We start from the raw sequence: 144179 nt of genomic DNA, 5'->3' as shown, positions 1-144179 counted from the left end.
ATTTTTCTGAAATAATATATTAATGTTATATGAATGTAATAACTACAAGATCCTTAATTCTAAATGTACAAGTGACAAAACCCTCCTTAATGCTGCATACGTTGCTAATACTTTTCTCTATATATTCTTTTACATAGCAAAGTATCAGACTTTTTTTGTTTTTTGACATTCTACATTCTAACTTTTTAAAAATACAATACTATCACTTTTTTTTCTTAAAACAATTCAACATACCTTCACCAAGCTAACCAACTAAAATGGGTTAATAAGACATGCTGGTGGCTCAAAGTCAAAACATCTCTAACACTCTGCTGTATGGCTGTTTGACCGCTTGATTTGATGTGCAGCAGCCTCCTTTAATTAAGGGCGGAGGACGCATTTTGAACACATTTTTTGGAAGATATCATTTGTTGAAGATGTGCAAGTCTGATGAACAGCAGTAGTGGTCCATGTGCCAGAGCTCAGCCCCCAAGGGCCATGTCCCAATGTAACCTTAAAACACCACCCTTAACTATAACCTCAGTAATATGGATATAATCATTTAAGTACATTTTTGAAAATGTCAACAAAAACTGTTATTACGGCCACATATTTTATACGTGTATCTAATAAATTCAGTTTCTGTTGGAAACAATACAATCTTGTAATTGGTACATTTTTCCCTGCCATTGAGTTTTCTGTACATATTTGACATGCTACAAAATGCTGTAGAAACGTGCTTTAATATTAAATTAATATTAATATTAAATTTGGTTTGTAATAAAACTATTACATTACATTACATTGCATTTAGCTGACGCTTTTATCCAAAGCGACTTACAATAAGTGCATTCGACCAACAAGATACAAATTTGAAGAAAACAGAATCATAAGTACATCAGGTTTCATAGAGCTAAAACATTTCAAGTGCTACTCAACTGCCTTTAGATAAGACAGTCCTTTATTAGTATATAAGTGCTTTGTTAGCAGTTCTTTGTTAGTAATTATATCGCTCGAAGTGGAGTCGAAAGAGATGAGTTTTCAGTCTGCGCCGGAAGATGTGTAAGCTATCTGCTGTCCTGATGTCAATGGGGAGCTCATTCCACCATTTTGGAGCCAGGATATCAAACCCATGTGTTTTTGCTGATGGGAACTTGGGTCCCCCTCTAACTCTAACAACTATCCTATAAATGTCGAAAAACTGTGTAAACTAATCCTTTGTTTGTTCATTTCTAATATGTGTAGTTGACCTAATGCTGTCCTGTTTAATGCTGGAGAAGCTGCTTATCTGGGTGAACCAGTCATGAGAGATAATGTTTTATCATGTAACTTAATGGACACACCCAAATATGTGGATGTATTAAAAGAGGAGGATCAGTGGTGAAAAACTACAACGGGCAGTTCGTCAAAGAAACTCAGGTCTCAAGAACAGGTAAGAACAATGCTTCTGTAATGTAAGACACACATTTCATATGTGTTGTTCTAATTCAATTTGCCACTGCCTTTCTCCTTCTGATAACAAAATAACTCAGGTTAATCTTTTTATAGATAACGCAACCATTGGTGGGAATGATTGTTTTAATTATCTTAACAGGATTCTTCTTCTTTTCCAGAGGGAAAATGGTGAATTATAAAGTGACTGTATTCAATGGTTCGCCTATCAATGCCCAAACTACAAATGACGTCTTCATTAAGCTGGTGGGCACAGATGGGGAAAGTGAACTCAATAAACTCAACGCGCCAATTTCTTTCACCAGTACACAAGTAAGTCAGAAATATCTCTCTAAAAAATAACACTCTTACTCAACTTTTGAAATTATATAGGGATATAACATAACAATTAGGTTAAGCTTGAGTGAACTTAGCACAAAACATTATTATCTTGTACTTTGATTAGGTTGATTTACTTAGTTGAGTCTTGCAATTTTGTGTTTGTAACCGCATGATTGAATAAAACTATTGTAACTCTGAGATGAAATTAATAGATTGAGTAGTAATTTACCTAAATGTAATGTAAATTATGTAATGTATAATTGCTTTCAAATAATTTCTGTCTTCACTCCAGGTGTCCTGTCCTGTCTCTATTGGAAAGCTGATTCTGATAAAGCTCGTCAAAAAGAAACCCATAGTGTTACCTGAACTCGATTGGTTCCCCGCCAAGGTTGAAGTGGAATCTCCTGATGGAGAAACGTACACATTTCCCATTTACCGCTGGATCACAGACAGCGTTGAGCAAAGCTTCAGAGAAGGAACAGGTATTTGGAAATTAGCTTTTCTGACATCCTGTAAAAAAATGTCAGACCACAGAATACAAGTTATGCAAGCTGGACTACTGTATAAGGAAGTCAGGGTAAATTCATGCCAACATACTGTGAATATCACATTTTTTAACCTGTCTTTCTTTAAGCTCTGAGAGCCTTTGAAGACAGCCATTCTATTGGCAGGGACAGTCGGAAGCAGGAGCTGAGTCAGCGAGAGAAAGACTATTGGTGAGCGCTCAGAGCTTATACACATTTTAACTTCATGCATCCCGAAACTTAAATCCATCCAAAAGTATTACAAACATATGATATGACACTTGCCAAGCTTTATGCAATGTAATACAGTAACCTAAATATGTTGCTATATTGAATACTTGTCATGTGTTTGTATACTCCAAACTAAAACTGATACACGAGTATCTAGAATGTCCACAGCTCCTCACATCTGTTCTCTATTACTCCCAGCTGGGATGTGTATGCAGAGGGAATACCCCACATCATGAAGGCAAGTTATCTTGATTCTCTGCCATCTGAGGTCCGCTTCTCCTGCACCAAGAGCAAACAGTTTAATTTCACAGCAACTGCTGCGTGAGTTCTTCAAGTCCTCTTATCCAACAACCTACTAAATATGTACCTGCCTCAAATCATTTTAGGGCATTATAATAAAGTTACTTGTTGCTTTTTTTCTAGGATGAAAGAGTTGAAATTAAAGGGAATCGCTGACTCCAAGGACAACTGGCCTGATATTAATGATGTCAATCGTGTGTTCAGCAACAAGGACACTAAGATATCAAGTACAATCATATACCTTTATATATATATAATACTTTAGATTATACTGAATACTAAAAATGTATCTAAAAAAGCGAGTTGTATCGTTACTTATAAGAAAACTATTTATTCAGTATTTAAATAAATACCAGTAAGACTGGTAACTCACTTTAAAACAACAAGAAAACATGTTTAATTGTTGTTTAACCCTAACCCTAACTTTATATACAGTTGAACACGCAATATCCAAGTTTCCAGCCTAAAGTTTGAAACACAATCAAATTCAAATGTATTTGTTTTTTTCAGAATATGTAGAGGAACATTGGAAGGAGGATGCCTTTTTTGGCTACCAGTACCTAAATGGTGTCAACCCCATTTTGATCAGACGTTGTACAGCTCTGCCTGAAAACTTTCCTGTCACTGATGAGATGCTCTTCCCTGATTGTCAGAGTAGTTTGGCAGCTGAAATGAAGGTGATTATCTTGACCATAATTGAGTTTAGAGCCATGTTTGTTTTAAATTTGGTAGTATTGGAAGTTCTTCACTGTGTTTCATATTACACTGTATGCATGTGAGTCAAATCATATCTCATCTTCACTCAAAACAGAATGGCAACATATTCCTGTTAGACTACAAACGTTTTGATGAACTCAAAGCAAACATTGTCCATGGGAAGCAGCAGTACCTGATGGCTCCCCTTGTCCTGCTCCAGAAAACACCTGATGATAAGCTGATGCCGATTGCTATTCAGGTAAGATACACGCTCAAATAAAGCTAACATCTAAGATGTAAGGACGGACTGACATTCAATACAATAGATGTCATATGTACAGAGAAGTAAGCTATAGAGCTTAACGGTCACCTATGAAGCAAAATGCACTTTTTATGTCTTTTATACATAAGTATGTGTCACCTTGTAGCTCAGTGAGGTAAAGGATTGTTCAGAAATTATTCCAATGTGTACTATAGGACAGTAAAAAAAAAAGTACAGTTTAATAGGAGAGTGATTAGTAAAATACGCATAAATAAAAAGAAAGAATGCTAGCTAGTAGGCTTGGGCGGTATCATTTTTTTCATACCGTCATACCTTGCTGACATCATACCGTGGTATACGGTATATGACGGTATGACTTGGTTCGACTTGAGTGAGGTGGTGTTCGGCGGCAAATAGATGTTTCGAACGGTATATTATATGTTCGGTGTAAAATGCAGCCCGAGCCGGTAGACGCTCGCAAAGTGCCGCGACGTGCGCGCAAGTGCAAAACAAGGGCTGCATACATGACACATTGTGCAAATGGCACATTTTGAGATCGAATACAGGACGCGTTTGTAGATGTCCGACGTTTTTTCCATTGTGAGCTAAGTTAACAATATACAGAGCTCTCAAGTCTCACGCAATTGGCGTGAGACACAAGCATTTCACTCCATTCACACGCTCACACGCCACACCTTGTATTTCTCACGCAGAGATTTTCTCACCCAGAGATTTCTTTCCAGGGTACCGCCCACCAAGTTGCGCCGCAATTTTGTTAACAAACTAGGCTTGTTTGAGACGCGTGCACTCCACTAGCAACCCCCCCCAGAAGTTGGACTACCAAACACCGCTGCCAAAATCTCACGCTGAACTCTGTTCAAAACTTGAGAGCCCTGAATATATCATCATACATAAACATTTTCCGGGAGTAAATACTTGACTTATTGAATAAAGTTTGCTATATTCACTAACTAGTTGCAATATTATTCCGTGCATGTGTTAAAAACCTTATTTCCATTTGATTCATTGGATTACTCGCGTGAATGTTTAGCACGTAAATGCTTTCGTTTTTAAAACCGTCCGACCTCGACTACAAAACCATCAACCAGTTGCATAGGATTAAAAAATGTCAACACCCACTCACCCCGTCTTAAACATTCCCAAAGAAGTGCCTCTGTCTCTCGTTGTGCTGGATGAAGTCACTGGCGACGAGTAAACCCAAAATAGTCCCAAACAGGCGCAGAGGCATTTTTCTTTTTTACTAGTTGTCCGAGTTCGGGGCCGGCAAATGCTGCCGCCATCTTGCTCAGCTCAGCTCTGTGCTGAGCTCTGAGAGCGGGAAGGAAGGACTGCCCTCCCCTGCCCTCTGCTGGCGCGTGCTGTGCATTACAACCAATGTCGTCCCTGTCAAAACTCCGTGTCAGTGTATGAATGAAACGCATCTGTGATTTGGCGCACAGTCTGTGACGTCACGGTATTGAAAATCATACCGACGGGATTTCGAAATACCCCGGGTATACCGTAAAACCGTCATACCGCCCAAGCCTACTAGCTAGGTAATGTGCAATGTGTTTTGGAAGTCATATGGTCTGTCATTACGTTAGCAAGCATCGCTAACACTCAGAGCTAACGCTGTACTGGAGAGAGTATGTTTAAAAAAGCCGGATATAAAAGGGGCTGTCCTTGTGGTAAACCTAAAGGCCCTGACACACCAAGCCGATTTCGGCCATCGATAGATGTCTGGCCGTCGATTTGCGTCCTGTTGCCCTACTCAGATTGGTGTGTCCCGCACCGTCGTGTCTTTTTTCGACCGTGCCGACACCTTCTGCTCCCGATTGAACATGTTGAATCCAAGTTGAATCGGGAGCGGAGGCTGTCGGCAAAATAAATCAATCTGATTCGCTGTTCAGTTCAATTATAAGTCGCTATGTGAAACCATCTGTGAAACAGTCTGTGATGGATGAGAGTGAAAATGTAACGCACACGCTATTTGTTGTTAGTATATATCACGCCGTTTGTCTTCCGGTTGCCTCTTTTGAATGACGAATACACACTACCGCCGCCTGCTGGTAAGGAGAGTTATTGCCACTCACGCATGCGCAGTGAGTTCGTGCTACTTGGCCGTCGGCTGAAGTCTTTGCGGTGTGTTCCAGTGCGACTTTTTTGCCAAGACGCAGGAGACGGTCAGTTTGGTGTGTCAGGGCCTTAAGAGAGAGAAAGTGTTTCAGCTCCATAGTGTTTCAGAAATAATGCTTGATGTGGTTTGGAACATCGCGTTTAATTACGGCAGCGTTTAGCTGAGTTTCTGCTGGTAGACGGACTTCTTCACAGAGCTCACTGCTTGCATGCGGACGGACGCTCCAAAGGGGCGTGTCCAGCAGCTCCAAAAGGACGTGACAACAGCTCCAAAGGGGCGTGGCCAGCAGCAGCTTGTTTACATTTAAAGGGCCGGACACAGAATCAGCAATTATGTCACATGGCTGAAATAGAGGGGTATAAGGCATGGCTACAATGGATGATCTGTTTGGTATTTTGAGCAAAACACTTCATAGTCATTTTTTGTATAGATATTGCCATATAATATATATTGTTAAAATATAGCATAATAGGTGACATTTAAGTAAAATTACACCGTTGTGTGCAAACATAGAGGAAAGTTGTAAATCACAGAAAAAACTATCTTAAAGGACTTTTTTGCAATAGTTTTTTGCCTGCTTCCCATTTTCTTTGTCGAAAACATGATAAATTACACATTGGTGTAAGGCTGAAGAAAGTACGGCCACTGTTCTGAAGTTGACTGTGTGTATAAAACCTATGGTAAATAGGCAAATTGTTAAGCATTATTGACCAAAACTGTCACTGGATCAAATCGATTGAAAGAACTTCATTCCTATCTCTCCCTTTACAGCTGAAGCAGACTCCAGCAGAGGACAACCCCATCTTCCTTCCTACTGACTCTGAGTACGACTGGCTGATGGCCAAGATGTTTGTGACAAGTGCAGATTCCAGCGAGCATGAACTAAATGTTCACCTGCTGCGCACTCATCTGCTGGCTGAGGCTTTTGCTGTGTCACTGCTGCGCAACGTACCCATGGTGCATCCACTCTACAAGGTAAGTGAGAATACTGAAATTACTTTAGTTTTTTTAAATGTTATATATATATATATATATACTTTTTTAATCTGCTGATTTTTGCATATTCTTCTAGTTTTGTTTAACACTGATACATGTACAGTAGCATCCACATGTCTCACATGGTTTGAATGAAATAATGTTGCTTACAGAGTTCCCTCTTTACCTCAGCTCCTCGTACCTCACACTCGCTACACTCTGCAGATCAACTTCATGGCTCGATTTAATCTAATATCTAAAAATGGAGTTTTCACACAGGTACGAATGGACCAATATGATCAGAAAACCATTACCTACTCTGTTTTCATGTCATGTATAGTGTTTGTCTCTAACTTTATTCATCAAATATTTGACTGTTCTCTATAGTATGCCGCTTTTGGCGGTGAGGCTCGGTCCACAATCCTGCGGAGATCCATGTCCTCAATCACCTACAGCTCCCTCTGCATGCCGGAAGACATTGCTGAGCGTGGGATGGAGGATATGCCGAACTACTACTACAGGGATGACGGACTCAAGCTTTGGGTTATCATTGAGAGGTACTTCTGGCACTGGCAATGGGATAATACAAAACAGTGTAACTTGTTTAACAATCTAACTATCTTTAACATGTTTTGCCAAATTTGCCAAGTGATTGTACTTTAGATGAGCAACAAAAAAATTGAGAAAAACAAAACATAAATCTACATCTAGATACAATGTGAGGTTCCTGGTTTAGTTTAATGAATTCCCCTGTCACAAGTAACTTATGCCAGCAAGTCTTTCCAGTTCCCACGTGAACAAGCAGAGATGAGTTTTACATAATAAAGAAAAACACACAAGTTACTGAGTTAAGTTTAGGCAGATCTTTACCAAATAATGTTTGGAAGGTCTATGTGACAAGAAGCACAATAAACAACCTTATTTTACATTATTCAAATATATGATAGGTCCACTTTAAGATAAGTGTTTTAGTTTATAAAGACTTAAGATTCTACTTGTATTACAGGTTTGTGAAGGGAGTGCTCGGCTTCTACTACAAGAATAATGTGGAGGTCCAGCACGACTTAGAACTACAGAAGTGGTTTTCTGACATTTTTGAACATGGATTCCTTTCCCAAGAAAGCACAGGTAGGTTTTACAGAAACATTCAATAGGGTTACATTTCCATTATTTAGGAAAGTGACATTTTGACTTCTTTCAGTGACGCTTTTTATTTCCTTTAATTTTCAGGAATTCCGCAGCGCTTAAGCTCCGTGGCTGAGTTGGTGAAGTTTGTCACCATGGTGCTCTTCACTTGCTCAGCACAGCACTCAGCTGTGAACGATGGACAGGTGAAGTCTTTTAATACTTTGGATGTTCATTTCAAGTTGCTATCGTAGAAATCGCTAGCATGCCAACAAATCGCCACCTTGGTGTGGTTGAGACAAGGATGATATTTACACCACTCACAATTTTTGTTTACCACATGCAAACATGAACACTTTGGTTTATTGCAAAGTATAGCTGAGATTTAGGAAGTCCTTAGTTGTTCAGTTATATAGCCTGAAACTAAACTACTGGAGAAATAAAAACGATAATCTAAATGCATTGGCAATGTAGCAGAAAGTTATTGAGGCATTTATCTTGAAACTAAGAACGTTAAACCTTATGGTGGTGTTCAAGAAAAAGTAAGATGATCTCCAATGTCATTAGTATGAATCATCTTGGGTCCATTCATCTCTCTGTTTGTATCCACATTTATGACAATACATTCAATTGTTGAACATTAGTGTGCCAAAGTAGTGGACTGTTATCAAAATAATGACATGGCCTGGCTTAAAAAAGTATGAATCAATTATTCATTTCATCACAGTTTGACTATGGTGGCTGGATGCCCAACACTCCCTTCTCCCTGCAACTTCCCCCACCAACCACAAAGGGGACAACAAGCGAGGCCACAATGCTGAACACACTGCCTGACATCGGTACATCAGCTCAGGGAATGGCCGCCTTGTGGCTACTCAGCAAGCCTCCGTTTGACTTCGTAAGTACCCAATATTTCAATAAAAATGTTGTTACTCAAATTCAAGTAAACACATGGCATTTTCATTAAAGGTCACCTATTATGCAAAATGAACTTTTTGATTTTATACACAAATGTGTCCTACAAAGGAGCGGGTTACATTTGAAGCTACAGACCCAGAATCAGCACTTTTGTAACAGGGCTGAAATAGAGGGGTATGAGGCATGGCTAAAATGCACGATCTCTTTGGTTTTCTGAATACCCTGAAAAAACTTGTGATTACAACAACTGTACACTATATTGTCAATGATCTGTTTTGAAATACTTTTGAACTTTTATTTTTTAATGTATCATTGATCTCAAAAGGTCCGTCTCGGCCAGTTCCCAGAGGAGTATTTCATTGAGGAGATTCCCTGTCAGCAGATAAAGCATTTTAAAAGAAAGCTTGAATTGTTAAGTGCAAAGATCATAGCCAGAAACATTGGTCTGGATATCCCATACACATACATGGATCCAGCGGAGATGGAAAACAGTGTGGCCATATAATGATCATAATGTGAGACCCTTAGCTGTCTGCTACATTTCGCTTAATATTAGCGGCAAGAAAGGGAAGAAATTAATATTCAGTTTTTAAGTATATACTGGAAAGAAGCTACTGCCTGTTATATTTGTATGCTAATCTGTGATTTATATCGCATATTCAAGTTAAGTGTTTTTTAAGTTTTAAATCAGAATAAAAACGTTTTGGGCATCTCTAATAATTGAGATACAGAGGGCTCCTTGATGAGCCTGTTTGTTTTATGCCAGTAAGTCTACAGAATATAATTATATTTTTGTGAAAAAATACCAGCATGGTGCATATGCAAAAAATTGCAATACCCCTTTAAAGATCACAACATAGCCCAAGTTCCAAGCAAATTTGATCAGCATATTCTCTGGATTGATTATCTCTTAACTTTTTAATGATATTTCTCTATAATCTACAATTTCTTCATATTCTAGAAATGTGTTCCAATTTTGCTTTGTTGAAGAGTTAATTGTCAAGTTTGTGTCAGACTTTCTGCATGTAATACCTCCTTTGAATTGTATTAACTATCACTAAGTATTTTAAACTGACCACATTTAATCAAAATAAAGTTTGCTTATTCTACAATATTTAAAGTGTTTGGGAGATCATTATTATGATTGTCATTACCTATCTTTATCATATTTTATTGTTAGTTTTATCTGTAAAAATGTTGCTCTGTAGTCTGTTATAGGTTTGTCAATGTATAGGTATCAATTTATAGGTATCAATGTATAGGTAATTAGGTATCAAATAGGTATCAATGGTCTGCAATACATTCCCCCGCTTTACTCACCTTTTCACTGCCATGGGATTCAATGTAAACAAATGCGCTGAAATGATGGGAGGAAGTTTTTGTAAAGGCCTATTTGGCACCATCAGTTTAAATTAGATTTAAGGATATGACAGTAATAAGTAATCTGTGAACATTTTTGAATTGTTGAGCTAAAAGAAGCCAGCAGTATTATGAGTGAAAAGCCCATTTTGTTGAGTCCTCACTTTCTCATGTTTTGATGGTAGGTGATAGCTAAGAAGCTTGTCTTTTGTTTGGTTTTGGTTAGGTTAGTTTAGGGTTCTTTGTGTTCAGAAGTTTGTGTTTATTATGATGCCATTTTTCTCACATCGGATGAAATTAAAACTGCAAATTAGATTTTCTGTGTCACTGACTGAGTATTGAGTGTGCATTTCATGGTATTCATAGGTTCCCCTAGACCAGGGACATAACATGAATTGGTCACAGTAGTTTACTTGGCGAGTTGTAACACAAACGACTAATCAGGTGGTCAAACTTTCTGCCAAAGTAATTGGCTAAAAAATGGTAGAAAAGCTAAGCAAAATAGGGATGGCAATTTAAGAAAAATATATAAGGCTTGACACAAAGGGGAAACATTCTCGAAACAACATGATGTTAATAGTTACAATAAATTGTGTGATGAAACAATGTGATTGCTTGATTCTCCGATGGGTTGAAAAAAAAGACATTAAACATGGTTCAAGGCAAAATTGTTGTTTGATGATTAATCATTTTAAAAACGAAACGGTGGGAGTCTAAATATAAAGATACTTACAGTAAGATGTCAATATTGGTGGGGATACTCGTGATTCTATAATTCCCAATCCCAGTGTTTCCAATGGGGGTTAACATACCTTCACCAAGCTCACCAACTATAACAGGTCAAAAAGACATGCTGATGGCTCAAAGTCAAAACATCTCTAACACTCGCTGCTGTATGGCTGTAAGTTTAGAAAACGCTTGATTTGCAGCAGCCTCCTTAATGGGCGGAGACACATTTTAAACACTTTTTTCTGAAGATATAATTTGTTGAAGATGAACAGCAATAGTGGTCTGTGTGCCAGGGCTGAGCCCCAGAGGGCCATGTCCCAATTTAACCTTGAAACACCACCCTTAACTATAACCTCAGTAATATGGATATAATCATTTGAATACATTTTTGAAAAAGTACAAATAAAACTGTGAGTGAAAGTTATGATTCATGATTATGTTTCTGCTGATTCGTGGCTGATCCTGTTGCTGTGGCCCTGAGTTCTGGATCTTGAGTCATGTGTCCTGGATCCTGCATCCTGAGTCCTGGATCCTGAGTCCTGGATCCTGAGTCCCGGATCCTGTGTCCTGGATCCTGTGTCCTGGATCCTGTGTCCTGGATCCTGCATCCTGAGTCCTGGATCTGAGCCCTGGATCCTGAGTCCTGAGTCCTGAGTCCTGGATCCTGAGTCCTGAGTCCTGATCCTGGATCCTGGATCCTGCATCCTGAGTCCTGGATCCGAGCCCTGGACTTCGAGTCGTGGCTGAAACTGTCACCGTGGTCCTGCCTGACTCTCATCATACTACTTCCCTGATGGCTACCACAGGATTGTTGACATCCTCGTGGATTCTTCTTCTTATTACAGACACATGCATTTCCAAACATTTAGTCTACCTATGTTGTAAATGTATTATCTCTTTTCTATTTACATGTGGCATCTATTGCATGTCTGTCCGTCCTGGTAGAGGGATCCCTCCTCTGTTGCTCTCCCTGAGGTTCCTCACATTTTTCCCATTTATACTTTGGGGTTTCTTTGGAAATGTTTCCTTGTACGATGTGAGGGTCTAAGGCAGGGGTGGGGAACCTCCGGCCTCCGGGCCGTATACGTACCGCGAGACCATTTGGTACGGCCCTCAAGGTAATTTATAAACACACGCAAAAAAGAAAAAAATTTAAGAAATCTAAACCGCAAAAGAATTAAACAAACGAGTGCCTGTTTTTCATGGCCAAGGTCAGGGTCCTTGGACACAACACGAGCCTAACGTGTCATCACGTAGTGTATGTCTCGTCTGACAGGGGTGTAGTGTATGAGATTAGTTTTGTTTCATAAAGATAAAGCAACACTTTCTCAGAATCAAGCAAAACTAAGGGTTTGAGAGGAAAACAAACTGAGACAAGCAAAGATAAATGTAATTTCAAAAATAAAACTATAAGTTGCAAACAAATCATTTGTGTTGTGTAGTTTATACTTTATTCCAATTTTAAATATGTTTTTAATTGAAGAAAGTTCTGACACATCCAGTCATTGATTTGTTCACTGCACTTGCTCAGTGTTTGAATTGGAGCATAGTCTCCTGGTGAAATGGTTATGTAAATGTATGTATCATCTCCATAGCTGGTAACTAATTTAGCTGTTTTTCATTATCTGAGCCAGTGGTAGCATGTAGATGTAAAAGAGAAGAGGCCCTAGGATGGAGCCTTGAGGAACCACACCTGTCATATTTGTTCAATCAGAATGAGTTGAATACCCCTCCACTTTGCCTCATCGAGACTCCTACAAGACTCTTTTTTATCTTGTCTGTCTTAACAAGGCTGATGCTAAAGCTGACGCATTAAGGTACATTCATCTATTTGTGTATGTAAGACTGAAGAAAGTAATGCCACTGTTCGGAAGTTGACTGTGTGTATAAAACCTATGGTTAATATGCAAACTTTCAACAATCAAATAATTAAGTATTATCGACAAGACTGGTACTGGATCAAATCGATTGAAAGAACTGCACCCCTATTTCTCCCTGTACAGCTGAAGCAGACTCCAGCAGATGACAACCCCATCTTCCTTCCTTACGGACTCAGAGTACGACTGGTTAACAACCAAGATATTTGTGAGAAGTGCAGATTTCAGCGAGCATCAACTAAATGTTCATCTGCTGCGCACTCATCTGCTGGCTGAGGTTTTTGCTGTGTCACTGCTGCGAAACGTGCCCATGGTGCATCCACTGTACAAGGGAAGTGAAGCGGAGAAAACTAAATTGACTGTAGTTTTTAGTGCGATGGTGTTCGGATCAGGTTCAAACCCCACTGCAGTCAGCATGTTGTTGTGTCGCTGGGCAAGGCACTTCACCCCAAATTGCTCCTGTGGGGATTGCCCACAGTATTGAGTATGTAAGTCGCTTTGGATAAAAGCGTCTATCAAGTATGTAATGTTTTAGTTTGGTCTTTTCAATCTGCTGATTTTTGTATCTTCTTCTAGTTTTGTTTTACACTGATAAATGCACAGTAGCATCAACATGTCTCACATGGTTTGAATGTAATAATGTTGTTTACAGAGTTCCCTCTTTACCTCAGCTCCTCGTACCTCGCACTCGCGACACTATGCAAATCAACTTAATGGCTCGAAATCTTCTAATATCTCCAAGTGGATTTTTTAACAAGGTACGAAAGGACCAGATGATCAGAAAACCAGTACCTACTCTGTTTTTATGTCATGTATAGTGTTCGTCTCTAACTTTATTCATTAAATATTTGACTGTTCTCTATAGTATGCAGCTGCTGGCGGTGAGGCTCTGTTCACAATCCTGTAGAGATCCACGTCCTCAATCGGGCGACTGTGGCTGTGAGGGAGTGCGGTCGTCTTTCAACCAGAAGGTTGTGGGTTCGATCCCAGCCCATGCAGTCAACATCTCGATGTATCCTTGGGCAAGATACTTAACCCTGAGTTGCTCCCGATGGCATGGCCAACGGTGTGTGAATGTGTATGAATGTTAGGTCCTATAGAGTAAGGTACACTGCTCTGTATGAATGGGTGTGAATGGGTGAATGACATGTAGTATGTAAAGCGCTTTGAGGGGTCTTAAAGACTGGATAAAGCGCTATATAAGTACAGTCCATTTACCATTTACCACCTACAAGTCTCTCTGCATGCCGGAAGACATTGCTGAGTGTGGGATGGAGGATGTGCCAAACTACTACTACTACAGGGATCATGGACTGAAGCTTTGGGATATCATTAACAGGTACTTCTGGCACTGGCAATGTGATAATACAAAACAGTATAACTTTATTTTTAAATCTAACTTTTTTAAACATGTTTTGTCAAATTTACCAAGTGATTGTGTTTTAGATGAAAACAAAACAGATTGGTTCCTGGTTTAGTTTAATTATTTCCATCACAAGTAACTAATGCCAAGTCTTTCCAGTTCCCACATGAACAAGCAGAGATCAGTTTTACATAATAAAGAAAAACAAACGCATGACTAGGGCCAAAAGGGTGGGTGGAGGGGGTCCGGAGGACAGGTTTGGGCTGACAAGGCAGAGGCAGAGCAGGGGCGAAGGCCGCGGCTGGGAAACTCCGGGGGCAAAAAAAAAGGGCTGGTGTCGGTGGGACCCCCGACGGGACAGGACATGGTGTAGGCAGGATCCCCGGCGGCAAAGGGGCTTGAGTCGGCGGGACCGCCAACAGGACACGGGGGACAGGAGTAGGGCGGACCGCCGACAGGCCTTGAAGGCCCGGCTCCTGGGCCGACACAGGAGACGGAAGCATGGCTGCTGGGGTTTAGTCTGGTAGTCTGGATGCCGGTGAACGAGTTGGTAGCCTGGCCTTGCGTCTCTAATGCCCCTTTCACACCAAGGCTTTTCCCGTTCCGTGCTAGAGCTTTTCAGCTCCCGCTCTGTTCACACCGCTTAGAGCCCGACCGGTGCTGTGTCAGACTCATTACGCCATTGTTTGCGTCATGACGTAACCGTTTGCGTGCCTGCTTCATAAAGCCAAGCCGTGCGGAAACCACTCACATCGACAACAACAACAATGACCGATTGTATTGAAGCGCTACTCGTTTTGGTTTTGCACTGTCGAAACAAAATGGAAGAAATGGGACGACTTTACTACCAACTTTACACTCGTTACATGCTACATTCAAAAGTTCTTTACAATCATCATCATCAACTTCAACGACGATTCCGTAGGAGAAAGAAGGTAAATATACGTCCTATTCGATGGCGTTAGAGCAGGGGCGGGGAACCTCCGCCCCCCGGGCCGTATATGGTCCGCGAGACCATTTGGTACGGCCCACGAGGTAATTTATAAACAGACGTAAAAAGAAATGTAGACCGCAAAAAAATTAAACAAGCGAGTGCCTGTTTTTCCTGGCCAAGGTCAGGGTCCTTGAACACAACACAAGCCTAACGTGTCATCACGTGGTGTATGTCTCGTCTGATAGGGGTGTAGTGCTGACGGAAAGCACCACAACACCTCTGGCACTTCATAAATTGCAGTAATCATAAGGAGCCATACACATGCCGCAGTTTTTGCGTGGCTGTGTCTTTAGTTGTAAGCCCAGTGGCGATCTGTTAATTTGTCATGATCATACAGTCAATAACTTTGTTGTTATTAGCATCTGGTTAGCTAGCTATGCTAACGAATATAAGAAGCTTTTTCTACAACCAGTGAGGTAAAGGCACATCTTTATATGATCATTATAGTTTTACAAAAATAAGAGAATAAAGTAAACAGGTACAAAATACTTTATGACAGTAAAAGTTGTAAAAGTTGTTATTCATAAACAAGAATACAGTTTAAAAGGGGAGTGATTTGTAAAATATCCATAAAGAAAAAGAGATCTGCTTACAGTTCTGTTTCATGGGTGTTGAAAGATGTATCCATAGATCTCCTAATGTTGCTCCCAAAGTGCACCAGATTGATGCTTTTAACTTCAACATTTAAGAAAAAATCCCTCCCCACACTTAAATCATGTCCACATGGATAGGATACTAAATACATTTGCACACATCTTGTGTCCTATCTTTCTGTTTTGGTGGTCATGCCACAACCGTGCACGTGAATGCATGCACGAGTCATGGTGAGATATCTGGATTAAGAGGTTGCTTTTTCTTTGCACAGCATGAAAGATAGGCCAAATGAATGGGCTGTGATTTGAGTGTTTTTAAGCAGAGGTCAATAATTTGTACGGCCCTCTGAGGATATTGAAAAAATCTAAATGGCCCTTGAGAGGAAAAAAGTTCCCAACCCCTGCGTTAGAGCTAGCTGTTGTTAGCCTCTGCATGCACCAAGCTCAAAATACCCAGCTTTGCAGCATTAATTACCATGGTATAACATTAAAACTGATGCCCCTGCCCCCGCCTCCGACGTAAGCGTGACGTATGCGGTGCTTGCTTTCTAGACCGACAACTTTTTGGTGCTAGAAACAAACCGGATTCTGGAGCTTAGAGGCGGCTCCGCTGCGGTGTGAACAGGAAAAACCGGTGCTTTTCAAGCTCCAGCTCAGAACCGGCCCTGGAACCGCGTTGGTGTGAAAGGGGCATTAACAAACCGTTGGAGACTCCGCGGAACTCCTAACGCCAGGCGGGACCCTAAAAAGGGGTCTGAGGCTGGAGGTTGGCACTTAGGGATGCTTGAAAATAGTCTTAGCCATTCAAGCAATAAGCTCTTTAGCCATGGTTGGTTGGCTACCTCCATCTGAGCCTCATTAAGGGCATCATCTTTGGTGTCTCCGTAAATGTGTGCTTTAGCTCGTACAGCTCTTGGTGAAAAGAAAAACTGCTGGGTCCATAGTGGTTCGGTCATACTGTCAGGGTTGGGGGAAATAGGACCCAAATGCAGTAAAAGACAAAAGGCATGTAACAAAAATCGAGCTTTAATAAAAAAAGCAGATGATAAAGAAAAAAGGAAACAACATAAACAACAAATTTGGGAGCACGAGGAACAGGAACAAACTTACAAACAGCAGGTACAGGCAGGTAACGTGGATGAGAAAGACGACGACCGAACATGGGTCAATGGGGAAGACAAGACTAAATGCACAGAAGGTTAATTACAGGACAAGACACAGCTGGGCAGGGGAGGCAGAAACAAAAGGGCAACAGGTGAACACATCGAGATAATCAGACACAGGAGGGCAAACAAAGGAAGGAAGACCAGACACAGGGAGAACAGAATTTCAAAATAAAACCGGACAATTGCAACATAAATCTAAAACCATGACAAAACTTGTAGAAAAAGCAAAGACAAAATGCCTCAGAAAGGGTTGCATTGTAAAGTGGTGTATAAGCCAGGGACGTGCACAGGTACGGGCTAATGTTGCCCGGGCAACAGCCCGTTTGCAATTTGTGCCTGACCTGCCCCTCTGGAGAGAGTGAGAGGTTTGTTTTTCTTTTGTCTGTTGTGGCCGAATCAACATGATAAGCCCACAATTAGTATTGTAGCGTCTCGCTGCGGGAAACACACTTTGTCAGCGCTGTCATCTGCTCCCAGTAATGTGACTTTGTTTACAATCTGACGGCTGGAAGCAAAGGAAAGCCCTCCGAGTCCGGCCTCATATGGCTATGGTGATCATACCAAATGCCCGCCTGGCTTTGGTGGCCAATCCCCGGGTCAATCTGCCCTGTTTTTAAATATGCTTTTAAGACCACCTCTAGTGTTGGATTTTGGAAAATTGAGTTTGAGTTTTCTCATGGCAGTTAGACTAGGGGACAAACCATGGGACTTTACTTCCTCTTGACACCGTCGGTTATTTCCAAAAAAACACCTAAATATATTTGTTATTGTGCTTCTGTCTTTCTGTGTCTTTTCATCTGTAAACTCCCTCACCGCTCGCTCTCTTTTCTTGATCGCCCTCTCACGGGTGAACAGTTCACTGCCCCGCTTCATTGTAGGATTTCTGCCTACTTCAGTTTGACCATCTCTGTTATTAAGTGATGGAATACTAGATAAATAAGTAATTAGATACCGTTACTGCGCTCATAAAAAATGATAATAATAATGCGTATTGAACTGGTTTCATTAATGAAATTAAGTGAGAATTAAGTGAGTTTATTTAAGGTAATTAGTCATTTATCAGTATGTCTGCACAGCAGTGACAATGATCAAACTACATTAAAACAGAATTGTCCCCATTCTTTCTTTAATAGTTACTAACATTAGATATTTTAATGAGATATGGACCACAAAACAAAAGATATCCCTGGTTTTCATTTAAAAAATCAAGTCACTGAATGCAAGTAGTTGCCTTAGCTTATTTAGTTAGGAGATGATGATGTGAATTACTGTTCAAATTAGTTAATGTAATAATCGTTTGGTTATTTTATGCATAGCCTAATGTTACGTTTCTGTGCTTAAGAATGCCTTCAAGACAGAGGAGACTGAAGAAGAGAGAGAAATCTAAAGGAGGCTGGATAAAAGATGCCAGCAGGGCAGCTTCAGGTGAAGCACTGTGATTATGTCAAGCAACTACATACATTGGAGTACACTAATAAAACAAATCAGTAATAAATGCAAAGCCTGTATCTGTGCTGAGTGAAGTTCATATTTTCTGTTGGGGGCTAAACCCAAGCCTCCGGTTCAGAGCCCATTTGAGAGGCTGAACTGAACACAGACTGAATAACGAATTTAGCAGTTGGACATAAAAGTCAACTGAGTGTCACTTGCAATGAAAGTTTTGTGTTTTTATTTCATTAACCTTTTACATTAAAAACAAGTTAACATTTTCAAAAGGTCTTATGTTTTTTTTCGGGAGGGGAGGCCCTTTTTCAGTTTAGAGCAATAGCCCCTCCAAATGTCTGTGCACGTCCCTGAGCCATATACAAGCAAACATGAGCTAGTCGGCTAGCGCTAACATCACTCTGTGCCACAGTGCCCTGCCGTGAATGTGAAGTCAAGAAGCACATGGCTAATTGTTTACGTTTATTAACCAATGAAATACAATATATTTATTTGGCATCGCATTCAGCCAATAATTTGTAAGACCACAAGTCTTACGGGGGTATATACTTACACATAACTTATTTTTTGTATTTCTTTGTATAATTGTCTATTTTTTTTTATAGCCTAAAAGTATAAAATAGGGATGACCTCAAAAGGAGGACAAATGAGCGTCCGGCTCAAGGCTGCGCCAGCAGACGGGCACAGACATTGAAAACCGGACTGTCCGACTTAAAATTGGACGGATGGCCACCCTAATCCGGATCGCGTGGGGGCGCCGTGGTACTCAGAGATGACACAGATGAAGGTGGGCCAGCCCTGGGCGCTCCCCCAAGTCTGGCCGGCGATCTCTCAAGAGTAGGGATGGGTACCGAGAACCGGTACAAAGTCAATACCGGTACCTGATTGGACGTATCGGTATACCGTTAAGCCGCTGGACAAACGGTGCTGCTATCGGTATATGTGTTACGTCTACTTCCTTAGTTTAACTTTAAACCATTCTGGTTGGTTGGGAACCCTCATTTCGTGTTATGTATCCGGTTTGAGACCCCTCTGATTGGCCACTGTAAATGCCACTCGTCATCTATCTCAACAGCACTCTTACGGCTAGTCCACACAGCGGCGTGCGTTGACGCTTCATCATTCACTTTGAATGGGGTGACGTCACTTTTCGCCGAACTGCATCGTGGGAAGCGACGTGGAGCGTTGCTGGCGTGGCTCGCTGCAAAAGTTGAGCAATGTTCAACTTTTGACGCCTCGCCGGAAGCGTCAGCCAATCGAATCATATGCCAGTACAAGCTCTAGCCAATCAAACCGCTGCTTGTGTGTCAGGGGCGGGAGATTCATGTGATTGGTTGTTGGTCGAGTTTCAGACACGCCCGCCGGCAAGCGTCAACGCACGCCGCTGTGTGGACGGGCCGTTATTATTGTTGTGACGGTCCGTCCACACAGCGGCGTGCGTTGACGCTTGGCGGTGGGCGTATCTGAAGCTTGGGGATTTTTTGCGACCAACAACCAATCACATTAATCTCCCGCCCCCGACCTACAAAGCAATAGCAATGTTAAAATGAAGTAAACTGGATATAAAATCCCCAAACAGGCGAAAACCTACCAGTTTCACCCACTGTCTCTGCCACCTCCCTCCATGCCTGGCTCCTCCGGTTTGTATCCCGGTAGATGAACAGAGACTGATCAGACAGCACCGGGTGATTCACTACCGCTATAATGAATTTTTCCTCCATTTTTTGGAATATGAGGAAATGACCTGCGTAGTCTCTCCCAGCATATACGCGGTTTGATTGGCTAGCGCTTGTACTGGCAGATTTGCATAAATGGGATTTCATTGGCTGACGCTTCTGCCGAGGCGCCAAAAGTTAAACATTGCTCAACTTTTGAAGCGAGCAACGCCAGCAACCCAAAATGCAGTTCGGCAAAAAGTGACGTCACCCCATTCAAAGTCAATGGTGAAGCGCCAACGCACGCCGCTGTGTGGACGGGCCGTGAGACTCCCGCATGCATGGCGGACAGAACGAAGCGATTGAAGGTCTGGGTGGACTTTAAAAAATGTAGTGGCGATAGTGCAAGGTGCAATCTATGCACTCAATTAGTTGCTTGTAAAGGGGGTAACACAAGCAACTTAATGAAGCATTTGAAAACGAGACACTCATTGAATCTAAAACGTTGCAGCGTATTTGACAGCCTAAACAATGTGGCTGCTAGCGACACTGCTAGTGCTAATAGTGCTAGCGGGCTTCAGACGCGCCGTGTGTAAATGTGACCTGAGCGAAGGCTCGCAGGCAGGTTAGCTGCTGCGCACGGGTAATATGTTTTTTTACCTGAGTGCAGTCTTGCAGGCACATCGCCTTGTATTTTTTTTGTTTATTAACACTGACAGTGTATTAATGTGAGCTCCTACAACTATAATAATTTGGCCTTTCGTTGAATGCTTTATAAACCAGTTAAACTTACAGATGTCATTGTGAATTGGAAAACTGCATTTAAATGTTGTTAAAGGTCAACGTTTCAATGTATGGTTCAGCAATTGTTGGTCGTTTACTACGAATTGACATATTTTAAGCTCAAATATTTGTTCTATGTTTAAACCTTCAGACACATTTTGACGTGTTTCAGTTCAGCACATCATTTATTTTGTGATGATTTAAAAGTAATCCAGAATAATATACGTACTCGCCTTTATCTTTTATCTATCTTAGCCTTTTTACCAATTTCTTCATATCACAGTTTTGCATGATGTCACTGTAGGGCAATGTTTTAAGGATCTCTTGTCGAGCTAGGTTGTCAGTTTGAAATGTCTGGATGAAGATGTAACTGATTTACAAATGTAAAAAAATGCCTCTTTTCATCCTCTGTCTGAGGGAAAACCCCAAAAAGCATGATAGGTCGAGCCAGGCCCCTTTAAGTTATTTTATTTATGTTTGGCTGCTTCTGAGAAGCTAATTTATAAGTTGTAAAGTTATTTCTGCAAGAAATTACAATAAAATGACTGTTTAATCTTCACATCTTGTATTCATGTCTATCATTTTGACCACCAAATTATTGAAAAGTATCGATAAGAGTATAGAAAAATACCGATAAGCAGTACCGGTATCGGTATCGATAAAATCCTAACGATACCCATCCCTACTCAGGAGGCAGGTGCAATGGGGTGTTACCCACTCTGGGCCAATCTCTCCAGGCTTGGCTCCTGAGAGGGACAGGCTAAGGCAGGGTGGATTTTCTGATAGTGTTATTCAGTCTATCCAGGCAGCTAGAGCGGGATCCACCACAGCCTGTTACAGGCCGAAGTGGCTGGCATTCCTGCGATGGTGTGAGGAGCGGAAAATAGAGCCCCTATCTTGTGAATTGGGATCTATTTTGTCGTATTACAGTTATTGGTGGACATAGGACTTGCTCATTCAACAGTGAAAGTGTATGCAGCAGCCATCTCGGCCTGCCATGAGGGATTTGGCGGCAGGTCAGCCTTTTCTCAGCCACTAATGTTGCGGTTTTTGCGGGGGGTCAGGAGGCTGCGCCCAGTAGTCCGTGCCTCCGCCCCGCAGTGGGACCTGCCGCTGGTGCTCGAGGCTCTGGTCACAGAACCATTTGAGCGTCTGGAGCTCTCCTCCCTGAAAGCATTGCTACTTGCCTTAACGTCAGCCAAAAGAGTGTCCGAGTTAACCGCTCTCTCGATGCACCCGAGTTGTTTAATGATCCGGGGTGACCAGAGCGGTGCGACACTGAGACCGAACCCCTCCTTTGTGCCTAACAGCCTAACGAGTGCGTTCAGGTCGAGGGCTATTCAGCTGGGGGGCTTTAATCTCCCCCCCATAGTGGGGCGAGGGAGGCTAAATGACATCTCCTCTGCCCGTTGCGTGACCTGGCATATTATCTGGAGCGCACGGCTGCCCTTAGACGCACGGAACAGCTGTTTGTGTACTTCGGGGGTGGGGTAACTGAAAAAGCTCTGTCCAACAAACGCCTGGCAGGCTGACTCTGCGAGTGCATTGCACATGCCTACGGACAGGCGGGGAGAGCCTTCCCCACGGGGGTCCTTGCACACTCTACACGAGCCATGGCTGTGTCCACAGCCTTATTTGACGGTGTGAGTGTGGAGGACATATGCACATGGGCCCATAGGGGCTGGAGGACTCCTTTCCCCCTGCTTTAGGGCAGGAGGGGGGAGTCCTCCACATCAGTGGTTCCCAACCTGGGGGAACAAAGATCGCAGGGGGGGCGCCAGGCCTCAGATGATTTGAGGCCACATATCATATTTAGACTTTTTTTAAAAACTTATTTTACATATAATTGTAAAGCAATACATGATTGTCACTAAAAGCCTTGTCTCTACATTAACATATACAAAATAATTGATTAATTAATTTGAATAACAATTCAAGTTAGTAGCTAATAAAGGCATAAAAAGACAGAAATGTATAATTCTTTCTTTAATAGAAATGTTTCTTCTGCCCTTAAATTGTCCAAACCGGGCTTTTCTGTATAAGCGCATTTTTAAAACATAGTCATTGTCCATGCCGGTTTCAGATGGATCATTTGTCTCAGTTGCTCCGATCAGATCGGTCTCCTCCATTTTGTAGATTATTTACGACTTTTGAATCCACATAAACACATCGGCAAAATCCGGCTTACTTTGAGCATGTGTTTTAAACAGTTTAATCCCTTTGTGAATTGTTTCCACTTCTGCGCCATCCTTTAATTTCTTCATACAGCGGGAATCCAGATGAATTAATCCTGAGTCCAATAACCATCAAAGTCACTCCAATAGTGCTCCTTAATTACGCTTTCATCCTCCTTTAACAAAATACTTCACATTCATCTAGTTTGTGACAGTAGTTGTAGCATTTTTGAGAGTTTTAAACTTTAATTACCGCTGTTGCGCTACCCCCCTTGTGGGTACCACTGCTCCACATCACAGCACACCTCTGCGGGGTAAGCGCGTCAGGGTGTGCTCTGTCAGCCGCAGCCTCTTTCCTCTCCACGCTTACGACCGAGGGAGAGGTGAGTGAGGTGCAGCGGCTGCTAACCAGAAAGCCGGTCAGAAACAGTGAGATGGAACAGTGTTGTTGTGGGACGACAGCGAGTGTATAAATCGGGGGCTCTGTGAGAGATATAACGAGGGGTTACGTATGGTAACCCTTGTTATATAAACACAGGCGGAGCCCTCTACTCAGGGGCCTTAAGCTTCTTTTAAATGTTGAGAAAACCAAGGCAATGCTTTTTTCAAAAGCAAAAAAGACTCCAGAGACTGCTTTGGATATTGTTACTATGCAAGGACAAGTACTAGAAGTGGTTACCTGTTATAAATACCTACAGTAGGTATGTGACTTGAGGATTGTCTTACTTTTAAACTTCACGTCAATAACCTGCTTAAAAAGCTGAGGGTTAGACTAGGTTTCCTTTTCAGAAACAAGTCCTGTTTCTCTTTTGAAGCCAGGAAAAGGCTAGTCACTGTGACCTTTTTACCTGTGCTGGACTATGGTGATCTGGTCTATATGAATGCACCTGCCCATTGCCTGGAAAAGTTAGAAGCCGCCTATCACATTGCACTGAGATTTGTTACTAACTGTAAAGCACTTACTCATCACTGTACCCTGTATGCCAAGGCAGGTTTGCCTTCACTAACTCTACGGAGGCTCAGTCATTGGTACATGTTTATCTATAAAGCCATGTTGGGTAAACTACCAATTTATATATGATCTTTGATCTCACAGAGAGTGGCAAGTAGCTATTGCCTGAGATCCCAGGATGTGTTTTTATTACATGTGCCAAGTGCTAGGACTGTTTTAGGTACAAAAGCTTTTATGTGTGCTGCTCCTCTAGCTTGGAACACTATGCAATTTTTTTTTAAACTGAGCATTTTGGTTCCCTTGCATAATTTTAAAGCTCGGATAGATGAAATGTTATTAGATAGCTGTCATTGTGAATAGGTTGCTAATGTATTATATTGTATTGATGTCCTCTTTGTTTTCTGTTGTTTTTATGTGTAACCAATGTGCTGCAGGTCTCCCTTGAAAAAGAGATCGTTGATCTCAATGGGTTTTTTCACCTGGTTAAATAAAGGCTACAAACAAACAAACAATTGGCTCGGCAAAAGTTTGTTGTTGTTTTGTGTCAGTTTTACGTCGCCACTTCCATTCACATTTTTCATCATTGTTCTATTTCGTATATGGCTTCACCCTCTAAGGCTATTGGGTAATCCCCCTGCGCACCCGCGCAGCACTGAAAACACTTTTTAGTCCACGCCCACCCGCGAGGTGGGCCCCACCCTCGGGCTCCCTTCCGGTATAAGTAGGAAGGAGGCCCGACAATCTGCGCCCTCTTTTCTTCAGCACCACGTTATACTGAAGTTCTGATCAAAGAAGCAAACATGAGTAACAATTGTGTAAGAGATTGTCCCTCATGTGGTTCGGGGTACATCATGAGCTATGACCCACATAACATGTGCGAATCCTGCCTGAGGTCTGAGCACGCGGACGCGGCTCTAACCCAGCAGGCGGCATGTGCTCACTATGCCCGTCTTCCTCTGGTCGACAGACAGCGAAGAGCGGACGCTCTCGCTGCTGTGGCCGAGGAGGACGATTGGCCCGTCCCGGCTTACGAGCCTGCGGACGAGCGCCTCGTGTTCCTGGAGCCGAGTGCCGGGCAGGAGTCGGACGACTCCTACCCTTCCTCCCTCCATGGTTCACCGTTCGGTTCCCCCCTCCCTCCTCTCCCCCAGACGGAGGAGACAGAGTCGGAGCAGGGTGCCAGGTTGGCGGCCGAACGCACGGTTCCCTTCTCCACCGCCACAGCGCCACCAGCGATTGGTGGCATTTTAGTGGAACTGCGTGAGATTATTAGCAAGGCGGCTGCCTGCAAAAATCTCCCCATTGCCCTGGCTCAGGAGAGGTGTGCTCCGGACGATATGGCCGGAGTTTTCTCACGGGTGCAGACGGTCAGGAGTGACCCGATCTGGCCACGTTTTCCCGCCATCAGAGGTACCAGGAGGGTTCGGCGGCGAACCCGAGGGCCCTGAAGGCTCCGGTGGCCCGAGGTGGAGGGGTTTACAGATGAGGGCTTCCCAGCCGCCCCTTCTCTGGAGCCGAGCCTGACGGCGTTTTTCGGGGTAAAACAGGCCAACTTGATTTCCGGACGGCGTCCTACGTTGGCCGCCCCCAGAGACCAGTATGTTGCCTGCCAGGTGCACCAGTGTGTCTTCCAGGCGTCGGCAAACAACATCGCGCTGCTCAAGAATTCGGTGGTGACGCTGGTGGAGCGGTCCACCACCTTGGCCGCGGATGAGGCGGCAGAGATCAGCAAAGAGGCCAGCACGGCGCTCACTCTGTGCGCGGCCGTAGCTGTCTCTCAGGCCAGGATTACAGCGTGGGTGACGCAGATCCAGTGCCACCTCTGGCTGCAGCAGGCGGTCATCACGGACACGGCCAGGAAGGTGCTGCTGAACGCTCTAATCAGCCCGGACGGGCTGTTCGGACCCCAGTTCCACGCCATGGTGAAAACCATGAAGACGTCCGCAGAACAAGTGGACGACATTCGCCAGCACGTCAGCTGGCTTCAGCCTGCTCAGCGTCCGCAGCGGCACCAACACCCGCAGCAACCGCAGTGCCCACACCGGCCACAGCGGCGGCAGAGGCCGCAAGCGGAGAGACAACAACCGCAGCCACGACGTCAGGCTCGCCCTTCAGCGGCTGCGGGGTCTCCGTCCCACGTCTCTGCTCCCCTGCCACCCCAGAGACAGGGTCTTCCGGCGGTGAGTAGAAGGGGAGTGAGGCACCCCCGCTCCTGGTCAGCTCCATGAGAGCCACCAAGGAAGCAGAGCCGTTTGTGACGTTTTGGGAGGGATTGTGAGGAGAATAAAAGCTGTTTATTTTCCAACTTTTTGTCTGAGTCATCAGTATCAAGTGGTTCTCACATGTCTCCCACCCTGTGTAAGCCAGCTGCCTATAACCTGTCGGTTAATAGCCAGAAGGGCTCGTTGCTAAAGCCTGGTTTTAACCTTTCGGTTAATAAATTTCAGAGCGCGTTAATTAAGCCGGCGGCCAATAATCTGTTGATTAGTAGACAGCAGGGCTCGCTGCAGAAGCCTGGTTTTAACCTGTTGGTTAATAAACTACAGAGCTCGCGGCATTCTTCTGTCCGAGATACACCTCGTACACACGGCCATAATAAACCCATGAGCGCCGTTATAACGCCTCATGTGGGCAGCACTGCACACACCTCCATCCATCCCCTGAGCGTGTACGCGCCTCATGATGAGAGTCGGAGGGTGGGTTGGCAGGGACACAGGGTTCAGGGGGAATGGCTGTACCCGATAGGGGGAAGTGACGACTGACTCAGAGGTCGCACGGCTGTGGAGAAGAACATTCTGTTACTGAGTTTAGGCTAGTTAGCTAGCAGGTTTATTGTTTTGGGTGCAGTCACTTTTGCCTCCACTTGCTGTTCAAAGAAATGTTGAAAGAAAAAGTAAATCCGTTTACAGTTCTGTTTCATATGGAAACATAAAGGAATAAGGAATCTATGTATCCATAGATTTAGTCCCTAATTTTGCTCTCAAAGTGCACCAGATTGATGCATTTAACTTAAACTTTTAAAAACAAATCTTCCCGGGGGAGCATGCCCCCAGACCCCCCTAGAGGAGGTGAGGTCCACCACCTGCCCACACCCCCTGTTAAATTGTCTCACCCACATTGAGGATGCTTCCTACGCACAAGTTTTATTCCATGCGTCAAGACAGGCAAATTGGGTCTAAATGTTATTGCATCAATGATCTGTTAACATTAAAATCAATAAATATATGCTGTAACTATTTTGCTCTCGGCAACTCAAGGGCTCAGGTAATGTGATTACTATATGAATAATGGCCCAAAATAACTTTTTTGTAAAGTAACATACTTTCGTCGCCGGCCGGCCGATACATGCCGCGCATTAAGTGGGCCTGTCTGTCAATTAATCCCCGGGCCACTTTTTCCTCCCAGTCCGCCCCTGGGTCCAAGCCCACCTTGGGTTGCCTCACGAGCAACGGCGGCAGGGGCTGTGGCGTGGCTCGTCACCATGACGACCAAAACACATCTCGAGCACATGCGCCCGCTCTCAGAGTTTTTCTCAGAGTGGCAGCACGTGTGTCTGATGGACAGATGGATGAGCAGGCTGATCAGCAGAGGATACGTCCTGCAGTTCGCCTCCCCCCCCCCCCACAGTTCAATGGGATACAGGAAACACTCCTGTCCTCCCAGAAGCTATGTCTTGCGCTCCAATCAGAGCTGCAGGAACTCCTGTTGAAAGAGGATATTTCCAGGGTTCCTCAAGGGGAAGAAAATCAGGGGTATTACTCCCGCTATGTTCTTGTCCCGAAAAAGACCGGGGGAATGAGACCCATCCTCGATCTGTCGGCATTCAACAAGGCAATAATGAAAAGGCAATAATGAAAAGGCCTTTTCACATGTTGACGATCAAACAGGTGCTAGAGTGTGTTCACCAGGATGCATACTTCCACGTACCAATCATCCCAAAACACAGGACATTTCTGCATTTCTCATTCCAGGGAATATCGTACCATTACAACCGACTGCATTTCGGTTATTCCCTGGCTCCTGGCACTTTTTTACAGTGTGTAAAGACGGCGCTGCAGCCGCTCCACAGAGGAGGGATGAGAGTACTTTTTTACCTGGACGACCTGCTATTGCTGGCCCGCTCCAGGGAGGAAGTTGCTTTACAGAAGGTACAGCTCGTATCACATCTGTCAAAGCTGGGTTTCGTGATACACTGGAAAAAGAGCTGTCCTCTTCCCTCCCAGAGCATTGTTTATCTGGGTGTGGAATTGAACTCAGCCCGCATGAGAGCGAGACTCTCCCAGCAGAGAGTGGAGGCACTGACAGCTCTCCTCCGACGCGTCACACCCCACAGCATGGTGACAGCCCTCTCCGTGATGCAGCTGCTTGGCATGATGGTAGCTGGTCACATGGTGATCCCCCTGGGTCTCCTCCACATGAGGAGACTCCAGAGGTGGTTTTATCGCCTAAACATCGACCCTGTGCGACAGAAGAGGTGCATGGTGGCCATCTCTCCCTCCGTGGGTTCAGACTTAACCTTTTGGAAAAGTCCCCACGTCCTGTCAGCGGGTGTGCCCATTCTGTTCTCCCTGTCTCTTGTTTTCCTTCCTGTGTTTTTCCTCCTGTGTCTGATTGTCTGATTGTGTTCACGACTGTTGCCATCCGGGCGGAGATATCGTCCCCCTCTGTTCAAAAAGAACAGATCTCGGCTGTCTTTCATCCCACAAGCCATCAAACTCCTGGATAAATGATGGCTAGGACGCACTGTTTACCCAGCTGGTCTGGCCCTGTCCCCCCTATTTCGCAAATGAGGGCCTATGCCCCTTGTCATGTCTGCCGATATCTGGTTTTCTTATGTCTGTTTGTTTTAATCTGTGTCTATGTTGTCAGTGACGTATTGTCTTATCTTTTTAAATGCCTTTGTGATGTGCTGCAACCCATTTTTCCCTCGAGTACAAATAAAACGAATACATATACTATACCTTTTGCCCTTGTGTTTCTGCCTCCCCTGCCCAGCTGTGCCTTGTCCTGTGATTACCCCTCTTTGTATTTAATCTTGTCTTCCCCTGTGTTCCTTGTCGGTTCATTGTCTTTCCTGTCTCCCTCCATGTTGGTCACGGTCAGTTTTGGTGTTGTTGCTACCTTGTGCTACCTATGTATTTCATGCCATGTTTTTGTTCATCAGCTTTTAAAATAAAGCTCGCTTTTTGTTTCTAGACCTTTTTACCTTTTTTTGTAGTCTGATTTTGGGTCCTACCTTTTTCCACGCATTCTAGCACATTTGGGGATTACAGTACATTTAGTACAGTCAGGATGTTGGACAGGCAAGTTTTGATTTTACACATGCATGACTTTTTCACCTGTTAAAACAGTATCATGATGTACAGTTTGCATTTTTCTGAAATAATATATTAATGTTATATGAATGTAATAACTACAAGATCCTTAATTCTAAATGTACAAGTGACAAAACCCTCCTTAATGCTGCATACGTTGCTAATACTTTTCTCTATATATTCTTTTACATAGCAAAGTATCAGACTTTTTTTGTTTTTTGACATTCTACATTCTGACTTTTTAAAAATACAATACTATCACTTTTTTTCTTAAAACAATTCAACATACCTTCACCAAGCTAACCAACTAAAATGGGTTAATAAGACATGCTGGTGGCTCAAAGTCAAAACATCTCTAACACTCTGCTGTATGGCTGTTTGACCGCTTGATTTGGTCTGCAGCAGCCTCCTTTAATTAAGGGCGGAGGACGCATTTTGAACACGTTTTTTTGAAGATATCATTTGTCTAAGATGTGCAAGTCTGATGAACAGCAGTAGTGGTCTATGTGCCAGGGCTCAGCCCCCAAGGGCCATGTCCCAATGTAACCTTAAAACACCACCCTTAACTATAACCTCAGTAATATGGATATAATCATTTAAATACATTTTTGAAAATGTCAACAAAAACTGTTACCTGAATGAGCTGCTCCGACTGTCGGTCCTGACGGACTCCAAAAGTCCGGCATTTTCAATCAAACAATAAAATAAACACACGGATAATTGTGTCTTATTGTTGAGTAAATAACAGTGTGTGGTTTAGAAAATAATAAAAGGTTAGAAGGAAAAAACGAAGAAACAATACCGATTTCAGTATTTTGAGCCCAGCTATACTCACCCTGACTGACTGCAACAAAAGTAATACATACATAAATACATAAATAACATAATACAATTAAAATAAAGACGTAAAAACAATAAGTGTTGCTTGATATTGAGTAAGATAAGGTTGATAAATGCTGCGAGAATGGGTCGGCGGAGAGCATTTCTCCGCGATCTCAACTCGTCTAACGTTCAGGGAGCTCTATGCAAGTCTATGGGAGTCCCTGATAGTTGACGCTAAAGAGCCCCCTGCTGCGTTCGAAAGTAACGCCAAGGGATCCTGACGTAACGTCAATATAGGACTAGTTGGGAGTGAGAATGTGTTGTTACTACCATCACATATTTTATACTATATATTTATATTTTGTGTATCTAATAAATTCTGTTTCTGTTAGAAACAATACAATCTTGTAATTGGTACCTTTTTCCCTGCAGTGAGTTTTCTGTACATATTTGACATGCTGTAGAAATATGCTACTTTATTCTTACATATTTTTGTTTAGAAGTTTTGTTTATTATGTTGGCATTTTTCTCACATCGTATCATTTCCTCCAGAGAAATTAAAGCAGCAGCACAAACGATGCACTTGTAAATAAATAGGAGATGATCCAGAAACGGTACAAAAAGAGGCCAGTGATTTACATGTAGACTCCCTGAAAAATAAATAAGAGAGATTGCAACAGAGTGAAACCCGACAGCTGAGGACATTTGGGGATTACAGTACATTTAGTACAGTCAGGATGTTGGACAGCCAGTTTTGATATAGTACACATGCATGTTTTTTTCTATATCACCTGTTAAAACAGTGTCATAACGTACAGTTTGCATTTTTCTGAAATAATATATTAATGTTATATGAATGTAATAACTACAAGATCCTTAATTCTAAATGTACAAGTGACAAAACCCTCCTTAATGCTGCATACGTTGCTAATACTTTTCTCTATATATTCTTTTACAAAGCAAAGTATCAGACTTTTTTTGTTTTTTGACATTCTACATTCTGACTTTTTAAAAATACAATACTATCACTTTTTTTCTTAAAACAATTCAACATACCTTCACCAAGCTAACCAACTAAAATGGGTTAATAAGACATGCTGGTGGCTCAAAGTCAAAACATCTCTAACACTCTGCTGTATGGCTGTTTGACCGCTTGATTTGATCTGCAGCAGCCTCCTTTAATTAAGGGCGGAGGACGCATTTTGAACACGTTTTTTTGAAGATATCATTTGTTGAAGATGTGCAAGTCTGATGAACAGCAGTAGTGGTCTATGTGCCAGGGCTCAGCCCCCAAGGGCCATGTCCCAATGTAACCTTAAAACACCACCCTTAACTATAACCTCAGTAATATGGATATAATCATTTAAATACATTTTTGAAAATGTCAACAAAAACTGTTACTACGGCCACATATTTTATACGTGTATCTAATAAATTCAGTTTCTGTTGGAAACAATACAATCTTGTAATTGGTACATTTTTCCCTGCCATTGAGTTTTCTTTACATATTTGACATGCTACAAAGTGTTGTAGAAATGTGCTTTAATATTAAATTAATATTAATATTAAATTTGGTTTGTAATAAAACTATTACATTACATTACATTGCATTTAGCTGACGCTTTTATCCAAAGGGACTTACAATAAGTGCATTCGACCAACAAGATACAAATTTGAAGAAAACAGAATCATAAGTACATCAGGTTTCATAGAGCTAAAACATTTCAAGTGCTACTCAACTGCCTTTAGATAAGACAGTCCTTTATTAGTATATAATTGCTTTGTTAGCAGTTCTTTGTTAGTAATTATATCGCTCGAAGTGGAGTCGAAAGAGATGAGTTTTCAGTCTGCGCCGGAAGATGTGTAAGCTATCTGCTGTCCTGATGTCAATGGGGAGCTCATTCCACCATTTTGGAGCCAGGATATCAAACCCATGTGTTTTTGCTGATGGGAACTTGGGTCCCCCTCTAACTCTAACAACTATCCTATAAATGTCGAAAAACTGTGTAAACTAATCCTTTGTTTGTTCATTTCTAATATGTGTAGTTGACCTAATGCTGTCCTGTTTAATGCTGGAGAAGCTGGTTATGTGGGTGAATCAGTCATGAGAGATAATGTTTTATCATGTAACTTAATGGACACACCCAAATATGTGAATGTATTAAAAGAGGAGGATCAGTGGTGAAAAACTACAACGGGCAGTTCGTCGAAGGAACTCAGGTCTCAAGAACAGGTAAGAACAATGCTTCTGTAATGTAAGAGGCACATTTAATATGTGTTGTTCTAATTCAATTTGCCACTGCCTTTCTCCTTCTGATAACAAAATAACTCAGGTTAATCTTTTTATAGATAACCCAACCATTGGTGGGAATGATTGTTTTAATTATCTTAACAGGATTCTTCTTCTTTTCCAGAGGGAAAATGGTGAATTATAAAGTGACTGTATTCAATGGTTCGCCTATCAATGCCCAAACTACAAATGACGTCTTCATTAAGCTGGTGGGCACAGATGGGGAAAGTGAACTCAATAAACTCAACGCGCCAATTTCTTTCACCAGTACACAAGTAAGTCAGAAATATCTCTCTAAAGATATAACACTCTTAATCAACTTTTGAAATGACATAGGGATATAACATAACAATTAGGTTAAGCTTGAGTGAACTTAGCACAAAACATTATTATCTTGTACTTTGATTAGGTTGATTTACTTACTTGAGTCTTGCAATTTTGTGTTTGTAACCGCATGATTGAATAAAACTATTGTAACTCTGAGATGAAATTAATAGATTGAGTAGTAATTTACCAAAATGTAATGTAAATTATGTAATGTATAATTGCTTTCAAATCATTTCTGTCTTCACTCCAGGTGTCCTGTACTGTCTCTATTGGAAAGCTGATTCTGATAAAGCTCGTCAAAAAGAAACCCATAGTGTTACCTGAACTCGATTGGTTCCCTGCCAAGGTTGAAGTGGAATCTCCTGATGGAGAAACGTACAACTTTCCCATCTACCGCTGGATCACAGACAGCGTTGAGCAAAGCTTCAGAGAAGGAACAGGTATTTGGAAATTAGCTTTTCTGACATCCTGTAAAAAAATGTCAGACCACAGAATACAAGTTATGCAAGCTGGACTGTTGTAAAAAGAAGTCAGGGTAAATCCATGCCAACTGTGAATATCACATTTTTTAACCTGTCTTTCTTTAGAGCCTTTGAAGACAGCCATTCTATTGGCAGGGACAGTCGGGAGCAGGAGCTGAATCAGCGAGAGAAAGACTATTGGTGAGCGCTCAGAGCTTATACACATTTTAACTTCATGCATCCCGAAACTTAAATCCATCCAAAAGTATTACAAACATATGATATGACACTTGCCAAGCTTTATGCAATGTAATACAGTAACCTAAATATGTTGCTATATTGAATACTTGTCATGTGTTTGTATACTCCAAACTAAAACTGATACACTAGTATCTAGAATGTCCACAGCTCCTCACATCTGTTCTCTATTACTCCCAGCTGGGATGTGTATGCAGAGGGAATACCCCACATCATGAAAGCAAAAGATCTTGATTCTCTGCCTCCTGAGGTCCGCTTCTCCTGCACCAAGAGCAAACAGTTTAATTTCACAGCAACTGCTGCGTGAGTTCTTCAAGTCCTGTTATCCAACAACCTACTAAATATGTACCTGCCTCAAATCATTTTAGGGCATTATAATAAAGTAACTTGTTGCTTTTTTTCTAGGATGAAAGAGTTGAACTTAAAGGGAATCGCTGACTCCAAGGACAACTGGACTGATATTAATGATGTCAATCGTGTGTTCAGCAACAAGGACACTAAGATATCAAGTACAATCATATACCTTTATATATATATATAATACTTTAGATTATACTGAATACTAAAAATGTATCTAAAAAAATGAGTTTTATCGTTACTTATAAGAAAACTATTTATTCAGTATTTAAATAAATACCAGTAAGACTGATAACTCACTTTAAAACAACAAGAAAACATGTTTAATTGTTGTTTAACCCTAACCCTAACTTTATATACAGTTGAACACGCAATATCCCAGTTTCCAGCCTAAAGTTTGAAACACAATCAAATTCAAATGTATTTGTTTTTTTCAGAATATGTAGAGGAACATTGGAAGGAGGATGCCTTTTTTGGCTACCAGTACCTAAATGGTGTCAACCCCATTTTGATCAGACGTTGTACAGCTCTGCCTGAAAACTTTCCTGTCACTGATGAGATGCTCTTCCCTGATTGTCAGAGTAGTTTGGCAGCTGAAATGAAGGTGATTATCTTGACCATAATTGAGTTTAGAGCCATGTTTGTTTTAAATTTGGTAGAGTTGGAAGTTCTTCACTGTGTTTCATATTGCACTGTTTGCATGTGAGTCAAATCATATCTCATCTTCACTCAAAACAGAATGGCAACATATTCCTGTTAGACTACAAACGTTTTGATGAACTCAAAGCAAACATTGTCCATGGGAAGCAGCAGTACCTGATGGCTCCCCTTGTCCTGCTCCAGAAAACACCTGATGATAAGCTGATGCCGATTGCTATTCAGGTGAGATACACGCTCAAATAAAGCTAACATCTAAGATGTAAGGAAGGACTGACATTCAATACAATAGATATCATATGTACAGAGAAGTAAGCTATATACCTTAACGGTCACCTACACTGTATGAGGCAAAATGCGCTTTTTATGTCTTTTACACATAAATATGTGTCACCTTGTAGCTCAGTGAGGTAAAGGATTGTTCAGGTAGTTAACTTTAGTCTAAGTTATCTCAGTGGGTCTCAAACGGTTTGGTCATCTATGTAAACAAATATTTCCAAGGCACACGTTTATATATTTCAAATAGTTGTACAAAATAAGGTAAGAAATCATTCCAATGTGTACTATAGGACAGTAAAAAAAAAAAAATTACAGTTCAATAGGAGAGTGATTAGTAAAATACGCATAAATAAAAAGAAAGAATGCTAGCTAGGTAATGCACAATGTATTTTGGAAGTAATATGGTCTTTCATTACGTTAGCAAGCATCGCTAACACTCAGAGCTAACGCTGTACTGGAGAGAGTATGTTTAAATAAGCCGGATATAAAAGGGACTGTCCTTGTGGTAAACCTAAAGGACTTGACACACCAAGCCGATTTCGGCCGTCGATAGATGTCTGGCTGTCGATTTGCGTCCTGTTGCCCTACTCAGATTGGTGTGTCCCGCACCGTCGTGTCTTTTCGGCGATGCCGACACATTCCGCTCCCGATTGAACATGTTGAATCCAAGTTGAATCGGGAGTGGAGGCTGTCTGCAAAATAAATCACTCTGATTCGCTGTTCAGCTTAGCGAATCAGTGCATGAGAAGCGAAACGGAAGTGAGGTACGCAAACAAACGATTAAGAAGGCACTGATACCGCCAGTACTGCACTAAACATGGATTATAAATCGCTATGTGAAACAATCTGTGAAACAGTCTGGAATGGACGAGAGTGAAAATGGAACGCACACGCTATTTGTTGTTTGTATATATCACGCAGTTTGTCTTCCGGTTGCCTCTTTTCAATGACGAATACACACTACCGCCGCCTGCTGGTAAGGAGAGTTATTGCCACTCACGCATGCGCAGTAAGTACGTGCTACTTGGCCGTCGGCTGAAGTCTTTGCGGTGTGTTCCAGTGCGACTTTTTGGCCAAGACTCAGGAGACGGTCAGTTTGGTGTGTCAGGGCCTTAAGAGAGAGAAAGTGTTTCAGCTCCATAGTGTTTCAGAAATAATGCTTGATGTGGTTTGGAACGTGACGTTTAATCACGGAAGCGTTTAGCTGAGTTTCTGCTGGTAGACGGACTTCAATCAATCAATCAATCAATGTTTATTTATATAGCCCAATATCACAAATGTTACATTTGTCTCAGTGGACTTCACAGTTTGTACAGAATATCAGTATGACAATACGACACCCTCTGTCCTTAGACCCTCACATCGTACAAGGAAAAACTTCCAGAGAAAACCCCACAGTTTAAAGGGAAAAATGGGAGAAACCTCAGGGAGAGCAACAGAGGAGGGATCCCTCTCCCAGGACGGACAGACGTGCAATAGATGCCGTGTGTAAATTGAAAAGATAATACATTTGCAACATAGGTAGTCCAAATGTTTGGAAATGCATGTGTGTATAATAAGAAGATGAATCCACGAGGATATCCATCCAGGACTTATGATCCAGGACCACAGCCACGACTCAAGATCCAGGACTCGCAATCCATGACACAGGACCGCAGGATCATCCATGACTCCGGATCCCGGCGTATATAGACACCAAAAAGAAAGACATTTGGGGAAGCTGGGTTAATCGGAACATGAAAGTACACAGGTATAGACAGAGAGAAGGAAGAAGTAAGATGTCCCCCGACAAACTAAGCCTATATCAGCAAAACTAGGGGCTGAATCTAATCAGCCCTAACTATAAGCTTTATCAAAAAGGAAGGTCTTAAGCGCACTTCTCTTCACAGAGCTCACTGCTTGCATGCGGACGGACAGACGCTCCAAAGGGCCGTGACAACAGCACCAAAGGGGTGTGGCCAGCAGCTCCAAAGGGGCGTGACAAGCAGCTCCAAATGGGCGTGGCCAACAGCAGCTTGCTTACATTTAAAGGGGCCGGACACAGAATCAGCACTTATGTAACATGGCTGAAATAGAGGGGTATGAGGCATGGCTACAATGGATGATCTGTTTGGTATTTTGAGCAAAACACTTCATAGACATGTTTTGTACAGATATAGCCATATAATAGTTATTGTTCAAATATAGCATAATAGGTGACCTTTAAGTACAATTAAATGTCACCGTTGTGTTCAAACATAGAGGAAAGTTGTAAATCACATAAAAGAATATCTTAAAGGACTTTTTCTTTTTTAAATGTTGCCTGCTTCCCATTTTCTTTGTCGAAAATATGATAAATTACACATTCAACTATTGGTGAAAGGCTGAAGAAAGTAGGGCCACTGTTCTGAAGTTGACTGTGTGTATAAAACCTATGGTAAATAGGCAAATTGTCAAGCATTATTGATCAAAACTGTCACTGGATCAAATCGATTGAAAGAACTTCATCCCTATTTCTCCCCGTACAGCTGAAGCAGACTCCAGCAGAGGACAACCCCATCTTCCTTCCTACTGACTCTGAGTACGACTGGCTGATGGCCAAGATATTTGTGAGAAGTGCAGATTCCAGCGAGCATGAACTAAATGTTCACCTGCTGCGCACTCATCTGCTGGCTGAGGCTTTTGCTGTGTCACTGCTGCGCAACGTGCCCATGGTGCATCCACTCTACAAGGTAAGTGAGAATACTAAATTTACTTTAGTTTTTTTTTTTAAATACTGATACATGTACAGTGTCATCCACATGTCTCACATGGTTTGAAGGAAATAATGTTGCTTACAGAGTTCCCCCTTTACCTCAGCTCCTCGTACCTCACACTCGCTACACTCTGCAGATCAACTTAATGGCTCGAAATCTTCTAATATCTCCAAGTGGATTTTTTAACAAGGTACGAAAGGACCAACATGATCAGAAAACCATAACCTACTCTGTTTTTATGTCATGTATAGTGTTTGTCTCTAACTTTATTCATCAAATATTTGACTCTTCTCTATAGTATACAGCTTCTGGCGGTGAGGCTCTGTCCACAATCCTGCAGAGATCCATGTCCTCAATCACCTACAAGTCTCTCTGCATGCCGGAAGACATTGCTGAGCGTGGCATGGAGGATGTGCCCAACTACTACTACAGGGATGATGGATTGAAGCTTTGGGATATCATTAAGAGGTACTTCTGGCACTGGCAATGGGATAATACAAAACAGTGTAACTTGTTTAACAATCTAACTATTTTTAACATGTTTGGCCAAATTTGCCAAGTGATTGTATTTTTAGATGAGCAACAACATTTTTTGAGAAAAACATAAATCTACATCTAGATACAATGTGAGGTTCCTGGTTTAGTTTAATTAATTCCCATCCCCTGTCAGAAGTAACTAATGCCAGCAAGTCTTTCCAGTGAACAAGCAGAGATGAGTTTTACATAATAAAGAAAAACACATAAGTTACTGAGCTAAGTTTAGGTAGATCTTTACCAAATAATGTTTGGAAGGTCTATGTAACAAGAAGCACAATAAACAACCTTCTTTTACAAATGGCCAATAACTCAAAGAGTTAGCAGAAACAATTGTTTACATTTTAATAAGCTAAATAATAATCTAACCTCAACAAACCCCCAAACCTCTTGTTAACAAAGTTTCTTGCATATTATTTTATTGCATATATTTTCTTGCATCTTCCCCAACATCCACCGCCACAATTTCTCCCTCCATCTCCCTTGACCTCCCGAGCCCTCCTCCCCATGGCATTCTCTCCCAGTTCACTCTGGTTACCTCCCCTGAAATACTCCAACTGATCAGCTCCTCCAAACCCACAACCTGCTCGCTTGACCCTCTACCAACCCCTCTTCTGAAGTCCTGCCTCCCCGTCCTTTGCCCCTACATTGTCAACCTTTTCAACTCCTCCCTGTCCCAAGGAACCGTTCCCTCTGCCTTCAAAACTGCTGCTGTCACTCCCATCCTCAAGAAACCCGGTCTGGATCCCTCCTCCCTCAGTAATTACCGCCCCATCTCCAACCTCCCCTTTCTCTCTAAAACAATAGAACGCATCATCTCCAAACAACTCCACCGCCATCTCCAAAAAAATGACCTTTTTGAACCCCTTCAGTCTGGTTTTCGTCCTCACCACAGCACAGAAACGGCACTCATCAAAGTCCTCAATTCCCTCCTCACCTCTGCTGACACCGGTTCCCTCAACATCCTCATCCTCCTTGACCTGAGTGCAGCCTTCGATACCGTGAGCCACACCATCCTGCTTACCCGACTCCGGGATATCGGTATCGAAGGTACTGCACTCAGGTGGCTCCAGTCCTACCTCTCCGACAGATCCCACTTCATCTCCCTCAACAATCACTCCTCTACCACAACTTCAGTCACCCAAGGTGTTCCCCAAGGTTCAGTACTCGGCCCCCTCCTCTTCATCATCTACATCCTCTCCCTTGGTCAGATTCTCCGCCATCACAACCTGGACTTTCACTGCTATGCTGACGACACACAGATCTACCTCAGCACCAAATCCCCCCACAACCCCCCTCTCACACACATCGAATCCTGTCTGACTGCAATAAAATCCTGGATGCAACACAACTTCCTCAAACTCAACAGCAATAAAACTGAACTCCTCCTCATCGGCTCCAAATCCACCCTCAGCAAAACCCCCAACCTGACACTCACCATCGATGGCACCCCTGTTTCCCCCTCCACCCAGGCACGCAACCTTGGCGTGATATTCGACCCCACCCTCTCCCTCGACCCCCACATCCGCCAAGTTCTAAAAACCTCATTTTTCCACCTCCGCAATATCGCCAAACTCCGTCCCTCTCTCACCGGCCCCGCAGCTGAGCGACTCATTCACGCCTTCATCTCCTCCCGCCTTGACTATTGCAACTCACTCCTCTTCGGCATCAGCACAACATCCCTCAACAGACTCCAGCGTGTCCAGAACGCAGCCGCCAGACTCCTCACCCACACCAAATCATGGCATCACATCACCCCGGTCCTCAAAGAACTCCACTGGCTTCCCGTCTCACACCGCATTCACTACAAACTCCTGGTCCTCACCTATAAAGCCCTCCACCATCTGGCCCCCCCCTACCTCACTGACCTCCTCATCCTCTACCAACCACCCCAGTCCCTCAGATCCACCTCAGCCGGTTTGCTCTCAATCCCCAAGGCCAAACTCCGGAGCTTCGGGGACAGAGCCTTCTCTGTGGCAGCCCCGAAACTCTGGAACTCCCTCCCCCAAGACCTCCGTGAGTCTGATTCCCTCACCCTGTTCCAGTCCCGTCTCAAAACCCACCTCTTCAACTCTGCTTATCCTTAAACCAGCCCCTCCCCCCTCTGAACCAACATCCTCCTGACTGCTTTTCTGTTTTTGTTTTGTTTTTTGTTTTTGTTTTTGTTTGTGTTTTTGTTCTTGTTTTGTTTTTCGACCTGACTCATAATGTAAAGCGTCTTTGGGTCTAGAAAAGCGCTATATAAATCCCATCTATTATTATTATTATTACTATTATTATTATCTGTGTCAATTTATTTCATGCTTATTTCCTATGTTTCCACAGCAGGGAGCATCTCCAAGATGAAACTGTTTTGCCCTTCTCATTTGCTTTGTGACATGAACCAGAATGATTTCAAAGTATTGATGTAAACTTGTAGAAAGAGCAACAACTAAATGCCTCAGAAAGGGTTGCATTGTAAAGTGGTGTAACCATTATTAAGATAAGTGTTGCAGTTTATAAAAACTTAAGATTCTACTTGTATTACAGGTTTGTGGAGGGAGTGCTCGGCTTCTACTACAAGAGTGATGAGCAGGTCCAGTACGACTTAGAACTACAGAAGTGGTTTTCTGACATTTTTGAACATGGATTCCTTTCCCAAGAAAGCACAGGTAACCTACTTGTGCTTTCTTACAGGTGCTCTCACTTACAGAAACATTCAATAGGGTTACATTTCCATTATTTAGGAAAGTGACATTTTGACTTCTTTCAGTGACGCTTTTTATTTCCTTTAATTTTCAGGAATTCCGCAGCACTTAAGCTCTGTTGCTGAGTTGGTGAAGTTTGTCACCATGGTGCTCTTCACTTGCTCAGCACAGCACTCAGCTGTGAACGATGGACAGGTGAGGTCTTTTAATACTTTGGATGTTCATTTCAAGTTGCTATCGTAGAAATCGCTAGCATGCCAACAAATCGCCACCTTGGTGAGACAAGGATGATATTTACACACATCACCATTTTTGTTTACCACATGCAAACATGAACACTTTGGTTTATTGCAAAGTATAGCTGAGGTTTAGTAAGTGCTTAGTTGTTCAGTTATATAGCCTGAAACTAAACTACTGGAGAAATAAAAACGATAATCTAAATGCATTGGCAATGTAGCAGAAAGTTATTGAGGCATTTATCTTGAAACTAAGAACGTTAAACCTTATGGTGGTATTCAAGAAAAAGTCAGATGATCTCCAATGTCATTAGTATCAATCATCTTGGGTCCATTCATCTCTCTGTTTGTATCCACATTTATGACAATACATTCAATTGTTGAACATTAGTGTGCCAAAGTAGTGGACTGTTATCAAAATAATGACATGGCCTGGCTTCAAAAAGTATGAATCAATTATTCATTTTATCACAGTTTGACTATGGTGGCTGGATGTCCAACACTCCCTTCCCCCACCAACCACAAAGGGGACAACAAGCGAGGCCACAATGCTGAACACACTGCCTGACATCGGTACATCAGCTCAGGGAATGGCCGTCTTGTGGCTACTCAGCAAGCCTCCGTTTGACTTCGTAAGTACCCAATATTTCAATAAAAATGTTGTTACTCAAATTCAAGTAAACACATGGTATTTTCATTAAAGGTCACCTATTATGCAAAATGAACTTTTTGATTTTATACACAAATGTGTCCTCCAAAGGAGCGGGTTACATTTGAAGCTACAGACCCAGAATCAGCACTTTTGTAACAGGGCTGAAATAGAGGGGTATGAGGCATGGCTAAAATGCATGATCGGTTTGGTTTTCTGAATACCCTCTTTGAGCCCTGAAAAAACTTGTGATTACAACATCTGTACACTATATTGTCAATTATCTGTTTTGAAATACTTTTGAACTTTTATTTTTTAATGTATAATTTATCTCATCAGGTTCCTCTCGGCCAGTTCCCAGAGGAGCATTTCAGTGAGGAGTTTCCCTGTCAGCTGATAAAGGATTTTCAAAGAGAGCTTGAAGTGTTAAGTGCAGAGATCATATCCAGAAACATTGGTCTGGATATCCCATACACATACATGGATCCAGCAGAGATGGAAAACAGTGTGGCCATATAATGATCATAATGTGAGACCCTTAGCTGTCTGCTACATTTCGCTTAATATTAGCGGCAAGAAAGGGAAGAAATTAATATTCAGTTTTTAAGTATATACTGGAAAGAAGCTACTGTCTGTTATATTTGTATGCTAATCTGTGATTTATATAGCATATTCAAGTTAAGTGTTTTTAAGTTTTAAATCAGAATAAAAACGTTTTGGGCATCTCTAATAATCGAGATACAGAGGGCTCCTTGATGAGCCTGTTTGTTTTATGCCAGTAAGTCTACAGAATATAATTATATTTTTGTGAAAAAATACCAGCATGGTGCATATGCAAAAAATTGCAATACCCCTTTAAAGATCACAACATAGCCCAAGTTCCAAGCAAATTTGATCAGCATATTCTCTGGATTGATTATCTCTTAACTTTTTAATGATATTTCTCTATAATCTACAATTTCTTCATATTCTAGAAATGTGTTCCAATTTTGCTTTGTTGAAGAGTGAATTGTCAAGTTTGTGTCAGACTTTCTGCATGTAATACCTCCTTCAAATTGTATTAACCATCACTAAGTATTTTAAACTGACCACATTTAATCAAAATAAAGTTTGCTTATTCTACAATATTTCAAGCGTTTGAGAGATCATTATTATTTTTGTCATTACCTATCTTTATCATATTTTATTGTTAGTTTTATCTGTAAAAATGTTGCTCTGTAGTCTGTTATAGGTTTGTCAATGTATACACTGTAAAATATTACCATGATTTCACAATATTTAGCTGTAATATTTTACAATAAATTACTGTTTAACCACTTTACAGTCTTTACCTGTGATATTCACAATATAACACTGTAATTTTGAATTTCACAGTGAAATCAATACAGGCACAGTTAATTACTGTGAATGTACAGGACAAATGATTACCAGGATTTCACAACATGTTACTGTATTATTTCACAGTAAAATACTGTATTAAGACCATCCTCTGTGATAACACAACAAATTAAGTGATTTTCTTGCTTTTATTTTGTTTCTTTTTTGGTTTTGGTTTTGTTTTGTTTGTCTACCCTCCCTCCCAAATGTAAAGCATCTTTGGGTTCAAGAAAAGCGCTATGGAAATATAATTTATTATTATTATTATTATTGGTCGTGCTTAGCTTTAAATGCTCCTTTCAAATATTTCTTTCTTTGGTGCAGGTTTTACTTACATTGAAAGGGGCACCGCTGCATGTGCCTTAAAATAAATGAGGCAACATATACATCCAGTGGTGGGCCGTCAGGGCCAGCAAGGCCTTCTCTGCTGGCCTAAACATCATCAGAATATAAATTAAATTTTGATATATTTTTTCCACAAATATGTATTAAATTATTCCCTGTAGTCTATTCTCTTCATTTCATAGCTTTCCTCTTGGTTGCGCTGCTTCCAGCCTCAGAACGAGATTTGGAGGGTTGGCCTTTATGTTAGAGCTTTTATCCAATCATATTTCAGCCATAATGTGTTGCCAGGGTCCAAGAAATCTGCCCTTAGGCCTTCAGAATCAACAGTGCGGGCGCCTGTAGATTAAAGTGAACGGAAACAAAACTGTGGCGTTAACCAATCAGATTTTGAGTTGGCGACAACGGGCCAGCTAGCAGGCGTACGATGACGTTAGCACGTGCACGTCTTTTGATTGGATACGCACTATTGAGAGGCAGAGCTATGTAGAGCTAGCAAACTGAACTTGAATTTGAACGAGCTAATTTGTGTAGATTTCTACAAGCTGTTTTTTTTCAACCCACAATGGCTGAAGGAGGAGAAGAGATCGATTTGGTCGCAGATATAATTACAACGCCATTTTCAAGACGAACTTTTCAAGAAAAGCTAGACATCGTGAGAAGAGAACGGCCAACCCCGACGCTAGCGAGCCTATCACAGCGGGGGAAAGGGTTTGTCCGCCACTTTCAAATCACTAACTACGAGCCGTACCCCTGGCTCACAGCCTCCGAGAGGCACTGCAAATTGTACTGCTGGGAATGCCTGCTATTTGCAACTGATCGATTTGGTGTTTGGAGCCACACTGGATTTGCAAACTTGAGTTGTCTAACCAAGGCAGCAACGAGACACCAAAGCACGGCTGGGCACTTACAAGCAATGGTGCTTTTGAAAACCTTTGGGGACACCCGAGTGGATCTACAGCTCAACGAACAAGTGCGCCGGGAAACGGAGCTCCACAACGAAAGGGTGAACAAAAATAGGGAAATATTGAAAAGACTGATTGATTGTGTCCTGTTTTTGGGTAAACAGGAACTTTCATTTAGGGGACACGATGAAAGCGCCGAGTCCAGAAACAGAGGAAACTACGTGGAGCTTCTTTCTTTGCTTGCTGAGAACAACACAGACTTGCATTACCACCTGTCCACAAACAAAGTGTTTACTGGGACGTCAGGCAAAATACAAAACGACCTGATTTATGCTATTGCTGAAGTGATGGGAGAAGAGATCAAAATGGAGATTAAAAAAGCACCCTTTGTCGCTGTTATGGTGGACGAAACGACAGACGTGGGTAATGTAGCACAACTGGCACTTGTCCTGCGTTATGTGACGGACACAGGTGTCAAGGAGCGGTTTGTCAGATTTGAAGATGTTACAAGCGGCAAGCGAGCTGATGACATTGCCGCTCTTATTTTCCGTTTCATGGAGGAATATGAATGTATTCTGGATAAAGTTGTGGCACAGTGTTATGATGGCGCAGCGGTCATGGCATCTGGACTAAACGGGGTGCAGGCTAAAGTTAAGGAGAGGGCACCTATGGCCTTATTCATTCACTGCTATGCACATCGACTAAATTTAGTACTGACTCAAGGGGCCTCAAAGCTTAAAGAATGCAAGGTCTTTTTTGCCAGCCTCAATGGCCTTGCAGCATTTTTCTCCAGATCCCCTAAGCGCACGCAACTGCTGGATGACATTTGCAAGCGTCGTCTTCCTAATGTTGCACCAACGCGGTGGCAATATACATCGAGATTGGTCAATGCAGTCTTTGAGAAGAGAGTTTCCCTAAAGGAGGTGTTTGACCACATACTGGAACATCATGAGGAGTATGATGGGGATACTATGCTTAGCGCTGATGGATTTAATGCACGTCTGGATGATTTTGAGTTTTGTTTTTTGCTTGAAACATTCAACGGGATTTTTAAGCATTCAGATGTGCTCTTTGGAATACTACAGAAACAAACATTGGATGTACAATTCTGTCTGACAAGGGTGAACGAGTTTTGTGACACAATTGAGCGAGAGAGGTGCCAGTTTCGTCAGATCTACGAGGACACAGCGCGCATCTCAAGTGGTCCGAGCGCACGCAGAGGCCCACGTACAGCACAAGGAGACCTTCGCGCATACTACCAACAACTCCACAGCAATATTCTGGACAACATTCTTTGCCAGATACGGAGTAGGTTTCAAGACCACGAAAAATTAATGTTTCTCTCCCTCCTGGACCCCCAGCACTTTCAGACCTACCGGAAAAAATTCCCGCATACAGCCTTAGCCAAATTAACACAGAGTCACGGAACACTGTTCGATCTGTCCCGGCTAAAAACAGAACTGACTGTAATGTATGCCATGACTGATTTTGAAGGGAAAAGTCCCATTGATCTCCTTGATTTCCTTAAGCAGAAAAATCTGAGTGAGAGCATGGGGCAGCTTTACACATTGGCATGTGTGGCAGTGACTATCCCTGTGTCCACTGCTTCTGTCGAGCGGTCATTCTCGGCCTTAAAGCGAATTAAAACTTATGCCAGAAATTCTACTGGACAGACTAGGCTTTCATCATTAGCCTTCATGTCTATAGAAAATGACTTATTGGTGGAACTGAAACGCACAGATAAACTGTACAACAGAGTCATTGAAGTCTTCTTGAGGAAAGAAAGGAGGATGGATTTTGTATTCAAATAATCAGTTGTTTTGGTGAGTACAAAGCATTTTATTTTTTATTTTATTTTAATATATTTTTGTCATTTTATGTCGTTAATATTAAATCAATATTAACGAATTAATATATATGTAATTAAAATGACAAATATATAAAAAATAAATGTTTGATGCTTCTGCAAGAGATATAGAGATGTGTGTTGCGCACTGGCTCAGCTGTGCAGTAAAAGTACTCAAGGAGACTTGTTGAATTGTTTTGGTTTAACCTTTATCAAAGTGGACATTCAGTGCTAGGAATACACTTTCACCACTGTCGCAAATATATCCTCATGAACAAATGCAAATTATTTGTTTGTTTTCTTTTATTTTCAGTGAATAGTTTGTGTCTTTATCGTCACGTTTCTTAAATGAAACTGCTTTGGGTGCGACAATGCGCTGTTTAGTGAACAAACTTGGTTTGGTGGACTTAATAAAACTTTGTAGACTAATGCCTTAAAAACCCCTTTTATTTTTAAGTTTTGACCGTATCCAAGCGATCTTAAAGCTGGTAGTTTAACACTCTTAATTGTAAATGCGGATATATTGATTATAAATGCTTCGGAAATATTAATATAACTCTGTTGTACTTGACTATGTTAAGGTGATGCAACGCCCGGTTATACTGCGTTTCTGTCTAAATGTATAGTTTCTAGAGCCATGGCGTCATAATGATGGTATTAAGAGGTGGAATAATTCAGGTAGGACTGTGTAGGACATCACTGAAGGCCTAGGTGTGAAATGCACGGCCCGCCACTGCATACATCTATGTAAAATTGAAATTGTTATCTTGACTTATTGCTTTCAGGTGCTTCCTGGGAATTAATCCTGAGACGGGCTCGAAAGCCAAAAAGAGGCATGGCAATTTAAACCCCCATGTCAGCACATTCTTCAGAAAAACTGTTGACTTTGAGTGGATGTCTTTGTAGACATGTGTTACGTGCTCCCCTCCTCCTCCTTCTTTTCTGTCTACCTGCTGCGCAGGTGCACCTGGTCTGCCCCTGGCTCCGCCTCTGCCCAGGTGTTCCTAATTCCACTCAGCCGTGTATATAAAGAGAAGCTGGAGGAGAAGGATGTCTCGCCTATCCTAACGCCGGGAGACACTCTCCTTAGAATACCTCTTTGCCATTTTGAGCTGTAGGCCATATCTTTGCAGATGTGTTTATGTTTAGCCTGGAGGACCTTGTAGTCCAGTTTTCGTGGCTTTATTTTGTTCCCCATAGGGTTTATATTTCATTTCTGGTTAGGGGGGGAAGCTCTGGGTCCTACGGTCCGTGGTGTAGCTGGCTCGGGTTCCCTCCTTCTGTTTGTTCCTTTTGGACAGTCCTCCAGACTTCTTTTTGTTTCCTGTTACGCCTGTGTGAGCAAACGGCTGATTATCAATAAATGCTTGTTACCAAGTACCGGTTATTGCGTGTATTCTTTCATGTTGCGGGTCTCAACACGAGCCACTACTGCGGAATAGAGGTTGGGGCCGTAACAACATGTCCAGGACACTGTGAAATGCACTTTGCACTTAAATGGAGTAATACAAAATTAAAATGGGCATTTTCTTTGTTTTTCTTTGTTGATTGAGATGATGTTGTGTTGTGTAGTTATGGTAAAAATATATTATCGTATTATTTACATTTTTATATTTACAGTAAATTATTGGCTAGTGTGTTGCATTACTTCTACTGTAAAAGTGTGAAAATACAGGTAATTACTGTAATTTATGTACAGCAATACCATAGCTCTGTACTGCTATATCAAAGTAATGCCATGGGCATGGCAACTGTAAAGTCACAGTATTTAGTTGTACTTTTATTCTAATTTACTGTAATTGTACAGCCAAACATTTTACAGTGTAGGTATCGATGTATAATTGTATAGGTATCAATGGTCTGCAATACATTACCCCGCTTTACTCGCCTTTTCACTGCCATGGGATTCAACGTAAAGAAATGCGCTGAAATGATGGGAGGAAGTTTTTGTAAAGGCCTATTTGGCACCATTAGTTAAAATTAGATTTAAGGAAATGACTGTAATAAGTCATCTGTGAACATTTTTGAATTGTTGGGCTAAAAGAAGCCAGCAGTATTAGGAGTGAAAAGCCCATTTTGTTTTAATGAGTCCCCACTTTCTCATGTTTTGATGGTAGGTGATAGCTAAGAAGCTTGTCTTTTGTTTGGTGTTGGTTAGGTTTAGGGTTCTTTGTGTTCAGAAGTTTGTGTTTATTATGATGTAATTTTTCTCACATCGGATGAAATTAAAACTGCAAATTAGATTTTCTGTATCACTGACTGAGTTTTGAGTGTGCATTTCATGGGATGTCTAGGTTCCCCTAGACCAGGGACATAACATGAATTGGTCACAGTAATTTACTTGGCGAGTTGTAACACAAACGACTAATCGGGTGGTCAAACTTTCTGCTAAAGTAATTGGCTGAAAAATGGTAGCAAAATAGGGATGGCAATTTAAGAAAAATATACAAGGCTTGACACAAAGGGGAAACATTCTCGTAAACAAAATGATGTTAATAGTTACAATAAATTGTGTGATGAAACAATGTGATTGCTTGATTCTCCGATGGGTTGAAAAAAAAGACATTAAACATGGTTCAAGGCAAAATTGTTGTTTGATGATTAATAATTTTTAAAACGAAACGGTGGGAGTCTAAATATAAAGATACTTACAGTAAGATGTCAATATTGGTAGGGATACTCATGATTCTATAATTCCCAGTCCCAGTGTTTCCAATGGGGGTTAACATACCTTCACCAAGCTCACCAACTATAAGAGGTCAAAAAGACATGCTGATGGCTCAAAGTCAAAACATCTCTAACACTGGCTGCTGTATGGCTGTTAGTTTAGAAAACGCTTGATTTGATTTGCAGCAGCCTCCTTAATGGGCAGGGACACATTTTAAACACTTTTTTCTGAAGATATAATTTGTTGAAGATGAACAGCAATAGTGGTCTATGTGCCAGGGCTGAGCCCCTGAGCGCCATGTCCCAATTTAACCTTGAAACACCACCCTTAACTATAACCTCAGTAATATGGATATCATCATTTGAATACATTTTTGAAAAAGTACAAATAAAACTGTGAGTGAGAAGCAGAACAACACACCGGGGCGAAGGAAGAAAGTTATTGGTCTCTGTTCCCGGGCCTGTGTGTTGTTGTCTACCCGCTAGTCACTCTAGCAGCTTCATAAGTTGACTTTCTTACTATTTTAATGATGCATGATTATGTTTCTGCTGAGTCGTGGCTGATCCTGTTGCTGTGACCCTGAGTTCTGGATCTTGAGTCATGTGTCCTGGATCCTGCATCCTGGGTCCTGAGTCCTGGATCCTGTGTCCTGGATCCTGCATCCTGAGTCCTGGATCTGAGCCCTGGATCCTGAGTCCTGAATCCTGAGTCCTGATCCTGGATCCTGCATCCTGAGTCCTGGATCCGAGCCCTGGACTTCAAGTTGTGGCTGAACCTGTCACTGTGGTCCTGCCTGACTCATCATACTACTTCCCTGATGGCTACCACAGGATTGTTGACATCCTCATGGATTCTTCTTCTTATTACAGACACATGCATTTCCAAACATTTAGTCTACCTATGTTGTAAATGTATTATCTCTTTTCTATTTACACACGGCATCTATTGCAAGTCTGTCCGTCCTGGTAGAGGGATCCCTCCTCTGTTGCTCTCCCTGACGTTTCTCCCATTTTTCCCATTTATACTTTGGGGTTTCTTTGGAAATGTTTCCTTGTACGATGTGAGGGTCTAAGGCAGGGGTGGGGAACCTCCGGCCTCCGGGCCGTATACGGACCGCGAGACCATTTGGTACGGCCCTCGAGGTAATTTATAAACACACGCAAAAAAGAAAAAAATTAAAGAAATCTAAACCGCAAAATAATTAAACAAGCGAGTGCCTGTTTTTCATGGCCAAGGTCAGGGTCCTTGGACACAACACGAGCCTAACGTGTCATCACGTAGTGTATGTCTCGTCTGACAGGGGTGTAGTGTATGGGATTAGTTTTGTTTCATAAAGATAAAGCAACACTTTCTCAGAATCAAGCAAAACTAAGGGTTTGAGAGGAAAACAAACTGAGTCAAGCAAAGATAAATGTAATTTCAAAAATAAAATATAAGTTGCAAACATTTGTGTTGTGTAGTTTATACTTTTTTCCAATTTTAAATATGTTTTTAATTGAAGAAAGTTCTGACACATCCAGTCATTGATTTGTTCACTGCACTTGCTCAGTGTTTGAATTGGAGCATAGTCTCCTGGTGAAATGGTTATGTAAATGTATGTATCATCTCCATAGCTGGTAACTAATTTAGCTGTTTTTCATTATCTGAGCCAGTGGTAGCATGTAGATGTAAAAGAGAAGAGGCCCTAGGATGGAGCCTTGAGGAACCACACCTGTCATATTTGTTCAATCAGAATTAGTTGAATACCCCTCCACTTTGCCTCATCGAGACTCCTACAAGACTCTTTTTTATCTTGTCTGTCTTAACAAGGCTGATGCTAAAGCTGACGCATTAAGGTACATTCATCTATTTGCGTATGTAAGACTGAAGAAAGTAATGCCACTGTTCGGAAGTTGACTGTGTGTATGAAACCTATGGTTAATAGGCAAACTTTCAACAATCCAATAATTAAGTATTATCGACAAGACTGGTACTGGATCAAATCGATTAAAAGAACTGCACCCCTATTTCTCCCTGTACAGCTGAAGCAGACTCCAGCAGATGACAACCCCATCTTCCTTCTTACGGACTCAGAGTACGACTGGTTAACAGCCAAGATATTTGTGAGAAGTGCAGATTTCAGCGAGCATCAACTAAATGTTCATCTGCTGCGCACTCATCTGCTGGCTGAGGTTTTTGGTGTGTCACTGCTGCGCAACGTGCCCATGGTGCATCCACTGTACAAGGTAAGTGAAGCGGAGAAAACTAAATTGACTGTAGTTTTTAGTGCGATGTTGTTCGGATCAGGTTCAAACCCCACTGCAGTAAGCATGTTGTTGTGTCGCTGGGCAAGGCACTTCACCCCAAATTGCTCCTGTGGGGATTGCCCACAGTATTGAGTATGTAAGTCGCTTTGGATAAAAGCGTCTATCAAGTAACATGTAATGTTTTAGTTTGGTCTTTTCAATCTGCTGATTTTTGTATCTTCTTCTATTTTTGTTTTAAACTGATAAATGTACAGTAGCATCAACATGTCTCACATGGTTTGAATGTAATAATGTTGTTTACAGAGTTCCCTCTTTACCTCAGCTCCTCGTACCTCACACTCGCGACACTATGCAAATCAACTTAATGGCTCGAAATCTTCTAATATCTCCAAGTCGATTTTTTAACAAGGTACGAAGGGACCAACATGATCAGAAAACCAGTACCTACTCTGTTTTTATGTCATGTATAGTGTTTGTCTCTAACTTTATTCATTAAATATTTGACTGTTCTCTATAGTATGCAGCTTCTGGCGGTGAGGCTCTGTTCACAATCCTGTAGAGATCCACATCCTCAATCACCTACAAGTCTCTCTGCATGCCGGAAGACATTGCTGAGTGTGGGATGGAGGATGTGCCCAACTACTACTACTACTACAGGGATCATGGACTGAAGCTTTGGGATATCATTAACAGGTACTTCTGGCACTGGCTATGTGATAATACAAAACAGTATAACTTTATTTTTAAATCTAACTTTTTTAAACATGTTTTGTCAAATTTACCAAGTGATTGTGTTTTAGATGAAAACAAAACAGATTGGTTCCTGGTTTAGTTTAATTATTTCCATCACAAGTAACTAATGCCAAGTCTTTCCAGTTCGCACATGAACAAGCAGAGATCAGTTTTACATAATAAAGAAAAACAAACGCATGGCTAGGGCCAAATGGGTAGGTGGAGGGGGTCTGGAGGACAGGTTTGGGCTGACAGCCCGGGAGCAAGGCAGAGGCAGAGCAGGGGCGAAGGCCGCGGCTGGGAAACTACGGGGGCCGGGCAAGAGGGTGTCGGCGGGACAGGTGTTCCCAACGGAAAAAGGTCTGGTGTCGGCGGGACCCCCGACGGGACAGGACATGGTGTAGGCAGGATCCCCGGCGGTAAAGGGGCTTGAGTCGGCGGGAACGCCAGCAGGACACAGGGGGCAGGAGTAGGACGGACCACCGACAGGCCTTGAAGGCCCGGCTCCTGGGCCGACACAGGAGACGGAAGCATGGCTGCTGGAGTTTAGACTGGTAGCCTGGCCTTGCGTCTCTAATGCCCCTTTCACACCAAGGCTTTTCCCGTTCTAGCTCCGTGCTAGAGCTTTTCTGGTTCGGAACCGATTCTTCGGTTCAACTCCCACTCTGTTCACATCGCTTAGAGCCCGACCCATGCCGTGTCATTGCGTCATTGTTTGCGTCATGACGTAACCGTTTGCGTGCCTGCTTCATAAAGCCAAACCGTGCGGAAACCCCTCACATCGACAACAACAACAATGACCGATTGTATTGAAGCGCTACTCGTTTTGTTTTTGCACTGTCGAAACAAAATGGAAGAAATGGGACGACTTTACTACCAACTTTACACTCGTCACATGCTACATTAAAAAGTTCTTTACAATCATCATCATCAACTTCAACGACGATTCCGTAGGAGAAAGAAGGTAAATATACGTCCTATTCGATGGCGTTAGAGCAGGGGTGGGGAACCTCCGGCCCCCGGGCCGTATATGGCCCGCGAGACCATTTGGTACGGCCCACGAGGTAATTTATAAACAGACGGAAAAAGACATTTAGACCGCAAAAAAATTAAACAAGCGAGTGCCTGTTTTTCCTGCCCAAGGTCAGGGTCCTTGAACACTTTATGACATAAAAAAAAAAGTTGTTATCAATAAACAAGAATACAGTTTACTCAGGGGCCCTGTCTGTCCTATGCTGCTTGCTGAAGAGAAGTAAAGGATGACAGTAAGAAGGCAAGGCCTCCTTTCATGCGGTGAGATGCGCGCGCATTCAGGTAGGCCCGCCCCGGGGCCGGCTACGTCTAGAAAGTCTCAGTGGATGAATGCTTGCATGATAGGATCGAGGGGAGTACCCATAGAGTCCAGTAGAGGGCTCTGCCTGTGTTTATATAACAAGGGTTACCATAAGTAACCCCTTGTTTCAGACAGGGGGTGAAAAGAGGCACTGAAACACAAGCCGTTTGAGAAAAATAAAGAACTTTTTGAACATTAAAGTATGTCACAGTAAAGGCAAAAATATGAACCTAATTTGTCCTCTTTAAGTGATATTACAAAACTAAACTATGTAATATAAACAAGATGGACAATATATTTTCTCATAATTGTTGTGTATGTGCTGATACAGTAATACTCTTTACTCTACTGCTCATCTTGTCTTTTCTTGGAACTGTTTATTGGTGTATTGCCTCCCACATAATAGTGTTATTAGGTTGCACACCCCAAATTCAAAGGTCCGACACGACAGTGGATCAGACAAAGGCAGATAAAGGAATAACACTAGCCACAGACATAAAGATTGCTTTATCTCCGACAGACAGATCGGTAGTCATCTTTTTTTGATTTAATTTTGAACTTTGGTTCAATTATTACATTTTATAGTTAATAGGAAGAAATGTTTCATTGTTTTATATCGTCAAACAAAAATTGTGGTCTGATTGTTTTTTCTGCAACAGTTGGTTCGTGATTCTTTGTAACATTAACCCTGACTCCCTTAACCTACTGGGTCATACTGCTCAACCAGCAGTTTTTGGCATTTATTGTTTACATTTCATCATATGTTGACCTGAATATAGTATTTACACTATACATTGCTATTTTATATCCCTGATAAAGATGCATAACATTCACACTGTACATTTTATATTTATATTTAATTTAATATTCCATTCCATGCACATTTGATGTAAATAATATCATGTTTATATTGTGCTAACAGAAATGGGCCCTTCAACAGTGTTTTTATTTGTCAGACAGTTTATAGATTTTTTAAAATCTATTTATATAGCACCTTTCAACACAAGGCAATTCAAAGTGCTTTACAAAAATGAAAGACATTAACAAAATGGCATTTAAAAACAGTCATTAAAAAGCAAAGACAATTAAATAAACATTAATAGAAAAAATACATGAATAAAGGTTAGAGTGCAGTTTAAGATATGAATAGTTTAATTAGAAGCAGCGACAAAAATAAAAGTCTTCAGCCTGGATTTAAAAGTAGTAAGAGTTGCAGCGGACCTGCAGGTTTCTGGGAGTTTGTTCCAGATATTTGGAGCATAATAGCTGAACGCTGCTTTTCCATGTTTAGTTCTGACTCTGGGGACAGAAAGCTGACCCGTCCCTGAAGACCTGAGAGATCTGGATGGTTCATAATTTAGCAGGAAGTCAGAAATGTATTTTGGGCCTAAACCATTCAGTGCTTTATAAACCAGCAGCAGTATTTTGAAATCAGTTCTTTGACACACAGGAAGCCAGTGTAAAGACTTCAGAACAGGAGTGATGTGATCCACTTTCTTAGTATTAGTGAGGACTCGAGCAGCGGCGTTCTGAATCAGCTGCAGCTTTCTAATAGATTTTTTAGTGAGACCTGTAAAGATACCATTACAGTAGTCGAGTCTACTGAAGATAAAAGCATGGACAAGTTTTTCCAAATCCTGCTGTGACATTAGTCTTTTAATCCTAGATATATTCTTAAGTGGATGTCATTGAAGACCTTAACAAGAGCAGTGCTGTGGTTTGGTCGAAAGCCTGACTGGAACACATTGAAACCGTTGAAAAACAACTTTTTCAATGATTTTACCAAGAAATGGGAGATTTGATATTGGCCTGTTATTGTTCATTGCTGAAGCTTCTAGATTATTCTTTTTTAAGAGCGGTTTAACGACTGTAGTTTTCAGGACCTCTGGGAAAACACCTGAGTGAAGAGACTTGATTACTATATGAAGTAGATCTGAGGCCATGAAATGAAAAACATGAGGAGGATTTCAGATGTTGAATAATGTCCTCTAGGTCTTTATCATTAATCAGATGGAATTGTGTCATGGTGTTTGAATTGATTTTAAGTGGACACTGTGGGGGAAACGTCTGTGTAGCAATGCAGGAGGAGTCACCGACTCAGGAAGGAGACACGGGGAGAGCTGGAGCTTTGATGTCAAACACTGATGGTTTATTTAGGAGCTTCGGCCGGAGAATTCACTAAACAAGTCAGGAGTCAGAGGCCTGACTACACGGTAGAGTTGCCACGTCAACTCTGAAGAGCCTCTCTCTCGATGGACCTTTTAACTAGTTCCGAGAGAGTAATCAACATTCTTGGGGAGATATAGACTAAACAGCTGGGGACACTGAATTACTTGCGTCTGACGCTTCTGGCCTTGAAAATTTCACACCTTGGAGTCCACAAACCCCAAGAAGGAAGTGTTCCAGTGTACCCACAACAATAAACCATTTGTGACCGAGAGTTGCCCTGTCATAAACTGGTAACAACAACATATGGCTGAAGCAGCCCCTTCCTTAAGGGAGATAACAGACGTCAAGGTTGGTCTCAAAGGGCAAAAGGTGGATATCTATGAGAATTATTCCCCAACAGACACAAGGACAAAACATTTGCTATACCTAATACAGAGGGACTGACTGCTTGTCTGATTTTCTGAAGGTTGTCAGTGAATAAGGAGGCAAATTCATTGCAGGCCCTGGTGGGTAGAAATTCAGAGGCTACTGATACTGGGGGGTTTGCTTGTCTGTCGACGGTAGCAAATATCTGTATATTTGTCTTAATCTCTACTGCTGGTTTATTTTTATTTATATTTTGAGATGTATATATTTTAGAATTGTTTATTTCTACTAATTTAATTTGTTATTATGTGCAATGCCTTGTTTTGTTTCATGCTGCTGCAACAAAAAATGTTTTCTTCTCTTACTGTATCTTAATCTTATTTTATCTTGTAAAAGTGATGTAAACATTTTTGTTGAGTCATTTTAGAGGGATATAAAGGGAAGGCAACAGTTTTTTGAAAAGTGACTGTAAGGTAAGAAGGTTGGGGATCTGAATTGCTAGTATTTGGACAAAAATCTATTTTTTGTGTTAATTTTACCTTAGTATTTGCTGTTGAATATGGTATTTTCCATATTATTATGAACATTATTGACTCTGTTTTTTCTCTCTTTATTCTCAACAAGGTTCCAACTTCTCGTTTAATCCAAAATGGTGAAGTATGAAGTGGCTGTTACCACCTCAAGTCTTTTACAGGCCACCACGACAAACAATATCTTCATCAAGCTGGTGGGCACAGATGGAGAGAGGAAACGCACGTGGCTCAAAAGCATCAGAGGGACCGCCAAATTCTACCTGGGAGCAGTGAGTGTACATTATATATATTGTTTTTCTTTAACCTGTACATTATAGGCTAATATTTTAACACAAACGAGTCATTATATCAGTGCGTTGATAATTAACCTTAATTAAATCATAAATTACCTACTCAGTTAAGTTAATCAACCTCACACACAAATGTATTATTTTATTAAATGTATCGGTATTTTTTAAAAGATTAATACTGAAAGACTGAAAAAATATCTTATTTACAGTCAGTACAGTTTGTGATGAATAAATGGGATTTCTGAGATTAAAGCCTCAAATTAGTCTGTTAACAATTTCTTCCTCTTTCCACTTTATTATGTTGTTAATCTCCAAATGAATCTACAGTCAATCTGCTAAAACAAAATTGCCATCTTGGGTCTGATTTGTTCATTGTTTTATCATCCTAAATCATGTTCCCTGCATGGGTTCAGGGAACATCCACTATTTACGACAATGAAAATACTCTTTTGTCAAAAGAAAGTATAATGCAACATTGACACATTGGTTAAAAAATGTACTGTAAAAAATCAGATATGTATACAATATGTTTGTATGGTGATTTATATTTAAGATTTGTCCAAATGAATACCACAACCAGGCGAAAAAAACAATAACGTTCATGGTATTTGCAGTGTTCGTCTTTGCCAAATGTACACACTAAATTGCACCTGTGCTTGTATTGAGCACAGCAACCCTTATTTGCATAAGTACACCTTAAGGTGCAAAGAAATGTAATTTTTACAAAATCTTATTTACATTTGATACTGGTCCTTCACTGCACCTCTCTCATAATCTCTTGCTCTGTTCGCAGGTGTCTACATTCTCTGTGTCGTGCCCCACCTCTCTTGGAAAGCTGGTGCTGATTGAGGTCGATAAAAAACCTCTCCCATTGTTCCCAGAAGACGCCTGGTTTCCCAACAAGGTGGAGATGAGTTCCCCGGAGGGAGACGACTACAACTTTCCCATTTACCGCTGGATCGCTGACAGCGAGGTGCACCTGTTCAGAGAGGGAACAGGTCTGTGAAACTGTACTTGACTGTCTACACTTTTACCACCCCTTAAACATAAGTGCACAACAATTGCTATTTTAAAATGTATTTTTCTCAGCTCTAAAAATCTTGGATGACAACCATCATCTTGGCAAGTACAGCAGAGAGAAGGAGCTGAAGTTGAGAGAGGAGCTGTATCGCTGAGAGCAGCGCTGTGTGTTCATGTATAATATCACACACTTCACAAAGAACACACACCTGTGATAGTGTTGATATCACAGAAACCTCTTTCGGTGACTTTTCAGTTATTTATATAATCTTTAACACTTATAATTCAATTGAAAATCAGTTAAGAATTACAAAGATAATTAAGAGAACGTGTTTTCTTTTCTTCTACATAAGCAGTAATATGCAGCCTTAGTCTTTCATTTCTATATTGGATGTTCTTTCCCACATAAGTAAGAACTTTATCACAAAAAAACAAAGAAAATGTCACTGTTAAATGTCATATAGCGGTGTGAGGATTTTCAAAAAAGAATATCATAAATGTTACCTGTATTTTCGGTAAGTAATATAGATAAACACAATATTTGTAAATGATCATGTATGTAAGTGTTTTTCCTTTTTCTACAGATTTTTAAAACCAAATAATGTCACTGGTCAATTTAACGTGAACAGTACCAAAGGTTCCAAAACATGAACATAATACAATTTAGTTATAATATGTTAAGTATTATACTGCACTTGTATCATCATTTTAAATTGCTGTCCTCCACAAGTCTGTTCTATCTTTCGCAGATGGGATGTTTATAAGGAAGGAGGGAATACCTCACTGCATTAAAGCAGAAAATCCTCTTGCTTTGCCATGCGAGGTCCGCTTCTCTTTCACCAAGACTTCAGAGTTCCTCTTGACTGCAACCACGGGGTGAGGTCTTTCAATTCTGACAGGAGGTTACACGTCCAAACATTGATAAATCTTTATATAACCATTTCAAAGATTAATCAGAATGTCATGCAAAATAAGGTCGTCTAAATTAATGTTAATTTATGTATATCAAAACGCTTCATGTCTTGATTATGCAGGCTGACAGAGGACGGACAATATGGGCCGGTCAGATAACTCACTAGCACTCCCCGTTGACAATTTACTAGCGGTATTTACTTGCGGTACCGAAGTGGCCCGGGCGTAGAGTCCCGGGCCGATTCTTGGTCCCAGTCCGCCCCTGTACGCAGCCCTCACAAACCCCACACGGCCAGATAACTTATCTAACAGTTAGAACCTACATACGAGACACAACCTTCATAGTCAGAAACAAAGTGTGATTATTTTCTGATATTTCACACATATGATATCATGAATACTGTGGGCCTACATACCTTAGTGTGATTATAAGTGCATGTGAGTGAATATTGACATGCAAATTCGTTTTTATACATCCTATTCATTGTCTCAATGCGCTCATACATCTTAAGAAAGTTATCACCAAACATTTTAAGAATGTTTTTAGAGAACATTATCCTACCTTTCAGAAGAACATTCTGGAAACCAAAATAAAACGTCCCGCTGAAAACGTTTTAAGAACAGTAGGGCATAATGTTGTAACAATGTTATCTAAAACATCTTAAGAAGGTTATTAAAAACATCTGAAAAAGGTTATCACCAAACATTTCAAGAATGTTTTTATAGAACGTTATCCTAACTTTCAGAAGAACATTCTGGGAACCAAACTAAAACTTCCCACAGAAAACATTCGTAGAACAATGAATGGTAACATTCTCAGAATGTTTTTAGAACCAACATTGTCTAGCTGGGAACTCACACATGCCACCGCAAACATGCAATATCTGCAACAAGTTTGTTTTTTAAAGCACTCTACAAATAAATCTGACTGTGTTAATATTTGCCATCACAGGAACGTTTTATCAAAAAAGAATAACCTCCTGAAAACATTATCCCAATGTTGCTTCGAAAAACGTTCCTCTTTTGTTATCATGTAACGTTGAGGGAATGTTTTATAAAAGAACGTCTATAATATGTTACCCCAACAACGTCCCAAAAAGATCCTCAGAAGGTTGCAGGTTAACATTATCACATAAAAGGAACGTTTTAGAAAAAACTTTCTGTCATCTCAGGCCGCAATAACATTCTCAAAACATCCTCTGAATGTTGCAGTTAAAACGTTATGTCTTAGTTAACCTTAAACATTATAGGAACATTATTTGAATTAATAAACATCCTAAAAAGGTTCTTTGAACATCAGATTAAAACATTTCTTTAAAACATTATTTGAACCTGTAGGTAACGTTAGCCAAAGTTTTGAGAACGTTCCCTGCTAGCTGGGATGTTGGTTAAACCAATGAATAAGCTGACTTCAAACTGAAAGAGGTTCTGTAGCACAGAAAAATAAAGCACTTGTTGAACATTAAAGTATGTAAACATGTCAGATGTTAGGATAATTTCTTACTATTTTGATATCTTAAAACTCAAATGTATAATTTGTACACAAAAGATCCCTTAATTAATTGTATTTCAAAATGAAATGTAAGGGGGAAAATCAGGGTTTAATCGAACAGAACCTGACATAAAACAAATTGTTATTGTGATGGTTAAAGTTCAAACCCTGTTATATTTGTGAATGTCATAAACAGGACGGCAACATCTTCCTGTGTGACTACAAGCGTTTGGACGGACTGAAGGCAAACGTCATCAATGGGAAAAAGCAGCACTTGATGGCTCCCATTGTCCTTCTCCATAAAACCCCTGATGATAAGCTGATGCCGATTGCTATTCAGTTAAGATTGTATTGAGATTTACTGCTAGATAGGGTGGATTTGTACTTTGGACAGGTCATTGGGTTTATTAAGTTTAAAACCTTTTAAGAAATGTATTTTCCCCACTATTTTGTTTCATCCATGAATTAACCTTTCTTTATTTAATGTTCTTCTCCTGCAGCTGAAGCAGACTCCAGCAGATGACAACCCCATCTTCTTTCCTACTGACTCTGAGTACGACTGGCTGATGGCCAAGATAAATGTGAGAAGTGCAGATTCCAGCGAGCATCAACTAAATGTTCACCTGCTGCGCACTCATCTGCTGGCTGAGGCTTTTGCTGTGTCACTGCTGCGCAACGTGCCCATGGTGCATCCACTCTACAAGGTAAGTGAGAATACTGAACTTACTTTAGTTTTTTTAACTTGATGATTTTTGTTTTTCCAAAGCTGTTTGTGTTTATGTTTAAGTGTTTGTGAACGCTACATAATGTTATGGAAGTGTCCAGATTCTGACAATGTTAAATAGTGTTATTAACATGTTCCTTCTTTCCCTCAGCTCCTCATACTCGCTACACTCTGCAGATCAACTACTTAGCTCGACTTCTTCTCATATCTCCAAGTGGAGTTTTCACACAGGTACGAAAAGACCAACACACTTTGAGACCTTTACCATCACAATAATTAATGTAAAGTGTTTATTTCTAACTTTTTTCCTTACATATTTGACTCTAATTCGCATCATCTGGTGGCGAGGCTATGATCACAATCCTGAAGAGATCCATGTCCTCAATCACCTACAAGTCTCTCTGCATGCCGGAAGACATTGCCGAGCGTGGGATGGAGGATGTGCCGAACTACTACTACAGGCTTTGGGATATCATTCAGAGGTACTGCTGGCACTGGCAATGTGATAATACAAAACAATCTAACTTAAAACTGCGATTTAAAACTTGTTTAACTATATTTGCATGTTTAACTATATTTGCATTTTGCAAAAGTGATTGTGTTTTAGATGAGCAACAGAAAAACTAAACAAAAACCTAAAATTACAATGTAAGTTTCCTGGTTTAGTTCAACTCATTACCCTATGTCAGGAGTAACAATGTCAGAAAGTCTTTCCAGTTCAAAGAAGTTGAAGAAGTGATGTGTTTTAAATCCTAAAGAAAAACACACAAAATACTGAGCGAAGTGCTCTGTGCCTTTTAAAATGTAAGCAGGTCCTGACTTCTCTAACTCTACAAAATAAATTAATGTTTGGAAAGTCTAGCTAACACGCTTACTTCAAAATATGGAAATAACTCAAAGAGGTCGCAGAAACTATTGTTTACATTTTAATAAGCAGAAAAGAGAAAAATAAAAAGGTCTTGGGTATTGTTTACAGTTTCTTCCTTGTTACATCTCATTGTTAAATGCATTTCATGCTTATTTGCTGTATTGCAGCAGCAGGGAGCATCTCCAGGAAGAGAAGTCAAACTGTTTTGCCATTTTCATTTGCTATGTGACATTATTGTTCCCAAAGGATCTCAAAGTAATGATATAAAATTGTATAAAAAGCCAAACAATGTATTGGAAGCCCCAGAAAGGGCTGCAGTGGAGAAAAAACAAATTAGAATAAGCCACCGTTTCATTGTCTAAAGTTTTTTTATTTGGTTCTTCTTTCTTTCAGGTTTGTGAAAGGAGTGCTTGGTCACTACTACAAGAGTGATGCTGAGGTTAGCCAGGACTCTGAACTCCAACAGTGGATTCAAGACATTTTTTAACATGGATTCCTCTCCCAGGCAAACACAGGTGTGCTTAAATACAAGCTGATGTGTTATTATCCACCAAGTCCTCATTTCATATTATAATTACTCTACATTATATTAATACATTCAATTAATATGCATTCTCAGGAATCCCTCAAAGGCTTTCATCCGTGGCAGAGTTGGTCAAGTTTGTCACCATGGTGATTTTCACTGGCTCAGGACAGCACTGTGAACTCTGGACAGGTGCATCATTGTTATCTTTATGTAATCTTTTTGTGGGATAGCATTTTACCTATGTTTTAACTCTGACACATAGCATCTTGTGTAGAGAGCTCTACAATCTGATTGCAAATACTATGATATGGTGTCATGGTCCATTTCTTTGTTAATCTGTTTCCTGTTTTATTTTGAAAAGACTTCTCCCACAGTGTCATGTCTGTTTTTACTTCCTGTCTTTGTGTGTTTTCCCGCCTTTTTGGATTGCCTGGCCTAACCTTCTTACTTTTAACTGTTCCCCTTTACACCTGACTATCAGTTACAGTACATATGGTTTGAAGATAATGCTGGTTAATAGTTTTATAATCTTTGACATTGTATTTTTATTTTATTGCAGTTTGACTATGGTGGCTGGATGACCAACAATCCCATCTCCCTTCAACTTCCTCCACCATCCACAAAGGGGAAAACAAGCGAGGCCACAATGCTGAACACATTCCCTGATGTCAACACAACAGTCCAAGGCATGTCCACCATGTGGCTTCTCAGCAAGCAGTCCTCTGACTTCGTAAGTGTCCTAGACTTCAGAAAATATTATATCTATCAAGTTCATATTTGGCTTTTTTAAACACCACTGCAGCTTTAGTTAAATAAAGTCAAAGAGAACATACAGTTTCATACCACAGGAGATACAACTGTTGAACTCCTGAGCTCACCACTCACATAGCCTACTGTATGTCTATAATAGTTCATTTGTTTATTCCAAAATATCCTTATATCTGTATAGTACACACAGTATTAATTCTATACTGTACATTATTTAAATATACATATTTTTTATCTCACTCTATCTTACATACATTACTTACTTATTCCTGCACTTTACTTGCACCATTGTTACACCAGCAGTATTTTTTTATTGGACTATTTAACTTCCTATTTCTTTATGGCTTAAGTATATTAGTATTTCAGTCTGCATATGAAAATAAAACCTTTGAATCTTCGAACTTATAAATACATTTGTCAATTTGCATTCGCTTGAAACTTGTTCTTATTTTTTAAATGACAAAGTGCTGTAGAAACCTTAAGTTACAAAAAAAAAAAAGTACAATAGTAATGTTAGCTTTGTCTTGTTCTTCATCTTGGTAACACTAATGTTGCATTTTTCCCAGGTCCGTCTCGGCCTCTACCCAGAGGAGCATTTCTGTGAGGAAGTTCCCTGCAGGCTGATAAGCAACTTTCAAGGGGAACTTGAAATATTTAGCACAGTGATCAAAACCAGAAACAAGAGCCTGGAGGTCCCATACACTTACATGGACCCTGCTTTGGTGGAAAATAGTGTGGCCATTTGAATGTTGCAGTGAAAGAAGGTGTGGGCCCCTCCCTCAACCTGACATTGGATAGTTTCCTGATCTCTTTCTCGCTATAGGGTTGGTATCCTCATGAGGCAATCTTTATTAGCCTTCTACATTTTTTACTGATGATTTTTCAGTGTCTTAGTAATTTGATTGCTTATTTTAAAGCTCATTTAAAAATCTACTGATGGCAACTTTACCACTGGGCAAACTCAATACATTTCAAACATTTGCATGCAGAACACAACTCAGAGATTTGCTAAATAAATACTGATGTGTTAGCTGAGAGCAAATGTACAAATCTAAGCATTTTAGCATCAGTTCTGCTAGCTCAGTCGAGTTACAGAAACAGAAAATGGACCAAACGATATATATTCAGGAACAAAATATACTAATCTCAAACAATCGTCCAGTGACTAAATGTAACTCTGCCTGCAACAGATTAGTCTTGTCTTTGTATATTTGTTGTTTATTCCGTTGATGTGTTGTTGCTGGTGATTTGTTGCTTATGTATATGCTGTTGCTAATGTATTGTTTCAAGGATATTATATCATTCTGTACTCACACCTGTACTATCTTGCAATGAGTCGCTTGTCAATAATAAAACCAGATCTAAATGGATTATCTCTCTCTGACATTTTTTAAGGCTTGTGCAAGTTGACTTTCATACTGTAGTATGAAAATGTTATAGTAAAATATTTCAGTAAAAAATAAACTTAAGGTAATTTAGTAGAATAAATATAGTAGACAAAAAAGTGCTTATTATGATATGTCACAAATAAAAAAGGTTTTGAAAGGGTCAAAGTGTAGTATGCTGTTAAAATGTCATAAAAAAATCATACTTGATATATTATGAAAAATTGCATAAAATGGTTATGGTATACTATGTTGTTAAAAGTGGCATTTAAAAAGCCTTATTTTGTTACTTCATGAAAAAAGTAATTAAAAGGTCATAGTATAGTAAGCAGTGTTGTGCTAGTTACTGAAAACCAGTAACTAGTTACCATTACTAGTTACTTCATTTCAAAAGTAACTCAGTTACTTTACTGATTACTTACACCAAAACGCGTTACTGTGCGTTAGTTACTTAAACAAAGGGCTCCCATCAATGCCCTTATAGCCTTCATTTCAGTACTGTTATTGCTTTGGAGAATATTACAATCTGTTGATCAAGAAATAGCAATAGAAATAGTAGAAATAGCCTGCATGTGTTCTACAACATACCTTGCAATGGCTTTATCAACTTTTCCCCGGCTCGCAGTCCCTCGGTTAAAATCCAGCCGCTGTTGCTTAGGTGGAGGTGGAGTGGCGTCGGATGAGTCTGGGGTCTGTGGTCTTTTAGCTACTAGCTTCGTCCCAGCATGTTGTTTCTGCAGATGTTTCAAAAGATTTGATTTGCTGTCTTGGGCAGTAGATAGGATCTTTGACCCGCCAAGACACAACTTACATTGAACTAAAACGTTCTTTTCGTTGTGCTCGACAAAAGTGAAATAGTGAAGAATAACTCCAGGCGGAGAAACTCGCCGCCATGATAGTCTTGTTAGTAAACACAAACACGCCCACAGCGCGTCTCCGCATGTGAAACAGGAAGTATCTAAGTACATTTACTCAAGTAGGCCTACTGTACTTTAAGTACAGTTCTCATCTCTGTTCGCCTCGCTGTTGGCGCCGCTCACCAACGTCCGGGAGCCGAGACTATATACAAAAAATAACGTAGTAACGGCCCGTCCACACAGGCATGAAACAAATATTGATGCTGGGCGTGTCTGAAGCTTTGCGATTTTTTGCGAGCAACGCGACCATCAACCAATCACATGAATCTCCCGCCCCCGACATACAAAGCAATAGCAATGTTAAAACGAAGTAAACTGGATATAAACTCTCCAAACAGGCATACCAGTTTCACCCACCTACCAATTTCACCCACTGTCTCTGCCACCTCCCTCCATGCCTGGTTCCTCCGGTTTGTATCCCGGTAAATAGTTCTGGTCGTTAAGAACCGGGTGGTTTGCTACCGTAATTTCTCGTTTGGAATATGAGGAAATGAACTGCTAGCTCAATCGGGGCGAAAATAAGCTAACAGAGAATGTACAATTTTTGACGATTTTGACCATTTTTGTCTGGCTCTCCCAGCTTGCAGGCGGTTTGATTGGCTAGCACTTGTACTGGCGGGATTTGCATACACGGGATTTGATTGGCTGATGCCAGCTTCGAAAGCATCGGGAGCATCAAAAGTTGAACATTGCTCAACTTTTGATGCTCACGATGCTTGCAAAGCCATGCTCCGCTCACCACAATGCAGTTCGGCGAAGATTACAAATCTTCTACGTCACCCCATTCAAGTGAATGGGCGAAGCTTTGAAAGATTTTTTTCATGCCTGTGTGTGGACGGGCCGTAGAGTACTAGTTACTGCCAAACATAAAGGTGTTACAGTAACAGTTAGTTAGTCCCAACACTGATAGTAAGCTGTAAAAATGGCATTCAAAAAATATGATTTTCATGTCGCAAAAAGTGTAATAAGAAAACGTCATAAAAAAGTAATATTTTAGTCCTAAAACATTTCATGAATAAGGCATAGTATAGGATCTGGTAAAAATGTCTCTAAAAGCTTAGAATTTGTATAATTTCCCATCCAATCTCAATCACCAAGGAACTATTTCTGCACAGCATCTTTCATGCCACAGCGATCTCTGCCAACGAGATTTGTGAATCATCCACTACTGACTGCCATCCAGAGGGCAAGTCCTTCAAGTTCCTCACTGAAGAACTACCTTCAAACTCTAACCCCTTTATTTCATCATCTTCCTCTTTGAGAACATGCAGCGGTCATTTCCTCTTACCTGTCAATACTTTTCTGCTGAGTCAGCATTGGCAGTCTCATCTGGGAGACCTCTTCTTCGCCTCGGCAGATAACTGATTTCTGCTTGATAACTTGACAATGCCTGACACAAATCTCTGTTAGACGGCAGCGCTCTGTTAAATGAAATCTATCAGCGGAGTGTGCAGATCTTATGCCTGACTTCCGTATTGTTAGGTGTAAAAATTAAATGTTCAGACGATGTAATGAATTCAACTTAGAACATAGAACAATTCATCTGTTGATCTTTCTCCTGATACATCAAAAAATAATTGCTGATAAACATCTCAACATAACATCTGAAAAGTAAACTGGGTAGTTAATAAAACTGCCTTTGAATAAATACAGTAAAAGACAGACAAAAGGTTGGCACACTCAACAGCTGAGAACTAAATATTCATTCTCTATCTCTATCTGATGTAACACTGAGCACTTTAAATAATAGCAATACATTTGCAATTAAAAAATCCTCACTATTGAGCTAAATAGCCAAATAGAGGTTTTAAAGTTAACCTTTGCCCGTCCTTTTTTGCTCATTCATGATGGAGGTCATCACAGCTGTTTATATCTGTTAATATTCCTTTATATTTCACTGTATCATTTAACTCTACTTATGACTTTCATTAATATCACATCACTGTAGCACTGATAGAAGTCATGTTTCTGTGGAACGACCGTAACTGATTTTGGTAAGGTCTTTTGCCTTAATTCATCCAGAGACTTCAAACTTTTTTTTACTGAAACTGAAAAGGTTTAACCCCTAATTGTTTTTGTATATCCTGGGCGATACAGGCTGTGTCCATGTTCAAATTGGTGTAATACTTGTGTTACATGGCTGACATACAGTATGGGTATACTAACAGTGTAATATAGGTGTAATAACAATGTATCATGGGTATAATATGGGTGGAATACTGGCGTAACGTGTATGGTTGTATTAATTTGTAATGTGGATATAATGATGGTGTACTTACTATGGAGTATGTGTGAGCATGGGTGTAATAACAGTGTTACATGGGTGTAATATGGGTGTAATAGGGCTGAATTAATGTGTGATGTGGGTGTAATAACAATGTTGTATGGGTGTAATTTCGAAAATCGCAATCAAATTAAATGTCCTAAATATTTCTATGTGAGTGCCCATTTAAGGGTTAACATTGTATGCTCTTAATGTGGGCTCTGCCATTTTCTGTTTGTGTGCAATTAATGTGAGAAGAGTTAGAAATGACTGACTTTGCTACCCTCCGAAATACAACTGGAAAACCTCACATAAGAAACAGTACACACTCACAAAAACAGCAATACAGACAAATACACACATGTGTGTTATTTATTGCCTCTAGCCTTGGGATTTCTTCCTGCTATGTGGTGGTTTGATAAACAGACTATTTGCTTGCCCTTGCTGTCCCAAAATAAGCTCCCAGAGGGGAAATTATGATTCCTTTTATGGTTTTTCAGCACAGGCCAGTAGCTGGACTTTAGGGAATCCTCTGTTTGAGAACAGAGCTAATATCGAAAATCCAAACCTTTTTTGAACAGCAATATTATTCATTTTCTGTGTGTGTGTGTGTGTGTGTGTGTGTGTGTGTGTGTGTGTGTGTGTGTGTGTGTGTGTGTGTGTGTGTGTGTGTGTGTGTGTGTGTGTGTGTGTGTGTGTGTGTGTGTGTGTGTGTGTGTGTGTGTGTGTGTGTGTGTTTGTGAGAGAGAGAGTGAGTGAGAGAGAGAGTGAGAGCTATTGGCCACTAGCAATCACACTCCAGAGTTCTGAAATGAACTCATGAAAACCGTATGCAAGTTTAATTCACTGCTGCGAGCACATCCACTGATTTTAAGGTGTCCATTTTGATAATGAGGTATCGTGAAATTAGAAAATGTACCAGACGAAAGGTGAAAACTCCACTAAGTGCTTCTTGTGCTTATATAACTGTATCATGGTCACCTATCATATAAAACACAGGGATTGTGTGTGTTTGTTTCAAAGTGAATTGATGAATGATTGTGTAAGAGGCAAGAGTCAACTAGAAGTTTGAATGAAATGCAGCCTTCGAAGTAATGATTATTTATCTTTGAATGTCTGTGAGGAATATGACATTTTTTATGAAAATATGCGTCCTTCTGCTTTATAGCTCAGCAGAGTATAGTTTCTGTTTGTAAGTTTGCAAAGAGAATATTCTTTCTTTGTTTTATTTTATGTGCTTTGAAAAACTATTGTTCTCTCCATGGCATTTGGCTAAATTCATTTCCATTAGGAGGAACACGCTGCAGCTTCAGAAACATTGCAAATATAACGTTGACGTTGGGGGATTATAAAGTTGGCCAACTGTCACTGTCACTAAGAGCCTGTGTGTATATGTGCATATTTGAAATGACTAGGTTAGCCACGTTAGCTAGCAAGCTTACAGCAGATCGGAAATAAAATCAGAAGGAAGATCATGTTTAAAGTGGAACTATCATGCTATGTTTGAATAATATAGTGTAGGACCATACCTATATAAGGCATATTTATACTTTTTATTTTTCAAAATACCAAACAGATCATGCATTTTAGCCATTCCTCATTCCGCTCAATTTAACACTGTCTTTGCATGGGCTGATTCTGTGAGAACAGCACCATCTACAGGCCTGGCATATGTACTACAGCGTCTCCAGCGCTTTCGAAATGACAATGTCCGTGGCTGTCTCCTCCTGATTGGTGGAGTTGGCCCAATAGCCGTAGCGCCACTTCTGTGACGTCATAGAAGTGTTCAAATCTGGATCAGTCTGTATCAGATCCGTTGCAGCCCCTTTTTAAGAGATTTGGGTATGGAGGAAAATAGAGAGGGTTGTGTTTTCTGACACTTGGTGAGTTCCCTGGGCCACCGGGGACACATATTCATGTATACAAGACGTACAAAAGTGCATTTTGCATGATAGATCACCTTTAAATTAGCCAATAATATTAGCATTTTAGGTTTACTTTATAGTGTAACTGTGTCCATATTTTCAGCGTTTTGTTAATGTAGGGCTTTTAGTAAACGCTGCATGTTTTGTCAAGTTGGTGAAGATGTTTTCCAAATGCCTCGTATGTATTTTATGATATTTTGAAACTAAATCACTTATCTCCTAATGGAAACGTTTGTAACCATTGTAGTGCCACCGTAATAGAGGAGCTCATGAACAAAAGCCAGTGCCATACAATTCAAAAGCTCGAAAGGATACCTTTAAAAATAAATGTTACTTCTCTATTAGACACTGTGTTGCTAGCGGGATAACACAAAAAAATCATGCTTTGTTTCATAGCATATCAGTCAAATGTATTTTATTTACATACTGGTCTGGATAAATATGAATTTGGTGAATGCACCCATGCATACAGAAAACCTTAAAACTCCAGCCGATGCCCTTCATTGTCACAGCATACGATACGCAACTATGTGCTTTGCAAGTTATAGACAGAGCTTTATACCATAACACATGGACATACACATGTGTGCTTGTTAAACACAGCCTTGCACTACACATGGTTTCCATCTGTATACATGTTCTTTGATTAAAAGTTGAAATACTAACCATTTTGAAATTCAATTAATGTCCATGTATGAATTAAACCACACAACACATGGGATTGTAGATCTTGAGAGTATGTACACACAACTACATTTACAATAATACAATTTGTGAAAGCCTAAAAAGTTGTTGATATCGTCTTTATAACAAACTGCACTTAATATAACAAAGCACATACTGTATAATAGAAAGTAAGTGTTGATTTGCAAGTGTCAGAAATCATACACTGATTCTGATCGACACTTTTCAAGTATCTGGAAAAAACGATGACATGGAGTTTTCAGTCAGCTCGATAAAAGATCTGGGTATGGAAGGTGTTAACCCCCTCTTTTACCAAACAGATTTTTGAAATAATATGACAAGGAGAGAAAGCTGCTTTGTTTCATTTCAAACTCAGATTAGACAATAAAAAGCGGCGGTAAATTGATAAAGTTTAGGTTATTTCTTTTGCAAATTTGGAGTCAGCTGGATTGACAAAATGCTAACAATTACAATTTCCCTTTGATATATATTTTAAATCTATTTCCCTTAAAGAAACCGATACTACTTTGATATTTATCTGATAAAAACCGTTGCAAAATTCACCCTTGGCCACATGTTTTAACATCAAGCAAAAAAAAAAAAGCAATGGCTTTTAGTTGAAGGATCAAAGTAAGGTAAAAGCAGACTCATAGGCGTGGGAACGATCCCTCTCCGGGAAGACATGGAGTGAACGTGGTCTCTCAGCGGTGTGGCTGGAGGCCGCCAGGGCTGTGTTAGGCGGAGGACATTTCCATGGTAAGTAGGTGCATGCAGGTTTCATAGTAACAAGGTGATGGAGTGAGAGGGAGGCTGAGGAGAGGGGGGGGGGGGGGGGGGGCTGCCAGGATCCACCCATGACATTTGGATTCAATCTTTTTATTCATGGTCAGTCGAGAAAGAGAAACTCACTGTTCTGCAGACGCACAATTTCATGGATATCGTTCACTGAAGGGCTGTGAGGCGTGGCGTGTGTGTGTGTGTGTGTGTGTGTGTGTGTGTGTGTGTGTGTGTGTGTGTGTGTGTGTGTGTGTGTGTGTGTGTGTGTGTGTGTGTGTGTGTGTGTGTGTGTGTGTGTGTGTGTGCGTGTGTGTGTGTGTGTGTGTTTGTGTGTGTGTGTGGGGGGGGGGGGGCAGTGATAGCCCAGGCAGAGGGAGGGTATTTCACAACAGAGTCAGTTCTCTTTGAGATGATTTCCCCTCTCGTTCTGCCTCTTAGAGTCCTGTCAGTCAGAGTCTCCTCAGGTTGTGCTCCTCTGTGCAGGAGCCTTTCCTCAGAGTGATGTCGTCCACGGCCATCTCTCCACTCCGGCCCCGCCCACGCTCCCCCTTCAGGATCACCTGGGGAACAGCAGGAGTGAATATTGCAAAAAACTCAAAACTAAAATACAAATTAAGTGCTGTTTTTTTTGTATTACTATCATTAATATTTCATGTTTTCCTCTTCTCCAGCAACACGCACACTGAGGAACTGCAGGAGAGAATATTGCAACACATTTTTTTTTTTTAAAAAGGCACTTACATACTAACAAGGGACTTATATACTAATAAAGGACTGGCTTATCTAAAGCCAGTTGAGAAGCACTTGAAATGTTTTAGCTCTATGAAACCTGATGTACTTATATGATTCTGTTTTCTTCAAGTTTGTATTTTGTTGGTCGAATGCACTTATTGTAAGTCGCTTTGGATAAAAGCGTCAGCTAAATGTAATGTAATGCAAAAAACAAAAATACAAATTAAATGCTATTTTTTAACTGACTATTATTTCTATTGGGGCTAAAGCACAAACATGTTTTCCTCTTCTCCAGTGCATGCTGATTGTTTCAGTAATGCTGACTCGCTAAATGTTAGGCTATATGGATATATATATATGTATAAGTGTACAAGTAAGTGTGTATGTATGTTTTTGAACAGGGGTATGTAAGTGTGTATGAATGTATGTTTGTGAAATCATTCTTATGTTTGTTTAACCCATGACGAGATATGAACTGTATGAGTCGTTGATTTGTAATCAGCTTTAATTTAACTATACATATATTACTGCTTAGATTTTTCAAACAGGAATATATTTCTTCCACTTTTTCTTTCAAAGTTATTTTCTTGTTTTCTTGTTTCTTTGCTTGTTGTGATTGCCATGTCAAAATATAAGATTAGATTCTGAGCAAAGTGCATCTGTTTATGAAATAAGCCGATACATTTAAAAAAGCAACTGCTACTAAGCATACATTTGAAGAACTTCTACCTTTTAATAATATGCTACCTTGTATTTTTCCACGAATATACAATTTGGAGGCAAATGTTGTACTCTTTACAACACTACATTCATTTGACTGTCTAAGCAACTCTGAAATCGACTATACTTTGTGTATTAAACATATTTACTTAGCTAATACTTTTGTACTTTTAGTTTAGAAGGATTTTGAATGCAGTACTTTGACTTGAATTTTCAAAGTGTAGTATGGCTACTTTTATTGAAGTACTTCTTCCACCACTGCTACAGAGAACATGCTGCTTTATGATGAAAAAGGAGCTGCATGTGTTTATTCCCGGACAGATGTCAATCTTATATTTCACAGATACATTTTTTTTTTTGTTCTACGTCTCAGATTTATTTTTCATAAACCAGGAAAAAAACATTCGACATTCTGTCAAAAAAGTTGAAATAATCATTTAAAATTCTCCCTGTATGAGTGAACACTGAAATATTTATACTTACACTTTCCAAGCCGGTGCCCCATAAAGTGATTTGGGTGTGCCTCCAGCCATTCCCCCCCGTCCGGCCCCAGACTGCAGGGCTGTACTGTTTCCCTTTCTTCACAAACACTTGCAGCATGCCCACGTGATGGCCGGCCAGCTTGTGTCTGAACGACAGGCACAGGTTGCCATCGTTCCAGGGGGGTGTGAGGGGGAGCACCAGCCGCGCCCCCCGCCCTGTCCTCTTCTTGCCCACCTCGGGAATGGTGAGGTACCGTCCACCTGGAGAGAGAAGCAACAGATTTAAAGGTCACCTATTATGCAAAATCCACATTTTCATGTCTTTTCTACATCAACCTGTCAGATTTTGGCCACTAAAAACCTGATCAGATTTTGGCCACTTTATGATGTCATAACTTTTTTTTGGCTTGTGTAACCATTAGCCAATCACCAACCAAGGTACCCCCCCACCTTGTCACCTGAATCTCCTCCTAGAGCACCATTGAGTTCTTTTTAAACCAAATATCTCTCAGAGGGGCGTGGGGAGGGGCTCCTTATTTTTCATCTAAAGTAACAGACAGAGAATCAGCACTTTTGAAACAGGGCTGAAACAGAGGGGATTATGGGATGCTCCAATGATCTGTTTGGTATTTGGAGCCAAACACTTCAGATACATGTTTTGTATATATCTGAGACCAATAATATATTGATGAAAAACAGTATAATAGGAGACATTTAAACAAATCAATATACACAGAATAAAATGCTTTAGTCAATAAGGTCAACACTGAATACGTTGATGACACTGGCTCCTGTAAATGTAGCACTGAAACATTCCAGCCATGATTGCACATATTTTTCAGAATTAACTACAATTTTTTTGTAATACACACCAGTTTGTTCACATATGCCTAATGGATTGAGAACCTTTCTAAATTGATTTTAATTGGCTTCTACTGATCCAAAAAATATTGACCTCACTTTGATACAAAATGGATTGAAAATGGAAAACAAATGACACCATGTCTCATTAATTAAAGGGCATTGGTTCACCCTAACAAACAAACAAACCAAAATAACATACGTTCTCCATTACCCAATGAAATCAAGCCATACAGAGAGTTGTGGTTTTATTTACAGAGGTTATCTTTGTCTGGTTTGTTGCTGAAAACCCAGCAAAAATTAGTGAGTGAATTTGTATTTGTGATGTTTACGGCATTACAAAAATAAGTAGCTCTCCGTAAACACTTTATACTTATATTTGTTCTAGGGTAATTGACAGACCTCAATATGAACAGTTTTTAATTGGAGCTACTACCACTTCAGGAACAGTCCACAAACTGTTGACGACGAGGTCTGTGATCGCCCTGAATCAGTGAAGACGTTTCATGCTGTTGAAGTATTGTGAACTTGCAGTATTTTATTTAGTTATTTTAAAGATTTGCCTTTATTGTATAGACAGGGTTGAAAGGAGAGACAGAGGGGATGACATGCAGCGATGGTCCCAGGCTGGATTTAAAACCTGGATCCCCTTTTGGCTCAGGATATTTTTGTTGTATTGTTTGAGTGACAAAACCCTTTCACCTTATTGTATTTGGGTGCCAGCCAAACCAGAAACGGAAAATAAAAATAAAATGTTTGTACTTTGGCGAATTTACCCTTTAACATGTGTATCTAAAAAGGTCATTAGTGAGATAAGTCAGTCTGTCTAAAACACATAACATTATATTTCATTATTGACAGCCAAGTGTAAAAGACAATCTGTGAAAAAAAACTGCGTAATTTCAAAAAGACTTGTGTTTCGTCACCTCAAAGTGAAGCCAGATGCCAGTGGCACATTTATTTTGTTTTAAAATTAATTTATGCATTAGTTAGTCATAATGGCACGATATACTGTAGTTCTGAAAAATGAAAGGCTAAAGTGCTCCTGGGAAACAGCTGATTAATGCTGATGCATTATGCTTATCTAGCAGATCCGTGTGGGGCTGCTGTTAACCACGGGGGGTTCGATGTGTATCTGCAGGCCACAGAGGCTCTCTGCATACTTTATGAGCCCCTTCTGTATCTGTGCTAGTGGCTGTCTATCAAAAGGACTGTAAGTGAGGAACAGTGCATGCTTCACAACCAGAGACTGTATATGTTCACAACACAATGAAGATGTATTTAAAGCCATGGACAGGTGCACACTGTACACACAGAAATCCATAATTAAGACACTTAAAATGTTCTGTTTAAATGTATTCACTACATGTAACTCAAAACTGAAGTGTTGCCTCTAACATTTGGAATTACTCTTAATTAGGGCTGGGTTTACGATTTACTGTCAGTGATTTTTCAAGTGAATGTAAATGTCTGGGCAAAAACTTTTATTTTCTGTAATGAGTGAGCGCAGTCTTGGCTGAAATGAGGCTTCAGTCTCAGTGTCTGAAAACACACGAGTAACTGCAAGACTACGCCAATTGGCGGAGAGAGCCAGATGTAGTTAGCGTCGCTTAAAGAGTGCCAGTACGCTGCACTGTTTAGTCTTCACACGCCGTCTACTGAGTCCGCTCAACATAATTTATCACGCTTTCTTCTTGTCTGAACCCCAAATAAAACAGTGTTGTGTTTCCATTTAATGTGAGTCACAGGTAAAGCTGACAGGTCACGTAATCCACTTCTCATTTGCATTGCTTTGTAGAGCAAAGCACTAATCCGCATGAAAGACAGACTACTTCCCACAGGGAATTTTCCTCTTGACCTTTAATTGAGTTGAACAGAATTGAGCTGCTTATATTGTCTGACTGTGTGTGTGCGTTTGCATATATATATATATATATGCCTGTCAGTAAAGGAAAGCAGCTATTCTTATTTCATATCAATGTCACTTCACTTACCGGACGGATCAGGCGTCGTCTCCCAGTGCAGGTCTCCGTCTTTGTCCCTGATCCAACCACAAAGACCATCATCAAAGGAGCAGCTCAGATACCCCGACTCTAAAGGGAATAAAACACACTTTTCAGAGAAGTGGAGGATGCACACACACGCAAAGAGGTTTCATTGGGCTCTCTGTGATGCTCCACAGGAACCCTGCTGTGTGACTGTAACGTTACCGGGAGCAAGAGGACTGTTGAAGCTCCTTCTGTCGAGCATGATGAGACAGGAAAAAGTAAACATTTGCTGTGCTGTGGTTTTCATTAGGGAAAAATCAAGTGGAACTGCATAGATCAAAAGTGGGAATACATTCATCTAAAAAAACACACATTTAATGTTGCATGAATTGATCTTACTTTGTGTGTGTGTGTTTAGGAGAGAGAGTGTACTTTTACATACAGCCTGTTGTATGGCTACCCTCCTCCACGATAAAAATACACTCTAGTTACAAACGGTGTTAATATTCAATGACGGATGTTTTCTTTCCCAGCGATGATGCCTAGACGATAACATTAAGGGAATGCTGATAAAACTGTTGCGGTATCATCCATGCATGGCTGTACAAATTGGTTTGGAGATAAGAAAAGCATCCATCATTTTATCCCTGAAAACAGCTACCGCAAAACATTTCTCAGTTCATTTTCTGAGCCAATGAAAATGCCTTTCGCTTGACATAGCATAGCAAATGATGCACCGTGAACCAAAATAAAAACGCGACTAAACCATTAGGCAATTGAATCTGCCTACCATTGACATCAATAAATCACAGAGCGAGCAAATGTGACATAAAACGCTGTCTTTTCACAAAAGCGATTTTCTTGTTGTTTCTGAAGGAACTCTAAACTATGTACTATTGAGCTTATGAGTGGAGCTCTGATTTGCTTCAAAAGGTTCATCTTTCAAGCAGTCAAGCAATCAAGCGAGCGTAATATGTAAAGTGGAGAAGGTTTGCGGTACGATCTGGGCTGTGAGCCATCATTTAAAAGGAAACGGCCAGATGTCATGTGTCGCCTCCCGGTGAAAGGCCTATCAAAACACATCTGGTCACCGTAATATCGTCGCCTCGCGAGCAACCACTGCAGGCGTTGATTGTCAGTTTCATTTGCCCGTGGTAAACGTGGCTCGTCCATCATCATTTGAAGGCTGCCGTCTGCTATGAGCAGGGCTTTGGATGATTGTCTCCGTCTAACGTGTTGTGTTTACCTGGGTCGTCCTTGGCTTCTTCTGCCGTGTTCCCGAGCTCAATGTCAAAGTCCACGCCAAGGACGGTGTTGCGATCGTGGTTCCGAGGAACTGTGGAGAGAGGTGAGACACGCAGGTTTAGATAAAGGATTAACAAAGGTATTATATTTGCTCACTGGCATTCCTGCTTTTGACTTGCTTTTTTTTCATTACTATACAAGGACTCTGCAAGGATGAATCAATGTCACGGTTTAGTGCCTGCATATCTAGAGTTAAGCACGGTTAACTACACAGCACCTGACCAGAATACCTGAGAAAAATCAGCAGAAGTCAAATGTGAGTCATAACAAGGAGAAGACAGATGGTTTACTGTGATGCAACGTCAGGGCAAATGTTGCCGCCACACAACATGGGGCTAAAGTCCATGCACATGAAAAAACACAAACAGTACACCGTCCTGAAATAGCCTGTTTCCTTCTCCAATGGCATCACACTGCTCAAAATACTATAAGCCAAGCTCTCTTATTAAAGGTCGACTGACAAGGGAAGGACAGAAAGTAGTTGGTCCTGCTTTCACAGCGGCAAGCATTTTGGGGAATGAAAAGCTTTGGCTGTCTGAATGGTAAATACACTGCATTTATGAAACACTTTTCCAGTCTTTGGGACCCCTGAAATAGCTTTTACATTTACAAGACAGCATTCACACGCATTCATACGGAGACAGGGGCTGCCATACAAGGTGGGGATCTAACACTGTTGGACAACTATCTATTTCCTGGGCCACAGACGCCCCTACTAGTAAGCAATAAATATCCTTTACTGGTTTTAAATTGCCTTTATGAAGAGGTTCTATATAAAGAAACGTGACAAACCTCATCAGTTTAGCATGTATTGCATTTGCAGATGAGATAAGTCAGTGGAATTGACTGAGACAACTATCAATAACACTATTCCTAGCATCCCCGGCAGATTGCCCCTATGCTGTGAATGCGCTGTAACCTGCACTTGAACTGTCAATCCCCCAGACTCCCCAACATGTAATCCCCCCACCCCCCCAGCCTGAGCCTCTGGAACGGGCCACCCACCCCCAAGACGGGTCACAACCACCTGGCAGACTGAAATGCAGTCTGACAGTCGAAGGAATCTGACAGTGGGGAGGTCACACTCACACCAGGCTCTCCAGATATCCCAGGCATCCAGGTTTGTGTGTGTGTGTGTGTGTGTGTGTGTGTGTGTGTGTGTGTGTGTGTGTGTGTGTGTGTGTGTGTGTGTGTGTGTGTGTGTGTGTGTGTGTGTGTGTGTGTGTGTGTGTGTGTGTGTGTGTGTGTGCTTTTACGAAACGAGACCCCCATTGATTTCTTGTGTCCGCTGATAGAGGAGATATATAAAGAGTAAACACAACACAAGTTAGGGGAGCAGTAACTTGAACAGTGACACTGTGAGCATAAAATAGTTGTGGGACAGGAGAGAAACACTGTGCAATTTCACAAATTCTGGCCAAGGGAACTGTATAATTGTATAGGTTATATTAATTTACTCTGATGCCATAAAGCATGGGGTTAACCAAATCTTAAATTATGTTGATTTTAAAACTTTTTTCTCAGAAACAAGGTCCTTAGCACTTCCTATGAACCAAGAAAGTGGGTCATTTTATGAGAGATGTATTGACTTTGATGCTATTAAGAATCAGTTACTTACTCAGTAAGTACAAAACGGATACAGGTATGTCACATTGACTGAATATAAAATATACAACCAGACACATTCACATCGCCTAAAAATAGAATTATATTTGATTTGCACTGCTCAAATCTTAGAAAATATAGATTTGAAAACCTCAGTAGCCATGTGTCTTGTCAAAAACAAGGGCCCTGTAATTGTATATGTTAGATTTACTTACTCTGATTCCATTAACTTGATCGGTTTGAGAACAAAACATCTTAGGTATAGGTGTGTTACATTGACTGGATAAAAAATACACAACCAGACTAAACCAAATCGCCTAAAAAAGGGAATGCTGCTCAAATCTTAAAAATGTAGATTTAAACATGTCTACATTCATAGATTTTCTTAGAAGCAAGGTCCCTGGTACCTTGTAAGATCCACAGACCTCATTGTTAACAGAAGTGATTTTTTTCTTAAGAAGAACTTAACTCAATTGAACTTTCCACAGCAAGGAACAGTGTATTTTTCCGGGGCTGTGTTGGACAAGACCAGAGTTAAGTTGAAGTGACCCGGTTAACCTTTTATTTGTTGAACAACTTTGTTGAAACACCTTCTAAATGTCACTTCACTGGACACCCTTGTTTTTTGACCTTTTGTCGGTAATTTCATCCACATTTCTGTCAGGTCCATAGAAGCTGCTTGAGGGGAATTCTTTTTTCTGCCTAAATGTTCAGCAACTTCAACTTTTTTGAGACTAACATTCACTTATGACATTGACAGCAAAGCATACAATGTCATAAGTGAATGTTAGCCTTTTTTTTTTTTTTAAATACAACGTTACTAACCTTCCCTTTTAAGAGATGACACAAGTAATCATATTCATATGAAAACCTTGAATTCTTATTCATTTGTTTGCATTGGCATTGCAATAGAGAGGAGGTTATAAGGGTTTGATTAGCTTCTAATATTGGAGGGGGTTTTCTTTCACAGAGCAGCATGTACTTCTTTAAGGAAAATACATTAAAATGTTGTTAAAATATGCTTATTTATTTTCTCACTGAGATGTAGGTGAGATGACTGATAACACTCTCACGTGTTAACAATCTTCTAATTTAAAGGTGACCTATCATGCAAAATGCACTTTTGTACGTCTTTTATACATTAATATGTGTCAGGAAACACAACCCTCTCTATTTTCCTCCATACCCAAATCTCTTAAAAAGGGGCTGCAACGGATCTGATACAGACTGATCCAGATTTGAACACTTCTATGACGTCACAGAAGTGGCGCTACGGCTATTGGGCCAACTCCACCAATCAGGAGGAGACAGCCACGGACATTGCCGTTCGAAAGCGCTGGAGACGCTGTAGTACATATGCCAGGCCTGTAGATGGCGCTGTTCTCACTGAATCAGCCCATGCAAAGACAGTGTTAAATTGAGCTAAATGAAGAATGGCTAAAATGCATGATCTGTTTGGTATTTTGAAAAATAAAAAGTATAAATATGCCTTATATAGGGTCCTACACTTTATTATTCAAATATAGCATGATAGGTCCACTTTAATCTTCCTGCAGGAAATGCAATTTGTGTAATTCACAAACTAGAAATAAGTTGAAGATAAACTAGTGCTGATTGTATAAGTCCAGCATTCTTTATAAACACCTGCACTTGCAGCACAGCTGAGTGGTTCTTCATGTCCTGAGGATCTTATTCAAATTCATTCCTATTTCTGTGTAATTATGCGAGTAATCACTCAGCGGTGTCCCTCCTCTCATCTTATTCAAACCATCTTCAGGAAGCTCGGATTCCTAGAACTGCTCTGCCGTGGTGCGAACTATTAGATTGATGTCTCCTTCAAGCAGTGCAGACAGGTGCTAATGCAATCTTCTCTCTTCTGTCTTCTTTCTAATTTATGTGAAGCCATCTGGCAAGGTGAACCACAGAATCTCCACTCTTATCCTGTACTTTGTCGTTATATCACACCAGATATTTCTGTCTCAAAGGATTTTGGATTTGCTGTGCATAATTGAGCATGACGCCAAAAACAACACTTCTATCAATGTTCAAATACAAGTTTTTGTGCACAATTGACTATAAGTGCATCTGGAGTAAACTTTCTATTCTATTGAATTTCCCCTTGTTGCCTTTTCTGTATGGCTCTATCTCTATATCATAATAATGTGTACATTTACTGAAATTGCACATGTTCGAAAAGTTACTGGTTAAACTGTATGCTGTGAAATAAAATTGGGAATACAAGAAGTATAATGTGGGCAGTGTAAACAATTAAAATAATAAAACCCAAAGCCAACAATGTCTATGGCAGTCAGCGCTTTTCAATGAATGTATTCCTACTGAAGAAGTGAATCTTTAAATCTTTAAAAAGTCCATTTGTTTCCCATAAAAGATGGGCAGTTTAATATTTTACTCAAATGGTTAGTGGTGCATCCAATTGGTAACTATTTAATGCCATGAATGAATATGCATTTGGTGTTCTTCTGAACTTTTGGTCTTTTTAAAATGTAAATATTGTAATACAAATGTTTAAACCTGTGTAGACAAATAGTCTAATAGATCAAAAGAAAAACGAAACTCTTTAAACACTTTAAAAGGTTACTACTTGAGCATTTTAAAATGAAAAAAAACAATATTCTTTGTTTATAGCTTGATTGAGATCATGTAAAGATGGTATGTATGACAGTGAGACAACTATGTGAAGAGAGCTCTCATGCCCTTTTATTACATATGATATCAATAGACCAACATGTTCTCCAGTTCACCATCTGCCTGGCTGGAGATAAACGGTGTGCACATGGTTCCTGATATTTAGCTGCTCAGCAACATGTGTGCTCCATGTGTAATGATCCCCAGATGGTGACATGTGTCATAATAAGCACATTGTTTCAGCATGCACATGAAGAAATATGCTGATATGATCCAATTTGGTTAGAGGAAACCTGTCTGGGAGCAGATGGAGATGAATTGTTGGACAACGACTGCCTTTGTGTGTCAGCCTGTGACTGAAATGTAAACAAGCAGGGATGAAACTTGCTAATGCAGCGAGGTGTTAAGCTTTCTAAGCTGTTAAACCTTATTATGTGTCTGTATCACAGCTGAAGATAGACAGCAAGGAGGGAAATAGAGGATGACATGCAGCAAAGGACCATGGGTCAGACTGGCCTCAGTACACAGTGTGCTCGCCACCAGCTGAGCTACTGCAGCTCCATTATTTGTACTCGGTTAGGTGAAAGGTGAGGCTCGTATTGACCAACGAGAATTAATCAGTCGACTCAGAGGGTTTTATCGTCTCTCAGCTTGTTGTTTTGCTTCTACAGCCCAACTCTTTACATTATAAGTCAAATCTACATACTCTTATTAGTAATTTCAAGAAACAGCAGCTGTTATCAGTTAAACTCTAAATACCCATTGTGCATTACCTGCTTAGTACAAAACAGCAGTCAGTAATAGTTAGTTCAAGCAGTGTGGAGCATTTCTAAAGAGCCAGATATCTCTCCCAGGAGTTGGTAGAGACCAAGCTAAAAGCAGGGTAAATACGACACTTATTTTTGTCAGGTGGCCTGATATAGGAATCCAATAAATAAGAATAATGTTCGAATGTACGTGTAAAAAGGCAACTAATTGGCAGCTACTTAATTGGAAAACTTTAGGAGGTACAATATGTCAATGTTGTGTTTATTCACTCCTTTACTGCCCCCTAATGGCCAACAAAAATACATTCATGTCGGTTTAAATGTTTTGTTGCAATAATACGTTTCTTAAAGAGGCCATTATTTTCATGATTTCAAGTGTGATAAGTTAAAACCAGATCTGATTTCCACCTATAACTCAAACCCTTCAATTATTATGAAACAACCGTTAGATTTCGAATGCAAGTGCAAGTTGTAATAAATGTCATCTATTCATAACGGAAACAATGAAATATAAAACTAGTTCTTACTGTGGACGTCCCCTCTCTGTTTGGTGACCTCCTTCTGGATGGTGTTGTCCACAGGAGTGACTGGTGGGGGTGTTGGGGGGCTTCTGGTGGGAGGAACTGGTCTTATGGGTGGGATATAGGGCTTGCGTGTTGGTGCTGGTGGCTTCCTGGTCGGGATAAAGGGCTTCCTGGTCGGGATGAAGGGCTTCCTGGTCGGGATGAAGGGCTTCCTGGTCGGGATGAAGGGCTTCCGGGTGGGAACGGCTGGCTTACTTGGAGGTGGGGTAACCCTCTTTGGAGGTGCTTTGGTTGTTGTCGTGGTTGTCGTAGTTGTGGGGGCGGCTGTTGTTGTTTTGGGGATTACGGGGAAGACTCTCCTTTGAGTCACTGGTGGGCGGACGGTGGTGGTGGTCCTCCTATGATCTGTGTCTGGGAGGCGGTTGTGATGATTTGGAGGCAGTTTGCCTGGCCTCGGAGGGTCAATAGCCACCTTAGGGATGGCTGGAATAAAAAGAGAATGTAGATTAAGTACTGAAATATGATCACTTAAGAGTTAATGAGGCGGAGAATTGCAGACTAATTGCAATGATTAGTCTGACATTGGAAGTGAAGGCTTTCTTTTATCTACCGAGACTTTCCCCTTATTTCTATTAGCCAAACGTTAGCACCTAAAACAGATCGGGTGTTTCTAATCTCACTGATGCAAAAGCTCAAACAAGAAAGGCTTATAAAATCCTCATTTTGCACGTTCACATTCTTTCTTTTGTGCCTTTAAAAAAAAAAAAGATTCTGTACAAATGTTCTCCTTGGGGAAGTTGAAAGAGGAGAAACAGCGTGCAGCATGACAAGGTGGCCTTCAAAAAAAAAAAACACAAAGACACCCCACGTTCAGTAAATGTCTGCTTTTGAGAAATCAATATTTCTCTCTGTCAGTGGCTTTTTTTTCATCCGTTTATATGCTTGTCCTAATTTGATATTCTTCGTGTGCTCATAGCCGGAGGCCTCTCAGCAGCTCTGTGTGAGAGGAACGATCTCTGTGCTCAAACAGGCCTTGGAGATCACCCTCGCTCTGCTGATGTCATCAACGTTACACCTCCTTTTCCTTTGTTACTCATTGCATGGGGGGGTGATGCAGGGCTTCATAAGGGGTTCATGAGTGAGGAATGAGAGTGGACAAAGGCAAAGAGTTTGAACTCAGTTATTGCCTTCTCAGGTTGCAGGCGACTTTGATATGTGAGACACACGTAGGATATTGCAACTCGACTCCCAGAGCACTTGTGGCTCACACACCCTTGGGCAGGCGACAGGGTGAAATATTTGCAGCGCGCTACGCCATGAGGCACCCCCCCCCACCCCCACCCCCACCCCCTGCTCTATGGACTGTTACACCAGTTGTGTCTGCGCAATGATTAAATAACTCTGGAGAATATATTACTTCTTGCCCACTGAGCTGCTGTGAAAACTGCCGACGCACAGACTAATGAACTGTGTGTCAGCACGCAAAATGAAACAAACTAACCAGGGAAAGAAATAACTCATATTTCATGATGACTCCTCTGATTAAAATTTCCAAATGTCAAAAAAGGAGTACAGGCTCACTCTCCGCACACGTGATAAGGAAGCAGGTTGATTTCAGTGTTGACTGACAGCCATTACAAAGAAAGGAATTTCAGTCCCAGCTCTTCACTTGTAGGCTATTCCTCCCTCTTTCTTACTTTTCTAGCTTTTTGAGAAACACCAGCAAAGAAAACAAAAAAACGAGAGGCCCCGTTTTGCAAAAGTGAGCATCGGGGGCCAGGGGTTTTGTTCTCAATTCTTACGTTTGCAGTCGTGGCCCATCCCCCGGTAGCCGTCTTTGCATTTGCACTTGTATGAGCCCGGCGTGTTGTAGCAGGAGGCGAAGCCGCTGCAGTGGCTCCGACCTAAAGAGCACTCATCCACGTCTGAAAGATAATGGAAACATAACAACATTCAGCTACCGGGTGCCAGCGCAAAAGCAAACTTTAGACATAACAGCAGAATATCCAAGGATAATTGCTTCACATCCTCTCCAACGGCGCTCAAAGTGTCCTATATCATACGCACTGCTAGCTAAAGCATTTCAGTGAATAACCCTTAGAATGACAAAATCACTCGAGATGGAGATGCAAGGTCTTTGAAGAATAGGAGCAACCTTTTCCTATTTTTTGGCTTTTGTTCTGAAAAATGAATAGATACACATTGGAGATATGTTTTCCGATTTTGCCGAGATTTAAGGTTAACATTGATATATATTTCATCTGAACGTTGTTGAAGTTGTCAGTTCCTGTTTATTACATTTTGTTCCCTATTTCAACTAGTGAGTACTTGGCAAACGTAAAACAGTGAAATCAGTCATCCCACTTCATGAGACAGCCTCAAATGAGTTTTTCGTTTATCTGTATTTATTTGAAATATATTTTCAACATACTAAACAGTGGTATCTTTAAATGGGGTAATGGTGAATACAGCAACATCTTAAGAAGTAGTAAAAGAGTAATATGGGAGGCTTGTGGCGCAGTGGAGTAGCACGTTGGTGTTCGGATCAGGGGAGCACAGGTTCAAACCCCACTGCAGTCAGCATGTGGGTGTGTCCCTAGGCAAGACACTTCACCCCAAAATTGCTCCTGTGGAGATTGCCCACAGTATTGAGTATGTAAGTCACTTTGGATAAAAGTAAAATGTAATGTAATATAGCAATGAAAGTGAACTCTATGATCCTGCAAAATGGCTCTTTTGACTGTGTTGTATTAAATATATCATACTGTTGGATTATTATTTCTGATGCATTAATAGACTAATTGTTTTAATATCTTTACAGGGTGTAAAAAACAAAACCTGCCTCACTGAAAATACCTTGGTCATAAATCACCACTGACTACACATTCATGCCCTTTGTGTGTTTTATCTGTGAAAGCCTCACTGCGGCGACCTCCTGACCGTACCTATGCATTGGTATTTCCCGTTGATGTATTGCAGGTCAAAGCCTTCGTGGCACTTGCAGATGTAGCTACCGAAAGTGTTTATGCATTTCCTGAACCGAGGACACACTGCTATCCCTGCAGCACACTCATCCACATCTGCAGGAGGAGAACAACAAATGCAGGTCATTGCAAAGAAGAAAATATTCAAAACAAAACATAATGTATTCATCATTTTTCACTTAAGGTCTCGGAGTTGGTCCCATAAAGTTTTAAATGCATTCAAAACCCACAATGCAGTGAAAGACTTCAAGGTTAGAAGAAAGGAGATTAAATACAAAACATCTCTGTTCATACATGGAGACTTTTTTTGACCTTCCCTGGTTAGCATTCATTTATGAACGAAGCACATTAGCTATTCTGTTCAGTGAGCAGAATACAATGCACACTACGTTGTTTCATTATTTAAATACCTATTCTCTCTCTCTCTCTCTGTTGATCACCTTTCCCGGCATGTGGGCATTAATATTTAGAAACAGAGAGGCATTTGCTTTACAATCATTAATTTATATTCTGCACAATGCAGCTGAGGCCCCGCCGCGCTGCAGGGACTGTTGTTTGAAAGGACTTTAAAAACACAGAGACACCTGGAGCAGCTGGCAAAACAAGGAGAGAAGTAGGTGGGCGGGGCTCTCTTATCCCTTAAAGACTGCTGTTAGGCTTCTCATCAGCAGGGCGCTTAATCCCAAACTGATCCACTAGAGCTGCTTAATGGCCGACAGTTGAATTATTTAGCAACTCACAGAGTGGTGGTGAACTATCATGTTTTACAAAATACACACACGCACACATAAATTCAGCCCCTGTGTCAAAATGTGTAATAATATTGCCTACATAATGCCTGAGTGTTACATCCGGCATTGAAGACACATTACTTTCAGAGCATCATATTAAACACTTACTCATAGTTATATACAGGATCAATCTTTGGCTAACATTAGATTTTCAATTGGGTTTTGTTTGACGACTCGTCTGATACATTAAGCAATTTCTATGAGAGGCAGCACTAAAATATATGAAGCCATCTCACAGCGAGCCTCTGCAACAATGCACAAACATCAATACGCTCTGTCATTAATCAGCTTTCTGTCACAGTGCAAAACAAGTCAATACTTCCTTTGGATCATCAGACATCGTCCTCAAGAAATTTCTAGCCTATAGTGCACAATGTTTGAAAATGAGTAAATGAATTCTGTTTATTATACATCTGCTACCGGCTGCAGAAATTACTTTGGTGCTTCATTTTGGGTTTCTCTGCTAATTTCTCAACGTTTCATCCCGAGACATAAATCCAGAATTATATATAATAATATTATTATAGATATATTTAAATGTCACACTATAATTGGTGCTTGAGCTACTTTGCAGAGACTTTAGGTGTTACTTTATTTGATAAAATAACTGAATGTGAGATCATGCCTCATATCAAGGTAATTGATAAAAAGCAATGTGTGTGATCCCATAATATTGGGCCTGACAGGAAACTGTATTATTCTCAAAAGCACTTTAATGTTTAATCCTAACTACACGGGGTAAAGCTCACACAGGCACAGAGGGCAGCTCAGGGGTCCTTTTGTTGAAACCCACACAGGTAAACATCACTCAATAGACCATGCAGAGTGTATCCAGCCACTGTCTAAATAGTGAGCAGTGTATGTGTGTTGAATAGTGTCATTTTATGTGTTTATAGGGTTAATTCTAAGCAGACTCTTGGTATATGCGCAGGTATGACTCATTAGACCGTGCCGAGAGTGTGCAGCCACATTGCAGTGATGTGCTTGTGTTATATATTTCAGAACGAGCGAACAACAAAATTATATTATTTATTTATAAGTCCATTTTATGTGTAAGTGTGCAACAGATGTACTTTTAAAAATATATAATTCAAGTATAACGAAGCATCTTTTCTAAAAGTTTGATAAAGATCTGCCCAGGCCCCTGTGCACCTACGATAGAAAGGTGTTGACATAATGAGTGAAGACATTTGAAACTCTCCAAGTCTAAGGAAAAACCTTCATAAATATGATGAGAAACTCTCCATAAAACATCTGCTTCTCTGGGAAACCAGAACAATTCCATTTAACAGTTTTAACACCTGTGGCGGGCAACCTGTCCTTCCCCACCTCCATCATTTTTCATGATTGATGTTCGTTCTGTTTAAAAATCCGCCTCCCATCCGCCCACAGATAAGTGGGAATATAGGGCAGCATAGCAGGAAGAGTCCAGTCTGGAACAGCCTGTATTTAAACCTGACACAGGTTAACTGCCCTCAACTGCCCCCTTCATCTGTGTCCTTCCCACTCGTGAAGCTGTTAATGAAGGAGGGGAGGAATGGAGGAGGGGGTGGGCTTCCCCTTATCACATTTCTGCTGTAAAAGCTGGAGGAAGTAAGTTGGATATAGTCACCATTTGGTTGACAAGGCTGGTTAGATTTCCATGGTGCTAAGTTTATTTATTCATTTGTATTACATATACTATTTTGTATGTTCTTTCCCACCATGTCTATGTATGTCATTCAGTATGGTATTCCTGTCATGGTATGTTTTTTCTGTATTATTTCTTATTGGCTGTTTGGTTTTTCTTATATGTTGAAAAAGGGAAGCATGATTCCCACCCCAAAGAAGTCTGTACTATTGCTTAGACTTGTATGCTTCTTCTCAATACAAATCTTTGAAACAAATGTCCATGGTCCTTGATCAAAGCGAAACGGATGTATTGGTAAATATGTTTTGGATGAATTTCAGCTTCGCTTGCAAAGAGGAATTATTTCCTAAATTGCCTTTTCGCTGCCAAGATTTCCTTCTCGCTCAGCCAAAACGATGGCATTCATTATCACTCTGCTAATTTAAAGTCTGAGAAGAAGATATAAAAAAAAAAGGCAATAAAATGCTCGTGATGCTTTACATGGGTAGCTTATGGAAGGGAGTGGTAGCACGAGGCTCGGTTTTCAGGCCTCTGGAGATATATATAAAGTCCGCCACGTACCCACACAGGTTCTTCCATCCGGAGCCAGCTGCAGCCCCGGTGACGGACACTGACATCGAACCTCTCCTTTCAGCACCTCGCAGCCGTACTGACAGTTGGCCATGCCACAAGTGCGAGCATCTGAAGGATACAAAGGAATCACAGCACATATTAACACATGATGGTGCCACAAGGGAGGCTTTCTTTCTTTCTTTCTTTCTTCCTCACATCCACACTCACACTTTATCCTATCCACCAGCTATAGACGGTATTAGTCGAGCTGACCCTGAGGCGCAGACAACAGAACAACACACAGTCGGCCATTATGAGATTCCTGTGCTGTGCACCTTAGCCCACACAATCTTCCCCCACTTTCATATTTTCCTACACCTGAGGAATCCTAATCCCCCTCCCTCCATCCTATTGAAGCGTGTGTAGTGTGCGTGCTGTTGTTGAGCCGTGCAGGGGGAGATCAAACCCCCTCTAAAATAATAATATAATGGATCAGATTTGGTTCAGCCTCTTTCAATAACATCGGACCCTTAAAAGGAAATTAAAGAGTGAGCCTCATGCTGCTGCAGTCGCCACTTCAGCCGCCGCAGGCACCCAGGAGTACAGTTTGATGACGGAGGAAGGCTAGTCTGATTAAATGCTACAGCGATCTATTGATCAAAGCAGTAGCAGGGGAGAAAAGAGGAGCGGCACGGTGTTGAACACTATCAGGCTATCAGCCCACATCAACACCTGGAATTGTTTGAGATTGCCTCAAGTGGGAAAAATCCAACTTTAATACGGAGACATTTATTTTCCTCTGATAAAAAAAAAAGAACTAGCCTTATTAAAATGAGGCACCAGGAGTCACGCTATGCTCTAATGTATGTGGGGAGAAAATAGTTAGCCTATCAGGTGGGAAACATCATTTACAGGCAGACATGTACAGGCATTACTTCTTCGAATACCTAAGGCGAGCAATAAGAACTGCACCCGAGGGTTTAAAGATTGTGTTTCCCTCATACTTTTCATTGTAGGCCTCTTAGGGTTCTTCAGAGGGGTTCTTCAGCTGCTGTAATGAAGCGGATCAACGAAGGGCTTTAATCAAAACACTCTATCAAAGGGTTGCTGTCAAAGCTACTCACACAAGTGGAAAACTGTCTTTGTTTAATAGAGAGCATATGTCATCAGGTTGCCAACTGCTGGCATTCAGATGAATACATTTGTCGTGAAAATAAACTTCACAGTATACAGGCTACAAAGCAAAAGAGAGATGGGAAAGAAAATAAGAACATATAGGTCAGGAACGAAAATATCCACATTTCAGACATCAATACCAACAGAGATGTGTGTGTTTGTGTATTGGGGGGAAAAACTCACTTCCACATGTCCCGTCAAGCATCTGCATGTAGCCGTTCTGGCAGTAGCACTTGTAGCTTCCATAAGTGTTCATACACCTGTGTTTACAGGGCCTGGGCTTCAGACCGCACTCATTCAGGTCTGCGGACACAGAGAGAGAGACAGCGTAAGTGGACAGCAGGACAGAGAGACCCTGCACAGAGGTGAAATTAGTCAGAGGGCAAAGGTGCTGAGGTCAGTCATGTCAAACCTCACCCATCCATTTATGTATGGGTTTGTCTGTCTGTGCGTGCGTTAATGTGTGTGTTTTGGAAGAGGGTGGGGGTGTCTTCGAGGAAGTGTCATGTTCTGACAAGCCTGTAACTTCCCTCCTTGATGATTTAACAGGAAGCCAGTGTCAACTGTCAACCTACCCATTACCTGCAAGTGATAAAAGATGCTATTATACCCTCTGACTCACCACGACTTCACGTACTTAAAGCTGCAGCATCCTTTGATGGATGCATATAATTCCAGTGTTTTTCGTGCAGGTGTGAAAGTAAAGAAATCTCACCCACAACAGACCGTGAAAATCAAATTAGAAAATGATGCTGTCTGACTTTGGTGCAGGGAGGGCTCCTGGGAGAAGGAAATATGCCCTGAGCTCAACACCTGTCAAATGCTTATGCAAATTAAAGTCATTATACCTTCCTCACAGCACAACATTTATATGTTTCTGTCGCAGGGCGCTGGCGTTGTTTATACTCCCTCACTGGAATGACTTACTGACACCTCTAAATGGAACAGAGACACCATTAATGTGATTAGTTACACCTGGGAACATTCTGCTATGACAAGTCAAAGTATCTTCATGTGAAGAGTTTATGCTGGCTTAATAAAATACATATATTTATGTTAATTTATTCCCACTGTAGGTTTGACTGAAATCTGATTTTAAAGACTGTAACTAAAGTCAAGTGTCATTCACAAGATTAAAAATGTTGAAAAACAACCTGGGTAGTCACGTATGATGGATGACATATTTGACATTTTGGCAGAAAACACACAGGTGTAACTAAAAACATTAGTCATAGTTTCAGTTCCCCGGTGCATTTTGCCTACGTGGGATGACTTGCTGGGACTTCACTTCTAGACATCATAAATGTTATTAGTTATACCTGAATACTTCCTGCAATAACAAGTCCATGTGTCCTTTACTTAAAATGGTTACAGCGGCTGAGATAAAGAAGGGTTATTTCTTACTATGGACTCCACTGAACACTCATTTTAAGGATTGAAATTAAAGTAAAGTAGCATTGTCAAAATTCTAATTGTAGCAAACCAACTAATAAGAACATCATAGCTCTATAGAGCAGATATTGTTTTGACATCAAATGCATTAAAGGGCCCTATTAGGCTCATTTTCAGTTTCATATAGGTATTTTGTCCTGGTAGGCTATGTTGTGATTGGTCAACCGCTTAGAGATGTCCTGCCTCTTAGACTATCGTGTACAATTTGTTGGTGCCCTGTAGCCAATAGAAAAGCGAGTGTTACATAGGGATGTCACTATCTTATGGACGTAAACAAAGGAGTCCAATGGAGGCGTTTCAGGCAGGGGGGGGAGTATGGGAGAGAAACTACCTTGGGAGGAAACTTCGGGATTTCAGCCTTTGCAGACCATAGAGAGGCGAAGTCCCTCCCTTTCCGGGGAAGTCAATGGGGAGAGAAAAGATTATCTTTCGATTCCGTTTGAATTGTGCCACGAATTACAGATGATGTTTGTCAATTTAAAAGATAATTTTGCAAGTCAAAAAGTGAAGTAACACTTTTTTTTGTGTGAAACCGCTCAATTAACTACATCTCCCGTCTCAATTAACTACATCTCCCGTCTCAATTAACTACATCTCCCGTCTCAATGAACTACATCTCCCGTCTCCCGACACACCAAGTCGGCCGTCACGTTGGCGCATTTCACTTCTTTCTTTCAGAATGAGGCGAAAAGTATTAAAAGAGATGAAAATCACTGGGCATGTTGAGAGCTGCACATACACAAAATGGGAGTTAGTCGATTCCGTAAGAGCCAGCATGCGGGACCGGGATTCTGGGATTTGTAGTCTTTCTGCATATTTTTCATAGTCTTATATTTCAACAGTTTTACGACAAACTGTGACTTTTTTGACATGGAAAGGATTTGTTAAGATTGACAAACATCATATGTGTAATTCGTGGCACAATTAAAACGGGATCTTCAATACATAATTTTTCTGAAATAAGGTCCCATGGAGGTCATCGGAAAGGGAGGGACTTCGCCTCTCTATTAACATGCACAAAAACCTGTATAACACACTACAGGAAAGGGAAAACTCCAAAAAGCATAAAAGGGCCTTTTTAATGGTGGCCATATTCAATGTAGGTGTTCCATGTAAGATCCTTGGTATCACTTTAGTTACACCTGTGTGAGAGATCTATCGGGTCTTTTTTTACATTTTTAAATATTGTATTTAAGAAGAAAACTCTAACTGAGACCAGGGCTTTAATCACATACATAACAAAAAATAGATTGATTCCTCTTTTTTCTTTTTTTCACAGCAGTCAGTTTACTACGCTGGTGAAATCAATTACATTTGATTAATTAATGTCTGTACTGTAAAGAGCCATCCCTAATGTATGAGTGAGTCTCCGGACTAAAATGTTATTATTTAAACCTGTGCTTTTTCTATTAGCAAAAGTTAAAATGGTGCTGGGAAAGAGGCTTTTATTCATTCTAGATTTCTTTTAATAAAATATTGATCGTGCTGGCATCAGCTGTGGTGGAAGTAACTAATTGCTCTCATTACTGTAATTGAGAATCTTTGTTGTATAATTGTTGAGTACACTCATGTTTCTCAATGCACTTTTCAAATAGAGGGATTTTAGTACAGTCAGGTGTTTTGCTGCTCTGACAGAAAGAAGAATATGTTTCATTCCAGTTTTCCCCTTACCTCTGTTTCCTCCTGAAGCTATTCTTTAGATTAGGTTTTCTCAAAAGAAATAGTGTCACTACTCTTACAGAGCATCACTAACTTGAGGAGGGTAGCTATCAAATCTTACTTCTTCTTCCTTTTGCTAATATTTAGTTAAAGTGACAGTTCTTTTATTGTGGTAGTTTTTCCTCTGTTTGAGGCCCAAAAGGGGAAAATACAACAGGAATCCATCACAGTGGAATGATAACACATGCTCCAAGAAGTACACAAATTAAACTATAAATATCACCCCCTGTTTCTGGGATACAGTGCAAACAGATTTCAGTGCACTGTACCGCACATGAGGGGTTGCTTTCATCTTGGCCGGCCGCTTTATGAACGGCGCCGTGTTCAGCCGCGGGGACACATGCAGGGCACATTCTTAGAGTGCCACATACCTCCCACATTGAACAGATACCAAAGATTGATTTGGATGAATGACGCAGCAGATGCCCAGTTTGTATATCAGAGCCATCGTCTATTAATGGTCGCTTAAGTTAAGCCATGTTAGCTGATTCAAAAGGCGCGGCTGGAATTTGACCGTCAGCTTGTTGAATGCCACACAGTGCCACCAGGCTTAAGTAGTGCTTCATGACTATAAACTGTTGAGGATATATAGGGGTCAGTTTGTGAATGCAGTTGTTACTTGAGGGCCGGTATAGTGAAACATTAATAGAGTTACTTCCACTCATGAGCAAGGCTAACAAGGGGCATTTAAGGAGTAGCAATATTGATGTTTCCACTATACGTGAACATGTGTGACAAGCACGTTTAATTGTATCTGATTAAGGATAGAGTTTTCTAACATCATTTAAATGCATCAGTAGAAAAAAGTCTAGAATAAAATAACATTGTACTGTAGGTTCAATGTTTTAGTTTGCACGCAAAGAAGCTTTCTAGGCAGGTGGAAACTCAGGTGTAATGTCATGGCAAAATGACTCCTGAAGATGCATTGCACAAACATAACAGGTTGTGTTTTACATAAACTGCACTGTGCTACTGCTGGTTTTTCAATCCTGTAAAGGGTTAATATGAATTATACTTAATTCTTTATTCAAACAAACTAAAATAGATGTTCCCTGTCCTTGTTAGACAGCAAGTTTAGATAACATTCAAATTCTCAACCCTCTGTTCTCCCACGACATAATATCCACATCTCTTAAACCTGCAGACACATACACACATTTCAATTGTTTAATTAGTGGTGTCAACCTGATTTTCTCTCTGGATTTCACAGTAAACAACTTGCATTCTCATTCCTGCAATAACAAAAAACCATAGCAACACTTTGTCCACTGGCATGGCAGAGAAAACAGGTCTTAACTTGCCTGGTTCACTGAAAAAGAAACAGCTTAAAAATGTAAATGAGGGATTATTGAAATGGTCACATTCTCAGACAGAGGCAGCTCTGTGAGCATCAGCACATGCCAGACGCAGCCGGGGCCTCCTCGCGAAGAAAGAAACAGACAAGATGGAGCGAGGACACAGAGTGGTGGACAAACTGAGAGATAGCAGACAGACCAGCGACTGACAGCTCGACGAGGCCTCAGGACTGAAGAAAGCTGAGCGATAGCGGAGGTGTAGAGCCCCTCTGGGGTGTTCACTGTACGGTAAATGAACTTCTGAGGCACATCTGAAGCGATGCAGAGTGGAGTGATTTATTAGGTCAACTCCATTGAGGTATGCTACATTCCTGACACGCCTCTATCACTGACAGAGAGATTAGCAGAAGGCTTTTTTCTCGGGGATATGCTTGACTCAAGGGAAGATAACACTGGGTAAAATTCGAAGCCCTTTTTTTCTAGCAGGAGTCAAGAGAGCAGTCTCTTTTTAAAAGGAAAGGACGAGCTCTTTGTTCCGGGTGCAGGAGAGGAAAATTAGAGAGAAGAAGGGGGCAGAGCATAAAGGAAAATCATAATGGCTCTTTGCTGTTAAGAAAGGTTTCTTAGGCGACAGAAAAAGGAGGTGGTGAAGACTGTGACATGCTTGGCATTCATGCTGGCATATCTGGGAGGTGTCAAAGAAACTGGTGGCATTCACTCCTCCGCAGTTTGCACAGTGGAGCTCCATGCATGTTGCTAAGATAGGGAGCTGCTGTGGAAAGTCGATTGTGGAAATCTCACCCTCCATCACTACCCGCACCGGCTGATGGTCCACAGGACGAAAGATAGGGAGGTGACTGGCCCACACTGGTGGGGTTAAATAGTCGAGTTCTTCTTCTTTAGATAAAGTAAATGGGTTAGAGGGGATGGGGGGGGAAGTGGGAGGAAAGGGGGTTTGATCCAAGATAAAGTAGTAATGGGTGAGGATAGAAGGAGACACAGAGAGAGAGAGAGAGAGAGAGAGAGAGAGAGAGAGAGAGAGAGAGAGAGAGAGAGAGAGAGAGAGAGACATGGATTAGAAACACCTCTGACCACACCACATTCCTGGAGAGTAAAGAGGAATATTATGCAGTAAGGAGCATTACACTTGTGGGAATTGGACATGAGGGCCCATGGGAGAAACAGTGAAAGTGTCCCTTCTCCTCCTGCCCTCTTCCGTATTCTTATTTTTGTCCTGAGGGTGAAATAAGATCTGAGAGAATTACATTATCACACGGATTCAGAGGATCCTTTCTCAATTTGTTTCTGGAGGTTAAACGATAGACAGGAGTTACCATTCAAAAAGGCAAATCACTGCTTGACTACAAACAGCCTGGATATGTTCAGCGCCCCCCCCCCCCCCCCTCCCCCTCTGTGAAGATCCATCCATCCATCGTGCAACCTTTCCTCCGGCAGTCAGCAAACAACACCTATTGTTAAGTGACTGGAAGATGATACAGCTACCTTTGACTGCTTCGCACGCTTCAAATCATTCAAGCGACTCCCTATTGAGGGAAGCGGTAACTTAGACTGGGAGGTTTTGAAAGCTTACTGCATTTCTGCCAACTCTACCCAACACTTGTCAAAAGGCCTTATCTGCAAAAAGGCTCCATTGATATTGGTATGAAACGTTTTAGTAGCGAAGAACAATAATTCACTGAGAGAATAATTTAACAAGGGCAGCGTTATCTTATAAGAGTGGTTCTTTTTCTTGAAGACATTGTTTGGACGAAAGCTAAACCTGAACAATATCCCGTGAAATTGGAAAACAGAGCAGTTACTGGAACAAGAGGCTATAGTGGCTATAGTATCGGAACCACAAATCTCCCCCAGGGACACACTCTGCATGGTTATCTTATCCGAGAGTGATACCCGTGGGACTCAATAAATGCTCGTCAAAAGCCAGAAAGTGCATCATGTGGTATAAAACAAACAAACAGGCTGTGCTGTGTGTATTGTCCGCTGTTGGTCATTTAACGGAGCGACATGTTTGCACTGAGGTAAAACGAAATTACATGAAATGATTTGCAGGAGCTCGATGATTGATCTGACTTCAATTATCACTTTATTTTATAGCATCATTATTATCGCCACCCAACGGTTAAATGAGATCCTTTCTATCCATTTTATTCCAGGTCCATCGTGCTGCTCATGGAGGTTAAGGTCAAATATGACTTCATAGCCCACTTGATATTTAATGATCTTCTGAAAGAGAACATTGATAAAACAAATACAATTTAGGGTGATTAGCTGATAATTGAGGGGAAATACACTAGACTTGCAGCTGTTAGATTATTAACAGCTGAAAGCCAGGAAGACAAACAGTGACAGAGAGCGATCGGTTTCCTAAAGTACCTTTCTACGCCTACACTGAATTAAATCAAAAATATTTTCAGAGACAGCGATGTGCCGTCGCCAAGAAAAGCAGAGAAAGGTCCAGATATGACATAATCTGTCTGAAATAGAGAGTGTCTGTCTGTATGTAATGGATGTCTGTCTGTCCTGCTGGTTTTCTTGCATACTTCACATCCTATCGGCATGCCAGGTAAAGCTTGCACGGAGATCTAAGAGACACATATATTAGTAAATGTATTGGCAACCGCTCATACCATCAAGAATACATCTGGGGATTATCCATAGACATTGAATGAAGCTTTTAATTAATTGAGCTCACTTAGCATGTGCTTGGTGATGCAAACAGCATCATGGTGGGAGTATTTCTCACGACTAAAGGAAGTAAAGTGTTGAGTGGGAAGTTGTTTGGATGAGCGATTCTTGAGAAGCTGTAATAGCAGAATACCACAGGCGAGGCAATCGTCCCTTTTTATAACTGGCATTGCAATAGTGTTCTAAAAAAAGCCACAGGAACAAATTGCTCACTAACTTTAACCATAGCTCAGACTATTATACTTGTGGTATTAATTATATAGTTGCCTGACAGAAAAAGAGGGATAAGAATAAAGCAGCATCCAGAGGCGCCGCAGATATATTGCTTCTGAAGTCATTCCTCCAGGAAAGTCTTTTTAAAGCCTCTTAACAGGAGGTCAACTACACCTAATTAAATCCACCTGTATGCAATAATTATCTTATTAAAATGATTGGTTCAGAAGGGGGAGTGTGCTTCCAAACAGATTACTCCTATAATGAGTTTATTTGTGTAGTGACAGCGTGTTCATCTATTCTCACCATGCGGCATGACAGATCCAATTCTCATCAACACAGGTGAAGCACTTCCTGAAAACATGATAGATTCTCGAAGTGTTGATTATTATTTTTGACAGATGAGCGCTTGTTAATTTAATGATGAGCACAATCTGATTCAAATGATGTCACCTGCAGGTGTTAGGATTCTCTGTATCGGAAAAGCCATTAAAGTGATATAAACACTTGATCTGGCAGGTGAAGAGAGCTGGCAGTAAAACAGACATGTAGTCCTTGAAGTATAAATATCTCATAACAGTACGGGCTCATAAAACGTTGACAGAGGAAAATACGGCTTTGAATCTGAGAGTGGTGAAATCAATACAGTAGCTGCCATGCTTTGTGTTTGCTGTAAACACTCATGTTTCCTCTGAGGTTTGTTTATGCTCCTGGTGTTCCTAAGGTGTTAAACACTTTAGTTAATCAGATCGCCTCCAGGGTCACACATCTGTCCACACCCCCCAACGTAAAGTAGGTGAATGTTTGGCCATGCATGCAAAACATCTCTCTGCCAATGCAGGTTTACTTACCCTAACCCTAATAACCCTAACCCTAACCCTACTAACCCTCTTAGCCTTCATTTAAAAATTAAAGATAATCTTTGGGGACATAATCATGCCATAAAGACTGGTGAGTTTGCTGAAGTAAGTTTTGATACTTCAAAAGTAGGTAGGTAGGGAACTAAACTGGATACCAACCTACATCGTATTTCAAAATGTTTTCATTATTATAAGAAGAACCTCTCATGACTTTAGATATCATGAGGACCTGCTGCAATTTCTCTGTCGTTATTCTTCAGTGTGCTCAAGGTTTCTATTTAATTGGATTAAAGGTTAAGTTATTAATTATTGGCAAATGAACACAATGGTATTTCCTGGAAAAATCCCAAGCCGTGGGTTTTAATCTCCATATCTGTGGGCGGCTTGCCGGGGATGGTTGGCAGAGCTAACGAAACAAACTTTAATTTACTTTCTAATATGGAAAAGAAAAGAAAAGATAAATTACGACAGTTGATGGAAATTCAAAAACAAGAGAATAAAAGAGAGATATTTAGGATTTTAAGTCTAACTATCTAGCAGTGCATGCTGGGAAGTTTGCTAATGTTCTGATAACATGCAAAATGCTAGTGAACTTTCAGCAGAACAATAATTCAAAACAGTAGGCTCGAAAGGCATTAACTGAATAAAACATACATTAAAGTCAGCCTTCAGGCATGTTTTGAAGTATATAACGCACCATGCTATGATAATATTTTCTTTAAATTAATTCTGTTTCCGACAATGAAAGAAACACGTTTATCTTGCTCATAAGAAATCATGTCCTCGTCTAGAACCGCTCCTAGCATAAGCTTGAGGTTAAGTTCAAAACAGCATTACTGGATGTAAAATATACAATTAAGTCTAGTTAGAATTTTTGGTAGGTAATGGAAGGAGAGAGCCTCAAGTCCATTGTACATCCAAAAAACTGCACACTTCCATTTTTGTTGTCAAAACGTTCACCGTGCTGATGCACTCTCTTGCTCTCTGTGAATCTGTAAAGGAGGTTTCAGGTTGCTTCACCGGTGTTACCGCTGTTGACAAGTGTCGCCATTTACGGATTAGACAGCGATTGACTGTTTGTTCCGAACTTAATCTTACTTAAATCCACAGAATGCAAAACATCTCTAGTGACAGACTCAACAAGTCAGTTTAGTCGCGGTCAGACTTTTTTGGGGATATAAACATAAGAAAAACGTATTTTTGGGTGGAGGCGACCTTTAAGTTAATTATAAAGGATCCGTTTATTCCACATAATCGCTGAATGAAACAGCCCTGGGCAACTCATTTCTCTCCTCCAGTTGGCGCTGAGGATGAATGCATTGCTCCGGTGGGCCGGATATGAGACTGCTGCGAAACACTGGGCAATAGTAAACCACAACTCAATGTTTCATGGAGGCCTGCATTTAGATGAGAAGATCTAATCTGTAGTTTGAGAATAATTAAATTGGTCTCTATAGCGTGTGCCAGCTCCAAACTGAATCCAAGGTTATCTCCACCTAAATAGACTGAAAGGGCAAGTGTGCCACTCAACGCTGAGTAAAGCGGATAGCTCAGTGATAGGTCCAGAGCTTATTGGACAAATGGGGCTTCGAAGGACACTTGAAAGTACAGTTTCATCTTGAAAGGGCTTGGAATTACATTTGTCAGATAAATCTGTCTGAATGTTTGGCAGCAGAGTCTATTTTAGTTGGATACGGGACGCTGATCCTTTTTCCCTCTTCTTCTTTGTTGCAGATTAAGACAAAGAGCAGCCGTCTGGCCGGGCAGACAGGAGCCACCTATAGCCTCCAAACGCGGGATGAGTCATTGGAAACATACCAGAGAGGATTTCGACACCTCCACCTCCTTAACACCACCTCAACCCTTGTGTTTAATTGCACACTATTCCTGTCTCAGGGCGTGAATTCCACAAGTGCTTTCAAGTTGCTTGGATCCACGTCAATTTACTTACTAACTGGGATGCTTTAACGCTTTTCAACATGTCTGATCTGTCAGTGATGAAAATGCGGAAAAAAAAAGCCTCGCACACACTTTCAGGAGCATCGGGCTCACTCAGCAGAGACGAGTTATCTCAGGTCGGTAATTGAGATGCTATCTTCACAGAAAGGATGCTCCCAGGGGATCATTCAACATGGCCTCTACTTATTCCCATTTGAGCTGAATCAGCTTTTCTTTTGCTGGTGGCAGAAACCTCTTCCGCTCCGTGATAAATTGGCATCTCTAGGAGGGATCCGGCCACAATAAACAATGATTAACCTGCAATTACTCAGGGCGCCTTTTGTTTCCATGTGGATGTCAGCATCGATGTTGTAAGGACCATGTTTTCTGACTTTCTCTGTGGTGCACGTTTCAACCTCAGTGCCCTTTGACACATAACAAATCACAGCTGTGTTTTCATACTGTCTACAGGTTCCAGACTCACCTTGATTGCAGGTCTTTCCGGTGAAGCCTGGATGGCACTTGCACTTATTGGGTCCCACGCAGTCTCCATGCTTACAGCCGGGCTGGCACACAGCTGTTCAGGGAGGATTCAAAGAGGGAGAGACAGATCAGTGCAGCGCCTTGGCACACTACTTGTTTCAGATCAGGTTGACAAAGCACTTAATCCTACTGCTCCTTGACTTGTCTGTAAATTGCCTTTTAACTCCATGATACAGCATTAAGACAGCATGAAGCCTCAGTCATGAAGAAAATGCTTCTTTCTCCTTGCTTGACAGCCTTATTATCATTGACTAATGGCAGCCATTCAGAGCTAATCACATCCTTTACACCTTGTACAGAGCTGGAAAAGTTGTATCGTCCTTACTGATACTAAATAACTTCACACTGTGTGAAATAAATAGGGAGTTTGACCTTTTATACTGAGCAAAGTTTTGATTTTCCATGCTTTTAAATACAGTACATTGATATTTCTATTGGCACCCAGTTAACGAGGGTAACCTAGGCCAATACAATCCCCACTTAGACTGAAGCTGGAACAATTAGAGCACCAAAACTGTAACTTCTAATGAGCGCTTCGAGTTTCCTGCAGATGGTACAAAGTGCGTGGATGGAGATATTTTGAGTTGTGGTAGCTGCTGCGCATCTTCCCGCTCTGTCTCAGTGCGCTGTGGGCTTGTCTGACTGTGCTTACTGCAGCTTGCTGCTAAGCATGTCTGATACACGGGGCCTCAGCCAAGTGTTACTAATTTTCATTCAAAGCTTCATTAATTCTGTCATAATACAGCGCAATCAGAGGACTTAATTACCACTGTGCTGGAAGAGGTAGTACATATGCTTACGAACGTGTGTGTGAAGAGGTTTTGGGTGAGAGTGTTTATCACACCAGCCAGTTTGTTGTGTATCTGGAAAGGTGTGATAGTGTAGTTATAATTGACCGGTATGTAATCTGTCGTTGTGTCTGTAATGCTATACACATTACTCCAAAAACATCCTTATGTTTACATAGCCTCAACTGATAGGACTTAGCTTTTGTTTTATTAGGTTTGCCAACATTCAACTATAATGGGAAAAGCTCAAAAACTACCTCACAGATGTTTGTTAAAATGGGTGGAAGCATTATACATGAGCAGATAAGCAGACTTTCAGAAAGAAAACAGAACGGCATTTTTTTTTAAAAAGGCAAAGGTGTGTTTTTAATGTTTCAAATACCAGAGAAGTTGAAAGATTATCCAAAATATCTATCTTGTTTATATTGTTTTAAAAAGTGTATTAAAAGCTGTCCTCTGCCCTTTAAGTTAAGTTAAACTTTTCTGCTGACACTGCGTCTATTAGCCACACCTACATTTACATAATATGCAATATGCATATCAACTCAGCAGTTCTGCATAATTTAATGCTATTTAATGGCGTGATACGTTTGCATTGCAATGTGCAACTTTGGTTAAGATATTCACGTTTGAAGTGCCTTCTTTTATTAATGACTTTAATAAAACATGGGAATAAAGTTAAAGCTGTTTTAACACATACAGAGGGAGACCCTATAGAACCGATGAAGAATGGGCTTGATAATGCACTCTTTAAATGAAATGCACACGTTCAGAGTTGAGTTACAATCTCAGAAATATCCATTCATACCCATGCAGCTTGCAGGGCGGCAGCTCAGGTTTCTGTCTGTAACATTGTTCAAAGTGAATTCAAAGGCAGAAAGGTATGTGGTGAATCCGAGTCGATCACATCTCCAGGCTCAATGCACTTTATTTGCCTATGTAATCAAATAGAAAGATAGCACACTTGGTAGAGCCTGTGATATGATATGATGTGAGTTTGCTAGCACACAAAGCAGCCAAAGTCCACAACTACAAATAAAAAAGTCGCCTAATTTGTTGGAGGAAAAAGAAAAGAGTGGAACTTTTCTTCGCGTAGGAGTTTATTAGACTCGTTGCTGGTCAGCAGATAACATGAAATATGGTTGTGGTGTTGTTAGACGGAATTTGAGTGTTTTTTTGTCTTCCTCCTTCATGGGGGAGGATTTGATTTGCAGGATCTAGCATCAGCAGGATTTGCCTCTGAGGGTATTTTTAAGCCTCGGGCCAGGCAGAAAGATCAGGGGAACGGCCCGTGTTCATTAACCACAGCAGAGGATACGGAGGGCTAAAAATGGTGGCACCAGCTGGAAGGCCAAACATAGCATGTATGACCCTCCATCTATGAACAGCATCAAAACACGCCGGGTGATGACACACTTTCGCTCCCGTTTACATCAGCCGTTCCTCGGGACAGCACACTGCTGCCGGCTACAGAGGCAGAGTCTTTTGATTTATCGACTGCTAATGGGCGCCTGATGGTTAACACAAGGGGAGAGTATTCATATTTAATTGAGACCAATAATGCGTAAGAATGTTTAAACTGGTGAAATGAATGACTTAATCAAAGTGAGATGAAAAAACGATTTCTTCATCAAACGCAAGTGGCACCCTTTTGCAATCAACTGAGTAATTATCTAAGGCTGTTTGTAATCATTATTTCATTAGCCGTTGATTTTGTGTCTGTTTTTGTTTCTTTTATCCATCATTGAATTGTTTAAAAAGTTCTCCAAGGTAACATCTTAAAGCTACTTATTTGTCAGATAAAGACCCAAACCCATTTTTACAATTATATTAAACAGAGAAAAGCTGTATATTCTAACATTTTAAGATAATATTTTGCATTTTTGCTTGATAAATGACATATAATTTATTTATTTTTAAATATTCAGCTGATTACCTGTCCATAAATAAATCATTTGAGGATTAATGTCAGCATACATGCTATATGGATGACATGTAATCTGTCCGGGTGCGTTATGCGGTGGAAATGTCATTGATTGACCTCGTAATGTCACGGGGAATATTTCATTTACCTTAGTGATGAATTATGATAGCATTGGCATTCTCCACCTCACTGATTTCTATTTATTTAGGTATGCAGAAAATCCCCCTACCACATTAAAATGCTCAGTTTCTGCCGTCCCTACAGATATTAAAAAACATTATTTCACCTTTGAGGGTTTCATTAGTATTCAAAGGGGTGCTGAATCTTAATGAATCATTGAATCATTTCAGTATAACTCATGTTAAGAAATGGCTTCAGGTGGAATCAGGTCTGCAGAGCCGAGGCTGTTCGCATAGATCTTATGCCTGGAGGAAGCAAGATGGCCGCCATCAAAGTGGGTGTGAGGTGTTAGTGGAAGGGTGGGCTCGGCTCTATAAATAAGTGAGCGAGCCCAGGATTCAGAGGATGTTCCCCCAGCAAAAATGTCGAGCACGATTATTTCAAGAAACATGTGGAGCTAACCTTGGGGCTGGCACCTTATCCCGGCTACTCTGTGAGTTAAGGCGAGGAGAGCTGCAAAACAAATAGCCAAACAAACAAAGGATGCGGGCAATGTTTAGTCAAGAGAGCAAAAAAAATAAACATGATGTTAGAGGTCAGAGCGTGGTCATTTCGACAAGCAAACATTCCTGCAAAAAAAAGAAAACACACACACAGTCTGGAGTTTTGGAGTCACACACATTCCCAGTTGCCTGTAGGCACGTTTTGAATTCATTTACAATTTAGTTTTTCAGATTTCTTTCTGAATAAAACCATCATGTCCTGGGATTATCTAGTATTTATGAATAATGTGAGCTATATCCCCTAGCACTCACATCTAAATGGAAGAGAGTCTCTCGCACACTGTGAAATACTTAAATTATTATTCACTCTATTTTAGAAACAATGCGTTGAAAGTCGAAAACGCTATCCATATCACTCAATGAGATCCTGGTTCCTATAATATGAAATTAAATGCTGCAGGTACCCGACTGTGAGGAGGCAGATTTTTAATGGGCTCGGTTTCAAAGTGCTTTTAAAGCCAGAATTGTGTCAAGTAATTCGCAACATGTGCCAATTATCCCTGCATAAATGCACTCAAATTTTGATGTGCAAACCTTGCCGTTTTGTTTTCACTCGGGTACCCCAAGCAGATGAAAAGGCACACTTTTAGACGATAGCTTTACAGCCCCAGTGATCATGAAAGAAAGTGGAGCAGGCAAGGAAACTGCTCAGAAAATCACGATAAAGTGAATTACTTAAACGGAGATATCACTTTTCTGCTTTCAGCGCACACTTGTTAGCTCGAATTACCAAATTCAAAAGTCCTGCCTTAATCCCGGCCGTAGAATTTATAGAAACAAAGGCGGCACTCAATCAGAAATAAATCCCGGTCTCAGTGGATTTGTAACATCCACCAGGACTAGTCTGAGGAAATTGTAATGTGTGATCCATTTAATATGGAGGTGATATTCAACCTAGTTCTTTTACAATCAGAGAATATAACTTGAAGTCTTTCTGCCAGGGCTTTTGTTTGATCAAGTCTTTTGGAAGAAGTTAATCAGAAGCAAGTCAAGCCCTTCAGGACATCAAGGTCTGCTGGTTACTGCCTTATTAATGTTTAAACCTGATCTGAGCGTTAACTTGAAAGTTTTTGTTGATTTAAAATCCATGTTTAGTTTTCAGTTATCCAGAATTTTGTTACAACAATACCTCTGAATGTTAATATTATACGATTCTAAAACTATATTCAGTGCAATGTTTTGCCAATCTGTTTCTAACAAGCCCCCCAATATCTAAATCTGAGCATTGAAATATGTTATGCGAGGCAACTATGATGGGTATAGTAGCTTCCTTATCGTTAAGGTAAAGTATAGTTAAGGTTTAGCAGTAAAATCACTCGGTTAAGGTTAGAAAATGATTGTAGTCCAGGTCAAATATAATATAATACAAAATAACATGAATTGCAGGCTGTTGAACAGACACGGCATACTGTCTCCATAACACAGTGTGCAGTTAGGATTTGTTTTAGTGTATCTGTAACATTTGAGATAATAATAATAGTCATAGTAATAACATAAATTACCATTTCACGTCCACCCCCCTCTGCTATATATGGCTGCACTACTGCCTGCATATTAAATGTTGATTTATATGAATACAGGGAAGTATAATCATGAGTTCTTTGTTCAATTCCTTTTTTAATTTTCACAGTAAAAGCCCATCTAATATAGATACAATTAGTTTCAAATCACCAACCTCACAGATCTGATATCACCTGACATCACACGTATTAAACGCCCCTGCTGCTGCTCCCTGAGTACACCATTTAAATGCAAACAGTGGGATCAACTTGTTGATTCAACAGTTTCCATCTTCATTAAGAGAGATGAAAAGTACTTTTAGTATAATTACTGTTAGCTGTATTACACTGGAAAGGCAAATGACCCAATGCTCCCACAGGCAGTCAAATGTCCATGTTGGCAGCTGCTTACAATAAGTATCTTCAAGTGTAGCTCTGCCTGCCGGATGGCCTGTCAGGAAATTATAAGTGGAGCTTCTTCTCCTATAAATCTAAAGCTCCTCTCTCTCTTTCCCCATCTGCCTGGCTTTCTCACTTGTCTCCCTCTCCTGTCTCCCCACTCCAGCAGCAGTCGTCTCCTACTCCTTACCTCTGAACCATTTCCCTTACACCTCAGAATTTTCATTTTCTCCAACTTTTAGTCCTTTCTCTCCTTTCTCCCTGACGACTGAAGGTTGATCCATTAAGTTTCTTTATTCTGTGCGAGAAGTTCTCACAAACCAATCGCTGAGAAAACTACAATCCTACCTCCAATCTAATCCCTTCTATCGCCACAAAAAACTTACCGAGACCTGAAATCTGTAGTGACTGCATCCTCTCCCACACTGGCACACACTCATGATTACACTTCCTCTCATTCTCAAACCTTCCACCTCTCTCCTCTAGTCTCGAGTGAATGGATTTGAGCTGTGCAACCGGGGCAGCAGCATTTTAAAGAATTAAGGCAAGAACTCAAGGATTGATTTAACTCACAGAAGAGATTTAGATTGGGTGAAAATAAAAAGTGGTGAAGTAAAAGTGCTCTAGCAGCTTGATACAGTGTAATGCACATAAACGGAAATTATTTTTTGGGCTCAAAATGGAACATGTGGGACTCCAGAACAACAAAGACAACTTGTTCACACACCGCTGTTTGGCTGGTCGAGGTTGTGATGCAAACATGACTTTCTAAATGTTACTCTGATTAAAAGTCTATGTGAGCTATGATGTATGCCCTTAGGACAAATAATGAATGTGTTGTCTTTTGGAACAGTCATTACTGTTTTCATTGGGTAAAATATGAGTACATGAATCATGTCTTGCCCCCTAAATCTAAGCTTCTTCCATAATAAAGTCCTCCCTTTTTTTTCTCTTCCCATCCAAAACCCACATCGATTAATTAATTTCCTGAGCATGGGAAGCTGTAAAGAGCCCGGTGCAGATGCACAGCGAGGTTTTGGGCACTGAGAGAGCCGACTCGTGCCAGGATTACTGCTGAGTCTGGCCCCATGTTCAAACAGACCCTATGAAATGATACAATTGAGTTGTTTGAATAAAACAGTGCCGCTTTCGCCTCAGTCATTCCAGCACAGATTGAAAAGTTCAAGTGTCAAGGTTTTCCCAACCATGAAATCAACCTATCCAACACACGATGGGAGGGAGGCGTGTGGTGCAGTGGGTTGTTCAAACCCCACTGCAGTCAGCATGTCGTTGTGTCCCTGAGACACTTCACCTCAAATTGCTCCTGTGGGGATTGCCCACAGTATTGAGTATGTAAGTTGCTTTGGATGAAAGCGTCTAACAAGTGACATGTAATGTAATACGAGTCTCAGTCTGTCCCATAAACCATTACTTGTATTAGTTTTTCTGATCTCTAGTTGAATTATAGTATTTTATTTGTCCGTAAAAGAGATGAGGCGAGAAATGGATAAAAGCAGATTTTGGGTTAATCTAGCTGAGCTAAAAGGAAATACAAAATACTGAGTGCTTGAACTCTCAGTAATACTGTTTGTATTCTCTGGAACATAAAAAGGAATCTTGCAATGCACTCCAGCACCAAGTGAAAAATGGCAGTCTGCCACTTTAACATGAAGCTGCTAAACCAAGACAATAAAGAACCTAACCTTTGGACCCAACAAGCAGTGTGTTACATATTTCCCACGGAAAACATTTAAAATACAACAAATAAACAAAAGCTTAAGGATGGTATGATGAGCTTAAAACAATGGGAACAGAATTATAATATGGTTATGGCAGCAATGAAAAACACAAAGTTAATATTTTAACAAGCTAGTAAGTAAGCCCCAAGATCCGAACATGCAGTTATGAACGTTTTTGGTCTTTTCCACAGCAGAAACTTGACAACCTGCAACATGAACCTTTAAATAACCACTTTTTTAAAAACTCATTAGGTTTTGGTGCTAAATTCGGATTAATGTTTCCACTGGTTTGGAAATCTCAACATTTTAATATGCTCAGCTGAAAAGGCAACAGCAACTTTGAACATTGATTATAACGAGAATAGATTTGATGCACTGTGATAGGCAATGATAGAAGAAGCCCAATTTAATTCAACATTCTTTTTGGGTTATTTGTGAATTTGAGGTGGAAAATTGTATGCCACTATAAACAGAAAATATTCCAAAACAGGAAAGAAAACATCATGAAGTAGAGAGATTTATAAATCAGATCTATGGGAGGAAAATGAGCCTCTAGAGCACATGTGTCAAACTCAAGGCCCGGGGGCCAAATCAGGCCCTTGGTGGATTTAATTTCGGCCCGCAGGATAATTTCTAATTCCTATTAGATCTGGCCCGCCGGTATATTGCACGCACCACCTTCACTCCATCCTGAGGGTTTCCTCAGCTCAGAGCCTGAGCCCAAACATTGATGAACTTGCACCCGAGATGAGATGCCAAGTATCTGAACTAGCATCACAGAGCAGCACACTGAGTTTAATGGATGTTTCCTTCTGCACTTTTTCTCTTGAGACAACAGGGCATGTTTGGTTTTTTCTTTGAGGGAAATAGTTTTTTTGAAGCTGTTGTTGGCCTGTGGAAAAATGTACTCATAAGAAATGACTCCAGAAAAGCTGCAGATAGAGCCATAAGAAATGAATGCAACTGATTGTTTAATGTATAATGTTTTTTTTATAGGCAATCATTTAAGCTTTGTTAGTTCCAGGTTTAATATGTGCAATAAGTTCATTTCAATAAGCTCTGCAATAAACGATTTTTTTATGTTGGCCCTCTGTGTATTTGAGTTTCACAGTCTAGTGCAACAACAATACCCACTTTGCTGTGTTGGTGCAACAAGTGATTTCAGTAGTTAAATGCTCATTTTACTGCTTTGTTTGTTGACACATGACACTTGCTTGACTAATCACAAATGAAAGCACTGCCTTCACCCCGTGACCGTAGCTGGAAATTGGAATAAGTATTTACTCCTGAACAGAGCTACATTTTAGTTGCGGGAATGAGTAGAAGAGCGGAACCTGTGACAAGCAATAGTTTCATAAGAAATACTTAATGGCTTTCTAGCAAATTAGCTAGCTTAGCAGAAATAGGGTATTGTAAAAGGGGGTATCAACAGCTAGCCTGGTTCTGTCAGGTTGAAAACATTTTCCCAACCAGCACCTGCTTTGGACAGAGTTGTTTACTGTCTTTAAACCACACTGATCGACTTCTAGCTGTAGCTTCATGTAACAGACAGATAAGAGTCAGAGTGTTTTACTTTTGGCAACAAGGCAGAAAAAGTTAAACCTATGACAAGCAATAGTTTTACAAGAAAAACATTTACTTTCTTGCCAAGGGGTGAAAAGATTAATACCTCTCTATCTGTAAATATCAAGAAACACCTAGCAGCCAGATAGCTCAGCTCAGCATAAATAAAACTTAAAAAATGGGAAAACAGCTAGTCTTGCTCTGTCTGTAAGTTGAAGATGCCACGTTGGAGTGAACCATGTCCTGTTTACTGTCTTTATGCTAAGCTAATCGACTGCTAGCTGTTGCTTCATTTAACTGACTCATTGCTATTGATTTTCTCATCCAACTCTTAGTAAGAATTCAATACTATTTCCTTAAGGTCTATTCCTTCAAGTTGCTTGTTGCTGAGTTCCTGCTGTAGGAAAAGTATGTTTAAGTGTTTAATATACAGTCTATGGTGTTAACCCCTTCTTGATTAAAGCTCCACAGCAAAGCAGCAGCTACACCGTTACAGGCACCAAGCCATGCAGAGGATTTGACATTTGTAAGGCAAGTAGCCGGATCTAAAGCCCATGTTAGTCAACCGTGTTAGCATGTATAATATCACACCTCCCTGGGTTACAGGAAGACCCTCACACAATGTAAATATGTCGGAAATGTGATGCGTTAATATTTCATGCAGTTCATGTGACACAGGACACATCCTCTGAATCCTCTCAAGTGGTTTTGCTGAATACAAATTGAGTTGAGGTGAATGTGTTCATGTAGCTTGTTTTGGAAGATTTTGCAGAGTAGTAATCTGTAATAAATCTCCCATCTATTGATCCACCTGCAGCTACAGTCTCTCATTATGTCCACCTGCAGAGCGAATATAAATGTCAGCCTTTTTCTCTGGTTCATCCAGCCATTAGCACCAGTCTTCACCCAAAGATTCTCCATTAGCAGAGCTGGGAAGTAGTGGAGTACAAATACTTTGTGACCGTACATTTTTTTGGTATCATTACTTTACTCCACGACTTTTTACTTTTACTTCTCACACAAATACCTGTACTTTCTACTTCTTACATTTTCAAGACAGGCTGGTTCCTTTAGTTTGAATGTGTGTTTGGTGGCGTGATCATTATTATTTAGAGTCATTGCGTGCCTATTGATTTGAACACGATCCGTGTATCCATCATTTCCTGGTCTTCTCTAAAGAAGAGGGACCAATGAAAACGTTGTCATGTTGCCGTTGTTCAGCATGGAAACATTCATTAGCTAACAATTACATTATTGTTCTATTAATATAAAGGGAGGTCAGGTACTCTTTAAAACAGCTGCTAGTTATGGGTACTTTTTACTTAAGTACATTTCGAAGCCCTCTTTACTTTGACTTGAGTAAAGAAGTTTAGTCAGTACTTCTACCAGAGTATTTTTTAAACACGAGTCTCTATACTTCTACTTGAGTAAAGGATGAGTGTACTTTTGCCATCTGTCCATTAGCAGTGGGCGATGTGTTGTGACAACGTGCATGTTTGTGCGTGTTTCCCCCGAGCCTCATGGTTACTGTGGCAATGTCGCAGCCTCTCCTGTGTCTAATTGCATCTTTGACCCCAGCTTGAAACCTAGCAACCTTGTTAGCCCTGTTTCCCCCTGGCAGCAGCAGAAGCAGGCGTGATGGCACTCACGCTGGCAGTGACCCCAGGAGCGGCGCGTCCACCCCCAGCAGCAGTCCACTCTGGCCCCGTACCGACACAGGCCGCTGGACGAGGCCATCTGCCGCGGCCACCTGTGTGGGGAGGACAGTATTAGTTCACAGCCAATTAAAATGTCTTGATGAAAGGCAGGGGTCTTTCAGTGTTGTTTGGAAGGTCTCAAAGCCGATTCATGTTCCTGCTGTAGAGAGAACATTTCGTTTTCGCATTAATAAGAGTATTTTTTTCTGATTTAAGGGTCTGAGGATAATAAGTGTTGCACATTTTATAGATTATAAAGCCCTGAAGCTAATGTGTGTTTGGGTCACATTTCATTATATGATAAAACCTAGTCTTTGTCAATGTTTTAAAATATTTAGTATCTCTTCAATAGCAGCTAAATGAGGTCAAATGTACTGTACTTCTGTTTGTAAGCAAGAATGAAGATGTCTCGATGAAAAGCAGGGCTCTTTCAGTGTTGTTTGGAAGGAGACTTCAAAGAGTTCAAATCATTTATTCAATGTTCCTGCTGTAGAGAGAACAGACTATTACTGTACGCTTTTTCTTTTGCATGAATACAAGTCATCTTTTTCCTGTTCCTAAGGGAAAATGTGTCACATGATGTACCGATGGTAACGCCCTTTGAGGTAAAAATGTGTCATTTATATTTGTGAGTTACAAACAGACTAAATCTAATCTGTGTAAAAAAAAAATCTAAATACATAATATCTCTTCAATAGCAATGAATAGCCAAAAGTCACATATAAATGTTCTTTAGTTGTAAATAAGAATTATAAATGTCTCAATAAAAAGCAGGGGACTTTCAATCCTAGAGGAAGGCTTTGAAGTCGATTCATTTCCTTTTCCTGCTTCGGAGAGAACAGACCATTATGGTTTCTTTTATTTTTTGTGTCTGAATCCTGAGTTTAGGGATAGAAGGTGTCACACGTTGAACAGACTGCAAAGCCAATTCAGTTTTTTGGTGATTTCGGGTTACTTAAAAATAAAAACAGACACAATCTAATCTGTGCCAATGTTCCTTTAACATGTCTTCAATAGCAATAAAGAGCAAAAATACTGTCACACATCAGTAAAATATTGAAAAATGACTAAAACACTCCTAGATCCCAAGGTGACTTATTCAGATGTCTTTGTATTCAAAAGGCAAACGATATTCAGTTTGCTATCATATAAGAAAGAAACAAATGGTCACACATGAAAGGATTAGTTCAGGAAATATTTGCTTGAAAACTGAATAAAATATAAAACGAAATTGTTGGGCGCCAGCTGTCATCTCACTTATTCCCTATAGCAGATTTCCTCTGCAGAATGGGAAATATAACTGATAGCACATCAGATTGTGTTGGTTTGTGCCATGTCAAACTGGAGACCCTTGTTGAAAGCATGCCAGACCCGATTTGAATTCAGCCTTCAGCGAGTATCAGTGCACCGCTGACTCTTACATCTGAGAAGACCACATTACTGTTGCGTTCATTATAAGGCTTATGAAACAGAATACAAGCTATGTGCCGCCTGATGCCCTTGAAAAAATCCAGCAGACTCGGTTTCCTATCTCCATCTGTTATAGTATCATGTGATTAGAGCATGTGTCACTTCGCTATATGTGTTTTATAAGGCAATTTCATGACAACATAATATCATTCCTGCTACAGGGAGTACATGCAGGTGTAAGTGTTTGTAGAAATATATGTTATTTTCCAAAGCACTGCAATTCCTCCTGACAAATTACAGCCGGATGTTTTTGTTACACCATGTCCTATTCTGCTCAGAGCAAGAAATAGCTTCTTGGCAGACCATGTATGTGGATTACCTTTTCATCTGTAGCAAGGCTCACCACATATTTATGGAGAGAATAGGGCAAAGGAATGAGTCCATTTAAGGAAACTGATGAAATTCAAAGAAGCATGTGTTTAGAGGCTGGCTCTGAGGAGATGGTACCTACAATCTAGACTGAGAATAGTGAATACATCAGAGGCAAGTAGATCATTGAATACATTGGATATTTAAAGGTAACTTATTATGCAAAATCCACTTTCTCATGTATTTTATACATCAACATGTGTCCCCTCTGTGGAAAGAGATTCTGAATGGATTCCGAATTCTCTTTTTGTCCTGATCCATTTATATAAAAACCTGTCAATGAGCTGATCGGATTTTGGCCACTTTATGATGTCGTAACGATTTGTTGGCTTGTGTAACCATTAGCCAATCACTAACCAAGGTAATCCCCCCCCCCCCCCCCCTTTATCAGCTCAATTGAGTTATTTTTAACCAAATATCTCTCAGATACCTCATTCACACCAACGCAACTCCGGTTCAAGCTCCGTGCTAGAGCTTTTCAGGTTCAGAACCGGTTCTTCGGTTTAGCTCCGGCTCTGTTCACACCGCCCAGAGTTCGACTGGTGCTGCGTCATTGCGTCATCGTTTGCGTCATGACGTAACCGTTTGCGTGCCTGCTTCATAAAGCCAAACCGCGCGGAAACCCCTCACAGCCGACACCGACAACAACAGCAATGACCGATTGTGCTCCAGCTTCCTCTGTAACTCTTCAGAAGAGCAGATTCCCAGTAGGTAGCTGGTCTCTTCAGTGGACCACTGCTGCTTGTTAAGTTTCTCCATCGTTGTGTACAAACCGGATAAAACGGCGGCTTTTTGTTGTTGTTCAGGAGTTGATCCCGCCCCTGCCCCTGCCCCCGCCTCGACGTAAGCGTGACGTATGTGGGGCTTTTGCTCTGGCAGGGCACTTTTTTGGTGCTCTAAATGAACCGGATACCGGAGCTAAGAGGCTGCTCCACTGTGGTGTGAACAGGAAAACCCGGTGCTTTTCAAGCTCCAGCTCCGAACCGGCTCTGAAACACCGTTGGTGTGAATGAGGTATAAGAGGCTGCTCCGCTGGGGTGTGACCTTTAAAGGACCTAACCATACAATGCAGGAAAGTATGTGTAACAATGTGATCCATAACAAAAGGAGAAATTATCTTGATTTACTTCCTTTGCCCAGGATATTCTTTATTTGGTGATAGTGAGGTTGGTGTTCAGTATTCATGGCACATGCTATGCCACTATCCCTGCGTGTTAGTGTCTCTGTGCCAAGATGCTAATGCTTGCCCCTGCTGCCAATCACCTCATTGGAAAAAACCTGCTGATGGATGCTAAGTGAGAGTGGCAGATCCAGGGAAAATGTTTTTCTGCACCCTGGAAAGCAGACAGGGAGGGAACAACTCCAACATAGTATGGGAGAGGAGAAGTACGGAAGAGAATACGGAGCGAGGGGAGACATAGGAAAACAAAAAAAGGATATTAAAGAGAATTAAAGGAAACAAAAAGGGAAATTAAGGAGAGGAAAGGAAATGAAAAAGAAACTAAAGGAGAGGGAAAGGTCTGGACAGCAGCCATATTAAGATGCCACTATCTTTGCAAGTGACACACACACACACACACACACACACACACACACACACACACACACACACACACACACACACACACACACACACACACACACACACACACACACACACACACACACACACACACACACACACACACACACACACACACACACACACACACACACACACACACACACACACACACACACACACACACACACACACACACACACACACACACGGCAGCTGCTGTCCCTCCATACTGTAAATGTGTAACATACAACAGGACTATCCCTGACTCTGGCAAACTTCACATCATTTCAAGGATGGTGGCACTTAAAAAACCAAACACTGCCCACCCCCTGCTCCTGACGTTCGTGTACACATGCCATTTTCAATGCATTCCTCAGTCTCCATAAGGTAATTATCATTATAGAATATGGAGGCATAATGTAGAAAGAGTTTATGCCTCTCTGGCTGCACCTGGCTCTTTATCACCTCATTTCCTTTGCAGTTATATGATAATATAAAGTTATGATTGCACTAGATGACTCCCAGTAGAAAGCAGAAATCGTATAAAGGCTATATGAAGTTGAAGCTAATTGGCTGCATATCTTTGTAAATAAACAACATCTGGCAATCAACAATGTTTCACAAAGGCTCTGTTGTGTTGAATAGATATTTTTGAATTACAGAGCTCCATCAAAATGTGGAAAGCAGTCAAGCGTCCAGGTTTTGTCTTCTTTACACAATCTTTGTACCGTAACGATCTTAACAAAATAAGTGCTTACCACAGCACTTATCTTGTTTCTTGATCTTTTAATCTAGGATTGATTTTGTTTTCATTTTGCATCGTCGAAACAAATCAGCAGATTCTCTCTTCCTCCTCTTCAGAAGTCTTTATGTCTCCACAAGTTTCTTTGACACAGTGTTGATTGCCAGATGGTATTCAAAGCTGATACAGAGATATGCAGCCAATTAGCTTCGACTTCACATCAAAGCAAATCTAGTCGCCTTGTGTGACTTTGCTACTTGAAAGTTATGTGATGGAAATGTCCTCATTTGCTATTCCAATTATTTTTATTTCATTGTATTCGAGTGAAGAGCCAAAAATGTGTTTTCTATGGCTCAAATGTGAATATGTGTCCTCTATGAGACTAAATTAAATAGATTTATTGTTTGGACTGTTGCTTTAACAAATCAAGTAATTTGTAAATGTCAACTCAAGCTCTGGGAAACTGTGACTCTTCTGACATTTAGAAAAACTAAAATCATAAATCACACAAGTGAAAAACAGGTTGTTACATTTAGAAAACAACCATGCAATGCAAGCAGCCTTCATATTTGTGTTTGTAAATTAAAAGGAGATCAAGCTCAATGAAATGTAAAACCATCATCATATTGGAATCAACAGACATATTAGGCAACCATAATAATCAGATAGAACCAAAGTTAATGGTCTTTTTTGGCAATTACATTTGTTGTGAAATTGTTTTTTTGAGTAGCAGCAAACGCCTGCCAGACGGTCTGCTGCTGTCTGGCAGGCGTTACCGCAGCAACCGGACAAAAACCACCAGATTCAGAGACAGTTTCATCCCACAGGCAATAAGACTGTTAAATACCTGAACTATTGTAACAACATCCATAACATTCATCTGCTACTTAGTAATTATCTATCTATCTATCTATCTATCTATCTATCTATCTATCTATCTATCTATCTATCTATCTATCCACACACACACACACACACACACACACACACACACACACACACACACACACACACACACACACACACACACACACACACACACACACACACACACACACACACACACACACACACACACACACACACACACACACACACACACACACACACACACACACACACACACACACACACACACACACACACACACACACACACACAAGTGAATATGGAATCCCAGTGCTGTCTCTATGCTGAGTTCAGCCAGAGGCATTGTAACATGCTCTGAACTTGAACTGAGAATGTAATACAATGCAACAGCTCACCCATTCATACTGTACCACTGCAGCAATGTCAAACAAACATTTTCTCAGGACATTTTAGAACAAAATTGCAATGAATCACAAAAAAAATTATGTTCGAATTGAACAGAAAATAAAAGTGTTCTTTCAGATACATTTTGTCACCAGTGATATTTTCCTGAGCCGAAAGCTGGCATATCAAATGGACTTGAGCATAATACCTGTATTTATTATCTTGGAGCTCTGAATAGTGATCCTCAAATTACACTAAGCCTTGAAGGAACTGAAGCAGATAATTATTACCCTTCACACATGCCGTGTGACACCTCTTCTCAAACTCACACTGTCTGACAAGGTTCTTCCAGGAGAACCTGAGAGGGTGATTCTCATTTCCATCCTTCTTCCATTGTTATACTAATGGATACAGAGCAGTGAAGAGCAGTCAGTCCATCGCTCGGAGCAGCAGTGTGATAATCAGGACCATGAAGGTGTATCATTTAATCTATCCATCTAATCCATCCACAAATTCCTGCCGAAGCATTGCAAAGCGTGACTGTTGAATGGATTTCTCTCACAAACACCCACAGATGTTGATTGCTGCATTTGTAACACCCGGGTGTGAAAGACCTGCTCGGACCTGCCAGAGTTTGTGGAGTCAGAAGGTGTCTGGCGTCTTAATGAAGCTCGTGGTGCCAGACCTGCAGCAGACTGCCAATTCTATCACGTCAACACACATCACCATGTGGGATGTTGACAAATATCTGAGGTAACGATTTAAAGGGAGAAATAACCCGTTCAAAAATGTGTTTCTGTACAAAGGGAGACAAAGTGGAAGGTGTTCACAGAGTGGCCGGTAATATAAAAGACCTTTATGATGTAATGCGATGAAACACTGTTGTCGTGCGTTAACAGCTTTTCTTTGTAGACAGCTGTGAAGTTGGAATAGGCGTTTTGAACTCAATTATGTGGCACTTATCAGTCTGTGTGCACTTTGAAAGAGACCTTTTCTGACGGATATCCACTTCCTTCACATCGGAGACAAATGTTGAAACTTCCAACGATATTCTGAAAGTCAATATATAGCTTTTTTCTTTATTTTTTTCTACATTATGTTAGATTGTTTTGGCAGACCTTTTTTCTTAGTGACTTACGATAAGTGCATTCGACCTTTGAAAGATAAAGAGGAGGATCTTGTCAACATTTTTAAGTGCACTCTCTCCAAACCAATGGCTAAAAGCATGTTCGGTGCTGCAATACAAGTAATTACAGGATGTTTTCTCGTTCATTGAATACAATGTTTGGTTCGTCTGGATGTAGGCTATAAAGGTTTTGTGAGAAGAAAGAGGGCAGTGACTCGGATTCAACACCAACGACTTCAGCATATAAAGAAATGTCCATAGAATCAACGCTGGCAAAGAGGTTAACACAGTATTCAGGACTGTAAAATTGCATTACAATTTACACATGTCTGGGATAGCTAGGCAGGCAACAAGCCACCTAACCCTCCTGAAGTTTTTTTTTCTTATAATAAGGACCGAGCAATATGTAAACGTTAATTGGTATAGTGAAATCAAACAAAGTACTTCACATGAAATGACTAAAAGTACACTGTCATGGGTACAAATGGTATGTTTCCTTGTTCATGTTGCACTTCTTTTTTAATATAACGTTAGGTGTCTTAATTGTTATCCTATTATTCCCAATCAGTCCTATTTGATGAGTTCAATTGAAAACATAGCAGAGGGGAAAGAAGTTGAATTGATGTTTTTCTATCGGGGCCTGAGAAAGTTGTTTTGTGAGGTACATCCCTTAAGACAAAACTGAAGCATCAGTCATCAGAGTCTGACGTCACGTATTGTTCACTGTCAGAAAGCATATGGCAAGGTTGCGCTTGAAATCTCCTCTATGGCTCATAAGAAAGATGTCGGCACATTCATCATTACTTCCCCACTCACATTCGCTTGATGGTGAACAAAGAGAAAATTATAAATGTATTGTTTTATTTTTCTTACTGCCTGTTAAACAAACCGTAAAATGTGCTTTGACACTATTTCCGCACTCATTCTCAACCCCTGAAAGCCCAAATGTGGGGCTGATAGTACAAGGCCAACATTAACCTGGCACAAGTCCACGGCTTCAGATTATTACTGAGGAGGTCTGGTATGTGCTGCTTGGCTGCAAAGGCCTCAACAACGTAACGACATCACTAGAGAAGAACATCTTTACTGTATGTGTTGCAGTTGATTTAAGCTTCTTTGTATTATGACATTTATTGGCTGTTTGAAACCTTAGCTGGAATGAAGATGGGAACAATAACAGCGCAATGTTTTAGCAACAGATTTGCAGGTAAGCATATTATGTGCAGCCATGAGAGAACAAAATGATCTCGGCAATGATGGCCGTGAAGGACCCTTCAGGATTGGATGGATAAGCCTGTTAGGAGCGCTCTCTAAAAGGAAATAAGGGAGAGACCAGGTAATAAATGTTTTTTTCGCTTCTGCTCAGTCTCTGGGGATATGTTCTCAATGAATTCATATCGAGGCGGAGGCTCAGGCCCGGGCAAGTTTATCCCCATAAAATTGGCAAATTATGACCGTGGTGACAAGCCACTCCATCAGCAGGGATGTTAATAATGTACAATATGCTGCTGTTAGGTTAAAGCAAATGATCATTACACAAAGGCAATGCGTGAAATAAAAGTCAAAGCCCTGCACATCTCAGCACATCTCAGCCTTTCACACAGACATTATCCAAGGTTAGGGAAGAAAATAAATTACAATCATATTGTGTGCTTTCAAATGCTCAACTCTAGTTCTCTGTTATGTTTCTGCCCTCTCCTTGATTCCCTCTCCCACTTCTTGCTGAAACCTTTGAAATCAAAAACGTTCCTTCTGAACTGCGTTTGAACACGGCAGCAGAAAAGTGAACTGAAAGAAGAAAAAAAGGGAAGAAACCTCCAGATGCCAAAATCTATCATCAAGCAGGTGGAATAGCAGATAGTCTTGAAAGAGCATTTTGAAATGTGTGCACACGATTTAAATAACAATTACCTCCAATAATCTTCAAAAGTGTTTCATTCATTTGAAGAAATGTAAAGCATGAGAGGGGATACTTCTTTGGTGCTGAGCCTCCTGACAGAGATACATGAGAGAAATAATAAAGTACAACACTTGGCTGCATCACTGTTAGACATTTGGCAGTAGGACTATTTGTGTAACTTTCTCATTGTTTAGATGGTCCTCAGTCCAACTTTATTCTGAGCTCTAGAAATCCATGTAAACATGAAACGCAATGGATCGCAGTTTCGATTCTACACATACTTTATCTGTAAACACAAACGTAACACATAGTCGCATCAGCATCCTGCCAAAAACCACAAATGGTGCAATTACTTTCCCACAAACTATTTATAAAGATGCCATAATATACTTGTTTCCAAGGGAATGAGCCAGGGTTACACCTAGATTGGTTTTATGATGCAGGATGTAAAAAAAACTAAAAAGCATCCATCATGTTAATTAAGTCAGATAAAGAGCACCTATAGGCAGATTGAAATCTCGGACACGTGCATGATTCGGGGTCTGGCGCGTCTCCACACCTCTACCTTCAAATACTTCATCAGATTCGTGTTTGAACATGAAGCGCCGGGCAACGTGCTGTCACATCACCTAATAATCAGCTTGATGTCTGCACAAGACAAGAGCCGCGCGGTGGGATTTTGGCACATGGAGACACTGCTTCACTCATAACAGAGTGTCTGATCCGGGTCGCAGAAACAACCGGTTTGGATGCACTTGGATTCTTGTAAAATTAAAGTTAAATTGATGGACTGATTCGCCACGAAACAACATTCATACAATCTTAGTTTTTACGCACATCACAGGAGCAACATGTTTTAACTCACGTCTAAATTAAGCTCCCCAGTTTGGAGATCTTAAAATAATTGTGTGTACAAGCACTCCGGCATGTTCTATCTTTAGCCAAATGCGCAGTTTTTGCAGAAACAGACTATAAAAGGATTGAACTGTGATGTAAGCTCTTAATCAAAATCAATGTTATCTCACTAAACTATCGGCTTCCGCAGAACAATGTGAACCATGTGCCCTTACCTGCCATCAAAGTCTGCACTTGCTCCAAAGCAGCAGCTGCACAACAACACCAACTTTATCCATAAATCCATGATTTCAGTTGCTCCGCGCCCGCGCTGTGTGTTATTCTCCGTAATCCAAAAGCACCGGGTATAGGAAGCCGCGGAGGAAACAATTAAGACGAAGAAACGGCGGAGTTTCCGTGACGCACGCTGAAGGCGCACAGGTAGGAAATGACTGCGGACGTCCTTCCCTCTTCATGTGCGATATGCAGGGGGAGTGGAAACCAGTCCGCCGCCTGGAAGTGGAGTGACCCCGGTGTGTGTGTGTGTGTGTGTGTGTGTGTGTGTGTGTGTGTGTGTGTGTGTGTGTGTGTGTGTGTGTGTGTGTGTGTGTGTGTGTGTGTGTGTGTGTGTGTGTGTGTGTGTGTGTGTGTGTGTGTGTGTGTGTGTGTGTGTGTGTGTGTGTGTGTGTGTGTGTGTGTGTGTGTGTGGAGCACTCTGTCGGGAGGAAAGCGCACAGCTCCCTCTCTCTCCTCACAAGTTCAGTTCGCGGGCACTTCAACCAACAGCACCCACTGCAGTCAGACCCCCGTCTTTTAAATAGCCAGCGGTCAAAACACAGCGAAGATCCAGCCCAATGCTCCTCACATGTAAAGTCATGACCTGCAGCCACAGAGGAGAGGAAGAGGCTCCAGATGCAGCAGCTCGGTGCCGTTCATGCTTTTGGAAATGTTTTCATTAATTGCGCAGCCTGCTGAGGCACGCAGGTGCATCGCCCGCCCAGGTAGATGTTGTTGCTCACACAGTAAAGAAGACAATGCAGTGGAAATTACTGGGGGGTGATTTGGGAGAGGGACAAAAACATAAGCAGCACAAAATGCAAAATGAATGGTTTGACACTGTTTCAAGATTTTGGATAAATAGAGAAGGCTTTTGTTGAACTTGGACCTGTAATTATTGTAAATAAAAACACCAGGGATGTGACTTCTGATTGAAATATTGTTTTGGCATAATGAATCCAGATAAAGAGAATCTGCTTTGCGTCACATGGTTAATTATTTGCATAACTGTAAAAAAAAAAAAAAAAGAGCAGAGGAAGAAGAGGCGAAATGTGCTTTTCCTGCATGCATTTTCCCAGCATACTTTGCACAACATCTTGAACACTGCATGCACCCTATATGAAATAGCTTGGCCTTTAATATTCTCATTATTCAACAGAAGGTTAATTCTGCTGCTTAGGGTAATTATCTGCTGCCTGACTCAAAGGCAGCACTTCATCTTCAAAAGCTGGTGAATTGCACTTCCCGTCTGAGGGCAGAAAGGTCTTCCTCATTTTCTGACTTCTGCCTCGAGAAACCGAGAAGTCAGTCAATAAAATAATCTCCTGGACTCATTGAAATGAAAGGGGAGGGGGCAGCATGGAGAAATGACAGGGTTACTGAACGCCATTATTTTCAGCAATGGAGCAGGAGATGGATGAGATGAAGGTTTGCTGTGATTACTGCTGGTTGTTCAGTCACCGCAGCCTTTTGATGCATGGCACTGCTGCCTTGTTACGCCCTGTCACCGATCTGATAATAAATCTATACGGTGGCACTGAGGTTTTACATCTCCAGAAGCATGAGAATGGAGAAATGCCAGTTGCGTATAATTACACTATTAATCATATTATGTTCATGACTGTAATGTAAGAGTGTAATACTGTAATGATTTATCACATTTTAAAACTATAGTTATGGGGTATGCAGATCAGAATTATGTCTTATTACCAATATGGTATATATGTTGTTGTGGACATTTTGCAAGGTGAGTTCACCAAAAAATAAGATCATAATATTGTCTCCAGTGGTACTGCCGCCATGCGAAGCTTCAAAGTTTGGACTCCATAATACAAAGTCATTTTATGATAAAGTTGAATTTAAAAGCCGTTTTTTTGTATTCTATGTTTTTATACCCACATTTTTTATATTGGTCTTTTATTATAGGCCACATATTCTCAGATTCTGGCTTCTGAATTGCATGCATATACTTTTACACTTGCTGTGAACTGTGGGCTCTTTGTTAGAAATGAATTAAATGAAGTAATTGGAAGAAAAAATTGATGTACCTTTTCAAAAACATGAAGGGGGCGGGGGAAAGAAATGGCATCCTGTGCAGCACTGGAATGACTCACTTACAGCCGAAGGAAGGAAAGCACAGTTGGTATCCCTTACTCACCTTTCTTCAACACCATATGAAGCCCCGTTTAAATGGTTGGAACGCTAAGTGCTTTTTCAATTTTGATTTGCTCCCTATTCTTGTTACTGGATGTTTTATTTTATTTTTTGTAAATCAAGTGTGTTGAGCAAGTGAAACTTTTATCCATGAACCACTGACTAATTTGAGCTTGTCTCATTTAATTATTGTCACCATCTGTATGTTTAGATGTCAGTATTTGTATTTGTGGACAATATGTAAAACAATTATTGGAAGAAGCACCAATTATGGAAAAACCAAACATGATATTAATGTCTAAACTTAATGTCTAAACCTGGATCTTCCAGAAAAATAGGCAGCCAATTGTGCGGTAAATACAAAAAATAAAAAGGTATTTTTGAGATTTGAATGAAGTGGCTTTTTAATGAACTCTGTTGGGAAAGTGAGTCCTTACATGCAATCAGACAATGCTACAGCAGACTAAAGTAAATAATTGCAAGAATAGGAAATAAGCAGGGGAATCCCAAACTGGGGATAAATAAGGTGAAGGGGGAGAAGCATCGGGGAATAGATTACTACCGGTACATGATTAGGCTGAGCACAATAACAGAAGCCGAGTCCTGCATGAAAGAGGAAATGTGAGCTTCATTATGTGTTGTTATTCCAGAGTTCTATAATTATGCCTTATGTTGTTTATTAGGAAGAAATATAAGTGAAATGAAAAACACACATCACTGGTGGTAAGGCATATTTAACAGCATATAACACATGATATGTAAGATCATTGAAAGGGCAGCACAGGCTCCTTGATTAAACGTGGGCTTGTATATTTGATCAGTGCCTGTTCAAGTAACGAAAGACATACCGTTTTTCGAAAGAGAAATTCATACGAAGGGAGGAAGCCTAATTATGGTGCTGCAGACGAACGGCCATAAATGCAGAGTAACCATGCGGAAAACCAAGACCAGATGTGTTTTTATCACAAGTAATAATTGGCGTTAATAAAAGAATGAAAGCGCCGTTAGTTCCTATAGTCAAGATTTTCTGCTGCAAGACGGTTCAGTGAGGATTCTGCTTTAGAAAACCTAAACGAACGACGAGGAGGAGGAGTGAGTTTCCCAGAGAAGATTCCACATCAAAGTGTTAATCCATGATTAATTTAAAGCTGATTATAAACGCATACAGTTAGACTACTTCAGATTAAATCTACTATGCATATAAATTGTGTTAACTCGCAGAATTTCCTCAAAAGAAAAATTCAGCTACAGCTCACATATAGTCAACTTTTGAAGTCAACCAGAGATATACAAAACACAAATGCATCCAGTTCAATACTTGACTCTTCTCTGTACTTATTGAAAGGCTTCATGAGACCAATCAGCGGAGAGGAAACATTGAAATAAACTCAGATCTCTCGCCTATTTTGTCTACAGAGAGAATCTTGTTTAGTCGCCTTCCAGCGCCAAGTGTTTGGATTGAATCGACCCATTTCACACCTCAATATTCTCCCATCGTTCATGCAAGCTCGAGCCACCTACTCTCTTTCCTCTTTTGTGCCTGTATGAATTTCTGTAATGTGCGCTTGTGCAGAGCCACAAACACGAACAGGGAGTGAGACGACTCCTTTTGAAATAATTCCAGTCCTTGGGAGGAGCGGTGTCTGGCCATTCACCTCCAGATAGATTGAGTCCGCAGACTGAATTCAGATGAGCTCCACGCTGGAAAAGCCTGCGCCTCTGTCCGCGTTCCTTCAGTGTGAGCAGGAAAAACTGTCTCACCTGCTACCTCCACGGATTCCTCAAGCAGCCACAATACACTTTCAAAGAACACAGGACTTTTCAGGGGAACAGATTAAACAGTTTTACCTCATGAATGAAAGCTTGAGGGAGTATAGTATGCATAAAGTCTACTGGTTTAGAAGTAAGAAGTGTATCTTGTGATTGTTCAGCTTCTAGGCTCCGAACAGTGCGCATACAATCAAGAACACCAACCTTTTTTGCCGGCGTCATAAAATATTCATTCATGTTCCACAAATTCCTGCATGGAGACCATATTCACATACATTTTTAATAAGGAACAATCAGTTTTCTGTAGTACAATGACAAATGCTTTATTTTACCTGTAGTGATACGAGTTCAGTCCATTTCTCGCAATGTATTTGCCTATCTGTCTTTGACACACACACACACACACACACACACACACACACACACACACACACACACACACACACACACACACACACACACACACACACACACACACACACACACACACACACACACACACACACACACACACACACACACACACACACACACACACACACACACACACACACGCTTGTGTTAAAGCCTGGCAGCATACTGTAGAAAGCAGACTGCTGAGTTTTTAACACAGAAGGTCGTATACAGACTATTTGCAAAAACAGCATGTTGAAAGTATGGCGGGGTTAATTCGCAGTGTGTGTGTAATTCCTGCTATTTCTGTTTGCGTTGACAGCTTGATCACACGGTTTAGGCAAAGGCACGAACGTTGATGAGAGAATGGAGCTCTCACCACTACAAAGCGTCCAGCAATTGAGCATTTAACAAGGGAGAGGAGCAGTTGTCAAGCAGCTCTCTGTTTCATCGCTTTAAAAAACAAACACAAAATGATTGCTTTAAGTCAGAGGAGGATTTTAGAAGTAGATGACTTTTGGTAGTCCAGGTGTAATGACAAATAACTTCCTTTATTTTCCAAGTCTGTTTCTCAAAAAAATGGCTTGTAAAAAATAAGTTAAGATAAAATCAAGAGTGTGGATAAAAACATAGTGGTACTCTGAGTGAGCCACCACTTCATCAAACCCTGACCGAGCTGAACTGAAGACTCCGAGCTGCTCGCAGTCCTAATTATGCAGCGCTGCTTCCTGTTGGCCAGCATCGACTTCCTGTCCACTCTTGTGCGGAGGCTTTCCCAGCAGCATGTTGTTCTTTGGGGAACAGCTATCAGGCTCCATAGTCATCACCTGCAACGAGTACCCATGAGCCTCTGCTGCCCAGGAGCGGTCCAAGTCCACGAGGCCCATGCACTGCTTTCCTGCAACGGTAAAACGGTTTTAATCATCGTAAGGGACATTGTTAGAATTGAGTCTACATTCATGTTTTAAATAGGCAAACATGAACCATATGAAGAGCTAAAACACAAACTGAAAGACATGACTTTATGTTTATTGGTATAAAAGCGTTCTTGATTTTATACAGCCTTACTGTTTTGTGTTGTTTTCCTTTATTTTATCGTATTTATTGTTTAGGAGATAGGGCTGCTCAATTCATCGTATTTTAATCGCAATTACGATTATTGCTTGCAACGATTACGAAAACAACGTAATCAAAATAAAACGATTATCTTTTTATTATTACCTTTTTCAAATAATTTTTTTTATTATTGGTTTTTCAGTTAAATTATACTTAAAGTTCAGGTTAATCGACTGTTAAAAACGTACTATTCACATTTTTTTTCTCCAATAAATTGATGTTTTCAAAGTAAATGGATAATCGTTTTTAATAATCGTGATATCAATTATTGACCAAAAAAATCGAGATTATGATTTTTGCTATAATCGAGCAGCCTTATTAGGAGAGTTAAATAAAATGCATCAGATCCCACAGTCTTAGCCACAAAGACAAAGTTTTCACCAGACGTGCCGCGTTACGGCAGCCCAGAAGCGTCTCGGCGCTGGGCTCCTCTAAAAATAGGCGGCTGGTCTATTTTCGACGCGACGCGAGGCGTTGCAGAGGCGCCGGGCAGGAAGTGGACCGGTCAGAGCATCTAGTTAATCCCCAAAATAAACTAATTTTGCAGACCCTATCCCTCCGTAGTCTTTCAAGTAGGAGGAGAAATGCCAGCGTTCTCCTCCGGTTTACAGGCACTGTGTAAATCATAGAATAATTATGATGATGAATGCATTTTACCACTAAAATACAGCAACACATTTTTGATTCATGTCGTTTATAACTGGAATATTACATTAACTTTGTCTGTACAAAGTAGCCTGTCCAGGAAATATGCCCAAATCAACAAGAACTGCGAGCCGGCAGGCAAGACGCTCCGCTTCTGAAACGCGCCCGGTAGCGTCTATCGTTATTCCAACCCAGTTTAGATTTAATCACGCCCACTTCCGCATTACGCAAGGATCGACGTAGCTCTACGCGATAGCGTCATAGACACGGCACACCCGCGAAATCTGAATCTGACAAGCAAAATACCGTCCTTATAAACGCTGCATATATAATAGTGCTTCTTTGTCGATATGACTCACGACCACACTTATGCAGTGCTGAGGTAATGTTAATTCATCATTTTATATTAATTCCTGATGGATATAAGAGGGATACACTAGCAAACATCTGTATATATAGCCTATATATAATGTTTCGTTTTTTTGTTTGTCATGTAACATGTTAACGTTTATTTAATATTTTATAGACATTTATAATATGTTATAAATGTCTATTTTCATTTCATTTCATTTCAAACCTTTATTTAGACAGATTAGTCCCTTGAGATCATCGATCTCATTTACAAGGGAGACCTGCATCATTTAGTTCCACATGAAACATAAAAACAACATACAAACAACAGAGGATATCATATTTACATATTCAACATTTACAAATACCCAGAGTGTCAGAAAGCATTTCATTTAGACATGCCTTAAATACATTCAAAGAAATAAAAATGCTCAATTTCAATTTTGCCTGTAGACTGTTCCAAGCAAGTGGAGCTGCGCACATAAAAGCTGTCTTACCTAAGACAGTCCTTACTCTTGGCACATCTAACAAGACTATATCCTGTGATCGCAGACAATAGCTGCTTGCAACTTTCTGCTTTATCAATGAACAGATATAATACGGGAGTTTGCCCAACATAGCTTTATAGATAAAAGTGTACCAGTGACTGAGCCTCCGTACAGTGAGTGATGGTAAACCTGCCTTGGTATACAATGTACAGTGATGAGTAAGTGCTTTACAGTTAGTGACAAATCTCAGAGCACTATGATACGCAGCATCTAGTTTGCTTAGGTAGTTGGCAGGTGCATTCATATACAGCAGATCACCATAGTCCAGCACAGGTAAAAAGGTCACAGTGACTAGCCTTTTCCTGGCCTCAAGCGAGAAACAGGACTTATTCCTGAAAAAGAAACCTAGCCTAACCCTCAGTTTTTTAAGCAGGTTATTGACATGAAGTTTAAAAGAGAGACAGTCATCAAGCAAGATACCAAGGTATTTGTAACAGGCAACAACTTCAAGTTTTGTTCCTTGCGTTGATACAATATCTAAAACAGGCTCTGGTGACTTTTTAGCTTTTGAAAAGAGCATTATCTTGGTTTTATCCACATTTAAAAGAAGCTTTAGTTCAGAGAGCTGAGTCTGAATAATGTTAAAAACAGCCTGTAATTTAACAACCGCCTCCTGAATGGAGGGACCTGCACAATACATCACGGTATCGTCCGCATAAAAATGTAAAGTAGCTTCATCCACATTTTCACCTAAACTGTTGATATATATGGAGAATAAAAGTGGACCTAAAACAGAACCTTGAGGAACACCATTAGCAATGTTTAACCACTCAGAAGACAGCCCATCAAAGTGAACACATTGGGACCTTTCAGAGAGGTAGTTCACAAACCACCCCACTGCATGGCTGGATATGCCAGTACTGAGTAGCCTCTGTTTTAAGACACGATGATCAACGGTGTCAAACGCTTTGGAAAGGTCAATAAACAGAGCTGCACAACTCTGTTTATTATCTAGCATACTAGTAATATCATTTACCACTTTCATTGTTGCAGTGATGGTGCTATGTTTCTTCCTGAAGCCTGACTGATGTTTAGACAGGATATCATTTATACATAAAAACTCCTTTACTTGTTCACTCACAAGTCGTTCGAGCACCTTAGCCAAAACTGACAATTTAGAGATTGGCCTATAGTTATTTAAAATAGTTGCCTCCCCTCCTTTCAGTAGAGGCAGGACATAAGCAGACTTCCATACTTTAGGAATTGTATTTGTGCTGAGGGAGAGGTTAAAAAGAGAAGTAAGATTAACATTAATAACATATTAACGTTTTGCCATGTAAAAATGAAATGTTGGGACATTTATAAAAATGTATTCCTTTACATAAAAGTGCTTTCCAGAGGTGTAAGAAGTGATAAGATCTTGTACTTGAGTAAAGGTACAAGACGAGATCATTCCGATCATGGCACATGTGTGTAAGTAACAAGTATGCTGCATAATCTGCAACAACTGTCAGGCGGTGTTATTGATTATCTTTGCAAAAGAGCCCCCACCAATATTGATTTTGAAAAATATCTTTTAATTGAAATATGGGAGCAAAAACAAAAGGGTAGAATTGATCATACCATATTATGTTATGATTGCAACTATTATTATTAATTATTATAATAATTATTAATTATTATATAGTGTTGTTTTGTTTATATACATATGTATGTGTGTGTGTACAAATTAATTAATATAAAGTGTATATATGTGAGTGTGTGTGTATAAATGAATGAATACACGTGTGAGTACATATAAGTGTGTGTTTATATATATATGTTTATAAATGAATAAATGTGTGTATATATATATATATATATATATATATATATATATATATATATATAATAGTATCATTAAATAATGCTGTCAGATAAATGAAGTAGGCTACACAGTAATAGTCAAGGTTATATTCAATATTCTGCTCTTACACCAGCTGAGATGATAAAACACCATTAATACAATCTCAGGACTCTGGATCGTTTACTTTCAGTCAACAAATCCTTTGGAAAGACAAAAAACAACTATTCAATATCCTGCTTTACACCACGACCGCTATAACGGCCGAAGATGAAGTCTATGACGCTAAAGCTACGTTCTTGCGTAATGCGGAAGTGGGCGTGGTTAAATCTAAACTGGGTTGGAATAACGATAGACGCCGCCCGGTAGGGTTTGACGCTGTTGGAGGTCGGAACAAAACCGCGGCGCAGATGGACCCGGTAGAATCCCGGGGTTACGAGTTGAATTCTTGAATACAATTGCCGTCATTTAGAATTACGTCATTTCTTTATTGTTCAGGGTCTTTGAATTCTTGCCAACATTCTCCCCTCATAAACAGACAGAAACTGCAAGTAAAAACTGGTACAAAAGAAAGAAATAAAGGATTTAATGTTAGAAATCAGTATTTCTCTAAATGTGTTTTCGCTAAATGTTTCTGAACTTGCTTTTCTGAAAACTTAAGATACAGACGTCCAATGATTAGAATCCTTTGTGGTTTAAGTGTTTAGTTAAAAGCGACCAAGATCTAAACGTTTTTCTTACGAATGTGGCTTTAAATTGGATAAAACCTTTATTTATGACAGCTTCTGGGAGACAACGACAATGAATACACAAGAGATTATTCGCCATTTTGGGAAACTTGATTAAAATTAGGGCTGTCAAACGATTACAATTTTTAATCAGATTAATCACAGCTTAAAAATTAATTAATCATGATTAATCACCATTTGAACTATGTCCAAAATATGACATTTCTTTATGTGTATTATTGTGGGAATGGAAAGATAAATGAAAGAAGGTGGATATATCCATTTAACATACAGTATGTATGTTTATTATAACATTGTTCTGTGTTTCAAAATGAAAGACAGCCCACACACCTATCAATCATCAAACCGTGGGGTCTTATTTCATTACGTGTTGATTTCTATCAACACGTAATGTTGTATCGATGTGTATAGAGATGTAAGCTACTACAGCAAAAGTATTCTCCGTCGGGACTTCCTGCAACAACACCACGCCGTTATCTTGATTTTGATTGGCCAGAAGACATTATCAAAGATGTTCTATTGAGAAGACGATCACTACGTGACAAAAGTTTTCAAAACCGTTTCTAGTCTTCAGTATTTCCAGACTAGTGGCTGCTGGAATCAATCTTACTAACTGCTGTCTGTGCAATTTACTCCGCGCGAGTTGGCGGACTTTATTTTGCTTACTTTAACATCATTGTTCATGGTGGGGCTAAGGTGGGGCTAAGCCATTTCTTGGTATGGCTGTAGCCCTACAGAACATCCTCTACTATCAACATTGTCTCACTGATTATCACACTTGTCTCTCAGTATTTCCTTTACACAGACTTCAATTGTGTTAGGCACTGGTGTAACAGGTGGCAGACAGTAAATGTGAGCTTTGGTCTGCCATGCTGCTCACAGTCACACTGGTATTCTCTGGAGAAATGGGATCAAACATGGTGAGAAAATGTTGGGAGAGGTTGGGCCCTGTTAGCTGATATAAAGCAGAAACGCCGTGACAGGTGGTGTCAGGTACGTATGAAAGAGCTTCAGACTGACAAGGCATCTGGGAGCCTCCTCAGACTCAGAGGGGAAGCTTTGATAAGCCGGAGAACGATCAGGCAGAGAATGTTCTCCACATAATGAAATACTGTACAGTGGAGCGCCAGCACAGGCCTGAAGGTCTGACAAAACACTTTGAATCCCACATCGTAGATATACTGTAGCAGCTGTTTACCGCGGCTGCTTCGTCACACTGAACAAATCCACCATTGACATGGTTGACGTCTAGACCGTTTGTAAGAGTAGAGAAGAAGCTCACACTGTAACAAAAAATCTTAAAAACAAAACATCAGCATGTACCAAGTTAACGGTTTAGGGTTTTTTGGTTGTTTTTTTGCCATGCTGTGGTCCATCACGCCGAACTATATAATAAACTAACTTTAGGTGTGATTTTTTGATTTGACTTTAAACAATGAAATTAAGCATTTTAATGTATATTTTCAACACAGCAGCGAAAGAACAATGCATCTGCAAAGAGTATCCATGTCTATTGTCAGCATTATGGAAAGGTCAATCCATTTAAATCATGTCTATTTGTGACATACACATCACAGATACAGAGTACAAGGTGTAGTGCAATTATTTTGTAGCTAGCTTGAGAAAAAGAAATAGTATGGAAGAGGAAAAGAGTGTAAACCGTACCTACGAGTCTCCTCTCAGGATGGAGCTGGACAGCAGTTTGGTCTGCGAAGCGACAGAGGATCATGTGTTCCTGAAACAAGAACAAACGCTAGTTCAAGAACTGTTTATTAATTAATTCTACCACAATAGCGTTGGATGGTATCTGTCAAGTCTCAAAACCACATGTTTGCGCTCTGCCATGGAGATAACCAGCAATTGGATCGAGCAGAGATTTGTAACCAATACAACCGAGATAAGCCATACAGTGAACGAACAGGGTTATACATGCACACAAGAATGCATGTTTTTTTTCTATCTAGTCATCTTACCCGACTTACAGCTGAGAGGTAAGTCTTCAGCCGATTACTAGTCCATCACATGACCTTCAAATTCCATGTAGGAACTCACACCTAAAGTATTTGAAACATTCATACTCTATAAAGGTTGACTTTTTTGAACCCTGATTGTTAAGCCTTTCAAGCAATTTCAAAATATAACAAAATATCTGAATATAATACAAATACATTTGTTTTGGTGACCAAATCAAATCTGAGTTTTTTTCACTCATTCCAAGGTTTGCATTTCCAATTCGGTTTATGATCTGCAACTAATGGCTGTGGTTTTTTGTTTTAGTGCTAATTAGCTAACTTTATTATGGCAATAGGCTAAACTTAAAAGGTGAACCTGGTGAACATTACAGCATATTACATCAGCATTTAGCATTGTCACTGTGAGAATGATAGCATGCTGATATTAGCATGCTGATATTAGCATACAGCTTCAGAATGCAGACTCTCAGCCTTGTTTTAGTTCGTTGTATCTCCAGATTGATTTCCCTCTATTGTGTGCATAATTTGTAAACAAGCCGACTAGTTGTAAGACGTGAAATTGATCAAGAAGGAAAACCAAAACAGGAACGATTTCCATGCTTGTTAACCACATTGTAAACTTCTAAGAGTCTTAGACAAAAAACATCCCTGTAAAGTTTCAGAAAAGTCAACTTGTGTTTTAGTTTCAAACAGAAGGACATTTTTTCTGTCCTGTTTCTAGCTCGCCTTGGTTCGTTCGGTTCATGGACAAAGAGTACCGGGTGAGCGCTTCATCAGTTCTACCTCGCGTCTACATTAATTGATTTGATTTCTCACTCCAGAGGGTCGATGCTGAACGCAAGGCCACGGTATAGGTGCTTAAAGTTAGCTCTGAGCACCAATATCGCACACCATTAGCCCTTTATTCCAGCGATACACCATTCGTCATTGTGCTGTCATTCTGTTTAACAACTTTCGTTCAGGAAAGACAACTATGATTCTGCTTTAAAACAAAGTAATGCTGCTTTTATTTCCGCGAGTGTCGGCTGAGGGTTCAGTAGCATAGACAGGAAACAGTGGGGTCCTATACACACAGCCTGAATGAATAGCAAATACCATGGTTGTTGGAAGCAAAACCACGAGGGGAGGCAGGGGAGATATACAGCTCAGGTTTAAAGTGGCAGATAATGTGTCTGCCGGTTTAAATAGCATACTGATTTCTCCTGCTGTGTGACGGGCTACATGTTAAGCTTGTAATTTCCAGACCGAAAATATGGCAATTTTGGTTTATTTAGCTCACTGTGCTTTTGGAGAAAGGGTGAAAACAAGTCAAAACCATTTCCCACTGTCTTGTAAATAACATATAATTTGCTGTCCCTCTCAAGCCACATCTGTCAAAGTCTGTTCCTTCTAGTGCACAACAGAAAAGGAGTTAAAGGTGGTCTAATGTTGTGACATGTCGGCTCTTGAGGTTTCCATGGATAGGACCTGCAGCAACTTCTGCAGAGATTCTCCCCGGGGGCTCTGACAGGTCCCATACATCATCGTGGGACGGGCCAGAGTACAGTGTGGTGTCTGTGCTGAGCGATAAGGGGCTGAGGGACTGAACTGCCTGTAGTATCTTTGTGGCTAAGATGATCTAATGCATTTTATTTTACTGTGCTTAGCAATACATATGATCAAATAAAGGAAAACTACACAAAACAGTAAGGCTGTATGAAAACAAGTTTTAATACCTATAAATATAAAGTCATGTTATTCAGTGTTTTAGCTCTTGATAAGCTTCATGTTTGTCTATTTCAAACATGAGTGTAGACCCACTTCTAAATAGAGATGAACAAATCCCTTCATTAATACATTAAAAAAATGAGTTGTTATTCGATGTTTACATGGAAACCGCCTGGAGTGACCGGCACGTAGCTAACGGAAGCTAATGTTAGCATGCTAATATAAAAGGGCCTGCTAGCTAGACAAATGGAAGCAAAACATTTTGATATGTTTACCCAGAGCCAAAACATGATACAATGCTGGTTTGAACTGGAAAGATTTGAAATGAATACCTAAAATTATTAAGGAAGTTAAGAACGTTATGCCCAAATGTAATAGTGGATTTACGGAACAGCTAATGGAGGCTAATTCAGGTATGTCTGACAATTTCTTCTGAAACTCATGTGGTTTCTTTGTGTGCTGGGTGATGACAATTGTGGTATGTCACATTTTACTGGGTCATTTCCCTTTGTTGTAGATATGTAAAACTATAACCTTTTAAAATAGTTTTCTGTGATTCCATTGTACTACTGAATTAATAAGCAATTAGCAACGAGAAAAACGCATCTCATTTTGTAGCTGACGACATAAGGCAGTAAAAAAGCCTTATGTTATGTCGTCAACTACGAAATGAGATGCGTTTTGCGACATGCTCAAGTGATGACCCAGAGAGAATCTCAAACACAATCCTTGTAAAAACCGAGTTGCTGTATTTGAGTATTCTGAACTTGACAGAGTGCAAAGTAATAATACATGCAATAGAGGGATACAATTACATTTAAAAGCATACCTTAGAAGTCAGAGTGTCCTGGAACCTCTTGCTGTAAAAGGGAAAACAAATATTTTAACATCAATGGGCAGTGATCAAACTGGGGGAGTAAAATGTGTTTATTACATTTATAAGTCTTATGTTTACTTGCTAAGCTCTAGGGTGTAGACTTTATTCTCTGTGGACAATCACTTTCCACAAACAACATGCACTAACCTCTAAAACAAAACACTTTCTTTCCGGGAAGGAAAAATGAAATGAAAAAAGGGCTTTTGAAATGACATGGGAAAAGAGTTTGTTTGTTGGCAAGATGTAGTCGGATAATCACCAAAGATAATTAAAAGTCAACATGAGGAGGGTCAGGGGTTAGGGGCCAGGCGGGTCACATGGAAAGAAGTGTTCGGTTTAACTTGAACTGTTCAGGCGTTAATGAAACGGATAGTTTAGTTTTACAGCTCATAAAAACCCGTGAACTGCCAGGAATGTGTACACTTGAACAGTATTCGCCTGAGTACCTGGAACATGACCTGAGGGTAAAACACTAAAAGTGGCAGGATGAAGATTGACACAGTCAGATGCGTACTGTAGGCCCCTCACACACACACACACACACACACACACACACACTGCACAACTGCCCTGCAGACACACAGCTTATTGTTGTCAATTACAGCTGCGAAGTCCTTTTTCATTTTTTACATTTTTTAATATTTTAGGAGTCAGGAGGGGTGAAGTGTCAAGTTTGCAAAAAAAAATGAGTAAAAGTAAGTATGTGAAAACTCTTAAATATGTGTACAGTACAATGAGGGCCCTCCTACAGGCACAATGGTCCCTGAACAATATCAGAAAAACTGAATCATAGTAACAGTACACAGTTTGACCACTGTCAAAACAAGTATTGGCAACCGTAACAAAAATATCTATGATTTATGCTAAATTATTTTAGAGGGGAAATTAGCCTAAACATTATAACTGAAACAAACTGGCACATTTGTTGGTGGTATTTTGGTGGAGATTCTGCAATAAACTAGTCAATAAGGTTATCCTTCTTTAATCTTTTTGATTATAAGGTTAAGTCGAATACTCGATTCTGATTGGTTAAATTTGACATTCCGGAAGGTTCATTCTCGCTAACAGGCCACTGCTTCGGATAACATGACTGTTGCTAAGGAGGATCAAGGGACTATTTGCAGTCATATCAATCCTCAGAATGAAGTCCGGTCGATTGAACCTCAGCTGTTTTTAAGCTTAAGGTATGGATTCAATGGTCTAACAATCCAAAAAAAAAGACAGTACGTCAGTAGCTCTAATTGAGCTTTTAAGGTTCTTTGTATAGTTAAATGTAAATGTTGTGTAAATACTCCTTTTGCTAAATAATGCTAAATTGTTTCTAAAAATACTTACCTTATATACTTCTTTTTTTACCTACTATTGTAACTTATTTTTCTTAGATTATTTATGTTCACACCATCTAATACCAAAGCAAATTCCTGTATGTGTAAACGTACCTGGCAATACAATTGATTCTGATTCCGACATGTTTTTAAAGACCTCATTACCGATGAAGGTCGTATATAAACATTGTTCAATAGATATATTATGCCAATTGGTTGAATGTATTTTTGGACTGATGGTATGTTACTGTTGTTTGACCACCAGGTAAACAGAAACAGTAAAGCCCTCCTCCTCCTCCACTGTCACGTACCACTCCCAACAGGCTTACCATGATTCCTTTCTGGCATATCACTGCTGCTGTGTGCCACATGAAACAGGCCCTACTGCTATACTCAAAACATCTACAGGGTTCATTTGAGTGTATTACCTACCACACTTACAACTATTACAGCAGTACATGAATATGTGTCCCCGGTGTTCCAGGGAACTCACCAAGTGTCAGAAAACACAACCCTCTCTATTTTCCTCCATACCCAAATCTCTTAAAAAGGGGCTGCAACGGATCTGATACAGACTGATCCAGATTTGAACACTTCTATGACGTCACAGAAGTGGCGCTACGGCTATTGGGCCAACTCCACCAATCAAGAGGAGACAGCCACGGACATTGCCGTTCGAAAGCGCTGAAGACGATGTAGTACATATGCCAGGCCTGTAGATGGTGCTGTTCTCACAGAATCAGCCCATGCTAAGGCAGTGTTAAATTGAGCGAAATGAGGAATGGCTAAAATGCATGATCTGTTTGGTATTTTGAAAAATAAAAAGTATAAATATGCCTTATATAGGTATGGTCCTACACTATATTATTCTAATATAGCATGATAGGTCCACTTTAAATATTGAAAAAAAGAGGCATTTGTTGAGATTATTTGAGTACAACATGCTGTTTGTGACTAAAGTTACAAGCTGTGAAATCTTGCAGGAACTCAAATCAAATCCTGGGTAGTGGATGGAGAGATGAAGACAAGGGAAATGAAGAGAGAGCTGGATTTTACTTAACATCATGAGCTTGCCAATGACACTTGATAACTTGATTGTTAAATAATGATATGACCAATTCCTCAGCATTTCTTGATTAAAAAAAACATTTCTGGGAAGACTGATAGCTCAGTGGTTAGAGATGTTAGCCCATATTTGGTTTCTGTTGCCGCACAATGCGCGGGAAAATTCACGTCATCCCAACTATGTCCTCCTTCCACCTCTGGATCTATAATAAAAAAGGCACTTCTGGCCCAAAAATATCTTTTATAAAAAAAAAAAAAAAAAAAAAAAATCCCCTAACTTTAGGTGTCCCTACTCATACTTTAGATAATCATAAGAGAACAATGGGCAGCGACTAGATCTGTCAAAACACGATATTATTTTGTCCCAGACAAGAACACAAAATCACAACTATAATCAGCTCAACAATTTAAATGGGTATCTCCATTTGAACATTCTTGTGATCAAAGTCTCCCAGTTGCTACAAAAGCAATTCTTCACGGCAACATTTTGTTTTGAAGCCTGCATTAAGTGGTTTCAGCAGCATAATACCTTGTGATGACTCTAGAGCCATTACAGTGCCATTAGTCAACACAGCGCTGCTACAGCAACAGGATCAACACACTTAAATATCGCCTCTTGCGTTTCTGTCTTTAGTCTTTTTCTAAACAACGTTCCTAAAACTGAAAATGAACTTCATTCTGCGTAACACTGCATGTGAGGAAGTCATTTTGTGTCTGTACCTCCAACTGGCTTTTCTTTTCACTCTTTAATATCCAAGACAGCGTTGATACTGCTGCTATAACGGGGGTTGAGATTGAAAAAGGATGAGGGGAGGATCTAGTTGGCGATACGACAGTTGCCTGGTACTGTCAGTGGTGGTGCTAAGAGACAGGAGGTGAACAAAAAAAGCAATGACGAGAGTAATACGGATATTGTGTGTACGTGTGAGAGTGAGTTGGAGAATAAGTGTGAAAATGATGGAGAGCAAGAGCCCCTAAAGACAACATACATAGGCACAGACAGAAGAGTGCAAACCTCTTGGGAAATGAGAACTTGATTGCGTTCTGGATGAAGCCGTAGCAACATGGACTGATGACGAAGGCCGCTCCCGCCTTGATGCAATGCTCCATCACCATGTCCGTTGCAACGCCGCATGCATGGAGGGCAACCTGAAGTGAAATGGAAAAAGAAACCAAACGTTTATCACGAGTAAATCCCGAGCTTTCCTTAAGAAACCCTCTTTGTCCGACAGCAAGGTAAAAACAGGAGAGCACTTGAGAGCATCCACTCAATCCCATTGATTACTTCATAATGGATGCTGCTATTAAATACATCTATACTCTCAGAGGTGCAGTCTGGGGTGTTGGAGCAAACAAAATATATTAGTGCTTCAGGGGCAGAGGCACGAATAAATCAGGATTCCCATTGAGTTGGTAAACAGTGCGTGGGGCTGCACACCTAGCTATGCATTAGTAATGGTGTGGTTATATATTAGATAGCAAAAAGAGACAATATTAAAGCCTGCATGCATTCCAGTCTGCAAAAACACATTAGCATTCATTAAATGCTATGGATATAAAATCCAAAGTATAGTGGAAAAACAGATGATTTCCTCCCAAGCGTGCATTAGCTAAATAGATTCTCTGCTAATGGGCCACATAAAATGAGTTATAAACAGTCTGATGTGACAATTGCTACACAGGCTCACTGAAATGAACCCCATTCAACTCGAGCAACCGTCTTCAATTTCTATTCTTTGTCTTCCAAGAAGTTGTCACTTGGCGTCCGGGAGTCTGATTCCTACATGTTGCCTTGACAGCGGTGCCACAGAGCAGAAGTTAAAGCTCGGTCAGGACGGGGCTAAGCAGAGATTGGCAACAGCTACAAAAGATTAGAGAAGATACAGATAGCCTAAACGAGGCCAAACACTCTCATAAAGTCACTGAAATGTCTGGGCCGGTGTGCATTTCTCAGACGTGCTTAAGCGCTCCCTGGAAATTGGGAAGCTGTAGCCATCCTTCAGCTCACAAATACACAACAAGGTGTGGATTGAAAACATGGAACGCTTTTTATATGTAATTTCACAGTCTGAAGTAGACACCAAGTCTTCTCACAGCTCCACAAGATGAGTTTGGTCTCTGAATGTTGATCATCAAAGAAGCATTTATTCCACTTCAGAAAGATGTGCACCGATTCGACGATGAAGGTTAACAAAGAGAATCTGCACATGAAAGATTGTACAAAAACTGGGAAATTAACAACAATTACCTGCACGGCCTTGTATCTATTTGACACCTAATTTCATATTCTGCATATATTCACGGCATCAGGGAAAAGAGGGGCTTGTGTTCTCTCAACAGCTTGTTCCTGACAGCTATCAGAGATTGCATGATGTTACATCCTCTCACATCTAAAGAAAAAATAATTAACAAAGTAACACCATTACTCTTACCCAGCTACATTAGTCATGCTGGGGTAAATCCTAATTACATTTTATGGCCTATAGCCTTGAATTTAACACACACACACACACACACACACACACACACACACACACACACACACACACACACACACACACACACACACACACACACACACACACACACACACACACACACACACACACACACACACACACACACACACACACACACACACACACACACACACACACACACACACACACACAACCAGCCTTCTGATAAGATTTGATAAATAATTATGCATTTCCAATTCATAATTTCAAAAGCATTGCTTAATCAATGACTCAGATTGTCTTTTGTCTCAGTCTAATTAAGCAATTTCCCTGACTAAAATGTTATGCTGGATATAATTAAAAACTTGTTAATGGAAAATTAAAATATAAACAAGGCTGATTTAAAGTATTCCAATAGACATACAGTATTTTATACATGCCCGGATAATCACATTTGTACACAACTACTGCAAGAAAAAGTCAATATGCAACAAGCAACGGTCATTTATTAAACTGTGTTCCTTTATAAATGAGTCTTTGGGGGAGAGGAAAAGCTGTTTCCATCTGTATATACCTCTCAATATTCACAACACAGAAATAATAAGGCTTCATTATTCACTCTTATAAAAGTAATTACATCTCTGCCCTGTCCCATCAGACCCTCGTGCAGTACAGCTAAGTAAAACGTTTATTAATCAACAATGCATTCTTCCACAGTGCAATGCTGTAGCAGGAAGGTGTGACGCAACAGTGACTGAAGAGGCCATGTTATGCTGTTTGGGGTTTTCCCTCTCCCGTAGTGTGTTCTATAGGTTTGTGTGCACGTAAATGGTCTGCAAAAGCTTCTCTCCTACACACCCCTCCCAACCCCCCCCCCCCCCCCCCTCTGCCTGAAACACCTCAATTGGACTCCTTTGTTAAAAAAGGAGACTTCTTTGCTTTGTTGGAGTTTTACATGTTCAGTTTATTCATCCTTCGAGATAAATAAAGTCTTATTTTAAGATAATCTTGCAAAACTAGGTGTGCTTTGTTTTGTTCCTCTCAAAAGGTAGATGGGATTATAGATTTGACTGGAAGAAAACATAATAAGAAAAAAGAACCAGGAAGAGAATGGAAAGACATTAGCTGATAAAATCTTATTGAAATTGATCACATACAAAAGTCTTAAAGAACATTTTTCTCCACACAAGCATAACGAAGTTTACAGGAAAAATCAATTGCAGACAATCACACCGTTAAGCCGAACCGATAATGGACCTGGATGCAGGAACAATCTACAACTTTACCTGCCTCCGAGGCTCAATGTTATCTGACAAGAGAAAGAATAAAAGCAATATACGCTGTATGTGGACGCTCCACTAGTCTTACACCTGGGACATTTAACTGCAGACAGGATGAGCAGACAGACAGTGACTAAGAATAGGGAATTTAATTAGCCTGATTTAATGAGCGTGACTAAAAATGGAGCCATGTTTAATACATAACCCGGTGTGATGGTTGGCTCCTTCAGGTAGAAATATCTGTGTCATGCAAGAAGAAGCTTGGCCACAGCAACAGCTAAGGATGCACAGAGTTTGAGGTATGAATGTCAAGCAGTGCAGAAAAGAACAAACTTAAGCACCCGATTTATACGTGAATCTAAACACTCGTTTAAAATCCATGTGCTCGTTATTGTAGAAATGAATGATCTGTTTGTTTCTTGCCAAGTGGAGCGGGTCTCAGTGGAATGACGACGCTGGAACAATAGCTTCTAATTACTGCAGGTATACATAGAGAGTTACGATTGAGGCTAGTAGAACATCTGGCTTTTGTGAAACTGGGCTGTGACACGGGGCAGGAAGATGGATCTCCTCAACATGTTTGTGAAGACACTGACCTGAGACGTATAAATAACAACACGGAGGAAGATTGATGATGATGGAGATTGTACGGGAGAGGAAATTGTCGCCTGTGCGGAAACAGGAGCAGAAACTCTTCATAAGGGCATAGGAAGACCTTTTAGTGTGTCAGCCAGATTGAAACACCGAGTGAACAATCACAGTTAACAAACTATTCGCTTTAAATAGATGGTAATTATCAGTTTGAGAAGTCAAGCGCAAAGTGGAAGGTGGTGGGTGTTTTAAAAAGGACCAGCAACCGTTTTGACATGCAGTGGGAGAGTTCGACCTAAAGCCGCCTTTTAGACCCATTAAGCAGTTTGAAAGTTAGTGAAATATGTATTATGTTGCCACACTTAGCTGAAGAGACTTTAAAATATTCACTAAGCTGGATCTTAAAGAGCAACTTCCAGGTTAAAGACACCAGTGAATAAATGTGTAGGAAAATGATGAATACACTAGATTTTCAAAAAAATATACAGAAATATACACTACAGTGACATCTGGCGTCGTTTTTGTAAGAAATGTTCACTTCCGCATAAAAAAGCCTCGGCACGTCCCGCGTGTGACGTAACACGGGGGACACAAGGGGGAGAGCGGCCGGTGTAACGTATTAATAAACATGGATCCCAATGCTAGTTTCGACACAGAAGAAGTTGAACATGAATATTCGAATGCATATGACGGACCACAAACTTATAATTATGAGCCTGCTAGGCGTCCAAGAGACCAGGAGCAGCCAAGGATTAGAAGAATTAACGGCCATCAGAGAGAAATTGAGCTGTGGTGTGAGGAGAACCAGTGGAGAACTGGGCAGCTATCTTGGTGAGTGACCGGCGTTAGCTACAGAATGTTAGCTAACGTCACATCACAACATTGTGAAGTTAGCTATCATATATCAGGCTATAACTAAAGTAGTATTGATAATATAGTAACGTTACTGGCAGGACTGTTGATACTGATCCATAACAGAAACTAATGCGCAAGTATCAGCCGTATCTCGCGTTACCTAATGCAACTCCACACTACGGTGCTGTGTACTGGAGGAGAGACGCGATACTTGACGATCTTGTGGAGCCTCCGTTGATATGCCGTTTTAAATGGCTTGATGGAAAGCAGGTGTGTAGTCGGGGAGGGTGCAGAGCTGATTGGAGCAGGTGAGTGGAGGTTGAGTCGGGAGCCAGGAGTGACAGCCACCAAGCCCACACAAACAACACAGACAGGGGGAAACAAACAAACACAAAGGAGACGGCTGGAGCAGTACAGCCACCACAGCGTTACCTAATGCAACTCCACACTACGTCTTACGGTGCCGTGTACCGGAGGGGAGAGAGAGAGAGAGCAGCGAAGGGGGGGGGAGAGATGTAATGCGGTTTCCTGATAAAGCTGTGGAGAGTATGTGCTGCAGGGAGGTGGATGCACAACGCACCCAGGAACGAACGCTAGCTCCGGTCCTTTTTACTGTGGACTCGATGTCCTGACAGGCTGGTATTTGTGCAACCTGCACAAACACAATACTGCACCATGATTACAAATGGTGAAATACAATGTAAAGCTACCGAAAAATACCAGCTCCTTAAAACACAACCGCTCTACTCAACGCAACTACTAACTATACCCGCGGTCAGAGGGCGGAGATGTGTCCCCTGTGTGATGTAATATGACGCGTTTGACGTATGACCTTAAAAAAAAGCCGTTTTTAAGAGCTGAGCTCAAAATTGCTGCTTTCCCTGCTTTTCCTGCCCTTATGTCTCGTAAAACAAATCAAATCCTACATTCACTTTTTTAATTGTAATTTTCAAGAAAGTTTAAGCATAAATGGAGAAAAAAAAAAAACCTGCAAGATGCTCTTTAAGCTTAAACACAAACAGGCAGAACTGCATTGCTGGGAGATTCTGTTGCTGTAAATGTGTGTGATGAATTAAGATATAAAAGCGTGACATGGTCAAGGTAACTAAGAAACTTCAGCTGGCAACCATTACTTTAGCTTTGCCCGTCCATTTCTGAGTAAAACTACCTTTTGGCTTTGCGATAATGAGAGGTAACTCGTGACACACGCCGCTCGACTGAAGTGCAGAACACTAAAAGGCTTCTGATTAAAAGCTAGCCTTCAGAAAATAAAAAGCCACCCAAGCTTAACTGACACAAATAATTGAACGTTGGCATTTACAGTTTCCGGAAAAAGCTCAGGGAATTAAATGTTACTTCTCTCAAATATTAATCATATAATATATACAACGATCAGAAACATTGCAGTGACATTGGGATTGTGGCAGAGTTTATGAAGTGTAAATCAAACGTCTTGAAATTGATCAACAGAAATACGAAGAACCGGGTCTTGGCGAAATAATCATTATTAACCTATTTAAATAAAATATAATGTTGCTCATGTCAGATGATGGGAGCTGATTTGACAACGATGCCTACGAACATCCTCCTAACCTTTAGATAAACTGTAGCAACATGGAACTGGATGACTGCCACGTTGATGAGGTTATTACAGAATTTTGACGTCAACATGTAGTCTTTGCCATGTAACTCAATAACACGAGCACATATACACTGAGCACAATGGGACTACAGTGGCTTGTTTTTCTGTATTGCAATGGATTAAATAAATTGTGCGTCTTAAGCTTTAGAGTTTGCACACTCCATGTCGTCGCTAATAGCATTTCCTTTGTGTCCGAACAATATTTTCACTGGTCTTTTAGAGAGCTACTTTGAGTGTGGAAAAGCAATGTGATTTGCATTAAAACATATTTAATGTGGTGATTCTAAATTGGGTTGTGATTACAGTTTAACAATGCAAACGACATTGAACACAAAGGACTTAAATCAGTGCTGCTATTTAATACTGATTGAAAAACAGGGTGAAGTTCAGATAATATTGTGACTACCCGATGATTTTATTTTCCAGTTATGGCTATGGTTTAATTTGACCATCACAAACAAGTTTCACATTGCATTTGAGCGCAGTGCTTTCAAATTAATATTAGAGTTCACCTATTATGCAAAATCCACTTGTCCATGTCTCCTCTACATCAACATGTGTCCCCTCTGTGTAAAGACATTCTGAAAGTTTCAGGAACAAAGATTCTCTCTCTTGTTGTCCTGATCCATTTATATAAAAAGTAAAACCTGTCTGAAAATGAGCTGATCAGATTTTGGCCACTTTATGATGTCATAACGATGTTTTTGGCTTGTGTAACCATTAGCCAATCAGCAACCAAGGTAACCCCCCTCCCACCTTATCACCTAAATCTCCTCCTAGAGTTCTTTGTAACCAAATATCTCTCAGAGGGGGGTGGGGAGGGGCTCCTTATTTTCATCTAAAGTAACAGACAGAGAATCAGCACTTTGGAAACAGGGCTGAAACAGAGGGGATTAT

At 40.6% G+C, this 144179-nt stretch overlaps 4 protein-coding genes, 1 long non-coding RNA gene and 1 pseudogene across 8 annotated transcripts in view; 4 read left to right on the top strand and 2 right to left on the bottom strand.

Moving 5' to 3' along the window:
• The window catches only part of LOC307045594 (polyunsaturated fatty acid lipoxygenase ALOX15B-like), a gene marked incomplete at its 5' end in the record, with an annotated part of 28328 nt that extends 19344 nt beyond the window's left edge, over positions 1 to 8984 (top strand). The window contains 14 exons of the mRNA XM_079691368.1: positions 1347 to 1411; positions 1593 to 1743; positions 2045 to 2234; positions 2387 to 2468; positions 2706 to 2828; positions 2931 to 3034; positions 3318 to 3484; positions 3619 to 3762; positions 6674 to 6877; positions 7070 to 7156; positions 7265 to 7434; positions 7884 to 8005; positions 8108 to 8208; positions 8730 to 8984. Of these exons, the coding sequence (XP_079547494.1) occupies positions 1347 to 1411; positions 1593 to 1743; positions 2045 to 2234; positions 2387 to 2468; positions 2706 to 2828; positions 2931 to 3034; positions 3318 to 3484; positions 3619 to 3762; positions 6674 to 6877; positions 7070 to 7156; positions 7265 to 7434; positions 7884 to 8005; positions 8108 to 8208; positions 8730 to 8969 (1950 nt within the window). The 3' untranslated portion in view covers positions 8970 to 8984. The remainder of the gene's footprint in view (positions 1 to 1346; positions 1412 to 1592; positions 1744 to 2044; positions 2235 to 2386; positions 2469 to 2705; positions 2829 to 2930; positions 3035 to 3317; positions 3485 to 3618; positions 3763 to 6673; positions 6878 to 7069; positions 7157 to 7264; positions 7435 to 7883; positions 8006 to 8107; positions 8209 to 8729) is intronic.
• Positions 8985 to 32264: 23280 nt separating this feature from the next.
• On the top strand, positions 32265 to 33222 carry LOC307029535. Its single transcript, XR_013805378.1, has 3 exons — positions 32265 to 32378; positions 32560 to 32710; positions 33013 to 33222. It is a non-coding gene; the product is annotated as an uncharacterized lncRNA (long non-coding RNA).
• Positions 33223 to 33305: 83 nt separating this feature from the next.
• LOC307045590 (polyunsaturated fatty acid lipoxygenase ALOX15B-like) lies at positions 33306 to 42742 on the top strand (the record flags this gene model as incomplete). Its single annotated transcript, XM_079691350.1, is given in 13 exon segments — positions 33306 to 33424; positions 33662 to 33784; positions 33887 to 33990; positions 34276 to 34442; positions 34577 to 34720; positions 37282 to 37485; positions 37613 to 37699; positions 37808 to 37977; positions 40573 to 40694; positions 40825 to 40925; positions 41441 to 41471; positions 41474 to 41598; positions 41955 to 42742. Coding segments are annotated over 13 exon segments (1677 nt in total). The 3' UTR covers positions 42135 to 42742.
• Positions 42743 to 53967: 11225 nt separating this feature from the next.
• LOC307045583 (polyunsaturated fatty acid lipoxygenase ALOX15B-like) lies at positions 53968 to 64519 on the top strand (annotated as a pseudogene). The gene is made up of 13 exons (XR_013810679.1): positions 53968 to 56401; positions 57216 to 57420; positions 57512 to 57587; positions 58192 to 58318; positions 58477 to 58504; positions 60007 to 60186; positions 60347 to 60554; positions 60722 to 60801; positions 60898 to 61052; positions 61832 to 61953; positions 62058 to 62153; positions 62524 to 62694; positions 63299 to 64519. The product of XR_013810679.1 is annotated as a polyunsaturated fatty acid lipoxygenase ALOX15B-like (transcript).
• A 5101-nt stretch (positions 64520 to 69620) lies between these two features.
• Positions 69621 to 120466, bottom strand: npnta (nephronectin a). Of its 2 annotated transcripts, XM_079662589.1 has the most exons (12): positions 119960 to 120466; positions 110417 to 110517; positions 100114 to 100206; positions 89630 to 89749; positions 88280 to 88399; positions 85259 to 85393; positions 84116 to 84238; positions 82317 to 82796; positions 76713 to 76802; positions 75473 to 75571; positions 72619 to 72878; positions 69621 to 71243 (listed from the first exon to the last, which is right to left on the bottom strand). In XM_079662589.1, the coding sequence occupies exons 1-12, from the start codon at positions 120028 to 120030 to the stop codon at positions 71133 to 71135; spliced, it is 1803 nt and encodes a 600-aa protein (XP_079518715.1). In that variant the 5' UTR covers positions 120031 to 120466; the 3' UTR covers positions 69621 to 71132. The 2 variants fall into 2 exon arrangements, with proteins under 2 accessions (XP_079518715.1, XP_079518716.1); XM_079662590.1 differs by lacking the exons at positions 100114 to 100206; positions 110417 to 110517; positions 119960 to 120466 and adding an exon at positions 94714 to 94829.
• A 2268-nt stretch (positions 120467 to 122734) lies between these two features.
• The window catches only part of gstcd (glutathione S-transferase, C-terminal domain containing), a 68524-nt gene continuing 47079 nt past the window's right edge, over positions 122735 to 144179 (bottom strand). The window contains exons 9-12 of one of the 2 annotated variants that reach the window (XM_079656218.1): positions 137471 to 137604; positions 134018 to 134048; positions 131174 to 131243; positions 122735 to 125214 (exon numbers count right to left, since the gene is read on the bottom strand). In XM_079656218.1, coding sequence (XP_079512344.1) covers positions 125024 to 125214; positions 131174 to 131243; positions 134018 to 134048; positions 137471 to 137604 — 426 coding nt within the window. In that variant the 3' untranslated portion in view covers positions 122735 to 125023. Of the gene's footprint in view, positions 125215 to 131173; positions 131244 to 134017; positions 134049 to 136779; positions 137317 to 137470; positions 137605 to 144179 lie in introns of those variants that run through there. The other variant, XM_079656219.1, reaches the window with a different exon arrangement.

The sequence above is a fragment of the Notothenia rossii genome (genome assembly GCF_949606895.1).
Source record: "Notothenia rossii genome assembly, chromosome: 1".
Taxonomy (NCBI): Eukaryota; Metazoa; Chordata; class Actinopteri; order Perciformes; family Nototheniidae; genus Notothenia; species Notothenia rossii.
The sequence above is the reverse complement of the archived record's forward strand: the minus strand, read 5'-3'. Positions and strand labels throughout refer to the sequence as shown.

What these genes read in the sequence shown, in the direction of transcription:
- npnta (XM_079662589.1), bottom strand. Translation starts at nt 120,030, where the DNA reads ATGGATTTATGGATAAAGTTGGTGTTGTTGTGCAGCTGCTGCTTTGGA. An exon ending in ACAGAGAGGGGACGTCCACA is followed by an intron (nt 76,803 to 82,316) that starts GTAAGAACTAGT and finishes CTCTCTCCACAG; the next exon opens with TTCCTCGGAACCACGATCGC. An exon ending in GACGACGCCTGATCCGTCCG is followed by an intron (nt 72,879 to 75,472) that starts GTAAGTGAAGTG and finishes TTCTCTCTCCAG; the next exon opens with GTGGACGGTACCTCACCATT.